This window comes from Sprattus sprattus, assembly GCF_963457725.1.
Source record: "Sprattus sprattus genome assembly, chromosome: 2".
Lineage (NCBI taxonomy): Eukaryota > Metazoa > Chordata > Actinopteri > Clupeiformes > Clupeidae > Sprattus > Sprattus sprattus.
Window position 1 is genome coordinate 12446103 of NC_137921.1, and position 129433 is coordinate 12575535.

The 129433-nt window shown below is 44.7% G+C and overlaps 8 protein-coding genes and 1 long non-coding RNA gene across 10 annotated transcripts in view; 5 read left to right on the forward strand and 4 right to left on the reverse strand.

Annotated features, from left to right (window-relative positions):
* acvrl1 (activin A receptor like type 1) overlaps window positions 1-9017 on the forward strand; it is a 12996-nt gene extending 3979 nt beyond the window's left edge. The window contains exons 2-11 of the mRNA XM_080833493.1: window positions 1293-1358; window positions 1995-2027; window positions 2229-2453; window positions 3378-3580; window positions 3981-4080; window positions 4378-4524; window positions 4943-5218; window positions 5504-5701; window positions 6785-6915; window positions 7402-9017. Of these exons, the coding sequence (XP_080689619.1) occupies window positions 1295-1358; window positions 1995-2027; window positions 2229-2453; window positions 3378-3580; window positions 3981-4080; window positions 4378-4524; window positions 4943-5218; window positions 5504-5701; window positions 6785-6915; window positions 7402-7548 (1524 nt within the window). The 5' untranslated portion in view covers window positions 1293-1294 and the 3' untranslated portion in view covers window positions 7549-9017. The remainder of the gene's footprint in view (window positions 1-1292; window positions 1359-1994; window positions 2028-2228; window positions 2454-3377; window positions 3581-3980; window positions 4081-4377; window positions 4525-4942; window positions 5219-5503; window positions 5702-6784; window positions 6916-7401) is intronic.
* A 2144-nt stretch (window positions 9018-11161) lies between these two features.
* On the forward strand, window positions 11162-30134 carry acvr1ba (activin A receptor type 1Ba). Its single transcript, XM_080832579.1, has 9 exons — window positions 11162-11302; window positions 22054-22293; window positions 24333-24578; window positions 24946-25176; window positions 25708-25875; window positions 26113-26269; window positions 26512-26636; window positions 26804-26934; window positions 27190-30134. Exons 1-9 carry the CDS (start codon window positions 11212-11214, stop codon window positions 27313-27315), a joined length of 1515 nt encoding a protein of 504 aa, XP_080688705.1. The 5' UTR covers window positions 11162-11211; the 3' UTR covers window positions 27316-30134.
* A 1287-nt stretch (window positions 30135-31421) lies between these two features.
* kmt2d (lysine (K)-specific methyltransferase 2D) lies at window positions 31422-69104 on the reverse strand. Of its 2 annotated transcripts, none has more exons than XM_080832891.1 (55): window positions 68970-69104; window positions 61980-62062; window positions 61242-61347; window positions 59744-59949; window positions 59479-59594; window positions 59220-59382; window positions 58804-58975; window positions 58139-58253; window positions 57715-57896; window positions 56861-57009; window positions 56240-56674; window positions 55179-56059; window positions 54953-55063; window positions 54599-54721; window positions 54397-54501; window positions 54081-54262; window positions 53509-53673; window positions 53213-53322; window positions 53059-53100; window positions 52510-52698; window positions 51986-52156; window positions 51771-51893; window positions 51542-51672; window positions 51238-51373; window positions 51054-51137; window positions 50886-50954; window positions 50635-50778; window positions 50406-50490; window positions 50070-50311; window positions 49862-49935; window positions 49708-49758; window positions 47946-49583; window positions 47704-47862; window positions 47408-47538; window positions 44558-46404; window positions 44335-44458; window positions 44159-44246; window positions 43999-44065; window positions 43555-43787; window positions 40323-43454; window positions 40080-40226; window positions 39668-39832; window positions 39411-39492; window positions 39236-39317; window positions 38948-39120; window positions 38704-38828; window positions 38382-38520; window positions 37727-37854; window positions 35887-37279; window positions 35484-35620; window positions 35241-35371; window positions 34797-35082; window positions 34534-34607; window positions 34322-34430; window positions 31422-34184 (listed from the first exon to the last, which is right to left on the reverse strand). In XM_080832891.1, exons 2-55 carry the CDS (start codon window positions 62026-62028, stop codon window positions 34092-34094), a joined length of 15594 nt encoding a protein of 5197 aa, XP_080689017.1. In that variant the 5' UTR covers window positions 62029-62062; window positions 68970-69104; the 3' UTR covers window positions 31422-34091. The 2 variants fall into 2 exon arrangements, with proteins under 2 accessions (XP_080689017.1, XP_080689016.1); XM_080832890.1 differs by having other exon boundaries at window positions 39411-39558.
* On the forward strand, window positions 63743-64901 carry LOC308360931. Its single transcript, XR_013968539.1, has 4 exons — window positions 63743-64017; window positions 64298-64368; window positions 64549-64623; window positions 64746-64901. It is a non-coding gene; the product is annotated as an uncharacterized lncRNA (long non-coding RNA).
* A 4293-nt stretch (window positions 69105-73397) lies between the features above and the next one.
* dhh (desert hedgehog signaling molecule) lies at window positions 73398-77726 on the reverse strand (the record flags this gene model as incomplete). The annotated part of the gene is made up of 3 exons (XM_080833743.1): window positions 73398-74236; window positions 74389-74650; window positions 77415-77726. The coding sequence occupies 3 exons, from the start codon at window positions 77724-77726 to the stop codon at window positions 73398-73400; spliced, it is 1413 nt and encodes a 470-aa protein (XP_080689869.1).
* Window positions 77727-86173: 8447 nt separating this feature from the next.
* On the reverse strand, window positions 86174-100926 carry lmbr1l (limb development membrane protein 1-like; the record flags this gene model as incomplete). Its single annotated transcript, XM_080832699.1, has 17 exons — window positions 86174-86694; window positions 87611-87772; window positions 88472-88538; window positions 88650-88740; window positions 89109-89182; window positions 89406-89483; window positions 89645-89721; window positions 91022-91105; window positions 91370-91442; window positions 91801-91865; window positions 92069-92137; window positions 92452-92575; window positions 92735-92838; window positions 93449-93588; window positions 93909-93942; window positions 95310-95394; window positions 100864-100926. 17 exons carry the CDS (start codon window positions 100924-100926, stop codon window positions 86609-86611), a joined length of 1476 nt encoding a protein of 491 aa, XP_080688825.1. The 3' UTR covers window positions 86174-86608.
* Window positions 100927-102211: 1285 nt separating this feature from the next.
* Window positions 102212-106792, forward strand: dnajc22 (DnaJ (Hsp40) homolog, subfamily C, member 22; the record flags this gene model as incomplete). Its single annotated transcript, XM_080831851.1, has 3 exons — window positions 102212-102746; window positions 105826-106121; window positions 106610-106792. The coding sequence occupies 3 exons, from the start codon at window positions 102212-102214 to the stop codon at window positions 106790-106792; spliced, it is 1014 nt and encodes a 337-aa protein (XP_080687977.1).
* Window positions 106793-109159: 2367 nt separating this feature from the next.
* On the forward strand, window positions 109160-114565 carry ikzf4 (IKAROS family zinc finger 4; the record flags this gene model as incomplete). Its single annotated transcript, XM_080831917.1, has 7 exons — window positions 109160-109199; window positions 109426-109530; window positions 109799-110158; window positions 110376-110573; window positions 111315-111467; window positions 111623-111754; window positions 113586-114565. 7 exons carry the CDS (start codon window positions 109160-109162, stop codon window positions 114563-114565), a joined length of 1968 nt encoding a protein of 655 aa, XP_080688043.1.
* A 3879-nt stretch (window positions 114566-118444) lies between these two features.
* Window positions 118445-120076, reverse strand: rps26 (ribosomal protein S26). Its single transcript, XM_080831970.1, has 4 exons — window positions 120043-120076; window positions 119271-119448; window positions 118906-119036; window positions 118445-118546 (listed from the first exon to the last, which is right to left on the reverse strand). The coding sequence occupies exons 1-4, from the start codon at window positions 120043-120045 to the stop codon at window positions 118511-118513; spliced, it is 348 nt and encodes a 115-aa protein (XP_080688096.1). The 5' UTR covers window positions 120046-120076; the 3' UTR covers window positions 118445-118510.
* Window positions 120077-129433: the final 9357 nt, after the last annotated feature.

The window sequence follows — 129433 nt, forward strand, 5'->3', positions numbered from 1 at the left end:
TAACTACGGGGGCATCTCTCAGACAGATGTCAGGATCGCTTCTAATAATTCAAAACAGTGTTACTGTTTTGTGAAAAGTACGTAACTTAAAATTGGGAATTGGAACAGCTTGCTTATAGCTAGGGTGAAATCCTCTCATGAGAGGCAAAGCTCAAAGGTGTACACTGTTATGAAAGACTGAAAGTCAAATACGTGAAAACTGCTTTGCCAAAAAACATCTAACACATATATCAGAATTTTCCACCACTCTATCAGGAAACCAAGATCAGGAATGAGACTTTCATGTCTGTAAGAGCTTGCCAGGAACACTGACAGTGCACGTCATAAAACAGCACACAAAATGGCTCACAAATGAGCCATGCTCTACCCTGTACACTGTGGTATGATGGAGCTCTGTAGTGACTAAAACACATATAAGCTACATAACAAAATCATATGACTGGAGTCTGTTTTAGCAGTAATGATACTGTGGTCTACAACACGTCCCTAATTTAGTTTTTAATTATACAGATAAATAACTATTTTAAATTGTGCTAAACAAACACAAATACAAGACAAAAAGTCACTCTCCTAACCCCCACCGCCCACCCCAATGAAAAGAAGCAGTGCACACACACACACACCATCAGCCATGTTGCGTGCGTGACCCGGTATATCCCAGACCTAACAAATGAGCTACCCCGAGTTCCTGGCTGGTGAGCTGGGTGCGGCCTCTGAATGGCAGGAAGCATAGCCATCAATATTTACTCTGCGTGTGGAGCAGCCATGGAGGCTCCAGGTCGTCCTGAACAGCCAGTCCTGCTCCCTCCCTCTCTCCCTCCCTCTCTCTCTCTCTCTCTCTCTCTCTCTCTCTCTCCCTCCCACCCACCCAGGCTGGCTGCAATTAAGGGGCAGCCAGACTGACTGGACACAGTCCTTCGGCTGTTGTTCTTTAAGCTCAAGACTTCCTCTGCCATGGAGACAGAGGCTGCACGCTGCAGCAGCCATTCTTTCCACTGGGGAAGAGGTGCTCCATGCAAAGATGTCTAATAAGCAATTTGGCTACTGCGGCCTTCGTTGCAGATGAGGAAGTGTTGGAGGTGAAGTTAGGTGTAAGCTGTTGACAGGGACAGCGAGAGAGGAAGAGAGAGAATGTGTGTGTGTGTGTGTGTGTGTGTGTGTGTGTGTGTGTGTGTGTGGAAATGACAAAGAAAGCTGACGTTTACTGTAAGATGTGTTGGGTGCATATAATGTGATGTTTGATCTGTTACAAGGCCAGAGGTCACGGTCTATTTTTAAACTGTGCTTTGCAGAAATGGGGAGAGCTACCACACTGAAGGCCCTGCTCTCCACAGCTTGGCTTGTATGCGTTCTTGCAGGTAAGACTCAGTGACAAACCACCTTCACCACATTTCTGCTATGCATGTGTGTATTATTCTGTGTGTGTGTGTGTGTGTGTGTGTGTGTGTGTGTGTGTGTGTGTGTGTTTGCGAGTGTGTCTATGTGTGTATGTTTGTGTGGGTGTGTGTGTGTGTGTGTGTGTATGTGTGGGTGTGTATGTGTGTGTGTGTCTGTGTGTGTGTGTGTTTGTTTTTGCATGAACGTGTATGAATCAGATGCAGATGTGAGGATTTGTGCTGTGCAGTAGCAAGACAATGAAAGAGAGGAAGTTTGGGCCTTCCTGCTTTGCCCGCAGCTTCAACCCTACAGGCTGTGACCTAGCCGGCCAGACCAGTATGTGGTGTGAAATCTGTTGGCGTTCTATGTCACAGAAACCCTCCTGCTTGTGTCTGTGGCTCCTGCTAATTCTCTATGTGTGGACACACAGGGAGTCAGTACCCCTTTGAGTACTTCATATATGACTAAAAGAATGAAAGTCATGATTCATTTGGGTATTGTTTAATGTACATAAAGAGTGATTCTCTAAATGGAAAGATTGTTGAAAGAAAGTTTAATGTCACAGTACGAGATGTTTCCATGGATAAGACTCATTAACTTTCCTTTGTGTTGTGCAGATCAGTTAGCAGATGACTCATCTACAAAGGAAGGTAAGAGTGATGAGTGTTTAACTCTGTCTTGTCATACATCTTCTTTCAGCAATAGTGCTAACACGTGCAATACTCGTGCATAGCTATGTGTCGGTCAGAATGGATCCTAATCTGATATTGTTTGCGTTTGAGAAAGGTATTAGCATGCTAACCAAGGCCTCCACCTTTTCCTCCCCTTGCTCTGATTCCCCTGACTCTCAGGCGCCAATGACAGGGTGGAGTGCGTGTGTGCAAACCGTCATGAATGCACAGACACCTGCTTCGGCTACGTGTGCTTCTTCACCGTGGTTCATGGCTACGCGTCCAGAGGCTGCTTTGAGTTGCAGCAGTACGAACAGTGCCGATCGCACAGCATCCCAGACTTTCACATCAACTGCTGCTCCGAGCACCTCTGCAATTTCAACCTCACCGAGCCCAAAGAACCAGGTCAGGCCCGGCGTCTCTCAAGATACTCTTTTAAGTCAGAAGTTACACCAAGAACCTCATGAACGTGAGAAAGCGATCAGTCAAAGTACTGGTATTACGGTTGTTTGATCTGAGTTAACTGCAGTTCCTGACAAGAGTGTGGGTGTCATCACCGGTGCAAGGGAAAGGTAGCAAGAATGATCTCAAGTGGAGAAAAAGCCAAGCCTACTGAACACCAAAATTAACAACAGAGCTTCATGAAGAATACACAGTCTGTATGAAGTTAATTTTGTGCGTCAGTCCTGAAGTTGGCACATTCAGCTCCCACTCTTAATATAAAACGTTGAAGCCCTAACTAGGGCAAACCACCACCACATGTCTGCTGTGATATCTATGTTTAGTTTTAAGAATTGGGTGCAAACTTTGGTAAGTATGCAGAGTGGGTGACACCTTAAACCAAACCTTGCTTTTGACACAGCAGAGGGTAGGACAATGTCAGCTTTGTTTGCAAAATGGCAGCTTTTCTCCAAGTTCCCATGCTCCCTATACTGACCAATAATAATGAATATCTGTTAGCCTCTCACACCACAGCTTGTTTACATGAACAAGAAATAAACTAGGAAGGAAAACCCATGTAGCGCTTATCTGCATCTGTGGCTGTCATTATATGAAGCCTAAGTGAGGAATGCCAGGAGAGTGCTGCCATCTAGTGGCCATTGTTGTTCTACTAAGACACATAAGCATTCCACCTATGAATGACTCATAGTGTAGATCATTATATATTGTTGGCTTAATTTACCATAGCATTTAAAAGTGTGTATTTAAAGATTAATTTAGAAGTGCATATCTCAATGTGTATTGTTATGTCTGTGTGTGTATGTGTGGTTGTGGTTGTGGTTGTGGTTGTGTTTGTGGTTGTGGTTGTGTGTATGTTTACTTGTCCAGAGGTGAACCCAGAGCCTGGCGCAGCGGACAGTGCGATCATGCTTGTGGCTGTGCCTCTGCTGATCCTGCTGATCGTGGCTATGGCTGTGTGTGCCCTGGTGGTGTGGCTGCGCTCCAGAAAGCCCCACTACAGACTTACCCACATGGACGACCACGATGCCACAATGATGAAGGTCCCCGCTGGAGCTGACCCCACCTACGGGGTAAGGTCCGCTCCTGTGGCTGCTGAGCTAACTGCTATCAGGCCAGGCTAGGCAAAAGTCACAGTGTTATTCCCTTGCATTATTTCTCATTCGTATGTAATACCATTATCATCCGTTTTGAATGACCCGCACTCAGTGAATGAGCTGCACTCTGTGCATTCAAAGTAGTTCAATGTTTTCATGCAGCCAGTGTTCTAGAGGAGCACAGCATCTCCATAACTGAAAGCCATCACTGGACAACTCTCGAACTGACTGTGTTAAATCCAGACCTCCAGGCCCCACATTATAAAATCAAGAAAAGTAGCACGCTCATGAAATATCAAAGTGTTTGGCAAGACCTGATGTTGAATATGAGTTCACATGGCCATGCTGAAGAGGGTGTGCCTTGTGTTGCGTGTAGGACATCTTTGATGAGTTCTGCACCTCAGGCAGTGGGACAGGGCTGCCTTATCTGGTGCAGAGAACGATGGCGCGACAGATTTCCCTTGTGGAGTGTGTTGGTAAGTGCAGGCGGTTGTCCCCTTTTGCTCTAAATTTTTACAGACACAACAAATCACTAAATATGTGTGTGTGTGTGTGTGTGTGTGTGTGTGTGGGTGTGTGTGTGTGTGTGTTGTGTGTGTGTGTGTGTGTGTGTGTGTGTGTGTGTGTGTGTGTGTGTGTGTGTGTGTGTGTGTGAGTGTGTGTGTGTGTGTGTGTGTGTGTGTGTGTGTGTGTGTGTGTGTGTGTGTGAGTGTGTGTGTGTGTGTGTGTGTGTGTGTGTGTGTGTGGGTGTGTGTGTGTGTGTGTGTGTACAGGTAAAGGGCGTTATGGAGAGGTGTGGAGAGGCACCTGGATGGGGGAGAGTGTGGCTGTGAAGATCTTCTCGTCTCGTGATGAGCAGTCCTGGTTCCGTGAGACTGAGATCTACAACACTGTTCAGCTCAGACATGACAACATCCTGGGTGAGGCCCCAAACTATCTTTTACTGCTCTTATAATTGTTTATATTCCATACATTTAAAGCTGTATATAAATGTTGTGAGATTACATAAATATTGTTAAATTGTAACTTAATGTACTGAATGATAATGTCAGCATGTGTAGGATCCTTAATTTTGTGCAAAAATGATGTAATGCCCATAGACATGGGTCTAGCCTGCTTAATATAAGGCATGTATCCTTTGTCCCCACAATTTTGTTATGTTATACACAAAAGGCTTTAAATGTGTTCCCCAAGGCGGGTAAACTGACTTTTTTAAACCACCAAATTACTTTGTGGAGGGTCAGGTCTCTTCTCAAAGACTAGTGGGACTTCCCGTTATTTGAGGTGGCTTGCATATCCCACCTGAACCCTCCTCTCTCTCTCTGTCTCTGACATTAGGATTCATTGCATCCGACATGACATCCAAGAACTCCAGCACGCAACTGTGGCTGATCACACACTTCCATGAGCTGGGCTCGCTCTACGACTTCCTGCAGTACAGCAGCCTGGACCCCGAGGGTTGCCTGCGTATGTGTCTGTCCGTGGCCAGCGGCCTGGTGCACCTCCACACGGAGATCCTCAGCACGCAGGGCAAGCCCGCCATCGCCCACCGCGACCTCAAGAGCCGCAACATCCTGGTGAAGAGGAACGGGCAGTGCTGCATCGCCGACCTGGGTCAGTTCGGCAGGATGTTTGGTTTCTGAGAGCTGATGTCTTGTCAGTTTCATCATTCATTGCACTTCAAAATATCACGTTTTGATTGTTCTGCTCTCCATACATGTGTTTTGTGTCATTGAAGACTCTCCTACATGTGCAGACACATATTGATAAAATATAAAATATTCTGTCGTTAAATTAAATCTATAGCACACCTCACTCTCTTCCCTTTCCCCCCAAAAGGATACTCAGACCTCTTGGGTAAATGATTTTAAGTCAGAGTGTTTGTTTGGCTGTTTGCAGGCCTGGGCGTCATACACTCTCAGAGCAATGACTACCTGGACGTGGGCACCAACCCTCGCGTGGGCACCAAGCGTTACATGGCGCCGGAGGTGCTGGACGAGAGCATCCGCGTGGACGTCTTCGAATCCTACAAGCAGACGGACATTTGGGCCCTCGGCCTGGTGCTGTGGGAGATCAGCCGCCGAACTGTCGTAAACGGTAAAGGCCCTGTCAGGAGGGAAATTGAGCTGTCGTGAGTGGTCATAAGTTGAAGTAATTTATGAGCTTGCGGCTAGATTAATCAACCCCAGCAAAGAGCTTCTGGCCTGTAAATTCTTTAACAGTGACAGCTTCGTAATGATTCAGTTAGTCGTACCGGAATGAACTGACTGGGCTTTCCAGATTCCGATGATAAGCACTTTCCCGTATTAATTATCAGCTATGGGAAATACATGTATTAGGAGACTAGGCCACATGAGAATTCACCCCAAACGGACATTACTCACTTGAAAGATAATAACGAAATTGCTTCGGGAACAACAATATCTGTTTTGTGTGCCAAACTGGCAAGGCATGTTTCACAAATCTGTCATCGTTCAGCAAACTCTCCATGTCTCCCTCCCTCCCTCCCTCTCTCGCTCTCTCCCTCATTCTCTCCCTCATTCTCTCCCTCTGTCTGCCTGTCTGTGTCTGCTATCCTCTCACATGATTAGCAGTGCAGTAATTATAAACACTGTTATCTGGTGTCAGCACTCTCTCCCTCATACAGTCCAGATGCATGTGAAAACTCAGACAGGCTCCACAGTGCCCTCGCAATACAATACTCCCGGGATCCAGTATCAGACCTTCGCTCCTTCGTTCGCGCTTTCTTTCTTTCTTTCTTCTTTGTATGTTTCTCTTTTATTTTTCTTTCATACGTATTGCCTGAGGCTCTCGCATTCAGTCTTAATCTTAAAATCCATGTTTATAAAATGTCGTCCTTTATTGGGCTGGCGAAATTTGAGCATCCTACGTATTTAATTCCAGTGTAATCTGAATGTAGATATTGTCCCACTCCCTTCTGCCTTTCCTCTCTGATCCCCCCTGCTCCCCCTAAGGCTTGAGCTGTGTTTGGCTGCTTCCCAGCAACCCTCCCATGGAATCAATCCTCCTGCCATCCTCCCCCACCTCACTGCCCCCATTTGATAGATACAGAGTTTTTAATCAAGACATTCAGTCTTGCTTCCCCTCATATTTGGCAGTGGTGTCGCAATAAGAGTCCCCCCCCTCTCATGATCAGTGGGCTATCTGTGGTTATTCTAGGAATCGTGGAGGACTACCGTCCACCTTTCTTTGACATGGTGCCCTCGGATCCCAGCTTTGAGGACATGAGGAAAGTTGTGTGTGTGGATCAGCACAGGCCTAGTCTGCACAACAGGCTGTATTCCCATCCGGTGAGACACACCACACACACACACACACACACACTCACACACACACATACACACAAACACAAACACACACAGACGCACGCACGGGCGCACGCACGCACACACACACACACACACACACACATACACACACACACACACACACTCACACTCGCACACACACACACACACATGCAGACATGGGCAGATACATACACTATTATTACAACAACACCATGTGCTTGCTGTGTTAAGAAAATGAAGAAAAGTGTAAACACCTCAGCAGGAATCTCAGAGAGACTGTTATTGCAGCTGTTTTTATTTACCCTCCAGCTCACCTCTGGACTCCTCTCTCATCTAGTTTTACTGTCCTGCTCACCTCTGGACAACTCTCTCATCTAGTTTTACTGTCCAGCTCACCTCTGCACAACTCTCTCATCTAGTTTTGAAATAACATCTTAGTTACATCTTGATGTAATGCACTGATTGTCCTTGTATGTTCGCCATCAGATCCTGTCCAGCATAGCTAAGGTCATGAAGGAGTGCTGGTTCCAGAGCCCCCCAGCACGTCTTACTGCTCTCCGTGTGCGCAAGACCCTCTCCAAGCTGGACCAGGACACAGACCAGGGCACCGACAAGCTCAAACAGGACGTCTGAGCCATCAACGCCCGCCACAACCCACGGGGAGATACAGGAGTCGACCCCAGGAGTCGACCCCAGGATGGAAATCATTTTTTTTTGTAATATACGTATCTGCTGTTTCCTGGGCAAGAGCTGCAGTGTTTTGCTCTTCCTTGAGATGGCCTTCCCTAATGTGCCTTTTGAGACGGTTCTCTGTTCCAGCCCATGACATCACTGTCCAGTCCCGTGTTTAATTGCTGAGGCAGTCTCTCAAGATTTCCTGCCATATACAGTGATTGGCCACTGTTTTGGACTGAACGGAGATTGACTCCAGCCCTGCTGGTGCTCTTCCCGACATGTTGTGTTTTCTTTTTTTTTTTCTGTACAGGAATGTAATCCAGGATTTAGTGGCTGTGTCGTAAAAGCCAGTCATGCAAAGCGAGCAGGAACAGACACTGGCCACTAAGAAGGGAAAAGAGAATGCACCTCAGTGCTGAGTTTGAGTCTCTGCTGTTCTTGTTGTCCTCCTCATTTTTCAAAGCTTTTGTTTTGCCAGGATGTGCGTGTCATTCTGGCTTCCCTCAAACGTTTCCGCAAATTCCTTAAGGATTTTCCTGTCATTCCTGATGGAGGTATTTCGTTCCACATAGCTGAGCAGGGTGGGAGCCTGATTCCCATTCAGCGTCAGTGTGTTTATTTGTATGGACGGAGATGTGTTGATCTGACTGTTGCAGGAAGCCTACTGCATCAACCACATGCACGATGCACATTTCCTTTAAGACACCACAGCCGTTGTTACTTCAACACGATTTGTCACTTTTGTCAATTGTGATCAAATCAGTATCTTCAGCTCTTAAGCATGCCTTGATATTTAATATACTTTTGTATGATATACATTTTTATTGGCAAGAATTTTGTAATCATCATTTCAAGGACGAACAAACTATTTTTGAGTATAAAACATCATCTTATCTATAGCTGGACAAATTGAAATATCTCAAATGGTAAAAAATAAACGATCCAATGTTCGTTTAGGTGTGTAGGTGGTCATTGACCTACAGATTGGTTGACTGAGAAAAGTAATCCTGTCCTGAATAATTTTATAGTCAATAGTTTACCAACTGCATTTGATGTCCACAAGGGGGCACTAAACTATACATTGTCTGCTCCGAGGTGGCCAAACCACTCATTACTGTTTGTATGCTTGAAACACTCATGGTGACCTTGCTTCAGACAGATTGTTCTGAAAGAAATATTTCATTCAATTAACCAAAGAAATCTTGTGCTTTTATCATATACAAACGGATACGAATATGGATCTCCTGCTATTTTGACAGCAGTCTGTGAAGAAGATGGTTTAGATGTGGCTTTCTAAAGATGTGGCAGTAATCTTATATCTGATATCTGAAGGGAGCTACCAGCAGATAATTCATTGCAGTGGAACAGGATTTCAAAGACAAGAAACACTGCTTATCTATCATAATCAAGTTTCATTCAGACCTATATTTGTGTCTGTGAAAGAAGATCTCACACATAACTCTTCTGTGCTTATATGCCCATTCCTTTACATTCAATATCATTAAAACAATGACCATTACTAAATAAAAGTGTTGATGAAGACGAAAAGAGTGTTTCAATATTAGAGTGTTACTCAATACATTCCTTGTATGCAATAGATATAGATGGTTATCCTTTTAGAAAACCTAGATGTCTTGAACTGATGAAACCATATAATCAAACAAAACTTTCGTAAGAGTGTGTATAGCTCGCTAAAAGTCATACGTAGATTCATTTGTTCAAGGGCCAGTTGACTTTGTGAATAACTGCCTAGAATAGGTCATTGATTTGTGTCCGTGCACCCATATCTGAGTGAGCATGTGTCTGAGTATATCTGTCTGTGAGGCTGTGTAGACCACGGGGAGATAATGCTCCTTCAAAGCCCCAGCCTGTATGGTCAGAGAAAGTGTAGGGGTTATTTTTAACAGAGTACAGGGGGCAGCCAGTTTCTGTATCAGAGCTCCGCGGTGCCTCAGAGCTTGACCATGCCTGCCCCAACCCACCCCTGTTCCATCACTCCCTCTCTCTGACACTTCACTCCCTTCCTCTCCACTGTATAGGCCGCCCAGTTGGTATGCAGTTAACTGTTATGGATGTGCTTGGTTTTACATTATATGTAGAGACCCCCCACCCCACCCCACCCCCCATTTGTGGACTAAGCAGACAGTATGCATGTGAGGAACCACCAAACGGCTTTCATGTAATCATCAAACCTGACAAAGATTCATGCCAGCTGTGTTACTTAAGGCTATGAATGTTCAAGATCACTTAATTAGACTTACATACTTTGAGTGGTGGAGGGATAACTTCATTAGACTAACATTCTTTGAGTGGTGGGAATTTATACATTTAATTATTTATTCAAAATAGCAATAGTGAGCCGTCAACTGGTGTTTGTCATGCATTCAGGATTTTGTGTGTTCGTTTTTCTTTCGGTATTTAAAGGCATCTGCTTAATTAAATAATACTTAATCTTGCATACCCAAAATAGCAAATGTTTCTGGAGCAGATTTTTCCTGTGTCATGTGGTTATTAAAAGACCATGTGGAGGGGGGTTGGGTGGCATCAAATGCCTCTATTATTCAACAAAGATTAAAATCACGAGTTTCTCGTGATAGCGCTGCCATCGTGAGAGTAAACAATTCTAAGGTAGGACATTGGCAAAAAGCAGTAGTCCTGTGAATTTGATCTTAAAATTGTCAGAACTGTTTAAGGTGTCAGCCAGTCACCATGAAGTCTACTTTTCAAGGCCATGCTCGCTATAGGCCTGGTATAGCCTAGCTATTTGTTCACAACTCGGGTTGACCTTTATCTTTGCTTTATGGTTTATATATAACTTCTACATTTAAATATTACTGAGACCTCGACATAACAACGAGAACTTTTCCTTGGAAAGCTTCGATTTCAGAGCTATACGCTCCAGGAGGGAAACTGACATCATCACCTCAGAGTCAGTGCAAGAAAGCAGGCAGTTCCCGTGGCACCAGGAACCTGCCTCTGTCTACTCTTCCATCCTACTATAGAGAAAATATTTGATTGTAACATTATCGTATATGTTTAGGATAGGATGTGTATGGATATAGTCATCTTTATGAGGGTAACCTGCGTTGTGTGGACAAGAACAGTCCCGCACAGATCTAGAACTCGTGGGAGGCGGGCAAGTAAAGAGGCTTTAAGTCATGAGTACCAGCATCTAAAGTGTACTCAGTGGACATCAATGTCACGTTGGCTGCCTGAACAGCATGGGACTGTTTGGAATCAAATAAGTTCTGAAAAAAAAAAATTGCATACTCTATCTGTCAGACTTACCTATATAACAAAGTAGCTACGCAGAAATTAAATATTTTTCATGAGGGGACGTTGTGGATTATTAAGAGGGGGGGGGAACAATGAAAGAAAGACTGTTTCCTTTGAAATGTACAGTTAAAAGACATCGCCTTGCCAACTAATCCTATTCGGCTCTCCATAGGCTTTGAAAAAAATCGTACCACAACAAAAGAATGTAGGCATGGCGCCCTCCCCTTTAAAATTGAGCACACCCCTTTAAGTACGTCTGTATCAGAGCCTGGCTGGCGGTGTATGGTTTGTGGTTGTGTTAGTTAGGTCTCGCTCTGTTGTCAATATCACACTCCGTATGCATTAATGCGAAGCTATGGGAATCCTGCAGTCATGTCTACCAAAGGAACTGCTTTAACTCTGCTTGTTCTGTCCGGTCTGATAGCGATTGGCAACGGTAAGTGATATGCCCCCTCACAGTGCATGTTGTAATCTTAAGCCTGTCGTAGTGTTTTTTTATTTATTTGATTGCGGTGAGCGAGGGCGGCTGGGCTGGACGGAGCGTTGCCTGTCGCTCATCATGGCGGTGTCTGGAATTTGTTAATGGCAAACCTAAATCAGCAGCCCGTGTGATTTAGTTTGTGGTGCGGTCAAAAGAAGGGGGAAGCGGTTTTATGGGTACATTGTATCTGTGTCTTTCATGTGTTTTTATGAAGTGATAGATGGATAGATCACTATGAACCACACATAATGGTTTGCTAAGCGGCTAGCTTGTTATTGTGGGCAACTACTACGTATGCTGGTTGAAGTCGTAGTTTGGCTACTCCGGAATTTCGAGTAGGCTAGGCTATAAATTAGGAAATATTATTTGTGGGTAAACAGAGCCATTTTGATATTTAAAAATTGTGTTGTATAAAAGTATGTTTTACGACTCTAATCTGATACAACAATGATTACGGGATGCTTTAAATAGTAAGTACAAAGTTGGCTTCACCTATCGCAACCTATTTAGGTGCTTCCCAGAACGTTATAAACAATGTATTTAAATTAAAGATGGGCCATGTTTATATGTGGTGAAACTATCCAGGGAAACACGCGAAAAACCAATGTATTTAGTCGGCTACTTGCGAGTAGTGAGTTGTAATGCTTTGTGAACATGATCATTACTCGCATGCATGCTGTTTAATCCAGGTTTTTTTGTTGTTCACCAACATGCTGAAAGAAACTCTGTTGAAGTTTAGGCCTACCTGATTTTTCCATAACCGCTTTGACTCGTTGGTTTTTAACCTACGGAGATAAAAGAGAAAGTCAGAGGCAGATATTGGTCATTTGGTATCATTATAACAGTTACCAGCGCGCCTCTGTTATGTGGCCTGTTGTTGACAAAACAATAGAGTGGCGTCCCGCGAAGAACTTGGCGAAGCTGTAATGGCAGACTGGTGTGGTAAAGTGGGGCAAGATAACAGGCCGGGTGCTACTGTCCATGCCGAAAATATCGGGACAATGTTTTCACCATTTCCCGTGCGTCTGTTTTATTTTTGTCATGCATGACGTATTAACAGGTTAAATAATAGGACATTTATTTTATTTGTTCCGGTCAATTTTTGTTTTTGGATAATGTTCGTACTTGAAAGACAATCAGTAACCCTTCAGCGTCTGTTAAAATTTAAGGCTTCTTTATGACCATGAGTTTGTGCGTGCTGCTGGAGTTCAGTCGCAAACAGTGTATTCAGGCAGCCCAGACAGAAGTTAAAGTTTAAGTCTGGGTCTTTTGTGATGGAAATTTTGGCAATGAGCCTCTTTCACTGTCCAGTCAAGGGGGCCCACTCCCCCTTTTGTATGGCCAAGGCTAATTTTGCTTTCACTCGGAGTGTAAATTAATACATCTGTGGTCTGGCATATGGTGACCTACAGGATTTCTGTTCTGTCAACGCTGCACAGTCTGTGTGTCTACTGTTAGAAATAGTTTGAATCCTTGTGTGAAACGTCTTTTGTTTTTACTGTGTGGCAACGTTGACTTGTTGGAGCTGCTGTGAGAAACCTAAACATTTGTTACCTCTTGTAGCAGTCCTCTGTAGACTGTTTTGATAGAGTACCCATGAGGAGTCCTTATTATTCTGTTTCTCTCACTCACTCCCTCCATTTACGTTCTTTTTTTAATCTTTTAAATATGAATGTTTCCCCTTGTTGCAACTTGCCGTACTGATGGGACTCACTGTGAGGTGAGGCAAGATGAGAATTAAACCTGATGCACTGCTTTTTTATTTTGTTGTTTTTCCTTTTCAGTGTGAGCACTTAGACATATTGCAGTTTCATGTGTGAATTAGACGTTTGCCCACGCACACACACACACACACATACCCACACTATAAAGGAAGAGTGATTCATCTAATATCCTGGAATTGGAATGCAACCTTCCACTGTCAGATTGCGATAAGGTTAAGTGATGCACAAACTCGCACTGCAAATTGACAGTCTGAAAAGGTGAAGGTGAAATGTTTTTTTTTTTGTGTGTGTGTGTGGGGACAGGACGTTTTAGTGAAGCAGTGCGGCCTGTTCAGATGGATAACACCTGCATTGATTTTCCTGTGAGGGCGTGGTGTTGCAGTGCGGTGAGAAAGTCACCAGTGTGTGTGTGTGTATTGGTAGAGGACGGGAGCCACAGCCGGATCCAGGCAGAGCCATGATGGGTTTGCACAGCTGTGGCTGAGAGCGGGACAAGGCCTTGGCTGAGAAGTGGAGGGTGGTGGTGGTGGTGGTGGCTGAGGAGTGGAGGGTGGTGGTGGTGGTGGCTGAGGAGTGGAGGGTGGTGGTGGAGTTTGGGCCCATGCCATGCCACAGTTCTCATTCTAATAGAGGCGACTCTGCACCCAAATCTCTGTCTCTCTCTCTCTCACACACACACACACACACAGAAGTACACATTTATTCTCTCTCTCTCTCTCTCTCTCTCTCTCGCTCACGCGTACACATTCATTCTCTCTCTCACACACGTACACATTTATTCTCTCTCACTCTCTCACACACACATGCACGCACACCCACACACACCCACACCCACAAATTAATTTTCTCTCTCTCTCACACAAACACACACTTTTTTTTTTTCATGCCAGTGACTGAACAACCTGTGGCATTGGATAGCAGTTCGGTTACTCAGCCGAGAAGCACGGCTCAGGCAGGTGTTATGTTGACGACCTCGGAATTGGCTCATCATCCACCGGCATTGCCCTTCAGAGTCTGTACTGTGTGGTGTGTGTGTCCCTGTGTGGATCGTGAGCACACACACACACAGAAAAACAGCAGCAGCTATGTGATACAGGCACAGAGTGCAAGGCAAGCAGCCTCAAGGCAGGGTGCGTCTCTATCTGCTGTCCCCCATTCTCTCTGTCTCTGTCTCTCTCTTTCTTTCTCTCTCTCTCTCTCTATCTCTCACTCATATCTTACTTTCATATCTTACTTTCATGTGGTGCTGGCCTGACTAGAGTTTCCTGGGTGATAAACTGTTTCGGTGGGGTTTTATCTGGGGTTAAGAGAGAAGACTGGCTGTAGAGCAGTGGCTGTGGACGATGACTCCTGTGCAGTGTCAGCGCACACAGCCAGACTCGAGGGGGGGGGGGGGGGGGATCCATTTCTCCTTCTCCTGCCCATTTTGCTAGAGAAATTGTGGCTTTAAATTACAGTGTCTGTTCCAACCGGTCATCAACATATAAGGAACTCAGAGGGATTAGTGCGAGTGTCTGGGACCAATAAAGTAAATTATGTGGTAAAGATCATTTCTTGCTTTGTTTTTCAGTCGAAAGGCCTTTAATGGTGCTTGGAGCGTGTGACAACTAGGAAACCGAAATGACTTTGAAGCATAAACGGTGTTTCTTTTCTCTTCTTCTTTTTCAAAAACCCACTTAGAGAGACGAGCGCCATTAGTTCAGTGAGTTCACAGCATTAGCCCAGGTGCCGTGCGAGGGGCTGAATGTTAGAATAATGTTATGGAAATCAAAGGAGCGCACATCAAGTCATTATTTGCATGTGTGTTCTTGTCTATGAGATCAGAGCCAGGGGGGGAAAAGCATCCAGTGGAAGTCTGGAAGAAAGGAACAGTAGGGGTTCAAAGACTCACATCCACGCTCGTGTGTGTGTGTGTGTGTGTGTGTGTGTGTGTGTGTGTGTCTGTGTGTGGTGGTCCTGTAGTCCATGGGTTAGGTCAGGGTTGGGGGCTGTGGCAGACAGGCTCTGTTAATGACCTCTGTAATGACCTCAGCCGATGGGCGGCTCTAATTCTGCTGACAGACAGACTAGCCCCTGTCTGACCTGACCTGTGTCAGGGGGATTCTTATTATTTGTGTGTATGAGTGTTTGTGTGTGTGTGTGTGTGTGTGTGTGAGTGTGAGTGTGTATGTGTGTATATTTGAGTGTGTGGAAAGCAGAGCAGTGAGGAATGGTTCAGCGTTTTGAGACCAACCCCTCCCCTCCCACACAATCCATTTTTCTTCCCTGCCTGTTCTCCCGTAGAATAAGAGATCCTCCTGTTTTCTTTTTGTTTGTACTTTTGTTTTCCCCATAAAATTGGGAAATTCTGCATTACCTATAGTATATCACCCATGAAGTGCATTTACTGACTGATGTCATTTGAAGTGTGTAGATGGTATAGTATAGCATAGTAAATTTATAGTAAATGTATTGTTGTGCTGTGTATGTGTGGCATTGAGGAAGGGAGAGGAGTGTTGGAGAGAGAGGGGGTGGGAGGGAGGGAGGGAGGGAGGGAGAGAGAGAGAGAGAGAGAGAGAGAGAGGGAGGGAGAAAGAGAGAAAGAGAGGGAGGGAGGGAGGGAGAGAGAGGTGACCCAGAGTTGAAGCTTGAGTCCCTGCAGTTGGGGAGTAAAATGCCTCCGCCAGGCCATCAAGCGGGTAATCTGAGCAGGAGGCTAGGGGAGCAAGCGGAAAAGGCTGCCCTCCTTCCTTTGCATTGATTTGTGTGTGTGTGTGTGTGTGTGTGTGTTCGCCTGTGTGCAAGTCTGAATGAACTGTGTGTGTGTGTGTGTGTGGCTTGTCTGGTGGCGTCGGCGCGTCTTAATCAGCTCCCTGTCTGGCCACTCTATGGATCTAATTTCAGAGGTGCACCTTGGGTAACAGCGCAGCGTGGCAGCGACCATGCTTAGTGCCTCAGCATCCCCTGCCCCGAGCGAGCGAGAGAGAGAAAGAGAAAGAAAGAAAGAGGGGGAGAGATCAAGCACAGGAGGCGTGAGGCGGATACGCACACACCCAGGCAGGTTAACTGTGTGTGCGCGATCGCAGGCAGCCCCAAGCCTACGAAAATAAAATGCTGAGAGATGACAGGAAGTTGGCCATTAGTGTTAAGCCTGCAGAAGTGAGTGAGCTATGTGCTCACCCTCGCTCTCTCTCATGCGTGGGTGATTTAGCGGCAAGGCGCCCCGGTAGTTCAATTGTAAAGTGCTCTGTCGCGGGGGGCTAATCCTTGCCCATATCTCGTCCTCCCCGCGCCGTCATATTCTCCCTCTGAGGAGAAGCAGCTGGGAGGCCTTGGGCTCGTGTTCCGTACGGTCCTAGCAGACGACCCCCCACCTCCAGAGCATCGCGGGCTTGTTTGTGTTTCCCATTCCAGCATCTTTACTAATCGCGGCGCATTTTTACTCATTTTTCAGCACACCATGTCTGTCATTTCCTGTCTCAACAAGTGTGGAATGAAGGGAACTTGAGCACTGGCAACACCGTTTTTTTTTTTTTTTGTCAGGCACCCCTTCTGTGAATTGTTTTCTTTCTTTCTTTCTCTCTCTCCTTCTCCCCCCCTTCTCTCTCTCTCTTTCTTTCTCTTTCACAGGCTTTTTTTTAGTCCCGAGTCTAGACTGACTGTTTTTTTTTTTTTTTTTTTTTACTGACAGTCGCAGCTGCTCCCTCAGCACAAACTTCACAGCTGGGGGGCTCCATAAGTCCCCCCCGACCCCACCCCCCTCCTTGGTACCCGCTCACAAACTGTCACCTTTCTCTGCTCAACCAGTCATTCAGCTCCTTCACCAGTCTGTTAGTTCTGGCCCAGGCTGCTGCTGCTGGTCTTCCTGCAGCCCTTTTTTAAACTGTGGACCTTCGTGGCTGTCGTTCATAGCACAAGCCTGCTGAACTGCCCCCACTCCAACCGCCGTTTACTCACCACTCCCCTCCTCAAACGCACAAACTCTCCCTCTCCACCCACCCATACGCACAGTCTCCACCCTACACTCCCTCACACACACACTCCTCCACACTACCCCCACTCACTCAAACTCACACACCAACCAACACCCCCACACCAAACATACACACATGCGCGCTCACACACACACACTCACACCCCACTCCCGCTCTTTGTTCAGACACAGCCAGCCCAATCCTTCCTCACGTCCCCCTAATCTTCACACAAAGGCCCAGTGTAAGGCCACCAATTATGTGCATACAAGAGCAGGGTTCACCTCAGCCACATTCACGTTGTTCCCGGAGCCCAACACAGCCTCACACAACTTATGCATGCTTTTGGGTGTCAACTTTAAAAGAGCCCCAGAATAATTACTCTTTTTTTTTTTTGCGTCAGTGTGAGTGTGTGTGTGTGTATGTGGTTTCCTAAGCCTACTAGCAATGGGGGTTGGGGCATGAAGTGTTTGTCATCCACCACGCAGTCATTTTTGGCCTTTATGTGGGTTATTGTGGTGTTTTGGGTTGCATTTTCATATGCTTAATTATGTTGGCTAAATCTCGCTCTAGTCCACAGGGGGAGGATGATGTGGGATTATTGCAAGACATTAGTCACAGCTAGTTAGCGCTGGGAGTGTAATGGCCTCCGCTCAAGTGGAAGTGTGTGGATGTACGATGCCCCTCGGAGAGAAGCTATAACTCTGGAGACCACTGATCAGCTCCGAGCTATGACCAGACAAGAGAGGGCAGAATGCAAACTGTTAGTGTACAGCTGGTGTGTTCATACGTGTGTGTGTGTGTTAGAAACACACGCCATGGCCGACGTGATCATGGTGAGGTTTGACCAAACGTCCAGCAGTGAGCGTGGGACTGTGTTACACACGCTTGCGGGAAGTCCGTAGTCCAGTAGAGGAGAAGAGAGGGGGGAGGGGAAGGAAAATCGGGGGTTGAATGAGAACTTTGGCATGCGTGGATTGATCTTCCGGATGAAATACTTGCCCAGAACATCTGCTGGTTCTGTTTACGTGTTTGTGGCGAGTATGTTTGCCACATTTCTGTCTTTTAACCCCGCTTTCCTCCGCAGACATCCAGTGTTGTTTTCGTCAGGCAAGACGAAAACGAAAATGACGTCGTCAGACCCCTTTTTTCCATGACGAAAATGAGACTAAGACGAACGTCACCAAAGCCATATAAAGACTAAAATGTGACGAAAAATGTAGACATTTTCGTCAGACGAGAACTAGACGAGACTAAATTGTTAGTGAGTGGACGAACAAAGTTTCAAAACATGTGCCGGGTGCGGGTGGACGTAAAAAGAGTGTTCTGACTTGATATTTGTTAATATGTTTGTTAACATAATTTGTTGTCCGAGAAGGACACCTACTGGTGCATTCCGGTATTGCACCTTGAGTGCATTTGTTACGTCTCCCCCGCGAGAATTCAGTTATAGTCAGTTATTTTAACGTGTTCAAAGAGCTGCATGGAAGCTGTCAAATCGTCCGACCTTTGGAGTGGAACGTCCGTAAGTTGAAATGTAATGTTTGTGGGATGGGTTATGTGCGGTGTGCAGTAATTAATAAGAGGGTTAATTTAATTAAATCAATTCATAATTAGCGTAGTTTGCCTTTGGTTGGGAGGGATAGCTATTTTCAACTGTTAAGCTAACTAACGTGTCTGGTGACTAGCTTCTTATTCACGAAACATGTTGAACGGGATAAATTGGACATATGGTAATTTGCTGTGTTTGTGTTTGTTTTATAGTTTTACAATAAATACATTGGGAATGAGAGCATCAGAAAGTAAAGACCTGAACATCATACACCCTCTGGATTGTTGTCTATCTGTCTACGCCTTACATGCACGTAATTGCTAGGGCAGAATAATTACTGTTCCCCAACCCCTCATATTTTAGTAGAATTGCACTAGGAGCCACATTGTGTTCCCCTCCTTTTGAAAGTTAGATCAGTATCAGTGTGCTTCATTATGATAAATGTATTGGCCTATTAAATAAATACACGCATCTTATGTATATTTGATTTTTGACTAAAACCTTTTGAGTTTTCGTCGGACTAAAACTAGACTAAAACTTTCAAAGATAGAAATGACTAAAATGGGACTAAAACTAAGAAGCATTTCGTCAAAAAGACTAAGACTAAAACTAAATCTAAAATGCCTGCCAAAAACAACACTGCAGACATCTCACTGAAGTTTATTATGAGTGTGTGTGTGTGTGTGAGTGAGGTGAGTGAGTGTGTGTGGTCCAGATTTCTAGTAAGCAGGGGAGGATAAGGGTAGTTGGAAGATTTGGAGCCTGACCGGACGGATGTTGAACAGCTCTTCCTGCCCAGTCAGACGCTGTTCAGAGAGGGACTTTCTCCGGTTCTGCATGTCAGCATTGTGCTCCAGTGGCTGGAGTGTGCTGTTAAAGCCAGGGCTGAAACAACTGACTAACGCCATGCTTCTGACCACCGCCACCTGAGTGTGGTCACCCTGCAGTTGATTGAAAGTCCTGTCCAAACACCTTGGCACTTGTGAGGCGACGTGGGATCCTGACCTTTTCTCCAGCTACCTGTTTGGGGGATAGTTGGCAGCTCTGTCGGGGTTTGGAGGCTGTGGAAGCAGCTTGTTTTCAGTTTTTATTGTTTTTCTTTTCTTTTCTATAATTTATCATCAGGGCCTGGTCACCTCTGTGTAATCTGCCGGAAATTCCTTGCGCAAGCGAGCTCTAGTGAACTTGGAGCCGCTCCACTGGCGATTACTGGCACTCTCATCCCTCAGCACAACTGCCGAGAATTGCACAAGGAGTTTACTCCCAACACACACTCACACTCTCACTCACACACTCTCTCACTTACACACTCACACACACACACACACACACACACACACACACACTCACACACACACACATACTCTCTCTTTCTCGCTTTCTCAGTGTACAGTCTTACACACACACACACACACACACACACTCACACACACACACATACTCTCTCTTTCTCGCTTTCTCAGTGTACAGTCTTACACACACACACACACACACACTCTTGCACATACACAAACACACCGTTTCACATTCGCAAACATACATGCATTGCACACATACACTCAAGTCTGCCCTGGCACACATTCACTCAAACGTGTGAACCGTTCCCTTGTTTGATCGGGAGGGGCGAGGTCTCGTTTTATGTCATGCATGTCGCAATCTGTGTGAGAGCGAGCGAGAGAGGAAGTGGTGTGAGTAAGACATTTCAAGGTGAACCATATGCTCTTCTCTGAAGTATGACAGAGCTGGCAGAGATCAGGTCGGAGATATAAAAGGAGAGAGAAAAGAGAGGCAGAGAGAGAGGGAAAGAGAGACGGAGACGGAGAAAGACACGGACAGAGACGGAGTGGCTGAGGAGGACAGATAAAGGCTCCAAGAGCCTCAGCTCCAAGGGAGAGGGTGGCGAAACAGGGATCTGCAAATAAAAGGCTGTACAAACAGCAGGCGATTGAGTGCGCCGGCAGGAAAGATCAGGAAGAAAAGGAGCGCGGATTAGCTGCAGACCTCCCCATAAACCTGTTTTGTGTTCTTTGGAAGGAGCGCCATGGTCTTTGTGTGTGTGTGTGTGTGTGTGTGGTGGGTCACGTGTGTAAAGTCAATGGCACATAGGGGTCCTGGATCCTTTCTGTTCATTATTTTGTTTTCATTTCTGCCTTAAATGTTTTTTTTTCAGTTTTTTTTTTTTGTTTCTTTCTTTCTTTTTTTGGAGTCGTTTCTCTTCTAAGATCGAAGCAATTAGTCTAAAGTGGCCCCGCATTGTTAGTGGCAGGGCTTTGGACTGATAACAGTGGGGTGTAAGTGAAGTGTGGCAGACATCCACCCTCCCCAACTAGCACCACCACCCCCAACAAGTCTGACCTCAGCTTCCTCCTTAAGCAAAACAGAACGTGGCCCATAGAGACCATCTCAAACACTTCAGCACTCAAAATCCACACACACACACACACACACACACACACACAGGTACGCATAAGCATAGGTCTGCACACATAGACAGACATGGCGGGGCTATGACAGGGCTATGCCAGGCCTGTGCCAGCTTACACAGGTAGTTTTCCAGCGGAGCCTCCTTGAGTAGATAATCTTAAACACTCCGGCATGTTGTGTAATCCAGAGGCAGTGTCCATGCAGGTCCTTTGATCAAACGACTGAAATAGCCTTCGGACAACAGTTACGGGCTTGATTGGAATTGAAGTCTTCTTTTACAATAGGCCAGACTGAAACGTGCTGTTACTAGTCCATTAGGCTGGCAGTCTGGCCTTGCCCCCGCCATTCCCGGACCTTAAATAGATCAGGATCAGGGGCAAATGGAGCAGAGAGCTCCTTCCCGTCCATCTGATCTGCGTTCATTATTCTAGACGATTAATGCGCCTGTGGATGTGGATGTAATGATTTTTGGTAAGGGACCCCTGGTCGTCTGCGAGACAGTGGGCTCGGTTATTTACTGCCACTGCCTTTAGTGCTGCAGTGGGGATCCAGCAAGGCCACTGGCGGGGCAGGCTCGTCTGACTGCTCGTCGCAGTCTGTTTCTGTTTGGGTCTCTCCGCAGTGAGGGATTCAATTTCATGTCATGCAGTCTCTAGAGGCGGCGGGGGCGGGGGGAGGGTAAACAGGAGACTGTGTGCATGTCAGTGCGGACGCAGAGACGACAAACACCAGTCGAGCGGCCAGGTTGGTATGGTCACCTCACAAGTTTGCTGCTCTGTGCTCGCCCCCTGCTGGAGGGTTCGTAGTACTACATAAGCAAGAAGTTGAGGATTCTACTTTGAGTCGGGATGTTTTGTTTGAATGTTTTTTTGATTTATTTCGATTTAAAACATTTGTTCGATTTAATAAATCTTATTGTCTTCATTAAAGAGGTGCTGTCGTAAAAAGTTATTCCCCTTGTATCATATGGAGAAGTCCTTATACGTCAGGTACACCGTATGATATTGAATCATCATTCTAAAGTCACTGATGGCTTCTTCTGTGTCTTGTCTGCAGCTCTGAGGTGTAACTGCACCAACTGTGAGATCAGCGGCTATGAGTGTGAGACGGACGGGGCCTGCATGGCCTCCACCTCTAACATCGCCGGCGTGGAGCAACATGTGCGCATCTGCATCGCGCGCGACAAGCTCATGCCCCCGGGGCAGCCTTTCTACTGCCTGAGTGCGGAGGGCTACCTCAACACTCACTGCTGCTACTCCGACTACTGCAACAGTGTCGACCTCCAGGTGCCATCAGGTGAGCCGCTGCGCAATGTCTGTTTGTCCGTCAGTCCGTCTGTCAGTTAGGGGAAAGATTGCAGTCATGAGTGAAATATATACAGTGCCACTTTAAAGTATGTGAACCCCTTGACCACTTAAGAGTTTTCTGTTGTTTTACCATGATTTTTCATTTTTTTCATCACCAATTTTTCATAGAAGGAATGTCAGGTTTATGTTTATCATTTGCTTGACTTTTTTTTAGAGGGAATTGTTTGAGTAGCCAAAAGACTACATGAAACATGGAATTAGTCCATTTCAAAAGTAAGTGAACCCCCAGCTGAATTGGTAAAGTCAAGCAGGTAACGGATTCAGTGAAACTTATTTGGGTGGTTAATTAGTCAATTAAGCAAACCGATCATCTGAGACATCCTTAGGGTAAGGTTTGGGCAACACAGATTAAAAGAGAGAGGAAACCAACCAAACTACTGTAGTGCCAAGGTGTACCCACACAGATCAGCAATGCCGAAAGGAAACGAGATATCCGAGAACATCAGGAAGAAGGTTCTGACAGCCCATCAGTCTTGGGAAAGCTATAAGACCATCTCCAAAAGATTCCAGCTCCATCCATTCATCCAAGACAAATAATTTAGAAATGGAGGGCATTCAACATGACCGCATCTCTGCCTAGAAGTGGACGCCCATCAAGACCATCACCAAGAAGCACCAGAAGAAGAATAAATCAGGTAAAAGTCAACCCACACATAACCTCTAAAGAGTTTCGGACCTCTCTGGCAGCATCTGGGGTAAATGTACATGGGTCTACAATCAGACGAAAATTGAAGAGGCATAACATTCATGATCGGGTTGCTAGAAGGAAGCCTCTGCTCTCAAGAAAGAACAAAACTGCCCGTTTCAACTTTGCCCAAGAGCACTTGGATAAACCAAAGGCCTTCTGGAAGTCCCTTCTTTAAACAGATGAGTCCGAGATAGAATTATTTTGTCACGATCAAAACCAACAATTTTCGTCTGATTGTAGACCCATGTACATTTACCCCAGATGCTGCCAGAGAGGTCCGAAACTCTTTAGAGGTGATGTGTGGGTTGACTTTTACCTGATTTATTCTTCTTCTGGTGCTTCTTGGTGATAGTCTTGATGGGCGTCCACTTCTAGGCAGAGATGCGGTCATGTTGAATGCCCTCCATTTCTAAATTATTTGTCTTGGATGGATGGATGGAGCTGGAATCTTTTGGAGATGGTCTTATAGCTTTCCCAAGACTGATGGGCTGTCAGTACCTTCTTCCTGATGTTCTCGGATATCTCGTTTCCTCTCTGCATTGTTGATCTGTGTGGGTACACCTTGACACTACAGTAGTTTGGTTGGTTTCCTCTCTCTTTTAATCTGTGTTGCCCAAACCTTTCCCTAAGGATGTCTCAGATGATCGGTTTGCTCAATTGACTAATTAATCACCCAAATAAGTTTCACTGAATCTGTTACCTGCTTGACTTTATCAATTCAGCTGGGGGTTCACTTACTTTTGAAATGGACTAATTCCATGTTTCATGTAGTTTTTCGGCTACTCAAACAATTTCCTCTAAGCAAGTACATGCAAATGATAAACATAAACCTGACATTTCATCTATGGAAAATTGGTGATAAAAAAATGAAAAATAATGGTAAAACAACAGAAAACGCTTAAGTGCTCAAGGGGTTCACATACTTTCAAGTGGCACTGTATACTGTATATGCCAGAGAAATGTAAAGGAGGTCAATAGAGTGGCTGGCGGTAAATGGTCACACACATAGTCACACACTATCTGATAATGGTAGTGAGTTGTCTGCTGGTGTCTGATAACAGTGATCCAGTACTACCTAGTGGGTGCATTCCGAAGACACAGCAGAGTGACTGTGAGGCTCCACAGTTTGAATTTCACATGAAACCATTTCATTTCATTTTAAGTACAGAGAATTCGTTCAGCCTACGTGTGTTGTGGTGGATTGGGTTTTGGATTGGTGTTTTATTTTAAAGGGGTTGTGTGGTAACTGTCGGCCTCTTGCCTCTCTTCCTCTCCCGCAGTTCGTACGAGCGAGAGCCCCAGCAGCTGGGGGCCGGTGGAGCTGGTGGCGGTGATCGCCGGGCCGATCATCCTGGTGTGTCTGCTGCTGATCGTGGGCGTCCTGGTGTTCCAGCACCACCAGCGCACCTACAACCACCGACAGCGGCTGGACGTGGAGGACCCGTCCTGCGACCACCTCTACCTGGCCAAGGACAAGACGTTGCAGGACCTCATCTTCGACCTGTCTACGTCCGGCTCCGGCTCCGGTGCGTTCAGCTCCTGTTGCTCTGCTGGGTGAAAGACATATGTTTAGATATTTAAGTGTAAAGTGTAAAAGGTGATTTGTTTATTCTTGGAATGTCTTGGAATTCCAGGACAACGTCTATATAAACTTGTATAACTTGTTTTATGTAAAATGATTGATTGATCAGGGTTCAAAGCCTTGATCTCAAACCCTGAAACTCCTTACCACCAACATAATTGAGGGTTGATTCTGGAAACATTGTGATGTTTGAGTACTATACTTTTTTTTCTTTGCTAGAGAGATCATTTATCGCCATGATGACTGTCTTCATATGTAGTACATGAGTGAAATGAATCAAACCAACCGTCTAATCTCTGTCCCTCCTTCAGGCCTTCCCCTGTTTGTGCAGAGGACGGTAGCCAGGACAATCGTCCTGCAGGAGATCATTGGGAAGGGGCGTTTCGGCGAGGTGTGGCGGGGCAAGTGGAGAGGTGGAGATGTGGCTGTCAAGATCTTCTCCTCGCGGGAAGAGCGCTCCTGGTTCCGTGAAGCTGAGATCTACCAGACCATCATGCTCCGACACGAGAACATCCTGGGCTTTATTGCTGCAGACAACAAGGGTAAGGAGCGGTTTACCAACACTAGTTATTATTTAGAAGATCTTTAAGACTGCGTGAATATCTGGAATTAATTAGTTGAAGGCTTCGGCCCCTCCACAGACGGAGGTCGGTGCTCTCAGAATAGGACAATGAACTACTAACAGTTCAAAGGGCCACTTCTCGTCAACTGAGGGTACTGGAGCATCCAATTGGTTTAAGCAATTTATTGATAAGGTGATGAAAACATGGTGTACGTCAAAACGTCAGTCGTTTGCACCTCATTAATCCATTGCTGAAGCGAATCAAGTGCTCTAGAATCCTCTTGGGGTTCAGTTGTTGAGAAGTGGAAAGTATCCGGAATGAAAACTGGTCAGCTGCAGTCTGCAAATAAGTTTATCTCATCATTTCAATAATCGTTATCTATATCCGTTACTGCGTTGTTTTTACATAAACACAGGTATGCAAATATGGGAGCCTATCTCTTTGTACCAGTAGCTTTCTTTGTCCTTATCTCCACTCTCTTCCTCTTTCCTCTCCATCTCCCCCTCTCAGACAATGGCACATGGACGCAGCTGTGGCTGGTGTCCGACTACCATGAGCACGGCTCACTATTTGACTACTTGAATTGCTACTCCGTCACCATCGAGGGCATGATCAAGCTGGCGCTGTCGGCTGCCAGCGGGCTGGCCCACCTGCACATGGAGATCCTGGGCACACAGGGTAAGAGCTGGACCCAGGGGGCTGCTCCCATAACTTTACCAGGCGTACTATTTTTTTTTGGGGGGGGGGGAGGGGAGGGGGGTTTGGGGGTATGTGTGGCTGGGGTTGTTACATCAGTGTGCCTCCCATAACGTCACCAGGTATACTTTTGAAGGGGTGGGGTGTTTGGTGTTTCTGAATGTCCAATACATGCTATAATAACACTGCTAATAAGTGTCTGTATGGGTTTCTCCACAGGAAAGCCTGGCATAGCACACCGTGACCTCAAGTCAAAGAATATCCTGGTGAAGAAGAATGGCACTTGTGCTATTGCTGACCTGGGACTGGCAGTGAGACATGAGTCTTCCACTGACACCATTGATATCGCCCCCAATCAGCGTGTGGGCACCAAGAGGTACTTAGAGATCACTTAAACAGCTCTCTGTGTGGCATGGCACTCCTTGAAGCCTTTTTATCCGGCATACAGTATGAAAAGACCAGTGTATATAATGGTGGTGTAATAGCATGGATAACACACAGCACGTTATTGTTTTTGTCTTTAAGTATACTTAAACTTGCTGTCAGAAAATTACATTACATGCTCCTATGTGTGATGTGGAATGCTACGAATCTCACGCCACTCCCACCCCTCCTCAGATATATGGCTCCAGAGGTTTTGGATGAGACCATCAATATGAAGCACTTTGACTCCTTCAAGTGTGCTGACATCTATGCCCTTGGCCTGGTGTACTGGGAGATCGCACGGCGCGGCAGTGCTGGAGGTAAGACCCAGTGCATGTGCTCTGCATATGGAACTCCGTTACCCCCCTTGAAGGGGTTGCCTGTCGTCTGTGGAAGCCAGTTTTGCGGTAGCTGCCTATGTTGGCTCAGGGTGTTTTTTTTTTTGTTTGCTAGTGCCAGTTCTTTAAAGCAGGCTGTCACCCCACAGGTGTCCATGAAGACTACCAGCTGCCCTACTATGACCTGGTGCCCTCTGACCCCTCCATCGAGGAGATGAGGAAGGTGGTGTGTGACCAGAGACTGCGGCCCACCGTGCCCAACTGGTGGCAGAGCTATGAGGTAACCATAACTACCATTCCATCTGGAAGGACTGCCCTGTATTTACTTTTAAAAGTATATTAGTATATTTATTTACTGTTTATATGCAAGTAATTTTTTTCGTTGTATTCATTGTTTATGCTATATACATGTGTACAACACTTGCTACAAACTTTCATTTGAAGAAAGCATAACACTGGGTATATATAAATATAACAATTGTTTTGAAACCAGATCCTTACAGGTGTTGATGCATTTTGTGTGTGTGTGTTTCAGGCACTGCGGGTAATGGGTAAGATCATGCGGGAGTGCTGGTACTCTAACGGAGCGGCTCGGCTGACGGCCCTGCGCATCAAGAAGACCCTGTCCCAGCTCAGCGTCCTGGAGGACGTGAAGATGTGAGCCACGCTCAAGAGGCGGGGAAGCCTCGACAGCGGGACGTTTCCGTGGAGACGCACCGGCTGAGCTGAGAGCGCAGAGACTTCAGACTTGGAGAGAGGAAATGAAAAAGAAATGAGACGGAGAGAGAGAGAGAGAGAGAGAGAGGGACAGAGATTTATTTGAAGAAAGAGACCCTGCCAGTTTTTTCAAAGCCACACTTCTGTGTTGTGAAGAGGTCTACCTCACCTTTTTTTCTTTTTTTTTTTGCCAAAACTACTGAATCTTGAAATTTCTCCTCCACCCGACTCCAACCTAGCACAACCAATCCTCTGCATGCACTCCATCCCCACCCTTCAGGATCCGTCCAGGCCCTGTAGCTTCTCCACCGATCGGCCCCTCTGCTGACTCCCTTCCTCCACCCGCCTGGCCTGACCCTCCCCGAGGCACAGTGCCACGTGCTCCTCCACCTCTCCACTCCTCCGCCTCCTCCGCCCAGTGTCTGTGGATTCATTACTCGCATTAATTACGCGTTTGGTTGGTTTTCTTTTCCGTAGGTTTCATGGCAGGAACTACTAATGTACAGCAATTTCAGTTTGTTTTGGAATTTCTCTCGCAGTTCTGAATCTCACCACTCCTTTTGTTATTTCTCTGCCGTTTTCAAGTAATGGGACTACGCGAGAGACATTTCAGACAAACCGTTGTAGCACCGCACGACGACTCAGACCTAAAAGTACGTCTGCTAATAAGTCATTTTCATGCATCTTTTCCCCCTTCTTTTTTGTTGTACCATTATCTGATACTGCTGTTGTGAGAAAAGAGGCAAACACTTTTTCTTTGAGGTCAGATGCATTACAATAGCATAGGCGAGGATGTAGCAAGCCTTGATGTCTACTGTTCAAATGTGTGTGTGTGTATATAGAGTTCGTACTGTAGCTCTGATGTCATATTTAAAAATCGCAGAAAGGGGAGAAGACCTTCCGTGTGGGAAGACCTTCCTTGTTAACCAGACCCTCCATATGGCAATGCATTAATCAAGCTACAGCTTAGCTCTGGGGTAAAGTTGTTTGTGCTGTTGGGTTCAAGTCGAAGCATTACAATAATGCATACACTGTGGCTGTGCATGTGTGTGTGTGTGTGTCTGGAATTATTTTATTTTGATTTTAATTATTAAGGATCAATCTCTAGATGTGGTCCCATGATTTCTTTTATTTAGTTTTATTTTGTTCATTGTTTTGGGGTGATTGACTTTTTATTTATTTGTTAATATTTTATATATAATGTTTTAGTTTTTTTGTTCACTGTGATATGTCAATCAGGGGATTCGTGGCAGTGGAGCCCAGGTCACTGTCAGACAATGGCTGATGGAAGTGACAGAACTCAGATAATCATACCTGCTGGAAATGATGGAGATCCATACACTGAGCAAGTAATACGTTTAAGGATAGGTAATCACTTTAAAGTCTGCACTGTTTTGTGGGGAGAAAGATAAACTGTTTTGCTTCTTTGATTTCTGATTAGGAATAATTTTGAAATTTAATGACAAGAAAAATCCTTCAATTTTTTCATTTTCCTGTAACATTACCTGTAAACCTAATGACAATCCTTGATGGAACTGGCTTCTGTGGTTTCGCATACTGATTCTACTGCCTGGGCACTGTGAGATGTCTATGGGAATGAGATTTAGTGAATAAGAACAGAAGGCTGGTTCACCACCTAGTTCATGTATTATGTATATTTGTATTGTAAAGTTGCATCTTTTAGCTAATCAATATCACGTGTTTATAACCAACTACTCCAAATATATTTCTTTTCCGTTCTTTTCTACTGTTTGTATTTTTAGCTTTCCAAACGAACTTGAAGGTACTACTGATCTACTATGAACTGTTACTCTGCCTCCTTACGCTGTCCATCTGTTATCTTTTGTAGCCATGACCTCTAGTAAAGACATTTTTACTTGCATAGGTAGTAAAATTCTTCTCTCATTTCAAATTGCTTTGGCTACTGTCACGTGTGGGAGTATAAGTCCATGAAAGTTGGTCGTCGACACCCAATAAACCGCTTGTTCCTGTTGTGAAACGCTACCAACGTCCTGCTCCTATAGAGGTGAGGGCCCAGGCCACTGGGGGAAATTGAGCATTAGTGTCAAGTGTTGTCCAACTGAGCTACTCCGGCCTCTTCCAATTCCCCGCCATTCAACTGCCTACCATCCTATTTATGAATGTGAAACATCAGTGTGTTGCAATTGGTTACCTTACATGACCTTTTAAAGAACCCTTGTTTTCATTAGAAGGTTCAAAAATGTATGAAGATGGAGGATTGCCATCCACACTATGTGGAGCCAGGAGACATTTGGGGTGGGGGACAGGATCTTGGTGCAGTAAACATTCCTTTCACTTGAACTGGGGGAACTGTTAAAGACAGTCAATGTGACTGAGCTCATTGGAAACATGGTGCTCTGTACAAACAAACACTGGGATATCCATCTTTGTTTTAAAGAACGATCTGAGAGGCAGGCAAGGGTAGAGTAGACTTGTCATGTTATTTATAAGGGGGCTGTTTCTAGTTTCCTCAATGTGGTTTGAGGTGCGGCTATGTGTACATAACACACCTGGAGGTTTTGCAGGAGATGTGGAGAGGTGTGTGTGTGGGAAAACTGTCATCGTTAGGATGGCCTGCCGTTATTGGGCAAGAGTCAACTGTCATGTCAAACATGATTGTACATGTTTGGTGTGTCAAGATGTGACTAATGCCGCTCAGATTCTTTGGATGACATTCTGCGCCTTTGTTGACAAGTTGAGTTACTAGTCACAACCTTAAACTATGTCAAAAAAATGCAAGTCTTTTCAGGATTAGTTTGAAAATGTGTATATGAATGATACATTAATAAACATTTTCTTTGTAATGTTGTTTTAATGTCTTGGTCATTTTAAAATTTCTAAAAATGTCTTTCCCTTCTTAAGTCCTACAGTGTGTAAAAAGGAAATCTGTGATAAATCTGTCTTTCTTTACTGTTCGGTAACATTCCAGCCCATCTTTTATTTCACCTCATAACGTTAATCTGTATATTATCTATAAAATAACAATCTATTCTTAAGGCACTTTTGAGGTTTGCCAGATATGGTAGAAATATCCATAACATGAGCCTAAGTCTTGATTTATAGTAACAGAAAACTTGATTCAAGTAGGTTCATGTTTTAGAGTTCCTGCAAAGGCCATTCTTAAACTATTCCTGCACTTCTATTTTTCTATTTCTTATGTAAAATATTATTTATTGTTACACTCGGTCTCTATTGCTTGTAGCTTGACTTTTTTTCTCCCTTGTATGTCGCTTTGAACAAAAGCATCTGCTAAATGACTAAATGTAAAACTGTAAATGTAAACTAGACCCGGTCACCTGGAGATGAAAATGCACATCCACTGAGTGTTTATATTTAAAATGCATTTATTTCGTTTACAAGAGAGCAGACAGAAATAAATGGAAGGAGAAGTGGGTAAGGGAGGGAGTGGGGTAGCTGTATATAAAGAGATGCAACCTCTGGCGTCGTCAAAAAATATGTACAATTCAAAATTATATCCATACAAAACATGCCACATAGAATAAAAATGATCATTTATTTATCTGCCCTAAAAGGAGCTCTGCTGTACAGATGCGACATCTTAAAAAGTAGGTTAAGTTTAAAAAAACCAACTTCAGCTGTTTCATTTTATTAAATTATAAAGATATGCAGAGAGAGAAAAAACTTAAATTAGGATATTTAAACAAACAAGGTAAGAACAAATCGCAGGCTGAAATCCAGTGAGAGCCAATGTGTTTTCCTTTATATTATGGTCTTCCCTTGAAAACATAAAAATATATATATATATATATATAGCTATATCGCTACATCTGATACTCGTTTTAACATCTAACCTTTAAAGAGAAGTACTCCATAAAATGCTGAGTGCAATTCTTTCTTGGGTAAATATGGGGGATACTGTAGAATATCAATTCATAACATACATTAGGCTATGTAGCCAATTCACAAGCTCTATATATATATATATATATATAACTATATATATATATATATATATATATATATATGTATGTATATATATATATGAACACATTCACTTCTAGAGGGAAGAAATCATTACCGAAAACAAACAAAAACAAACACCAATCATATGAAAACCATCTTCAAAAGTTTTAAGATTTGCCATTTACTGAGTCTAATAATTCCAATTTATTATCTTCTGAAGTTTACAAGCAGTAGCATAAATAAATCAAAGTAGAAACATAGGGAGAACAATATTACATAAATACACAATCGCTATGCACCATTTCACTGCTTTTCCCCTTGAAGTATAATTAAATCAGCACAACTTTCAAACAGTTTCCCCTCGTATACATGTTTCAAATTCACCTCAACCACTCATCTATGTCACTGGTGAAGACAAGAAATCCAGCACACGTTATTTCTTTCATTTTTTGTGTTTTTTTTTGTTGTGTTTTTTTGTCAAACTGTTTGTGGTGGTATAGCAAAAAACGCTAATAGAAAAACACAAATGCAAAAAACACTCTGGTTCATATACATATCAGGATAGTACTTTGTTTCGCGATTTTACATATATTTATATATATACACACATTTAATCTTTCTGATAAAACGATATCCAGTGGTTGATTTGTTTTGATTTTATTTCTCTACAATTTGATTTTTATTGATTAAAAAGGGGCTGGAGTTCTTTGCCCCCCGTTCATATTTACAGTTTGTACATTTTGCATTTTTCCATTATTATTTAATATGAGGTCCTAAGTCAGAGGGAGAAGGAACATAAAAGTAAGCATGGGGCTCAGGAGGCTTCTTTCAAGAAACTCCTTACCGTGAAGACTTTAAAATTCTGTTTTTTGTTTTTAAATTACTTTCCTTAAAAAAATTTAAACAGGAAAAGGAAAGGAAATGCCCTTTTATAGTCTCTCTCTGCCATCGCTTAGAGCCATTCAGAAGGAAGGTGTGTCTGTATTTATGTGTGTGTGCAAGGACCGTGCTACCACTATCAAAACCACAAAACAAGGAGGGAAAAACACACTGGCTTGGCTATGGCAGAGAAAGACTCACTACAGTAAGTTTACAACAGTCAACTAGAACAGAGGAAGAGGCATACTGTAGGAGTATGTTGGGGGATGGTGACATGACACAGCATGGCTGGCAGGGTGATGGTTCTACAGAATGCGAGATCATGCTCTCAAACTCAATAGTAGTCTTGCATCATCAGTTACCTTTCATCAAACTCGGACTTGCCGTTACAAAGGGCCTGAGGTGGTCAGGCGTACAGTCTCAGTTGAGGTTAGCTGAACCATGATCAGAAAGCAAGAGAGGAGGAGGAATTTCAAAGTGCACTCATGATTCAATAGGCTGTGGAACCTGTCATTCACATCATTAGCTTCGCCCTCTGCGACAAGACAAGTCCATTTCTATTGTGCGTTCACACTAAATAATAATCATTTAAAAAAGCATGATTGCTAGATTTAGATTTTTTTGCCAAAGCGTGGAAGAGAACACGAAAAGATCAGCTACATGAGATGCTCAAGATGGTGGGGGTGTGGGGGCAGCTTGTGACACCCGTCACTCGGTGATGCGATCCCATCACCATTAATGCTTCATGATTTATATCCAAAAGTCCTGCTCGTGTAGAGGCTGTATCATAGATAGCAAATGTGGCTCACTACTGTAATTTACTAAAAAGCGAAAACCAACACAAACAAAAATGCATTTATATAGACTGATACGATGAGGAGCAAACCTGCTGCTTAAGTTTCCCTGCTTATCCGAGAAGGCATTCACCATGAGAACATTCCTACCTTCCCCTTTCCACAGTAGCACTTAACAGTTTTTGTACAAAGCAGTCACTTCCCACAAACTCAATGAGGTAGACTGGGGTCAAGCTAACCCACCTTGAACTCCATACAAATAAAACATCTGGTGCCTTTTTTTTTATGAAGCCACAGGTCAATATTATCTCAAATCTTATATTATCTTACATCTCTTCCATCGAAAGATACACAGTTCTGTGCGGAGCCCCTCCAGGATTGTCTTGCTGATATCCTAGTTGATCTTCATCTTCATTGATGACTTGGTGGGAGAGTGTTGTACTGGGGTGAGGGATGGAGGGGGGCAGGCTGGGATGGTGGAAGAAAGACAGACCAACGAGGAGGGAAAAAAAAAGGGGTACAATAGGTCCAAGTGAAGAGTCTTATTAGTTCATCTGAGTAATTGAAATGGCTTTAAAAATCAACGTTCTTCGCTTACTACCCTACAAATGCACTGATATGATGTCTAAAATCAGGGGGCTTTCGGTAGGTGTAAAAAGGATTGATTCCAGCCAGTCAGTCAGTCAGCTAGCTTATTATGGGAGAGCAATAAAGGAAGTAGAGGTGCTTTTGGCAGGCAAGGTTTTTCTGTTATTGGTGGTGGTGCTATAGTTTATTCCATAAGTCATAAAACAGAAAAACAAAATTAAAACAAAACAAAAATTAAAATCTGCTCAAGCATGGCCACCACTGCTGCTGCTTGCACAGACAGGTGGCATCTTCCAAGGGTTTCCTCCCTTCAGGCCTTTGGCTCCTGGGGTGAGAAATGCAAAGTCTTGTCTTTCAGTGAAGGGAGGCGAACCCTTTAAGCCTCCGGCCTTGAGTCTGAGGACAACTTATGAACTGAGTGATGAGCAGGGTCCGACAGGCTTTGGCGCAGGGGTGTGGTGGAGGTTGTGGCAACAGGGGGGGGGCACGCCTCCCTTCCTGACGCTACACCCTGTTAGTTCATCCATTTTCTGCAGTTCCAAGCTCCGCAGTGGCAGGGGATCTTGTGCTGATCGTCCTCAAAGTCAAACTGATAGTCATAGGTCAGCTAGAGTGGGAGGCAGAGGGAAAAGATATTAAGATAATTAAGGCCAATGTTTGCTCGATGCACTGAAGTTAAAATATTGGTCCAAGCCACCTAATTAAAACAGAGGCTCTAAAATGATTGATCGCTCAGTCACTCACCTCCTCGCCCTTGGGAATGCGACGACTGGAGATGATTATGATCTTGTCCTCTTTGTCGAAGGTCACCACCTCAGCAACACAGTTGGGTGCACAAGAGTGGTTCACATAGCTTGAGAAAGACAAGACAAGAGATTATTTACAAGGAGTCATGTAATGTTGCCCTTTGAGACGAGTGAACAGTCTGTCAGACAGGTGGAGGCGCGGACACTCACCGAGCAGGCCCACCAGTAATGGTTGCGTCGATCACATTTTCGTTGTTGATGCGGAACATGTAGATCCCACGGTTCTAGAGAGGAATACCCAACAAAATCAGGGGGAAAGGGGTTATCCACACTCCTCTGCAAATTGAAACATTTTAAAAGACGTCATGGGAAACAAGATCGAACCGGTCTCGTTCATCTAAGTAAACCATCTGAAATCCAATTTGGCAGATCTGAAATCCAATTTTGCTTTTCTATTGCTTGTTTTGTCTTACCGCCTCCTCGTAGACTTTCTCCCGACGGTTGGCCACTTCATTGCGGATGATTGTGCCGATGTATTCAATGACCATGGTGTGTTTCTCCAGGTCTTTGGCGGCGTACAGACCCAGTCCCTGGATGCGTGAGCGAGCCAGATAGACATTTGTTTTCCACTCGGTCTTCAGACGCCGGTACTGCGACGACTTGGAGTGGACAAACTGCTTGCTGTAGGGGGTGTTGGTCTCCCCAGTGAAGGTGCTCTGATAGGCTTTTGACATGCTTGTGCTGTTCAGGGTGTGGGGCCTGCAAATGACAAAAAACGCTCCAGTTAACTCACTTGGTAATACTTAAGCATGGAATAAGAACCTTGATGTAAAAACACACTGGACATTCTGGATTGTTGCTTGTGTAGACTATGCTCCATGTGCCACCAGGGTTCTGATGACTCTTTGCACACTCACCTCTTGCAATGGGACAGGATCTTGGGCTCAGAACGAGCGCAGCCGGTGGGGTTGATCATGAGTGGCAGTTCCATCAGAGGGTGACGGCCATAACGGAACACGTAGTCCTGGCAGTTCTCCACTCCAGGTAGCTGGTTGGCATACACACATACGAAGACTCGTGTTAGATCTTAAGGGCACGCCAGCACCCCGAGACTGCAGCTTTAAGTAAGGAATAAGCATGAACTGTAGTCTTTTACTTACGGATTCAGTGATGCGCATGACTGCGTGTACCCGGAGCCCATACATTTCCTCTCCCTTCAGGTGGTCAGTGAAGAGCTTCAGCATGCCAGCCTCCTCACGCAGCTTGGCCACCCGCTGTACCACTGTACCCCAAAGGTCTGTGGGACAAGATGATCAGATTTCCCCATCAGCCAACTGGCCTTACTGCATTTCCACTCAACTATGCACACAATCATCATTTAAGCTGAGCATATCTTGGCTGCCCCATGTATTCTAGGTTAGGCAAGTTCCCCCAAAAAATATACGAAATCTGCCTACAATATGCAATGCCGACATTCCAACACAATATTCACAACAGCCCAGTGATTTAAAGTCAAAAGGCAACTATACTAGTACAATACGTTTAACAGAAGACAGTACATACCATCAGGGCTGCTGTTGTTAAAGTGCAGATCCTCCTGACCTCGCTCCAACACCCGCACCTCAAACACCGGCCTGCCGTCGGTTTCACTGATGCGGCAGCGGTACCGGCAGCGCTTGTTAGGAACCCGTGTGCTCCAGTAGATGCGCGTGACGTCATAGCCCACCGGGAAGATGGCGGTGGCCGAGTGGAAGATGGCCATCTGCGAGGGCAGCAGCTGGCCCACGGCGTGGAAGATGAGGCCGCCCACGCGGAACATGTAGATGCGGTCGCCACGCTGCAGGATGCTGGCGATCTGCTTCACCTCGTCCCGTTCGATGTAGACGCGGCGGTAGACGGCGAAGGTGCTCAGCTCCTCCTCGCTGGGGCCCTTCAGCTTGTGCTGCGTACACAGCATGGTCTTGTCCTTGAAGAACATGCAGCGGGCGCGGATGGCGCAGGCAAAGTGGTAGACGTTGGGGCAGCGCAGGCGGTTGCAGCTGTTGGTGGCGCCAGTCTTCTGGCAGTAGGCACAGCGGGTGCGCAGGCCCCGGCGCAGGGCCACTTCCACGTTCATGAGTGCGCCGCCCTGCGTCTCGTACACCTCAGTGGACCACAGCGCACAGTTCAGGTGCACCCACAGATCCACGTCGATGTTGAGCAACCGGGCAGGGCCGTCGGTGGAACCGTCGCCCTCCTCGTGGCAGAAGCAGCACTTGCGCTTATCACGCGGCAGCTTGTTGGGCCGCAGCGTGATCTGCAGGCGCTCCATCAGCTCCGAGACCTCCCGGCTGTTCTCCTTCTTGGAACCGCCCTTGCGGATGGTGATGACCACCTGCAGCCGCTTCCAGCGCAGGCCCTTCCACTTCTTAATCTTTGGCTTGATCTCCAGATCGTCGCCAGACAGCGGCCGGCTGCGCTGCTTGATCAGTTTGGGAGACAGAGTCAGGCTGAAGGAGATATGGGACTGTATGGGAGTGGCCAATGGTTCCTGCTTGGGGACAGGAGAGGTTAAAGCAGCAGGGGCCTCGTCCCCACTCGGAGCAGCGGGAGGCTGGTCAGGGGGGAGGATTGGCTCCTGCTCAGGCTCGATTTTAATTTTAATGAGGGTTCCAGCCGGGCTCATAGGAGCTGGTGACGGGGATCTGGGTTGGGCAGGAGGCCCCGTTTCAGCAGGAGCATCCACAGGCGGGGCAGAAGCTGCCTCTGGATCCGCGTCAGAGGTCGTCTCTGGGGCAGGGGTAGGGGCAACAGCAGGGGCAGGAACAGGAAGAGGTGGCGTTGGCGGCGGTGGTGGAGAGGGAGATGGGGGAGGAGATTCCTCAATAGGGAAGACGGGGAGGTGACGCACATCCAGGTCAGACACGTTGGTGGTGTAACAGTGCTGGGCTGGTCTCTCCTCCTCCTCAGAGCACTCCTAAAGGAGACGGACGGAACACGTGAAAGTAAATACCTTAATTGTAGTTGGTGGAACGAACTGCCTAGCATTACCAGAGCAGGGGCATCCCTCTCTACCTTCAAGAAGCTTTTGAAGAACCAACTCTTCAGAGGGCGCCTCCCTTCCTAAACTGCCAATATGAGTTGTGCTTAACTTGCACTTACAGCAGTTACATTCCTGCACTTTTTCTTTTCAATTTAGTTTTTTAAATTTCTTATGTAAAGTAGTATTTATTTTAACATCATGGTTCTAATGCTCGTAGCTTGACTGATCTCTCCCTTGTACGTCGCTTTGGACAAAAGCATCTGCTAAATAACTAAATGCAAATGTAAATTCTGTTACAGATTCTACTACTGGTACATCTGCAGGAGCTCCAAACTACCACTGCTACTTCTACCGCTCCTTGACATTTTCAATGAAACTCACCTGTTTGATGAGAGCCAGGATGTCTATTTGCTTCTTCAGAGTGCACCCAGGCAGAGTTACGTCATACTGCCTCACCCACTCTGCATCCGAGTCTCCATCCACAGCGCCAGGCTTCAAACACAGGGCTCCTGAAATGTGTAATTCAGTTTGAAATTCTTCATTTGATGTTGGTAGGACAAGCCAGAACCCCCACACAAATCACCACGTCACAATTTTGAATAGCCGCCCCAGGAGTTCACATACCCTTGGAGCAGGGTTTTACATTAGGCAATGTTAGGCAATGTTGGCCAATGTTGGTGCAGACAAACCAGACAAGCAAAAAAAGGGTACGGTTTACTCGCATAATCAAAGTAATTTGTAAGATGAGCACTAATTTAAAAACAATTATTCATGAATGTTCTCAGTTTAAATTAGTTTATCAATATGAACCTCTTTAAATCTGGATATACGAGCACACAAATGGACCATCAAACAGGTATGACAATAGATACAAGCCCCGAGAAGGACAAAAATAATGGAAACAGTCTACATAGGTATTCTTTTAATAACACCAAACAGGAACGTTATGATGCTTGCTTAAGAAAACACAGTATCTACTAAAACACTCCTATACAAGACAGTGATGTGGGAGGAACAAGGACGTGGATTCAATTACCTGGATTAGAGGGATCTGGACCTTTTCCGGGTCCAGCTCCTCCAGCTCTACCTGGGCTTTGGGGGAAAGTCACCTCATAGGAGCTTGGAATCCGCATATGTAGAAGCTGGGCCACAGCCACCATGACCGTATTCAGATTCTGTGCAGAGAAAGGTTACAGTGAGAACAGGTGATTTAGCTGCTGCCAAACTGAGAATATAGTAGCCAAACTGAGAATATAGTAGCCAAACTGAGAATATAGTAGCCAAACTGAGAATATAATAGCGAAACTGATAATACAGTAGCCAAACTGAGAATATAATAACCCTGAGAAGTTCTGTACCTTGGCTGCAGCAGCAGACAGTGTGAATGTGACAGACACCTCGTTGTTCTTAGCTTTGTCCCATGGACCAGTTGCAGAGACCACCTTCCCATCCACCACCTCAAATGGCTTTGATTCTGGAAAAACTATGCAGAAACCCAACAGATTTAATTACATGCAGATCAGCCAGCTAATGCAAAGAAACTATATATTAGAGCAATACATTTGTTTTAAGCACAGACTGATCTGATGTTTCCAGACGTACTAGGGATGGCAGCACGAGGTATGATTGGGATGGTTGGGGAAATCGCCCTCTCATTCTCCTCCTCTTTGGGCTCCAGCAGGGGAAACCTCGGGATGTCTTCGCCTATCTGACTCTCAGGGGAAGATGCCGGAACTATGCCATCAAAGGCATCACTGTCGTCATCACTCTCCATTCTGGGGAAAGAAAAACAAGCATGCCCTTTTAGATTCAGAGGCAGAACGTATTGCACACAAAAGAGAATACTTCTCCGTGGAATTCAAACAACATGAATTTCGGTCTGTGCTGTACCGGATGTCCTCATTCTGGTTGTGAGGTGGAGTGGGCAGGGCTGCGAGGATGTCAACACTCTTCACTTCTTCAGCCACGGAATCTAAAGAGCAAAATAAAATCACTAAATCACACCATGGTCACCATTAGATAATCTTCACTGAAATACAAAAATCGTGCGTAGCCTTATCTTTACCTATAGTGTTTTCAGATGCTTCTGCCTCCTTCTTATCCTCAGACAGCTCCTCTACGGCAGTCACACCGTTCAGCAGCTTGTGCTGCACAGAGGGTGGTGGAGTAGGGGGCAAGGATGATGGTGGTGTTGGTGGGTTACTGAGGTTATTCTACAGAGATCAGACAATTGGCATAAAAAAAATTTGCATCAATAAAAAAAGCCCAGAGAGTCCTTACCAACAAGACGAAAATCACTGAGTACTTGCAGCTAGGTCATACCTTGGTAAGAAGCTGAGAATAATAATCAGGGATGTTGTCAAGCACAGCATTCCCAAAGCCACCCTTCAATTGGGCCTTGCCATTGGCTGGGCTGCTGCCAAAAGGGGCAAACAAATCCAGGCTGGCCGTTATGGCGGGCTCCATCAGGGGGAGGAGAGAGAGGCCCTGGATTTAGAGAGGAAAGCACCACAGGATACAAAGTCATCATAAACGTAATTTCTTTGCTGTTTAGCACTTTGAGTTCCATTGTTTTGTATGAAAGGTGCAATACAAATACAGTTATTATTATTATTATTATTATTATTATTAATAATAATATAAATACAGAAAGGCAAATATAAATTTCAATATTTTCAAACAATGAAATGCATTTCCATGTCTTTTACACTGATGGGTTGAAAGTCCAACTCACCTGCTTCAGTTGTTTCATCAGAGCCTCTGTGCTTTTTCCAACTTCTTCCTTTTTCGTCTTCTTCCTCGCGTTTGGACCACGTTCCCCAGCTTTATTAGTACGCTTGGCCTTGACGACAGGAGGCCTCTTTGTTATAGACTGAAGGTCCTGTAAAGAAACAGTAGTGGTCAAAATCTGCATCCTGGATGGTGATAAAGAAGTTATAAACAAAACAAAAAATCGGAGTGTGTAGCTTTCCCATACCTCCATGTTGCGTGGTGTCCCCTGAAGCTTCTGCTCCAGCAAGGCCAGTTTGCTGTTGATATGTCCATTGATCTCATTGTGGATGCCTTCAGAGGGTCTCTGGGCGGCAAGCTGCAGGTTCTTGGTTCTCAGGAGCTTCTGCAGTAGTTGTTGACCCGTTTCGGATCTGGGCATGTGGGATCCAGGGTCTCCTGAAGCATTAAGGTACCCACTGACGGGCTCACCAGATGCCTCTCGCTTGACGATCCCAGTGTGGGCTACACCACCCCCATCTGCGTCACACTGCACCTCCTTTGGCTCTTGTTTGATGTTCTGAAGAGTCATCTTGCAGAGAACTCCTTCACTCGACCCGGGGTTCTGCTGTGCGACACCGTCCATAGGATGGGCTCCTGTTCGGAGCAGCTGAGGGTTCTGCCCAAAATGAGGGGAAGGCCCGTTCAGCGGGGTGGTTAGTCTTACCTCACCACCAGAACCATGGAGCTCTGACTTGAGACCTGACGCTGTTCTTAAAGGGGAGGCTGATGCTATGTTTGGATTGAATGGACTGTTTTTCCCAGCCCCACCATCCACTCTGGCCGGTGAGGAGAGGTTAGACAGAGAGGGAGTGCCCGGGTTTGATCTTATTCTTGCGGGGCTTGCATCAGATTCTTGTTTCTGTCCAGTGGAACCTGCCGGTGAGCCTGCGTGAGAAGGTGATGCGTGGAACGGACTCATGGCTGTGGCCATCTGTTGTTGCTGGGGATGCTGCTGATATTGCTGGCCCTGGGCAGGAGAAGTTTGGCGCATGAGAAGGGCCTGGCGTTGCTGGGCTGAGGGGTCTCCAGGAGAGCCCACGCCAAGGGCCTGATGGGGAGACATGGGTCTGACCATACGGCCCTGAAGAGAGGCTCGAACCTGTCCCATCATAGCCCGAGGCAAAGGGACCTGGCCTCTCATCATCTGTTGCTGTTGGGCCTGCTGCTGTTGTTGGATCATCTGTTGTTGCTGAACAGTGAGTCCATACTGAGGAGTGGCCCCTTGCTGTGTAGGTTGCTGTTGTTGCATGAGACCCTGCTGGAACTGCTGGCCTACACCTGCAGGCTGGCCCATCACCCCTGGTTGCTGAGGTGATCCTACCAACCCTGGTTTCCCTGGTATACCATAGTGAAGCTGTTGCTGACCTTCAAGGCCAGGCATTCGAGGCCCAACTTGCTGCACCTGGCCTTGCATGGCTTGAGGGTGCATCTGTCCTTGGACCTGTCCCTGGGCTGCAGACATCCTCATCATCTGGCCCTGCCGCTGAGCAATCATCTGGTGAATGTGCTGGATTTGCTGTTGGGGTGTCAGGTGACGCAGCTGAGGGTTTTGGGCAATGATGGCCTGGATGTTAATAGGCGTTCTTATTTGTCCAGTGGGAGCTACAGGCCTCTGGCCCATCATTTGCTGTTGGCCCCGCATCATCTGCTGCTGGACTAGCAGGGCTTGCTGCTGCACATTAGGATGAGCGGCCATTCCTGGCTGAGTTTGACCTTGGTGGATCTGTACCATGGGATTCTGTAACTGCACCGTTCCATCAGGCTGCTGGGTGACGGCATCCTGTGGCTGCTGCATGATATTCTGGCCAACCTGCTGCTGCTGCTGCTGCTGCTGCTGCTGTTGCTGTTGCTGTTGCTGTTGCTGCGCTTGTTGTTGGGCAATGAAACACATTTGTTGGCCTTCCTGCTTGATGGGGACCAACTCAGGCCTCTCAGTGTTAACGGAGGGTTGCCTCTGAAGAGAGAGCTGTACCTGTTGGGTAACACCTTGCTGGTTGCTTACAAAACCTTGCTGCTGCTGAAGCCCAGATGTTGCAGGGCTTTGAGACATCTGCTGCTGTGGTACCTGCTGTTGCTGCTGGCCCACATAATTAGGAGTTTGCTGCTGTTGTGCTCCAGCTCCTCCAGGATGTCCTTGCTGCATCTGGCCAGGTAATGAAGGTCCCATCTGTTGAGATGAGGTTTTAGGACTCAGAATGCCTCCCTCTTTGGCTGTTGAAGACTGAGGGTCTTGGGTATGCACAGGCATTCCTTGCGGTAAACCCTCTGTGGCCCCTGGTATTTGGGAGGGCTGGGCATTTGCAGATGGAGGCGTTCCTGCCACTCTCTGGGGTTCTGACGGGCTCAGTGGTGTTTGTAGTCTCTGCTGTGACGCTTGCTGCTGCTGCTGTTGTTGTTGTTGTTGCTGCTGTTGTTGTTGTTGTTGTTGCTGCTGTAGCTGCATAAGGTTCTTTTGCTGCTGCTGCTGAGAGAGGAGCATACGCTGTGCCAAGATATTCTGTTGCTGCTGAGGTGTCAGCTGACCCTGCGGGCCTGCGAGAGCCATCTGGGGTCCGACTGGTCCCTGCTGGCCCATCATCCCCTGTGGCCTCTGCTGCACCATCTGATTTCCCACCATTCCTTGTTGACCGGCCATCATGTTCTGAACCTGTGGCATCGGCTGGCCCACAAGGCTCTGCTGTGGCTGAGAGACCACCTGGTTGGTTGCCATCATGCCCTGAGGAGTCTGCATTAGACCTGGCTGATTCTGTTGGTTAGCCATCAGTCCTTGCTGCATGTTGGGAGGGGTTTGAGCCATTAGTGGATTGGCCATCATTCCTTGTGCTTGTGGAACCAAACCACCCTGTTGCTGGGCGATCATCCCAGGCTGGTGACTCTGAGGTGGCATTTGCTGCTGTCCCATCATCATCTGCTGCTGTTGCTGCTGCTGCTGCTGCTGCTGCAGCTTCTGGACCATCTGCATCCTTTGCTGAAGCTGACGCTCATGTAAAAGCCTTGGGTCAGCCCCCTGAAAACCTGGAGCCTGAGGGAAGAACCCGCCGGGGGCACCAGGCTGAGCAGCTCCCAGGGCTCCAGGGTGAGGTGGCTGGGCGCCCATGAAAGGCTGTCCCTGCGGCATTCTCACAGGCATACCTCCTTGGGGAACATATCCAGGTGGTTGGCCCATCATTGGTGTTCCTTGCTGGCCCATCATGACTTGCCCTGGCATCTTGGAGAGGGGCTGTGGAGTTTGGGTAGATGGCCCCGCAGGCAGCAATCCAGAACCTTGCTGGTGCTGCTGCTGCTTGCTTCGATACTCCGCAATCAGGTTAGTGTGTTCCTTCTGCTGTTTTCTCACCTGCGACGGAAGAAATTGAAATGAACATGTTAAAGCCATCTGTTTTTCTACCACACCCATGATCATTACAGTTCAAATACATGAACTCGCATTTCCAAACCTGGTCAAGCTGTTTCTGGATCTTGCTTTGTTCTTCAGTGACAAGCTTGAGCTTCTCTGCGTCGGCCTCTGCAAATTCACGGCCAGCCTTCTTCGCTGTGCGCTGCTTGGCACACAAGGCTTTACGGGATTTCCTGTGTGCCCCGATCTGTTCCTCAAGGAACTTCAGCTGCATCTGCAGAAGTTGCTGAGTGTGCAAGAGCCACTCTTCATACTGGTGCTGCTCTGTATCATCTAAGCACCAAAGTCCAGATAGGATGGTCAGAGCAAAAGAAAGAAAAAAAGAAATCAGATAGTTTAACACCAAGTCTAAGACAGCACTTTCTAATTGTATCTCTTAGTCAAATATCTATGTCTATAACTCATTCATATTTCCAGCTCCTCTGCATTTAAATGACACACAATCAAATAATTTAGATAACAATTATTAACAAGATTAACATACTTATGATGCCCTGCACAAACTGTGGAGGATTGGGTCTGGATTGAGCCTGGTCAGTTCCATCACCCTCCTGAGAAAACAATGAGTCAAAGAAGAATTTACTCAGGCTGTTCCCCCCCACTTTCCCCAAAATAATATATTTAATGAACGGGTAAAACAATACCTTGGATGATCCAGCTGGAAAGTGCCCTTGTGGGTCTCCACCGCCTGTAGCTGATGCCAACCTTTGGGCCAGGAGAGATACTTGTTGCCTGGGTGAACAGATGGCACAATTAATATCACAGTCAGTGTTAACCACTTCTGAAGTAAGCCTGAGTAAGAAAGAAAGGACTCATGTACCTATTGATCCCAGGAGCACCACCCATGGGGTCTTGAGCCAACACCCTCTTGATGCCTTTCAGCGCCACCATCTTTGCTTTAGCAATGGGGTCCATGATGTCATCGGTCACCAATCTGTCAAGATCTACTCAAAGACATTCAACATAAAAAAAAAAGTGTCATGTCATATTTTACCAGACAAAACTAATATCAATCAAAATATCGAATAAGGAAAGGCAACTACCTTTGTCTGGGAAGAAGTTATTGGCCACAGTGGGTTTGACCATTTGTTGAGGTTGTGGAGCCTGTTGTGGATTAAGTCCTGGCCCTACCCTTATCATGCCCTGTTGTGGTGTCATGCCCATATGGGATTGTTGAGGTGGCATCGGTGTTCCCATTAATCTGTGCTGGTGCTGCTGCTGCTGTTGGGGTGACATAATATGTGGTCTTGGCACCATGCCTGGCTGACCAATTAGTCCCTGGGGACGTTGATGAGGGGGGAGCATTATCTGACTAGCCCCGTGAGGAGGTTGTTGTTGTTGTTGTTGTTGTTGTGGGTGGAGAGCAGCCCCCATTCCTCCTTGCTGGAGGGCATTAAGTTGCTGCTGTTGCTGTTGTTTCTGGAGCTCTTTCTTTTCATGCTCAAGCAGATCCTGTATTAGTAGGGGCAGTTCACTGGCTTCAAGGGAGCTCTCCACTTTGTCAAGATCCACCGCTGGCGAGTGCTGTCCCCCTCCATCAGGTAGCCCTAGATGGTCCTCACCGAGGTCTGGGTGTGGTGTTGCTGGCGGATATGACAATGAATCAGCCTGACTGGAAAGCGGAAAGGGCATCCCTCCCAAACGCACTGTGCTGAGTGAAGCAGTTTGGTTCTCTCCACCCGCTTGTTTAGTTGTTGAACCTGATCCTCCCAGCAGCATTGAGACAGCTTCACCCATCTCATCTTTGACAACAGCAGGATTTTGCTGCTCCTTAAACTCAGACAAACTTTCAGCAGTGAAGCCTTTGTCTTCTAGCTTTATGTTTGCAATTCTTGAAGCATCAGGGCCCTCATTTGATGAACGGGGTTGTGAACTATTCGAGGAGGTAGAGCTCTCAGCTTTGGGAGTCCGGACATTTTCAGAGGTTGGCATAGCTGTATCTGGCCCAGCCAAACCAGCCTTTGGTTTTTCTTCCACCTTGATGTCAGCGTTAGCAGATGTTGGTCCTTCCCCTTCTGCTTCCACCAAGCGCAACTGATCAGAAAAGACATCCTTTGGGTCACCCTGATCGAGCTCCGGGTCGGTGTAGGCAAGCAAGTCAAACTCATCACTGTTAAGCAAATCGTCCAAATGTGGATCCGCCGTCTCAAGGTTATCCAGATTACCCAAGTCATCGTCCCCCTTGTCAGGATCCAAGTCCAGAGTACCCAGGTCATCTTCATCCTCCACTCCTGCGGCATCCCCTAGTCCTTTCGGAGCAAAGGGATCTTCCAGGACTGGAAGATCGACGTTTTCCACTGGGGCAGTTGGCTGTGCTCCTACACCACCTGATGGTGCAACTTGCTGAGGATTCTGTTGAGTGTTGGGGTTGGCAGTGGGCATCTGGGATTTAACCTGCGACTGCTGTTGAAGGTCAGTCGCCTGCTGTTGAGACAGTAGTAATCCCAAACCACCTTGCTGCTGTAGCCCTTTTCTCATGCCATCTGCTTGTGTTTGAGCCATGGACTGCTGTACCATTTGAGGAGTCATAGCCTGATGGGGTAAAAAGTGCCTTGGGCGTTGCTGACCTCCCCTTGGCAAGAACTGGGGTCCAAGTGGCATTCTTTGGGCATTATGCCTCAGCTCTATGAATTGAGGTGGCGGGCCGGAAACACAAGTCTGCATAGGCTCGCCCCCAGCTCCAGGGAGCATTCCCATAGGGTTGGGCATACTCTGCATCCCTTGCATGGCCAGTGGATTATTGACCGGGCCACCCAGCTGATGTCTGGCTCCTAACGCTTCCATCCCAGATGGATGAGGGAACCTCCGAGCACCTGCAGCTTGACCTTGCCAATGAGGTGGGAATGGTGGCCGAGGGAACCCTCCCTGTGGATTTCCAGGTCCCTGTTGTCTATAGTAGAAGATAATTCAAACATTGTACACATTAGAGACGATTTAAAAAAAAATCTTAATTGCAGATACACAATTAAGTGAGTCCATATCGATTCTTGTAATTGTACGATCGATCGTTGACTCTGTACCATTGGTCAGTGAATTCATTTATATTTGATGTAGTCAAGGAACACAGATTGCAAGGGGTGGGATAATGCCCCTTTCTGCAGACCAAATTAAGGCAATGCTCCATTCATGACTATGGGAATGTCAGGATTACACAAAATAATGACAAGGTAAACCAGAGCAGTTCAGACAGACCGCATGTCAGTAAGTGTCAAAGAAATGTAAATCCAGAACACTTCAGAGGAATGGAAAGCGGGGTGGAATGAGACACAAGCTAAATATACTATGGGAATGTGTGGTTGCTATTCTGAAAGATTGCAAAAGTGTGTGGGGGAATAAAAAACAAGGAACATGGATAGCCTACAGGGTCAATGCTCTAGGCTATAAAAACACAGAGCAACTGGCATACCTCTGATGACAGTCTGTGTTATGCATAGTCTGCACCAGTCAGTCAAGTAATTTCATTGGTAAGTAGGACACAACACAGTGTATAAAGACTTATTTCCTGATACAGGCCTTAGCATTACATTTGTCACACTGATAGCTTCCTGTCGGTGTGTCACTGTGGTGTCAACTTGACTACGCCATCATTCTGATCAAGCCAAAAAATTATGCGCAAAATGCTAAAATGACCCAGTTTTCAATTCCTCAGAAATGGCCTAGTTGCACTGTGGTTATATTCATGAGAAGGTTAAATAACTGACTTCAACACAGGAAATCCATCTCAGCATGCCTCTATCAACTTATTTTATGCTTACACAGCTAAAGTTTCCATGTTTCCCTGGACTGGACTTCGACAACCACCCATGCCAACGTGGCAGTGGGGCGTCATATACAGGGGTCAGTGCGGGGTCATATGCAGTATGTTAAGATGGATATTAAATGAATGTACATACCTGAGAGCATTAGGGTCCATCATTACAGGTGTCCCAGGTGGCCCTGGTCGACCATCCATGGGTCCCACAGGGAGGGGGAGCTTCCCAGCAGCTGCTGCTTGAGCAGCTGCCGCAGCTACTGCTGCTCGGTCCTAAAGCCAGCAAGACACACAAACACATGAGAAACACATGTGGGCCAGGGCCACATGACCGGACAACTGGAAAAATATTTCTGAAGAGAACCATTTTTAAGCACATAGATAGACGTGCATAAACAGTTATTAAGATGTGACAATCAGCTCTGGAGTGGCATGTACCTGAGGGTATGGTGGTGGGGGCCGTTGACTTTTGTCTTGTTGGTATGCTGCCATGTCTCCACCAGGCCAACCTTGGACAGCAGCACTTGCTGCTGCCGCCTCCTTCTCTTGACGAGAGTTTCTTTGCATCTTCTGTCTGATCAAGAACTCCCGCAGCTTCTGTTTCTCGGGAAAAGACTTATTAGAGATCATAGAGAAAGGCAATTAAAAGAATATTCAAATCAGTTACAATGAAGGTGTACCTGTTTGTTCTTGTCCATCTCTGAGGGATTCAAGCCAATGAAGGCCGGGTCCTGACCAACTGCCATATCCGGTATGTCCTGTTGGATTTGCATGGCCTGGACCTGGGACGCATCAGGCGGTCGCACAGATGTGGGATCCTGGGCCCCAGGTGGCAGTGACATCCTGGGGTGGAAGTCTGAACCCATCGGATGAGGCTGCTGGAGCTGCTGGAGCTGCTGAAGCTGTGCCTGGGGAGGCTGAGATTCCCCAAATGGAATGCGCACCTGCTGCTGGCTCATCGGATGGCCCCCGACACCAGGGTTTCGACTGAAAGCTGGCAGCCCAGGGGGCTTCCCAGAGAGGGGATCCCCCATCGAGGGAGAGCAGGGGGGCATGGGTGACTGCTGGTTTGGATGAGGAGACCCGAGGGAGGGGCGAGGAGGTTTGTGCAGAGTGGCAAATGGGTCTCTGGATTGGGGGCGTGAGGGTGGCCTTGAGTAAGGATCGGGGGACTGGAAACGAGGTGTAGCAGGCGACTGAACTGAAAAAGCGTCATTGGACAGGGCACCGGGAGTGAGGGGCGACTGGGAGCTGCCCTGAGACTGTGGGCTGGAGGGCACTCTTGAGTGCGACTCCTGCTGGGGCATGGGTAACCTCTGGGGCAGTGGGGAGCAGCTGTCCCCAGACTGAGGCCGCGGAGTGAGGGGTGGCTGAGCGTTAGGGTCTGAGAACGAGGCAGAAGGAGACTGCCGGTAGCCTTCTGACGGGTGATTGGGAGAGGCGCCGGGGGGGAGAAGCCCACCAGACGCACTCCCACCGTCTCCCTGGTGCATCCGAGGGGTCAATGGAGCCTTGAACAGTCCGTCTCCTGAGTCCAACATTCCAGCAGGGGAGCCCGTGCCCATATCTTGGCGCCCAGTGGAGGAGGAGCGTGGAGAAGGGACGCTCATATCAGCCCTATACTGACCGACCCCGGCTGGTGAGGAGGGCACTGATGAAGACGAGGGGGATGAGCCGTATTCCTGACGAGCCACTGCCTGCTGATTGCGGAACGGGTCGACATAGTGGGTGTTGTGAGGAGGGGAGAAGAGGGGGGAGTCCCCCAGGCCAGTCGGCCGGGCTCGGGGACTTTCAGGTGGGCATAAGGGTTCCTGAGAGGCTGGTTGGGGCTGAGGCATGTGGCCTTGCTGCTGGGGTCTGAAGAATGGGTCAACCTGCTGAGCCTTCCGCAGGTTGCCAGGGTTTCCTGGCTGCATGTCGAGAGGGCCAAGGCTGGTTGGCCGTCCCTGAGGAGGAGGGCCCTGGGAGCCAGGGTGAGGGTAACCTGAGGAAGAAGCCTGCAGAGGGCTGGCGGAAGCCTGTGAGAAGGGGGTGGAGGGGTGAGAGTGTGGATGAGGGGATTGAGGAGGCAGCTTGGCAAAGGGGTCCATCCGGGCATCTGCAGCAGAACCTGGGGTCTTCAAGGGACCGTCAGGAAAAAAGGTGGAGGATGAGGCAGAGTCCGGGCCAAAGGGAAACGGGCTCTCAGCAGAACTGGGCTGAGACGTGGAGGCTGAACCAGATGGCGGAGGGATCTGAAGGTGTAGGTTTGGTCGTTCCCCTTTAACCCGAACACCTCCTTCTGTCTTAATGGTCCTGCACACCTGACTCTCTGCCTGCTTTAAAGGGGGGAAAAGAAAGCAGTGTTGCATATTGAATGAACACAGAAGCACTGGATATACTTCTAGAATACTTTTTCTGGCAGAAACAACGCAGCGCTTTCAGTTCTAGTTCAGCACTTACCTTCTGTGCTTTATTAATGCGCTGAGCAGCTCTGTTGTCTTTGGCCATTTTCTATTGGAAAAGACAAAGGGGCTTAGATTTTGTGAGCATTTGACAATTATTTAACATCATTACAATATTATTATTAATTGTCAGAATGACAGCGTTAACACACCAAAAAAGGACCCTTGTCCGCAGCCGTTACTTTCCTCCAGATCTTCATTATTTGTTTGCAGCGACTGGACCAATCTGTGGAGAAATGCAAAAGACGGCATGTTGATTCTGAAACTTTAACTCTTCAACTGTAGTGTTTCAACCTGGCTTCAACCTCTTTCTCTATACATCTAAAGGCACAGAGGATTCAGTGGCACAGTCTGACCGACCTGGATAGTCCTGCCTGAGGGTGGGGAAGTTGATGTTGGCGTAGAGTACTGGGGAGATGGTCGACAGCTCGTTTAACTCCTCGTCCTTCTCCCACCGCTGCAGGCTGCGTTGGTTGTATGACAGGCCGTCCCCCTCTGGTTCAGTGGGAGTCGTGGGAGTTGATGGAGTGGCGGGGGTGGATGTTGGCGTGGCCCAGGGACTTTCCTCGCCCTGGTCGGGGCTGAACAGCCCCCCTCGATCCCTACAAAATCCAGCACTGACATTCAGATCTGCTGTTGTTGTGACGGATATTTTTTAAAGTATTTTAAGTGTTACTGTTTCAAAATGTAACCCACCGCATGTCCAAGAAGGGGGACTGGGAGAGACCAGGAAAGGAGTCCATTACAGCAGCTGAGGGCAGAGATCCAGACAAGGATGTGCCTGCATGAACAATCATTGTAAACCACAAAATTACAGGAAATAAATGCTGAAACCACTTCTTGTGCTATATCAGACTTCTATTGACTGTTGGAATGACTACGAACGAAGGCGTCACTTTAGGGGAAGTCTGGCATTCAGCTGTACCTGGCAGAAGGCCTCTCTGAGGGAGGCCGCCACGCTCTCCCTCCAGGATAGGCTTCACTCCACCAAGAGGGCCCCCCTCCGAATCTCCCAAGACCTTCCGGAAAAATTGCTCCGAGTCCTGACTCTCCATTCCCTGCGGAAGACCTAAAACCAAACAAAGACAAAGTGGTGCAGTCAGTACAGGTTTAGTTCAAGAGATACAATCCAAGTGATTACTATATGTTCCAAAGTAGGAAGTAGGAAAGCGCTACCTTCACTCCTCCCCTTGTCCTGTGCTTCAGCTGTCTGATCTCTGAGAGAGGAAGCCTGCCCTGTCATCTCTGAAATATGATAAAATGAGTTAGTACAAATGCACCTTCTGTCACAGATGGCTCATGAATGTTTAAACAGCAGGCAGGTGGTCTCTGAGTTTGACCTACCCATCCCAGCTCCCTGACATGTTGGACCTGTTCCTCTTTCTTGCTTTAGCTGGAGAGCGGCACCCATCATCCTGTCCTTTGCGTCTGATATAGAAATAAACACAGATAGGAATAATGACTCTCATAACTTTTTTAGACTGGGGTATTTTGTCTCAGTGCTGTTTATGAATGTGAATGTGTTTACCTGGTTCTAGGGGCATAGGTCGAGAACCTTTCCCAGACAAAGGATGACGCAGTAGGCCCTGAGGATTTCTCTGGCCTGGTGGAACCAGGAGAGCTTTCTTACTCTGATCCATCAATGTCTTGCCAAAGAAAGCCTCCTGCATGGGCAAAAACACAATATTGGGGTTCATTCTGTGAGCACAGGCATCTCAGTCCTGATAACAACTGATCAGGGGCTTTTGAGTGTATGTTGCATCATGGTGGAAGTTCTGCTAGTGAAACTGGGAACGTGATGCAAGCGGGCATCAGAAAGAAGTCATAAGTACCTGCAGGTAAGCGGGAAACATATCTTCCAGCTTGCTTTTCTTCCGCCCCCGTCGCTTTTTGGCTTGCTCACCTTCGCCCTCGCCTGTCTTCACCTCTGGGGGTCCATCCATGGGAGTGTCTGGATGTGCTCCTGATGGGTAGCAGGGAAGCAAAATAATCATAAGACACTCCGTGTGTCGATTCCGAGTTTGAACATTTTCATAAAATAACTGGAGCCTTCCCACTTACCGTCCTCCAGTTTGGTCTCTTGCCGTTCTGCCGCTGCCTCAAGAGAGGACGAGAGAGCTGCAATCTGGCCCTTCCTCATCCGCGTGTGACACTTCCTCTGTCGCACCATGAACCCACCAATCCCTAGCAGACACACCAGTTAAATCAGCAACTGCACATAAGATTTGCACCGATTCATAGAGCAGTTGAACAAAAGAAGTTTGAAATGGTCCTACCTGGCCTGTATGGTTTTCTCTTTCTCTTTTTCCCATCGTCCATCTCCTCTACTCCTCCCTTGAGCCCGTCGGGGTCAGCCATACCGTCAGCACCTCCTTCCGCTCCTCCCTCCCGGTCAGGACTCCCAGGAGGCTCCAGCTTTGGAAAGCACTCCATTGGCTCAGAGCAGCCTTTAAAAGAGAGATTAGGTATCAAATGAACCAGCGTGGGCACATCTTTGGGTGCACAGCACCATTCATGCATAGACTGCACACCTCCTCCTTTTCATGTTTCGTATTCTGTGAATACTTTTAAACTTTCATGTATTTTTTGTTATAATTTATATATATTTTATATATTGTTTTTCTTATGTCCTGTAGTACTAATTATGTTTTATGTTTATTGATTGCACCAATATGCTTAAGCAAATTCTTGAGGTGTAAAGGGGTAAACAAATCTGATTCTGATTGTGAAATGCATCTCAAATTACATCAACATTAGAGTCCAAGGTTCTGTAGGTGCGTGTAGAAAGATGAACTCTGACCTTTTCCCTCGTCTCCGTCTCCGTCCACCTCCTTCAGCTCAAGGCCGTCCTGGCCTACCTCTCCACACAGGGTCCCCAGGCGGGAGCGCCGCTGGCGCCGCTTGTGCAGGGGGGACATGGAGAGGCTGCGGAGAAGGGACATGCCCGACTCGGTCAGCCAAACACCTTCGAGACGGTAGAACTGCGGCTCTGCGGGAGGACACAGTAGGTCAGCGCTACATTAAGAAAAGGCAGGTTTCACAAACCATGTATCTTAACTGTGTTAATTATCGGACGGCGTGTGTTATCGGCAAATGTTTGCTTTGTCATGTTAAACCATTATTAAACTGAGCATATTGATGTTTTAATCCATTATTAAACTAAACATTTTGAAAGTTTTAACAGAATGGCCGTTGTTTGACACGGTCCGATAACTGACATAGCTACACTACCTGCATTCCTGAACCAAAGACAGAACATGCAAACATGAGCACCTTTTCAATACAAACCCTCATGAAACGACATTAACTACTAGGCATGGAACAACAATCAGGTGTGGGAAATACTCACCCGGCTCTTTGATCTTAAAAGCCGACATCATGGGGGAAACCACTGGCAGAGGAAAAGAGGATACATTAGCAAGGCAAAAAAACAACAGATAGCTTGTTCTTTTATTTTTTATAACCTGCGCGAACATGTGTGTAACCGAGAGGCGGTAACTCACCCACAGGCTTGGGCACATAGGGAATGCAGGCAGTGCAGGCAAACCCTTCATCAGAAGCCTGCTCTACCTCATCCTCAGTGTAGAGACTTTCACACACAGCATGCACCCATCTGTGGAGACCAACAGTCAGGAGATGAACCACTCAACTCATAACAACCAAAGAAGCAAACAAATTATAATGCATTCCTAAATTGTACAGAAAGTTACAAGAAAAAAAAACATGCGCATGACTAAGTGACATTTCCTTTTTTAAATATAACCCATGTGTGTGTGTGTGTGTGTGTGTGTCTCTTCACCTGTCACAGTGCTGGCACTGAAGCAGTAGCTCCTCCTCCTTGAAGCTCTCTCGGCACACGGGGCAGGTGACCAGGCTGGCACAGGGGCCACAGTGGGTGTAGTTGTTCTGCCACTCGCAGTGGAACCCCGGGGAGCTGGCACCGCACTGCATGCAGCACACACACCTGCACAGGCACAAGAGTGGAGCAGTTAGAGAGGAAAGGACTGCAGTAGATAAACACAAAGCCCTATTGACAGCTACAGCTCACAGGTCCTCAGATAGTATAATGCGCTCACGCGGTATAATGAGAGACCTGGATCATTATTGACACGTCTGTTTTTGGTAACTGCAAAGCACAGGCTGAATTTAGAGCTCAAACTGCAAACAGCTGCAGAAGTGAGAAGTCGAGAATTTTATTCATGCATGAATTATAAATAAGCTGCTATAACACCCAGTCGCAAGCAAGTAAGAGGAAGCGCCTTTTTTGCCCATACTACCACCCTTATATTTTCAGTTTGGCATCACCTTTTGATTTAGAAGCCCTTTTCAGAGATAAATATGAATTTCTAGTTCAGTGAAAGGGTCCTGTACCATTTGCACTTCCAGCCCCCTTTCGGGACAGTCGTAAGGGGCGGGTCCAAGCAGTAGGTGTGGTAGCTGACATCACAGTCATCGCACAGCAGCAGGCGTGAGGGGTCCGAGGCCTTGCCACACACCTCGCACACAATGCACTCCAGGCAGCGCCAGCCCTTCCGCAACATCATTTTAGTGATCTGCACACAGGCAGAAAACAAACATGATTTATAATTGCTCATACATAGGTCAAACATAATGAGTAATATCTATAAATGTATGCATTTTATTTCCCTGAGGTAGAGGGCATAAGTTGCAGTGACGGGAGGCTTACCTTGCTGTTGACGCAGTATGGATGGTAACACTGGGCACACTGAGCACAGGCCAGCAGTTGGCCCTCCGTGCCTTTGCCAAAGCTGCCGCACACCACACACATGTCCTACAGAGAGAGAGAAAGAGAGGCATTCATCTATTAACGTTCCTGATCCAATTGAATAGGGTCCAATGACATGAGACAATGAGGCAGAGTTACTTACCTGCAGCAGGACAAATTTATCAGTGTTTGAAAAGAGCACCACTGTGTTTTGCATTGCGTCATCTTCCTCCTCCTCCTCTTCCTTGCTCAGTCCCGGCTCTGTGGTCATATTCAGCTGAGAGACCTGGTTCAGAACGCAGACAGAGATGGTCACAAGAGTGTAATGAAATCAGGACCAAAACCAACCCCCTAAATAGTAGCAGCTGAGCAGAAATCCCCACTAACTGCATTTAGTAACCAGATCTCTCCATGAACAGGTGTGTACGTCTGGAGAAAGTCCCACAAACGGATTAACTGAAACTGCCATCAACAGTAACAGAGAGAAATGACAGGTGTGTGTGCTAGACCAACGTACCAGAAAGGCATCGATGCAGGAAGCCATGGCTTTGAGGCGAGAGCGGCCGCGGCCTCTTCCACTGCCACCCCCACGAGGACGCCTCTTCCCTGGGAAAGCATTGCCCCGCCCCTGTGAAAGCAACACCGACCACTGTCACCACAGAGTCAAAGCTACAACCACGTAGGCACTATGCAAACTGCCACCCCACCCGAGAAGCCCCCAGAGGGCTGGGCTGTTTCCTTACCTGTCTGATGCGGGACCGTCCTGGGGAGCCGCGGCGCCTCACCTTCTCCCCATCCGGATTAAGCGGGTCAAAAGGCAGGGAGTCGTCCGTCTCCGTGAGCAGAGAGTCCGAGCGCGAGCGGCCAACCGGCACCAGGCTGAGGTCGGCGGAGGTCGCGTGCGGGTCGTGCTCAGACGGAGAGCCCAGGAAGCCGCTGCTGCTCTCGTCCCCGTGGCTCATGTTGGAGGCCTCGTCCAGGAGCAGCTCCGGCTTACAGCCCCCCTCAAGGGGGTCCACCCGCCGCTTCCTCTTCACCCGCACCACCTCCTCATCATCGTCTTCATCGTCATCGTCTGGCACCGCATGGCAGTCCTCCTCCTTCGCAGACGACTCTGCCAAAGCCTCCTCTTCCTCGTCCAGAGCCTCTTCGTCCTCCGACTGGGCAGGCCTGTCCTCCATGTACAGGGAAGGAGTCAGCTCAGTCTGTTCTGCAGCAGATGCTGTCGCACCTTCTCGCAAGTCCTCCGTGGGCCCTGCCTCTTCTGTGTCCATGGCAACAGGCTCAGCCTCTTGGCTGTCTGAAGGAGGGGTTGGTGGTCGGGGAGGAGACTTCCTGGAAGCTTCAGCAACAGTCTCTTCTTCAGATGTTTCCTCCTTTGCCAGCTCGCCGTCGCCGTCTTGCACAGGAGACGTCGCCGCTACCGCCTCCTCCTCTGGCTCCTCTGAGTGCACCTCCGGTTCTCCCTCCGGTTCGGCTGCACCGCTCTGGGCCCCAGCAGTGTTGTCTGCCACATGGCTCTCTGGGCTGGCCCGGATGAGCTGGCTCTCAGCCTCCTGACTGCTCTCCTCACTGCTGGCAGCAGTTAGGCAACTGGCTTCCTGTTCAACGCTTCCACTTCCTTCTGTTGACAAAAGCATGACAGTTTAGCAACGCACTTCACCTTCTGCAAGAACACAGTCAGTCTTTTAAAACAAATAATGGCATTACAAAACTATGGTCAAAACTATTATCTTTTAATAATGTAACACAAAATCTCATTTTAGCAGCAGTTTTTCTCAGAGATTGTGATGGTCTACTTTACCTGGAGCTTCCGATGTAACCGGCAGCTCTTCGGCCGGGGCCATTTCAGCCGGAGCCCCACTTTCTAGGGGGAGGTCAGCAGTGGCTTCTTTCTCAGCAGGGGACTGTGGGGGGGCTTCACCTTCCACAGCCTCCACCTGGGGCACCTCACTCTCCAAGGCTGTTTTGGCTGGGACCTCACTCTCCACGAGAGGCTCGGTGGGTGTCTCTCCCTCCTCACAGGGCTCTATGGGGACCTCTCCCTTCTCACAGGGCTCGGTGGGAACCTCTCCCTCCTCACAGGGCTCTGTGGGAACTTCTGTTTCCATCTCTGGATGTTCTGGGACCTCAGTGTCCACGGCACACTCACCGGGGACCTCTGTGGCTTCAGTCTGAGGTCGCTCTTCCACGACCATTTCCTTCACTTCTGTAGTTCCCACCACCTCAGCATCCGTGCCTGCAGAGAAAGACAAGAGATCCACAGCAGCTCAGAAGATGACGAAGATGAAACACAAATTAATTTATACAAACTGCAACACCTTGCAGAAACAGTGTTCTGTCTGCAAATTCTGACGTGTGCTTTTAGAACCTCTACAAGCGTGCATAAAAACACAGACACATTAGACCCAAAAGCAGCACTCACCCAGCTCCATGGGCACCTCTTCCCCTTCCGTCTTCGACTCCTGTGCCCCTGGAGCTTCTGTCGGGGCCTCAGGTGTGGCCTCTCGACACAGCACACACATCGTTTTCTCCTCCAAAGAGCCAACCACAGCACACTCTGTGTGAACCCATCTGCAGCATTCACCCAAGACAGAATTGTGTCAAAGACAGGCATTCAGAAATCACAAACTCAGGAGAAAATACATAGCATACAAGCTCCCTAAATTCACCTTAAGGGGCAATAACCTGTATGGTCATTATTCACCTTGTAAAACCATTTTTTCCCACCACTGACAAGCTAATAATGTCATTATAAGTGTCTGACTCCATGGACAGGACCCCTATAGAGATAGACCGGTGTCTGTTTAACTCAATACCTATTAAGCAACAGTTCCTACAGGTCATGTAGTTTAAGTTTATTTTTCTGTAGAAATAGTTATTTTCTACAGTTTCTTTACAGTTCTGTAAAGTTTACAGTATAATGGGATTACATTATAGCTGTTTGATTTAAATCGTTAATTATCTTCAGTAAAAGTTTGGACCCAAAAAGAAGTTCTGAAAAATCCCAAAGTTTCCCTTTGAGGTCAAGCCTACAAGCCAGGACCTTTTGAGTTAGCATGCTACTGCTACGTAAAGAAACATAATAATAATAAACTTATATTAAATATTTGTAAAGCACCTTTCAAAAACAACAATGCAGCTCAAAGTGCTTAAAAGCAAAGAAAATACATGCACAAATAAATTACATGCACAGTGATTCACATAAAAAATAAATAAAATAACGTGACTTATTTTTTTCAACTGCCCTGCATGGTGAAGGGGCTGGGGGGTACAGACCTGTGGCAGGTGCTGCATCTGTGTGGCAGGTTGGAGGGGGGTTCGCTGCTCTTACTGCACACGCCACAGACCGTGAGGCGCCGTTGCTGGCACGCCTCACACACCGCATAGTTCTCAAACCACTGGGACTCGCCTGGAAGACTGGGCCCACTCGCCCCACAGTCACTGCACATACGACACCGCTACATATATGAGAGAGAGAGGAGAGAGAGCGAGAGAGAGAGAGAGAGAGAGAGAGAGAGATCAATCATCTGGCCAATAGGAGATTAGCAGATTGTGTACTTAGCCTTTTACATAACCAATATAAAACCAATGAAAATGGTAACACATTAGCCTTATAATACTGCTTTAAAAACAAAAGCAGTGCTGATCCTATACAATATCAAACACTTGAAATATTAATACCAGCATGCTGCACACTTACCCGGCATTTCCAGGAGTCAGGAGGCACAGAGTCCATGGCTGGCTGCAGACAGAACGTGTGGTAGCCCTTGTCACATGCATCACACACTAGCATCTTGGAGTCCTCCCCTGGTTGTCTGATGAATAGATGCACAATATAGTTATGTATGAGGCGCAAATGCGTTGATTTGCAAGGGATTTAAATCCCGGCATCCTATGGCAAAGGAAAATGTATCGATACCATATAATTTTTCTTTCCAACTAAATTTGGATTTATCTTTACACACTAGGTATATCAGGTTGTAATTGTTTTCTATATAAAATTATGAAAATTATAAAAATACAAATCTGTGCACCACTTATTGTCCTAAAGGCATTTAGTGAGGTGCCAGTAATTGCCAATCAACAAGAAATAATGGATTTATTGTCAGATTTACAGTGGTAAATCTGTGAACTTATCATGATATGCATAATGTAGAAGTGCATATAGTGCAAAGCAATCTAAAATAAATATCCCACTATATGCACGGCTTTTTTTTACTGACATTGCAATAAAATACTTTATTTCATGCCATCTCAAATGCATTCAATTGATTGAAAAACATTTGTGCTAATGGAGACTGACTGAAGCAAGTGATTGAGAATAAAAGGCAGTTGTGGAGTAGAAATGACTGTGCTGGTACTTACCTGCAGGTCTGGCACACCTTGCACTCAGGACACTGCCAACCTGAGCGCTGCAGCGGTGTGGCACTGATCTCCAGACACGCGGCATGGTAGTGCTGCCCACACCCCGTACAGTATAACAGCCCTAACAGATCCCCAGCAGAGTCACACACAGCGCAGCGTGCTTCTTCGCCCGCTGTCGTATAAAACACACACACACACACACACACACACACACACACACACACACACACACACACACACACACACACACACACACACACACACACACACACACACACACACACACACACACACACACACACACACACACACACACACACACAGGTTTAATACAATATATTCAAAAAAATGTATCTGTCGCACACCACATAACAATATATTAATACATAAAACTCTAAGTGTTTTGAATCACTCACCGATCTCCTCTGCCTTATCAATGTGCTCCGGACAGAGGAGGGCTAAAAGCTTCATGGACTGGAAAGATCCACTGGCTGCCGAGCAAGGGAAGTGGTAAAACCGTGAGCACCCCTCTGCCTGGCACCGGATGGTAGCTCCCAGCCTTTTACAATAGTCACACAGCTGTACCAAGATGGGACAGGAGAAAGAAAGTATGATCAGAGTCATTTCTATGGTACAGACAGCTACACTGGTGACGTGGTTTAAACTGTGCCATACCCGTTGTATCCCTGAGATGACCGCCTTATCCATGTTCTCCAATTCTTGCTGCTCACCCTCCACCTGCTTCACGCCATCAGACCACACCGCACACCAGTGGTGCACCCAGCAGCTCCCTGCGGTCAAGAGAAACCATTACCCCACTTGTGAAGGCCCACACAATATGCCTGTCATTCTATATGTGCAGGCCAAGGACAGAGCCTGTATAATGGAGAGTTTATGGAGATCTGGATGCATTGTAATAGCAGGTCTGTCAAGATCATACCTGTGTCATCAAACAGCGAGGCCAGACAGCTGGAGTCGGAGAATCCGATGGAAGACAGGTCGTCGTTTCCAGCCTCGGGCAAGGCGGAAGCAGGGACCTCCAAGGCGGGCCGGTCGGAGGAGGAGGGCCCACATCGCCGGAGCTCCCGTTGTCCATGAAGGCTACGCTCCACACAGTTGCAGAGAGCACAGGCTTTTGAGCTTTCCCTGCAGAGGGAAAAGGAGCAAAACACAACAAACATGAATTATACTGCCGTGTCTATTTGTCCAGCAGAGAAATTACTAAATGAACTGCCACAAAGGTGTATGAGGTGGTTGTACAAGTAAATTGTTTTCAAAAACGCGCCTACAGTGGAAAGAGACCAGTACACTAAGCCCATGGGATACGTGTTAAAGTCAACGCCACTGTACACACAAAAACTATCCTGGTATAACCAAATCTGAATGCACTTCATGAAGTGGATCGCTCCTCGCTTGAGGATTGTTTCCAGACGTTGCATCCTTATGGTTGCAATTTAGGGGGTTAATACTGAATCCACTGAACCAGCCTTTAACCATACAGCACTGACCACTACGGGATTTCTATAATTTCTACTTCGCCACTAGCAGTGCAAGATGATATATAAGGCTCTCCCCAAACCCTGTTGGCAGTAAGGCAGCGATGTCTTTGCCCTTAACAAATTATTTTGCACATTCTTAAATTCTTTAATGTTCGTTTGCATTGCAACTACTGTTTGTATTGCTTCATCTAGCTCTAGCACCGCCGTCATTGTTGAAACTACATTTCAAATAAACACCTAATTTCAACATTAGAGCATTAAGTCAGCCCTGCTAGTTGCTGATTGGTGGGCCCCTCTGAATGGCCAATCGTTGCATCTTACAAACATCAGTTTTCCCTGGGAATTTAGTCTGAGACTAATCTGGGACCAACAGGCGGACAGCGCTAGGCTACACAAAAACAGCCTTTCTTGATGAAATGGCTACATATTATGGTTGTTATGGTAACATCTCCAGTACCAGTGATAATCAAAGAAATATGAACCGTCTCTAGACTAAGTTTACTGTATCTCATACCTCACATAACAAACAAATACATGAATAAAGAAATCCAGCTCTGAACAAGTGACTGTACACCTAGGACAGATGCTCTCACCAAGGGCAACAATGTTCCTAATACGAATATGACCTAATATAACAAGACAGATAGCATCTTTGACAAACAATGCAACATAACTGCTGTTTTGAACCCTCTGAAAAACCTATGGGGTCCTACTTTCAAACAAATTAGCAAATAAATATCAATTCAGTGCAGTAACAAATTAAAAAAGTAAATAGTAAATAAATGCTCCTGACTGATATATTCCAAGTAGCACACCACAATGACATAAAGTGAGCTGATGCAAAGCACTCACTCCACTCACAGTAGACGTTCCATTCCTAAGGTTAACACTGTTCAAAATGTGACAAGAACTCTTCAGATTATTTTTAGACATCCTTACACAGGTGCACTGGAAGTCTCCACAGTAGTGTCTGAAGTGTCCTCTGTAGCAAGAGGGGTATCGACCTCCCCCTCTGGCAGGGCGTTTGAGGGGGCACCATCATCAGCTGCCAAGGAGAGAGTTGACAACAGGTTACATTTTGACAGAGGGAGATATGCCTTGAGGGTCATCACTTCAGGATCAATTACATCTCAACTCCTTGTACAAAGTATTCCCTACTTCACTACTGCCTCTCACTGTAAACAAGTGCAAATATATTAAAAAAAAGGAAAAAGGACATTGAGTGAAATACTGTGCTGTAAATTACGTCTAAATGGTAACTTTATCCCTGAATGTCTATCCTGGGTTATGCCCCTGAAATATAAGGTGACCTTACATGACACAGGCAAGTAGTGGATATTGTACATATCATGTACAATCTTGAATAAATCAGACATCAAATGCTATGCATCCATTAGGATTTACACAGGCAAAAGTTTTAAATAATACTAGATGAAGTACCTAGATAAGTCCCTTATGTGGAGCAAAACATGTACAAGAGGTAAACAAACCTCAATAGGCAGCTTGTAACAGAATTCACTAATTATGTTTATACAGGCATTTTAAATACACCCAAAACGCATTCCAGAAAAACGTGGAGTTTAAATTTTAGGCTTGTTAGGGTTAGGATAAAATGATCTTTCAATACTTCAACAAATCGTCACTCTCTTTGATTTACTTGTTGCACTGTTCACGTACCTGCCGTTTCAGAATCATTCTCTTCGCAGTTTGATTTCTGCTCGTCCATACCTTCTCCAGAAGTTGATCTCCTTCGCAGAGATCTGTAAGATACATGAACCGACTGAGTTCAAAATGTAGGATATTCACCCGCGCTTACTCTACTGCTATAGGGCGTCAGCGACTTGTGTGACTTGTAGGCAGGTGAAGGCAACATTAAAAGCATTCCAACTGCCAAACATGCACCAATAATGACATTAAGTTTGATGTGTGAAGGAAATGAAGACAAAGGGCTTTAAAGCCCTAATGGGATTTACTTGGTCAGAGTCGCCCATTGTATTGAATGGCACCAAAGGCATGGGGTAGGCTATGCCCCACGACTTAGTAAGTGTACGTAACCATTTTCGATTAAGGTTCACGGTTAAACATAAAACAGGTTATACATGCAGCCTGGTATTAAGTTATAACACGGCAAATACACATTGCTGAAATAAATAGAAAAGTTAACTTATTTGCATGAACCACCGTGTAAATTCCGACAGTGCAAAAACACAGAAAAGTAACATTATAAGACTATGGATACAGACCATCACAACGCGCATTCCTCCATTTACTGCACCATGTCAGCCAACCGTGTGTATCTCTACTGAATCAGATAGGGCTTAAATGTAAAATAGGCTTGATTCGCTTCGTGCGTCTTCAATCAGTTGGCCGCGCAACCTTGCTATCACTGGCTAATGTGGAGCCTGCTAACCGGGGTTAGCCAACAAACTCTGCATAAATAGCTAGTCGGTTGCTAGCCTGACGAATTAAAAGTATTCTGACGAATTTGTTTTAGTTGCATGCTTGCAATGTCTTATTTCAACCGAAGCAAGCCATTTCAAAATGACCACAAATGCTAACGGAACCGAAATTGTGTTTACTTTAAATAAAACAACCCTAAAGCGAGATACACAAAGAAAATGTAACTTCCGTGTGCAACACAGCAATGACATTGCCGTGTAGAAACACCAGAGACCTCTATAGTTCCGCATATGGTTAAAGAGCAGTAGTGAATTCCAGTTTAAATAATCATACTTGAAGGATGTTGTTTTTGTTCCTCGTAAAGTGATGAAATGTGCACATGTTACCTAAATATGGGCACGCCATAAAATATTTTCAAATGCGTTTGTTTTGATAGCCACACAAATTGAACCATTCTTGAACAGTAACGTTTGTTGGTCATGAAGTCACAAAAAGCCTATTCCTGCAAGAACACTACACCTACTGCACTCTCAAAGACAACGTTCCTGATGCAAATTGACCACAAGCCATATCGTTAAGGCAGGCGAAAAACCAAGGAAACCCAGCAGCCTACCATCTCATCTAAACTGACACTCAGGTTTTACTGCAAATTATTTACAACTGGTAACACTTCCCAATATTAAGATCTCGTATTCAAAATGGATCTATTATTTTAGGCTGTTTAAAAACTGAATAAAAGACAGATATTTTATTATTAAAATGTTTAGTTCTGAAATAGGCGCTGCATGACGTTATGTTTACAGAAAAAGACATCGTGATGATGAACCTGCAAGTTCCTCATAAGGTGTAGTGTGATTATCAGTTGAGATAGGGACAGCTTATGCTTTGGGCAATGCTTATTAAGGATAAACATTCTAAACTGACAATAGAAGGAAAATATGTATGTTGTGGCTACTATTAAACTACAATAGACCCTTTTATGACCTACGTCATAAACGTTAAGAGCAAACATTCTGGAGGCAAAAAAGCGGCAATTTTAGCCATAGTTAGTGACAGTGCAAGAGGATTTTGGAGAGATAAAGCTAAGGATTTCTTCATCCCGGTTTCTTCGTTAAAAAAATGCCATCTTGTTGTGTTGTGGGATGCCAGAACAGGTCAACAAAAAAAAAGGTCTCAATTTCTACCGCATTCCTTCGGGGAAAAGACGGTTTAATGCAAACAGGCGTAGATTGTGGCTTCAAGCTATAGGCTAAAACGAGTGGACTGGACTGAAGACAACATTAAAAATGCACGCATGGGTCACATTTTATATACGGTAAGTGAATTTTGTTTATGTTAACTGACTTGAAATTGTGTTAGTTAAATCTGAGATAACTTAGTTGGCCAAAACAGCTCCCTAGATAGCTAATGTTATCCATATCTAATTTATATTAGCCTTGCAATTTTAGGTTAGCTTAACGTTAACGATATCTAACCATTAACGTTAGCTAACCGTTAATGTTAGCTAGTTCATAGTACATTAATCTATTCATTTCATACAATGATACAATGCATACAATGATCGTGGGTTGAGTCTGTGCTTATTTTACTCTTAGGAGAAGCCTCAATTAAATACGAAAGCCCCGACATTGTCCGTTCGCCAGAGACCTGAAGCTAAATTGGAGAGGTAAGGCGTGTTTGCTCTTGATAAGTTAGCAGCCAACAGTGCCTGCAACCTAGAGCAGGTGATGTTAACTTATGGCATCAAAGCTAGCTATCCAAGGTAACATCGCCTGCTCTGTATTGCAAGCTTTGAGAGAAATGGCAGTCAGTAGTTACCTCTATTATGTGCAATCTAATCTTACAGATTTTCAAAGGAATAAACTGCTATCTGAGAGATCTGTTAAATCACCTTTCCTATTGACTACAGATCTTTGCCCTGGTGAGAACACCTTTTTCAATTCAATCAAACATGTAAAATGTTCTTGTCCTACTCATTATTTGTGTTTTACATGTGTTGTCAGTAAAACTTATAATTCCTGTCTTCACATTAATGTCTTACAGTTGAAGATGAGCCCCATTGGAAGAGGATGCCATGTGCCCAAAGAAAGATTATGACAATCTGAGGCACATGTATGAACAGATTCAGGTTGAATATGTGAGCCTGCACCAAGAGTTTGGTGAAATCCAAAATGAAAACAAGAAGCTAATAGAAGAGCTTCAGAACAACAAGTATTCTTACCACTCAGTCAGAAATAACAGTGTACAGTTTCTTTTTCTCACAGGAATAACTACTATAATCTTTGACTGGTTATTGAAAAAACTAAGAGGCAATGTAGAAAAGTTTACTGAAATACGTACCCTGGGAGATCACCTACTGATTGTGCTTATGAAACTTAGATTGGGTCTCACTAACACTGACATAGCATTTAGGTTTAAAGTATCGAACAGCACAATATCATGCATTTTGAGAACCTGGTTACCTTCTATGGCTAAAGTGTTGAAACCACTTATAAAGTGGCCAAGTCAGACTGCTGTTTTAAAGAACATGCCCAAAAGTGCACAGAGATTTTTATTGACAGACCTAGTAACTTGACTGCCCAGGCCCAGACATGGTCTACATATAAACACCACAATACAGTTAAGTATTTAGTTTGCATTACACCCGCCGGGGCCATATCCTTTCTATCCCCAGGTTCGGGTGGCCGGGTGTCAGACAAGCAGATTACCAATCAATGGGATTTTTAGATCTTTTGGAGCCTACAGATGACATTTTAGCTGATAGGGGCTTTTAATTAGAGAAGGGCTTGCCGCGTATGGTGCCACCCTGCATATTCCAAATTTCACCGAAGGAAAAAGACAACTACCAGCTAATGAGGTTGACACATCAAGACAACTTTCACTTGTAAGAATTCACATAGAAAGAGTTATTGGCCGGTGGAAGAATTTTAAAATCTTACAATCGGTCATTTCAGTGTCACAAGTTGACCTCCTATTTACTATAGGTAATGTGTGAATGTGTGTGGTGCCCTCACAAATCTCTGCAAGTGTGTTGTTTCCAAATGATATAAAATGTACTGTGTTTGCTGATAAATGTAATCCACAAATGATATTCAGACAAATAAATGACTATGTACTATACTGTCTTTATTAAATTAAAACTATTTGAACCTTGTCATAAGCTCATGCTTTTTTTTGCACACAGCCGTAGTGGAAGTGGCTGTCACATTGGACACAGTGAATCATTTTACCATAGTCTGGCTTTTCACACTGTATGCAGGCTTGTGTTGTTTTACATGCTCCTGATGTACAAGATGCCCTCTCTGTCCTCCCCATCCTAACATAGAGCTCAATCTTTAACAGCACTGCTGCTGCATGGCTGCAACAAGACCCTACAGCCTGCAATGTCAGATAAAAAAAAATGGTATATGACAAACGAGTATACTAAATGTGGCTATCATAACAAATATAAGTTGTATTGTAGCATAAATAAGAGTTACAAGGCGTTTATTGTTAGATGCCAAATAGCCTGGAAAATGTTTGAAAGCTCAAGAATAGGTTTGGGCTTGGACGTACAGGAGACTTAAAAGAGTGTAAATATTAGCGGGGGGGGGGGGGGCTTCTCACCCCTCATTCGCTAACATTACAGTTGTGTCTCCTGGTTACAATGCTTATGTAGTTCCTACACGTAAACCTTGACGATGAAACGTTTATGATAAGGTCGACTTACTCTGCCATGCATGTGCAATTTAACGTGAAGCGGTAGAGTTGGTGGGTTTGTTGATAAAAACACATGGTTTATACATTATTGTCTTTGTTCCTTGTCATTGGCTTGGTAGCACCTCAGATTTTAGGACGCAGAAATCATCATTGAGGAGGTCGCAGTACTTAATATCCTGGAGTGGACATGCCCGCAGACAACGTAGTTATAGGCATCGAGTGACTTGAATGATCGTAATGTATCTTTTGTGTAAACACTGGGTTTTTCTATTAAGTATGTATAAATATCTGTCCATTTTGAGGGGTCAACTATCCAATCCGTGATCGAATATGGATCGGGAAGTTGGATTCCATAACTTAATGTCAATTTATTAACGTTACTTCCAGGATCATTAGGATAAAGCGAACGCAGGTATGAACTTAAGCCATTTCTTTTGCCCCCAGAATGCGTGCGCAACCTAGAACGCTGAGCATTGTTTACCAACGGCGAAAGGGTCTATATGACGAGCCAGAAACTTGAGTCTTCAACAATAATAAACGTGTTACGTTAATTGTATTAGGACATACATTGAACGAACAAAGACAATGAGAATCATGCGTAATTGCTTACAAACTTGTTTTAGTATTTATCAATTTCTTTTTTTTAAAGAAACAAATTCGTCTGTACCAAGGTGTGCATCTGTGGATGGCCGACTATGGGCGTTCAAAACAATGTTGGGGAATGATATTACAGAGTGAAAAGGGGTAGCCATTACAACCTAATTAACGAGCCATCTTGTTCATCATTATACAGTAACAAGTCATTGCACTAATAATAAAACAACGGCCGATCAATCGTTGCGAGAACATGAAACTAGAATTTCGAATACTATTTAACCCAACTTGAACAGTAATCGAGTTGGACCACAAAACACCAGCAAATTCTCGAGAGCACTACAGCACTGCCCCAAGTCCGCCAATACATCTCGAATCTCAACCCAGATTTATCTTCGTCGCGACGAGCTAACACAACAGGAAATTTCGCGGACAACCCAGTTTGATAAGGCCTCGCAACGCGGACATATTGGCCTAAGTAATAGATGTGTTGTGCCTCTTACATTTAATTCTGTTTGACACAATAGTTAACAACATACAAAGTATAACAACAGCGTCTTCTTTGTCGACCACGTTAGAGTAGCCTTCCTTCACTAGGGAAGTACAGTTGTCGGCAAACATCACTCGCAAGTAAACGACGCAATCATGTACAATTTTAGACTAGCTGTCCTAGCTCGCTAACTACAGCTAGCGTTACATTTAGCGAGCTGGTTGTACGTAAATTGACAGAATTATTAGTGACCATTCGCTCTGCTCCCTCATTGAAGCCATCGAACGTAAACGAATAAAATATTATCGTTAAATGCGCCATAGACTTATAATTCTTGAAAAATAAACTGCATAATATACACAATCGTAGATATTTTATGTTATCTAGGTCACTTCTATCTAATGTTGTATCTAAAGTACGAACTAACACCGATGCCAAACCAAAATATAGCTAGCTAACCAACCTTAATGTTAGCAGTGAGCTATCTATCGACATTTTCTCAACTTTCAGCGACAGTACCACCTCAAACAGGCCTAGGTATCGACTTGTAGCAATTCTCAAAACAATGCTGTTAAGAAACAAAACTATATAGAAAACATTGGTAGTTCAACATAGCTAAAGATCTTCTGTTTACACATTGCCAACCAATATGTATACTTCAGCTCGCGGTAAAGTTAGCCAGCTCGACTCTTGGAGTTGTTCCTATCTAGCCATTGATGGCTACCAAACTCCAGTTGACATAACTACCCATTGCTATAGTATGTTACGTTTAAATTGTGATAATAAGTGTAAATGAGCCATAAGTGTGTATTTGCCCTTTGTACAAATTCGGTTATCCCACATAGATTTAACTTGTAGTGAACTGAAACAGTGACAACACTACCAATAAATCCGACCAGCTAGAGGACCTTGCAAGCAACCAAAACTCAAATGTCTCTAATGGCTGTTTCCACTCTTGGAGCGAATTCAACTCGGCTTGTTCGCTTATGATTTTGAGCAATGTAAACAATAAGAGCAAGTGGTCATACATTGTGTCTTTACAGTTGCAGATAGTTTTCTAAACTAAACTAGTTCCAATTGCTAACCTTCGTCCCGTACACTATAATGTAACTGAATTTACATGTAGCATGGCTAGCTATGAAAACCAGCTCCCTCAGCTAGCAAGGGAGCATATCAACAGACTGCATTTGTATTTTAAGTTCTAACGTTACATTACAACAAATAAATACGAAGGTAGGTCAAGCCTCCCCCGTTACTAAGAATACACGAATGGCAAAAGTTTTCGCCTAAAACACATTCTTAACAGGTTAACAATTTTGCAAGATAGGATGGCGACTTGCAATAACCAAATTAACCCGTTGTATTCGTTCGATGGGCTAGCTAGCTGGGTAGAGTATCTGATGTTTACTGTGAAAAACCTTGTTGCGAGCTATGAACGGATTCCTCCTGAAAGAAGCATATTATAACAAATGGTGCACACTTACCTTACAGTGCGACGTTTCTGTCTTCATACATCAGAACAATCCAGATATTGATCGGTTGTAATAGTTTCATTTCACGTAGCTAGCTTGGCTAGCTAACCGGTTGCAGATGGGGGAAGTAGCTGGCTAACGTTAGAGCGTTGGTTCGACGGGTGAGTAGCTAACGTTAGCTACCTATTAAAATAGGACAGCAGTTTCCGCTAGAGTTGATCCTGGTCATGATACGGTGAAATCCAGATTTCAGGTTTACGGTCGGTGACAAAAATCAGCAACCCAGCATGTCTTGCTGATTAGGCATCTTAAACATATAGCTTACAGTCTGGACAAACTGGCCGAATCAACCACTTCGCTTTACTAGCTAGCTCGCGATATAAATTGTTCGCGATCTTTTTCACTAACGTAAACGTTACGTTTGTGTCAGCTGAATCCTTGAGGCTGCAGCAAGTTTTGCAAGACTGGTGCACCAGCAACCCTTTCGTCCAAGGATCTAAAACAAGTGTAATTCTGTAGCCACCTGAGGTTATTTGAATGCGTATAGGTGGTTGCCGTCTGAACTTCAGCCACTGTCCTACTCCAGTCACCGCCACTTTGACTTCATTCAACAACACATCCACGCGAGTGACAGAGTGCGTGTAGTGTTGCACAGCCAACTCGCTGTTAGCATCAGCTAGCTAATTCCATTAGAACTCGGGCTGTTTTGTAGTTACGTTTATTTGTAGATTGTGTGGCTGGAGTAAAGGACATTGCCATTGAGGCATAAGAAATGTACTGCCCCAAGTGCTTCGAGTTCGACACAGTTTTAGTTTACTATTTCTAAATTCGAATTTGACAAGTTTATGTTGATTGATGACCACTCCACCGATTTTTGGCAACAAGCTATCAGTTAAAATCCACCCGTCAAATTGCATGTTTCTCCGTTCGCTGTCTGCGAAAACATGTCGTTTGCTAATGATCAGCTTAATGTGCATCTAGCACATTCGTGAGGAGCTTGTGGAAACTATTTTTAAAACAGTTGTCAACCATCCGGCCTATCGATACAACATACGAAGATAGGCTATCAAATGTAGTTATTTGATGTGTATTTATAACCGAAGGATTCACATAGCTCCTCTGTTTTTAAGAGAGTAGTCTTCTAATCTAGATCATAGTTTCATAAAATAGCTTGACCGTGAATGTCGTGAAATGGTGCCAATTCAAACAGAACTACACAATACGGTGTTTAGCTTGGTCTTATACTTAATCTATTAAACTGAATGTTTCTATTTGCTTTGAAATTATCCGTGTAACCAAACGTCTCCGGAGAAAGAGGGGCGTGGAGTATGTTCGGTTTAGTGGATCACAGTTTGGTAGCCATGTTCAACCTTACGGTAATCGAGCAAACGCTGCTTTTACATTCCTGTATGCTTCAAATAAGTCAATTGTAGGCCTATAGTTACATTTGATTTGAGAGTTGTGAAAACGAGGTGGCTAAATTGGCTCGGACCAATATTTTAAGGTTCTTAGATTGTCAATATAAGACTGTGACCCTATGACATTTCATCGTAATTACACGATGAAGAGCTGTTCCAAGCCCAATGGTCTCCTTTCGATCTCAGCTATTGTGTGTGTAAATTATCCTGTATTAAGGAAAGAATATGAAAAGGAAGTTCATGTCACCACATGTCTTTATTTTGATGTGTTTATATTCTTTTCTGTCTATATATTTTACAAGTACCACCTTTAGCCTCTCAATCTATTTACCTGACATCTATTTCTCCACTTTATTTATTAAGTGCGTTTGGATTGCCCTCTGTAAAAGAAAGCTTGAGTGCAGCTGACTGGAACTTATGAAGATAGTTCTATTGGGCCACATTGGCTATAGAATGCCTGGCTTGAGTGGTTAGTTTGGCATATTATTTATTCTTAAGGCCTATAGGCTATTTTTTAGTAGTTTTTTTGTTGTGTTCTAAACTTGCTAAAGAAGTTTTATGCATTATACCAATTCACTATAGCTAAAATAAGAATTGAAGAGGGGATTGCTAGGCCATAGGTGACATACTATATAGCCCAGTCCCATTGACAGGATTAGTTGCAGCTTTCTCCAGGATTAGCTAACAGTAAGGTTTGGGACTCATGTGTACCATAGCTGGTACGTTTTAGTAGGATATGATTGGTCCATTTGTGATAATAGATGGGTGGTTCTGTAGCAGCTTCCCTCTTCCATTGGACTGATCTCGTTGGATCACACTGACTATACTCCTCCTCTCCTCAGAGAACGCTTGCCCATCTGCCTCCTCTATCTCCAGGATAATCCTCTTGAATACCTTCACAGCTGCCTACAGCATGTACTCTCTGAACAATAAAAGCAGGTCCATTTGATCTAGCAATATTATTTGCCCAATGGCTTAAAAGACGAAACATCCCCACATGACCAAAAACAAGTAATTTAAAGTTATTTTCTATTTGAAGGATTTTTTATTTTATTTTCAAATCAAGGAATGATTGTGAATAGTAGCCTATGCAATTTACTAACACAACAGTGAGCATCAACAACATAAAAGCTATTAGAGGCGACCACGGTGCTTGTTTATACCCTCCATTACATTTGCTTTATTAAAAGAATGAATGGCTGGTGGAACAATATAAACATTTTGTGGAATGCTTTCTGCAGCATTCAGTTAGTTTTTTAATTGGTATTTCTCCATGTAGAAGTGTCACCTTCTGGGCTGTATTTCTAAATACAAACGTTTTATATTTAATTTCGATTTTAGGTCTATACCTCAATTTCATGCCAAATGTAGCCTCCATATGGAATACAGAAACGTCATCATCGAGCTATCTAACATTGGAAAAGCAGTGTTGTTATTGTCCACGAGGGGGCGTTAAAGTCCCAATTCAGTTTATTCTGAGAAAATCATGGATTACTTTGAAAAGGGCAATCAGAGCGCAGACCTAAAATCCAAATGGACCCAAATCCAAATGCCCTATCTGGCACTGTTAACAAAAGTGAGGAATCATTCGTGGATCCGCCACGTAATTCAGATCCACACCAACATTGGTTCTTGGCCCATACTACACTCCTCCAACACGTTTCATGAAAATGTGTCTGTTAGTTTCTGTGTATTCCCGTTGACTGACAAACACAGAGGCAGACAAACCGTACCAAAAACATAACCTCCTTAGCAGAGGTCATTTAAAAAAATCCTTGGAGTTTCGAACAATCACCAGTCTGAGTCAAGTAAATAAGCTCTGCCAGCTTTGAGTCCCTTATGGAGAGGAGAGAGAGAGCAAATCGCAAAGACGAAGGTGCATGTGAGCGGGTAAAGGAAAAGATGAAGAGCTTTTTAAGTGGACCAATATCTAAACCATTAGTACTCTTTGCCTGTGATATCATATATATTCTATATATCTTATGAATCAAAATCAGGTTGCCACAAATTCTATGTGAGAAGCTAATGACTTCATGTTCAGTCATAAACAGTTCATTAAAACCAGGGATGGATTACCGAAGGGCCTACCGGGCCCAGGCCCATGGGCCAAGAGCTCAGGGGGCTCCTAAGCCATAGCCTCTGCATGAAGTCGCAGCAGTTATGTATCTCTTATTTGTGGTATGTATCTCTTATTAATGTATTTTGTTTTTTTAATTGATACATGTCATTACATTTAGGTAATTTTTTGCGAGCACACAATTTTTGCCGGCCTGTTCAAAGGGGTGAGGGGGCCTTTTGCATGTCCAGGCCCATGGTTTCATAATCCGTCCATGATTAAAACACTATTGAATTTGTATAAATATGAATACATTGTTAAAACTCTAATGCCTGTTGGCAATTAGGCTTGGACAACACATCAAAACACAGAAAGAAACTCACAAGAGAACACCACGATCTTGAAAGAAGCTTTAAGAACATCTGCAAAGTGAAAAAGGAGTTAAGCACATCATATTATGTTTTTATTTATTTATTTATTTTCCTCCTTTTTTTTTATTTTTTTTTTTTTACAATTTTTCATATTATGATTTTTTACAAAATTAAATAATAGTTTTCACTGTAAATTTTAGAGAGCAAATATATCTTGACAAATAACATGGCCTTGGTGTGAATATTTCAAATAAACAGATACATTTATAGGTATAAATTACAAATCATAAGTACAAAAATAAAGATTTTGATGTTTGTATAAAACATTTTCTCATATTATGAACGATGAAAAACATAATTTTTATTAGCTAATTATTTTGGAACATAACTGCATAAAGGCATCCATTCTGTTAAAATATGATGCCTCTCATTTGAAGACCTGACACCGGATATTACTCGACACATGTAAGGAATCTATTATGAAACAATAACTCTACATATACAAAATGTGAATGTCTTTTGGGTTTAGCAATGTTAGATTGTTGATAAAGATATATTTCATGTACTGTTGGAGTGCTAAGACATAACTGTTTTATTAATAAAACATCTGAGGGTCCAGTAATATTTGCCCTAGGGTGTGCAGAAGTCTAGCATACCAATGAACGTTACACTGCTTGTGTCCCTCTTTCTCACAGGTTTCCCCATAACTGTCTTTCAGTAAAGCTGTGCTTTGTTGGAAATGGTTATTCTGGTCCCAACCTACACCTCTGACTTTCAGCGTCTCATTCCCCCATATTTGGCACATTTTCTGTGTATGACTGTAAGTGTGTCCCTCAGAATAGGCGGCCTCGGCCACTCTGACTTGCTCACTGTCTTGGTCCACACCCTGGGTCCACCATGACAGAGAAAACAGGAGACGAAGAAGCCCGAAGGCCCAGTGTGCCAGTCTGTGATCCTCCACAGAGGCATAGCAAGAGGCTAGAACCCCGTCAACAAAAAGAGTGCCTTCTTCTGTCAGGGGAGCATAGACTCCCACCTTCTCTTCCAGTGACACTGAGGTTACCTTGGATGGCCTCACTCTACCCCCTGATCCGCGGACAAGGACATAGTCTCCCTTCTGCACTCTGCTAGCGAAGTAACCTTGGTACTTGCTGTGATCTACTTCATAATAAGAAGAATAAAATAGCAGGTGATTAGGTGTTAGTGCAAGTCTTTGTCCATCCTCTGTGCCCAGCACTAGGAAAATAGACCTGCTCCCACAGTCCTTGTGTAGAAAGACAAGGACCCGGCTGAAAACTGTTTGACCCGACGCTGTCTGGGAAAGGACTTTGTCTCCAGGCTTCAGTAAAGACATAGGTATCTGCCTTCCTCCTTCCATAGTTACCTGTCCGGACCCTGGGAAACAGCCACCTCTCTCAAGAGCCACAGAGTGATCTGAGGAGGAGAACAGCCATCAAGATCATGTGTCAGTGATAGTAGTTCTTGAATGTGTCAGCAATAAATTAATGTCATTCGAAGACCAGAAATCTGTGTGAATTCTCAAAAAACTAAATCTGAGCAAACCATATAACCTCAATTGCACTTACCAGCTTTGACAGAGCAGTGAACATGATGCTTGGATTCATAGTGGACCCAATCAAAGCCAGCCTCCACGGCCAGCTGGGCCAGAAGGCCGTACTTGGAGGTGTTGCGGTCCGAAGTGGTGATGTCTACGGCACGGCCCTCATAGTGCAGAGAATCAGGAGGATGATTTCCATCCTCGTCCCAGGCCTCTGTTACTCGCAGTCTGGTCTTTGGCCACTGCATCATCACAGCTAGCGCCAGCCTGTCCAGGCAGTCCTTGCAGCGCTGCAATATAAGGGGTAAGGTGTTAAAAAAGTAAAATGTGTTCAATGTAGTTCTGCTATTACAACATGCTTTCACTTATTAAGGGCATATAAGGTTATGTTTTATGAACAGGTTCTACACTGAAGTTAGTTTTCCACCTGAAGGGAAGTAACATCTTGAGCTTTTAGTTAAACCCCATTAGTTTCCTATTGTTGTACACCCTGCCCAATCAACAGGTTGTCACCATCTCAACCGCCTGAAGTGGAGACATCCTCAGTTATTCATTCACAGTATATATAGAGAGAGCCCTTTCAGTTCTCTTCCTCTTCCACTTTGGAGTTTATTCAGTCGGTGACAAATGCCATCCAAATGCCACTGAGACTATACAACAGGATACTAATCAGTTTCTGATGGGTTGCACGTCTTTGGTTGACATCATCAAAATTCCCTCCTGTATGCTCAGCCTTCGTTAAAGGCCATCTCCAACCCCCTCCCTCCCCTTTTCTCAAACAATCAGAGAAAAAAGCTACTGTAACCAGATTCCAGCATTCCTTGGCCATCCCTGCAGGGTGAGAGAATAATCAAGGTCAATTCTCTTTATTGCCATTGGGCGAGTTACATTTTTTTCTAAATCCACTGACGCCCCTTGGGTCACTTTGTGCACATTAGTTATATCATCGTGCACAGATCTGAAAGTGTGAAACAATCTGTATCCATTTTCAATACAAGATTCATTATTGATATTACATCTTAAAATATTTCAGGTTGTTACATTCATTTAATCAATATTCAACTTAAGAACGCAATTTATTAACTTGCCTGCATTTTCATGGAAATAGGTCACCTAGTTAAGAATCCAAGCACAAACTATGGGTGCCATGTTCATATAGCACACTCCATACACTATGCTAATTAAAATAACTTTTGTGGACGTTAAAAAAATGTAATGATGAAGAAGTGAAAAGAAATTTAAAACAAGCATGAAAAATGTATTGTGCAATGCAGTAAAGGAACACAGAAAAGTGAAATGCATTGCATGTTTCAAGATATAATTTCACATACAGACATTTTTATCTTAGAATTGTAAGTGGCTAAAGTGGGAGCACAACTGGTACCAGTTGGAAGTTGGTTTCAGCTGTGGTGGGCATAAAAGCCACTGCGTTAAGTTAATATTCAAGGTACCAGTAATCTAAGGTGAGTCATTCTACAGTATGTGTGAGCGTGTATTTGAGAAATCGAGAGAGGGAGGATGAGGTTCTTGAGAAACCAAGTGAGCAGGGAGAAGCTGAGCGTCTGGCCTGTGCGAGAGGGCAGCGGGGTGGAATGTATGGGCGTGCTCTTGGGAATGTGACAGCAAGGGTGAGAAAGAGAGAGGAACAGAAAACAAACTGGGGACATTTTCCTCCTGCGCCGCTGTTTGACAGAGGCGTTTCATTGTCGGAACCACAATAGAGGCCTTTCCAACGGTGGCCATTACTTCAGCAGGCGAGAATTTTTGCACAGGCAACCCCGCAAAGCCTCCCCAAGGATGCACAAAGGCCGGCTTTCAAGCCAGATCAAGGAGAGGGCACATGCATACATACACACATGCTAATCCCAGGCATCAGGAGGGCACTCACACTTAATCATAAAAACACATCACGTACAATCATTCAGAAAGGCAGCATAGATTAGACTTCCCGTGGGAACACAGCGTGTAGAGTGGCCTGTGATAAGACCTCTTTATTTACTATTTCTGAGAACCCAGAAGCTGGACGACAGTTTAGTGTTAGGACTGGTTATTATGACTGGCAGTCTCGGCAAAACAGCATCAGAGCGAAGGTCTGTAATGGAAGCACGATGTAGCTATGCAGTGTCTCACTTGGCACATTTGAGAAAGCCTTCAAATCAGACCTTCTCAGACACAATACTATTACTAGTCTGTGTCTTTATTCATATTATCTTTTGTTAGATACTTTCAAATACATCACCCTATCAATGTAATGTGTTTGCCATGTCCATAGAGTTTAATATACACACATAGAGGACAATTGGCTCAGTGTTCTATGGGACAGGCCTTTCTGAGATCTTTCAGAGGCGTAACAATGTGTGCATTGTTCGCTCCACTCAGACAATTCACTGTGGGTTTCCTGATTTCCTCAAGCAATCAAGCGCACATTAACAGTTATTACGTATGATTGAAGCTCCGTTTGATTGGGTTATTAGTTGTAGAGATGCACCTAGGGACTGAACCTGCCATGTGATGGTGCTACCGTAGCAACACACGCCATCCCACATAACAACCTACACAACCTCATCCTACCAGAAAACCTCCCCGGTCAAACCTGCAAAAAGCCTCGCTTCCCAAACTGTATACTGCATAATGTAATCAAGCCATGACCACTACTTTGGTGGTTTATTACCCTAACTTACAACTCTGACTCATTGGTTTGATGCTCTTTTTATCAGATGTAGGCTTATGCAGTGGCCACTGCACTTTTGACTAGCATGCAAACCCTGCCTTGGAGGCATACAGAGTCAATGGGAGCAAAAATAGTGACAGTTGCTCTGCCCAACAAGAGTTGGTTAAAGATTACAAAGGTGACTAAATGTATGATTGCACATTTGAACACGGAAACGGGAACACGAAAACGAGCCTACTGGTGAACATTCTGTGGCTAATTGAAATAATGAAATGATGAAATGAAGAATACTCTGGTGACACACAAGATCTTGATCATGACAGTAGTGGTGAACCTCACAAAGTTGGTCACTTGAAAGATCTATTCCCTCCTGAGTTCCTCACCTTTGTCATGAAGCGGTCGGCTTGAGTGTGCTCTTCGTCTTTGAAGTCGACGTGAATGTTGTAGTTGCACACCAGCTCGTTGAACCGTTCGGAGTCGCGCGTAATCTTGCCCTCTGGCCGCCCGCTTGCGCCGAGGTTATTCTCTGAGATTTGGGGTACATACTGCTTGTACCTCATAGGAATTAGTTTGCGTGGTCTGGGACGGGCACCATACCCCGGTCCAGGACCGCATCCGTGGACCAACGGCGATGTGTATGTGCACACCGACAGCAAGACGAGCAGTGCCCGCCTATGCCACGGAGACAACGTCATTGGCGTGACTTTACAGCGCTGGACACCTGCTGGTATTTTGAGATGATTCTTAGAGTAGCCAGGTCCATATCCTCCTCTCGATGCCTGATGGTCTTGTAGCCTATCAAAGATCAACTGTAACTAAAGAAAATCCTTTCATGTATGGAGCTCAGAAGCAAGTTATGTCATTTATTGGTAAATAGTGTAAGTATCCTATGTATAATTCAAGACATGTTTGCAATTGTCGAACTGTACATGTTTTTTTCAATACACTGACAGACTTTCTTGTTAATATTTTTCATTTGTGTTGCTTATGTAAACTAAGTCGGTCGAGCTTGCCCTTCTGTGTTACATACTTTAAGTCCGCGAAAGGTAACAGGTGTATCACAGGTATCCAATCACCTAATGTTCTTTGATCCAGACATAACAAGCAATTGGCACGCAACCCTTAAAGTCCATATCCCTCGTATGTCCGTTAGTTAATTAAAACACAATATTTGCCTTCACTCCAGTGGTCCATAGAAGACACCTCCATGCCAAGCTTTTCGTTATTCTCCGTTGGCAGTCTCCAATAGAGACTGAGGGCTCCTGTCCGTTTTGCACAAGCCGCCAGGTCTTATTTGTGACCGGACAAGATTGCCCTCCCTTCCTGCGCGCTCTGAGGGCGACAGTGGCGCACACGCCTCCAATTCAACCTCGTGCGCCATACAGGATAACTGTCGTTTATATCCTCTCATGAGTCCCCCCACCCCATTTATTATTTTTGAAAAGTTAAAAGTTCTTGGTTATACCTTCTATCACATCTACAAAACCTTCTTGAACTTATATTTCTCTGCACTGAACACTAAGAAACTGCATGCAAACTTAGACTTGGAATGGTGGGGTAGATTGCGGTGAAACAGTAGTTTCCCAGGGGATGAATTGAACAGAAATGCCTTTTGACGGTAGTGTATAAATAGACCGGTTTAAAGGTGAGGGTCTATGACACACAGCCAGCTCTGCACAAGAGCTTCCTGCTGAAGAGACAGTGCAGCCCTGACACACGCGCTCTCTCAACTCGGTTAATCTCCCTCCTTTTGTTTTCTCCTGAACCACAAGACATGGCCTCAGCGCTCTGAAGACCTCTTGACTGGAAACACCCAGTGATTCTGTCAACATAATATTTTTATCCACTTCAGAACAATGGCTTGGATTTCAGAAAGTAATAAAATACCAAATGATAATGTCTTTCTGCTTTCCACAAGTGATAGAAGAAAATTAAGCCAGGAGACTGCAGATGACTTCCTCCAAGTAATGTTGCACATCTAAGCATTTCACAACTCATCTAATTTACTAAGATGCTAATTCACTGCCCACAATAAGGTCATGGCATGTTTCAACTTCAGGTTCCTGTAAACACAAATGTTTTTTGTTAGACTGTTTAAAGTGGTTCTTCTGGAGTCGTGACTCAAAGACGGGTTTGGTAAACAATGAAAATGCCTTACCTATGACAGACAAAAAGGGGAATTAAATAACTTCATTTGGTTTCTGTACTGCAGGTTCAATGTGTTTGCCGCCTTTTCATTCTGTAAATCAGTGATAAATAAGAATTTCACATGATTCAGTGAAGTGTTTAATGAAATAAATAAAACTTGTTTAGTTGACATCACTGGCATTTGCCACAATACAAGACTGACTAATGGTTAACTAAACATAACTGAGATCCTATCAAACATTGGTTATTGTACATAGAAACTGTGTGACTCACAAATGATTAATTTGAGCATTTGCTCAGAGTTAATACTATTTTTGGAGGTTTTTTTCTCCAAAGTAATTGTCATGAATACCTTGATCTCAACCACACAGTGGTTTGTTTGTCATCCTTTTTATATGTTTTTTTGTATTGTATATACTTTATCAGCACTAAAAGTAGATGATACTTAGACATGAACAGCCATTACAACAGACACTGTTGACATGGTATGTCAAGTTGGTTTATCATATCCTTACAAATGATTTTATCCATGTATGGTCACTGAAAACTGTCCATCACCTAGTATATATATCCAATGCTTTATACTATTCTGAACTTGACAAAGTATTTAAGGCAGTAATGGTCCCAGGCAAGTATAAATGACATTTGGAGAGAAATGTCCAGAGCGGTTTCATGATGCTTGATGGAATGGTGATAACTCGTGTCAGTCGCACTGATGAATACTGGGTAGGACTTTTAAAGTGACACAGAGAAAATGACGAGCAGCTTAATTCATTTGTCAGTTTGTCAATTAATCAGCCTCTAAACACTGTCGCTTCTGCCCCTTGTATTGGATGCTTATGAAAAATAATTTACTTGTTAATCACTGAATACCACCCAGTCTTTTTTCAAAAGGATGCCATCTGCCTTTTACAACTCAGACACAGAGGGGGAAATCCAGAGAGGATTTTTCAGAGGATCCTGACCTGCTGGAGGGAGGGGTGCTGGGCTTCATCTTCCTGTCTTTAGCATAAACATCCAAGAGTTTGGGTTTGGTGCAAGAGTGCACATGATAATTATCACAAATAACTGACAAAAACAAGGAATAGCTCAATCAGAAAGGGAAAAAATACACTTTCATGGTGGACAATCAGTGATAAGTCACATCCTTTTCAGCTGGAACAGAGAAGAGACAAAAAGCCACTGCTATCAGACATGAAAGCGAGAGGCAAAACGAAAACAAACATCTGTGCGTTTAAAATGGAAATGGTGTAATTATTATTAGTTTTTATTTCTGCAGCCTTGCCCCCCCCCCCTCTCCCGCCCCCACCCTCTTGTGGCTCTTAACGGCCCGCACTCCCCCACTTCAGGATGGGAGTATATTGCTCTGTGAATGGCTCTGTTTCCTGCTCAGCCACAGCGCAGAAAACGAGATCTTTCCTGCTCGGGCTATTCTACCCCTTTGTTCTATTGCATTACTGCATTTCCACCTGGGGTCTTGGTCACATACAGTTGACTTCTAATTTCTCCCGGGTCATTTTTTTATCTCAGGGCACCATTCACAGCGCTGTCACACAACTGTCAATTCCCCATTTCCCCCCCCCAGGGAACCAACGTGTAGAAGTGACCCGTCCATAAGAAATGTGCACAGAGGTGTGTGAACATTTTCCGTGTTATGTAGACACAATTCTGCGACGGTTGTCCTCTCCGATGTCTGCTGTTATATCGCTGGAGAGCTGAATAGACACTCTGAGAGCTTCCTGACAGAGGCCATCGGGGAGGGTGGGTGGAAGGTGGAAAAGAAAGTCAAGGCACTGGCAGCCCACCCCCCACCAGCTCCCCCCATCTCTACCAACCAGCAGCAGCTCTGGGCCAGCCCCATTCCACTGTCTCTCACCCCGTTATCACTGCAGGAAGGGGCTGGGTGGTGCAACTGAGGGTTCAGCGGTGAGAGTGGATGATTTCTGGCTCGAGAGCGTCACAGAGTCAACATGAAGCTTCAGATGGTACCCTTCACCTCACATAACACCCTGCGCAGCTCGCCACCAACGTGATGGGAGATCACAGGCGTGCACGTACCCAAAACACTGCAATCTGTCCCATGTATATACATACAAGTGTGTAGCATTACAGCCCCGGAGTCATGTCAGGGTTGCACACAGAAGTTTATACGATGCTTTTCTAAAATAGCAACAAGCTCACTGCCTATATTGTGATTGTGGCGATGCAGCAACAGACTGGACAATAGCTAACCAGGGTGGAACTTCCTGACCTGAGACAAGCAGATCAGAGGTTGAAAGTAGAATGCATATATACTGTGTATGTCTGATAAGGCCCTGATACAAATACAGGCTCTGATAAAAACAGGTCATGGCTTGTGTTATTCATGTGTGACCACCCTAAGTGCCACCTCAACTTCTGACTCATTTCTTTCGAACTGCTCTGTAATTTTGGGGGTATGTATAATAACTGTGCCCATTTCTGAAGTGTATCATTCAAGGTAAGAGGTGCTACAAGAGTGGCTAGTGTGGGCATTTTGTCTGGGTTTTGGGAGTGCTGGCTGAGTGTGTGAAGTGAGTGTGTCATGAGTGTGCACACAGGATGGTGGGTGGGTGTGTGTGTGTGTGTGTTGGGGGGGGGGGGGGGGGTCACTGACAGTGCCACCAATTATCAGTTGATTAGCAAGAAAGTCTCGCCTTTTCCTGTGCGCAGCTTTTCTGCTCGCCAGAAGCTAACAGTTGAAATAATAGCCCATAATGCACTTTGGCACACACTTCAAACAGCCAACTGTCAGGAAAGCTAATCTGTGTCTTTTTCCCCCCTTCATTCTTGTGTTTTGACAATAAAGATAGCCTATCTCATCTTGTGAAAGGCTGGCCGTCTCCCTCTTTGTGTCCGACATGCTGAAGTAATTCTGAGCAGTGACAAGCAGCCACACCTTTCTAACAAACCTGATATTAGTCCCCAACCGTTTACAATTAAACACTGACGTGGTGTATTGATCCGTCATAACCATTTTATTTTCAGGCAAAATCTATTCTGTAACCCAGTTTATTTAGAGAAAAGTATTTCTACCATTCCGACCCAATGTAAAAGACGTAATTCAGCAAAGGCAAATTATGTAACATTTGCTGCCATCAATAGATTTATTAAAATTTAAATTCTACATCAAGTGGCACAATCTCTCTCTAAAAAAGAAAGAAAGAAGTAATATGACTCTTTAAACACCTTACCAATCAGGAGTAATTTTGTTGCCTTTGAAATCAAGAACCTTTGGCAAGGCAAAACAAGTGCAAGGAAGAGGGACGGTGAGAACACTGTTATGAGGGGGTTTATTTGTTACCGGCTCTGTGTGCCTCGTGGCACATGAGGCCTCAACAGATTTTCTCCATCTCTTCCTAACGGCTGCAATCCCACTTGGCTCGTCCCATGAATTCCAACACGCTTCTATCCTCTCCTTCTCCACTGCACGCTTCCATGTGTTGTTTTGGGTGTATTTGTTTTAAACAGAAAATAAATCAAATGGTTAATGTAGTTATAAACACCGCTGCTGTTAGTCATGCTTCTAGAGAATAGTGTGCTGGCTTCTAAAAACTGACTCTTCGCTGCTCTGTCCACCATGCTGAAATAGAAAATGAGCGAGTGAAGCTTAAACATTCTTCTCCTCATTGACAAGCATCTCTTCCTACCATTTTGACTGCTTAAAAGGGGCTGAGATGGAAATAAAAGCTTACCTGTACCTTTTTACTGTATATGGACCCAGTGATAAGTTGGTCTGTAATAGAATTCTACACTGTTAGTTACATGATAAGGCGGGGGGATCAATGGATCCTCTTTTCAGTAAAGATGGGTGTGCATGTTGTATTCTACTTACAAAAACTGTAATCTGTCCCAATTATGTCAAGATAAAAATAAAATCCAGTGTGTTAATGGAAGAAAAAACATGACGTTTAATACAATCTCTGTACATTTTTACAAACATATTGTGGGCCAAATTCCTCTATACTTGACATCTGTCATGGTATTTTTACCGTCCCTAGAGACATATTAAGCATGAGACTTTCTATAGCTAGTTAATATGATCAAGAATGTTCATGAATTTGTAAAGTGGGGAAAAGCAGCTGCTAAAGATCTGCATTTGGGGGTATTTACCAAAACCTGACCTTATACGGTCACAGGAAACCCCGCTTCAAAACAACAGGCCAAAATATCTAATTTGTCCAATTAGGTCATCCTAAGAAGGAAAACAAGAAGTGAAAATGCAAACAAAAAAGAAATCAAGTGGGAGAAATTCATTAACTCAGGATTTCTTGTTTCAGACTTGAGAGAAAGGGGGGAAAAAAGAAAAGGAAATGGATACTCAACAAGGAAAACGGATGGAGGGTGGCGTGGTGGCAGTGTGCGGGAGAAGAACAGAACGACGAGTGGCCACAGCTCAACACTGTGTGGCAGACAGCGGCGACTGTGCTGTGTGCTGTTGAAAGACAGCAGGAAAAATAACGCCGCTGATTAAAGCAGCGGCAGACGGGCAAGCAGGGGCGGCTGGCACAGATGGACAGATGGACACGCACGCCACCCACCGCCTTCTTGAACCCGCACGGCGCTCACCCACTTCTTGAACCCGCACGGCACCCACCCACTTCTTGAACCCGCACGCCGCCTTCTTGAACCCACACGCCGCCCACGGCCTTCTAGAACTTGCACGGCGCCCACTCCCTTATTGAACCCGCATGAAGGTACATCAGCTCCTTCCCCGAGTAGCTCTGCATGAGCGAGTTCAGTCCCTCTTGCTATCTGGTCATTCCAACATACACAAAAGAAAGAAGCCTCAAAATTGGAGTAAGGGTAAAAATACATTTATTCATACATTTTACCCTTGTATAATTTGACTGGGTAAATAAAATGACCTTCCAAAAAAAAAAAAGAAAGAAAAAATTCCTACAGTCTGCAATCCAAACCTTATTCAAGAAAAGAACTGAGCTGAACACAGCTGAAATATTTTTAAAAGTTTGCAAGCTCACTTTCTCCATTGGTCCCCTGAAGATTTCTTGTGGCATAAATCTTCATGTTGACCATTTACTGTCCATGCTGTCTAGGTCATCCTTTTACAATTGGCTAACCTGTGAGCTGCAGTCATGGCCTAAGAACCGCTTGGCATGAGGAACAGGTCTTCCCCCCCCCCCCCATTACACTCACTGTTGCAAACTCATTAACAGTATGCGAGGATTTCAAACAAGTTAGTGGATAACCTGCTAATTATAAGTGTCAAGTTGCATTTAAACAACCATAGAAGGAGAGAATACCTTGTACACCCACTCAACACTCTTTAAAAGGATCATACGGTACTGCGAACATTTGGAATAAGTACCGATTTTGACTGTGGGGTGACTGCTGAGGCCAAGGGACAGCGGGAAGGGCCATCTACAGATAAGACAGCTGGAAGACACTGCCCTCTACTGATCAGAATTTAAAGGGCCGACAGGACAGGGAAACAGTGTCATAAATGCAAAGCACTCCCTGCACCCACTACCATCCTGCCAGCCCTCATAACTCAACTCAAGGGCCCCCAATTTGGATAAGGAGGGGGCAAGTAAACTACGTGCAATTAAGGGGGCTGTCGCAACTTAAAGTTGTTCCATTTATACAACACATAATTGTGATAAAGTATCCATGACCTAAAGGTATAGGTAAAGGTCACCTGTTCAATCCCCTAAACTGGCAACTGTGCGTGGGGGAGTGTATAAACTGTGCTTTTCCCTCCCTCAACATCCACAGCTAAAATGCCCCTAAGCAAAGCTCCTAACACAGTACTGCTCCCTGGGCACTATAGAAAGGCTGCCCAATGCTCTGGGTGTGTGTGTGTGTGTGTGTGTATGTGTGTTCTCACACCTCATAGTCTCTGTGTGGTAACTCCTCACTGTTCCTAGTGTGTGTTCATGTGTGTGTGTGTTCACTGACAACGGATGGGTTAAATGCAGATACCTAATTACGCTAAGGGGATTAATAAAGAATCTAAAATCTTTGTTGTTTTATTTGTTTGTTTGTTTTAAGTTTCATCACAAGACACAGACTTCACAGGGAGAGGGTTGCACTAGTCAATTCTGACTTTTGGAGAATGCCAGTCCCCTAACAAAATCCCCCACCTCTCCATGAAGTCTAAACACATGAATGGGACATCTAGACTGGAGCAGAGTGAAGGTGTGCATGCATGGCTTTCTGTATCCTTAAGGTGCATGAGGTGCTTTGCATTTATAGTGGTAACATAACCACAATAAAGTCAAACAAATCAACTTCCTGATCCAAGTGTTTTAAGCATGATATACACATTATAATATACATTAAAATTACTGTCCAAATACACATTGTTTGCTAAGAGTATAAAAACAAACAGACCAACCTTCCATTTTGTTTAAGCATTTTTCCAAAATATTTTGTAATGCCACACATCCATGTATTGCACATTTCCACTCAACTGGTCTAAAAAGATTTAGGATATTATGGATGGCCTGTGACTTTCATCGCCCACCTTAGCAAAACATTTCACCCATCCAATATTATATTGCACTTAATTCACACAAGACAATGAGTAAAAAACACATTTAACAGTATTGATATTAAACTTCACAGTTTACGTGGTCTAAGGCAGATGGACATTCCGTCAAATGCTCGTAATATCAGTGCATTTTGACTTAAGCGCCCTCCATGCTGTGTGAGAGCATTACCAAAAAAAAAAGACGACTTCATCGGTGTTCACCCAACCAATGCCTTAAAAATCAACCCTCACAATGTCCGTTCTCCATTGACCTGAAGGGGATCTCTTCCGACTCTTCGCCGAACATCTCCCTTTAGCAGTGGCTAACCCTGTGAAAGGTGGTTTAAGATGAATTCTAAAAATAGTGATGCGTCACAGGGAAATGTGGGGGTGGGGGGGGGGGGGGCGGTGCATTAAGGGGAGAGCCTGCTCCATCCATCAAGCAGGAAGAGGAAATGACTTCATCATGAGGTCACCCTCTTAAATAGCTCGTCCCATCAACTTTGAGTGTTGCTATCCCAGTTTCGGGAGGCGTCGTTCCTCTGCATGTCATAAGGCACTGATTCCGGGATCACATTAAAAGAAATCTGGCACTGCTGCTTCAGGTCCCTCCAAATACACTGTGTCCGCCGGGGACGTCACAGCACTTGGACTGATTACAATACAACTCCATTAACAAAAACCCCAAAAAAGCAGAGCCGAGCAGTTTGAACAGTCATGTCAAACCTGACGCTGGGTCACCATAACCCTGGCCGCTCTGTCAGCACATCCAGCTGCTCCATCCATCCATCCATCCATCCCAGAGACATCCTGCTCCATCCATCCATCCCAGAGGCATATTGAGGCTCTTTGGGACTGAGGAAAGGCCACGGTAGGCAGAGCTCCTTCAGAGGGGTGAGACTGAGAGGCCACTCCGCCTCACTGGATCTTCGAGAGCCCGCTGGCCACAAGGAGCCTGAAGGGGATGGCAGAGCGGGAGACGGTCCGGGGTAGTTTGTGGAGACCTGGGCAACCAAAGACAAACAAAACAGCCTAAGTATCAGCTTAACCTTAACTCTTGGTGGAGTGTAAAACAAAACAAAGCACTGCTCGGAAGCAAAAAGTTTTTTTTTCCAAGAGGTAAAGAGAAAGCAAGCACATGAATTTGAGAACAAAAGCTGAAACAGTGGAGGGAGAGGCAGGGGCAGGCTCCTGCTGAGCAGTGAGGCGAAGGAGATGCTATCTGGGTGCAGAGGAGGGCGGGGCTGTGGAAGCGTGCAAGTGAGAGTGCGTGCTGCACAATCGTGCTGGCCTGCCGTGTTTGTGTTGGGCGGAGGGGGTTGAGGATGTGTGTGTGTGTGTGTGGGTGTGTGTGTGTGTGTGTGTGTGTTCGCTCCACCGAGGGGCCGGACGGCCTAACCCACAGGCCCCTGGGAGCTTGTGCTGCCCTCCTGGCCCCGTGCACTTTCCTGAGAGAATTGTGCTCTTTCTATCTGAGGAAGAGAGACCAGCCCATGGGGAAACACAGGCCTGAGCAGGGAACACCTAGCACACAGGCCTGTCTAAAGAAACTGCTGACAAATGGTTGTACGCACCACCAAAATCTCACATACAAACACACCTGTTAGATGACTAGCTAATACCAGAGAGTCATCATTTCTTGGTGCTAGTTTAATGATTACTTTCGAAGGGACATGGACATATTTTACTGAAGTACTGGCACATTTATGCAACAATTTGTATATGTAGAATAATCTCATTTCCATTGAACAAAACGCAAGAGCTCCTGCATCAACCCTGTCCACTGGCCTCTGTACGTCCCGTGTCTTTACTGTGCTGCTTTTAGCGATGCAGCCCCTCACACTGATTGAGCCAGACACACACAGACGAACACAGAGAGTGACAGAAAGACAGACGGACAGACAAAGACAAGAGACTGACCGAAGGCACGGATGAGCTCTCGCTGAACGGTCCAGGTGAGCGTGTTCATCAGGCAGGCTGAGGTGAGGCCTGCGAACAGCACGTTGTAGAGGAATACGATGTGGAAGTTGCCGAGCCAGTTGTAGCGTCCAAAGTCTCCCAGCAGATCAAATCTGGTGATGCCTGAGGTGGAGAGAGGTGGAGTGGGTAATCCTTTAGACCAGTGTTTCTAAGATGGCGGGTCGCAGAATGTGTGGTCAACAAGTAATTTATTTAAAAAGCTTAGCTATCCGGTGTTGGTCTTACTGCACTCTAAATATGAGTGTATGTTTATGTTGTATATGTTAAGTGTATTGTAGCATTGTGTTGGCCTATGTGTATTTTTACACATATATTTGAGAAATAAATCTAAATTCTTTCAAATCTGGGACTCAATGACCAAGGGACACTGTGGATCCCAGGGTCAGACCAATTGAGAACCAATGCTTTAGACCCCACACATCCTCTGACAAATCAGAGGTTTCGGGTTAGTAATGGTCTGCCCCCTTGTGGACGTGTTTGTCTGATGCTTCATTAGTCACATTAAATGATTAACCTAATGTAGGCCACCTACAGTAATTTAAATCCGTTTAGATAAATCACAGATACAATTCAGAACCTTAAGAGTTCTTAGTCAGTTTTTAAAACATCCAGGTCCACTCTATTGTGTCACTGTTTTTGAATGTTGAATACAAGGCGACAATGTGCTCAGACTTATATAGTATTTTACAGTTTAATGCATGGATTATTAAATTCTTAAGTTCTGAGAATTTTTTTTAATTCACCAACTTAAGTTTTTCACTGGGAACATACAAAATGAGAAACTTCCCAGTTTCAGCTTACCAAGTGTTCGGGAAAAGACAGGCAGGGCTGAGCTCAGCACCACCAGCGACACGCAGTTCCCAATGATCTGTGGAGAACCACACAGACACAGTCAGACCCACTGAGCCTAAATGCAGTTCCCTGGTTAAGAGTTCATGACTGTAAGAGGGGTCTGTGGGGGAGGGAGACTGGGACGTACCTGTGTGAGGGTGGTGTCCTGGGCACGAGGCAGCAGACTTGAGAACAGAGGGGAGCTGTAGAACCCAACCACTGAGGACACCATTAGATAACTGACACACAGCAGGTCAAGGATAAAAGCTAACCAACCACACCCTAAAAAGCTCCAGCGCACACAGCCTTTAAATGCTGCACTATTGACTTTGTTAGAACTGCATAAAGCAAATAACAAATAGTTCACACAGATTATAGTGGAAAAAGGGGGATAGACTTTAGTTTTAATTCCACTTTAAACAGAGGGGGGCCCCCCACCATGTGCTTTGTAAACACTGTGATGACAACACAATGCTGTGCTTAGCTGGACGGAACAACACCGTCAACAAACAGAAGATCACAGGTAACTGCAGGAGTGGAGAGTTTCCAGTAGCAACAGTGCCTGCGTGTTGAAGGAGCCTAGAGTAAACTGAGGTAGGAAGGATACAGGATGAGCACCACCTCCACTGCTGCTCCCAGGGAGCCAAACATGGAGAAGGAGGCCATGCCCAGTCGGGGGTCCTAACAAACAAAGAGAACAGAAACTTTTAGTGGCATGTCAATAATGCAGTGGATCTTCCATAAAACACATTAGTCTGGATTTCATTACACTGTTTCTCTCTGCCTAGCTTTGAACGGTCAGCAGTTGAAGTGATGTGAATCAGTTTGCATGGGTGTGCTGTGTGGGTAGACCCTTTGAGTGTGAACACGTCATAACTGCAGTTACACAACCCTGGCAGCTCACCTCCATTCCCCTGGGCATGGCTGTCTCGTCGAAGAGCAGCTCCAGGATGTGGAAGCACACCATCAGCACACACACAACCTGAGAGGAGACACAGATGAATGAGCTCTCTGCACTGCTGAAGCGCACACACACACACACACACACACACACACACACACACACACATACACACACACACACACACACACACACATACACACACACACACACACACACACACACACCATCCCTCATCTTACCGTAAGAGCCAGAAGCAGGAGCATGGCCAGTGGGTAGCCCAAGTTGCGTTGCCATGGGGATGCCCTCCTCCGCATTTCTGTGGTGGAATGTAAGTAACAAGAGATGCATTTTCACCGTAATTGCATCGCCGCATAAGAGGACTGATTTTTCTTACTCTCTACAAGCTACAAAGACATGAACACTTTAGCCTACGGAAGAATGGAACTACCTCCTTTTGGACAAGGTGCAGGGGGAGGGGGGGGGGGGGGGGGGGGGGGGGGGGGGGGGGCTTGCCTTGTGATTGCATTTGTATCAAGATACACAGCAACTATCCATTCAGCAAAGGTACAAGTTCACCATGAACTCAACATAGATAATAATAATAATTTCAAATTACGTATTTGCATCGCGCAGCAGAGCGCTATGCCAGAGCCGTACTGAATGATAGTTGCACCACTCCTGGTAGCCAGGGCATGGAGTAGCTCAAAAGTTCCAAACACTGGTGTCAGTACATGCAACTTTATCTGTTTTAACAAGCATGCAGAGCTATTAACCACAGTTTATACGCATTTTATCGTGTACTGTATTTCCCTATTCATTACCATGGGCTGTTTCTAAGCCAATTTAGGCCTAAACTATTAAGGTTTGAATTGTATTCACTTTATGTATATAATCTTATTTGTCTTCTTGTTTTGTATTACTTAGATTTATAATCTTATTTTTCATTAAAGGAAAAATGTAATTCTTTGAAATAATCATCATCTCGGTTAACTTTAAGGACGTTGCTTTGTTACAATCTCTGACATTGTAATAATAATAATTAATGTTTTTATTTATATAGCACCTTTCATGCAAAAGAATGCAGTTGAAAGTGCTTTTGTACATTACGTGCACAAAGAAATTACATGCACATAAAAATAGACATCAAATAAACATAAAAACTCAGATAAAGTGCAAAAAATAAATACATAAATAAAAAAGAAAATAATGATCATAATAATAATTATTACAATTATAAAAATGTAATACATAAAATGCAAAGCATAAGATAGAAATTAAAACTCTGCAGTCATATTTAATCTAACCCCTTAATATCATATAAGTAATGAAAGTGAAGTAATGAAACTATTTTATATGATGACATTATATTACATTTGTCATCTGCATACCTGTAAAGTTAACATGATTGAAACTCATGAGGTCCGTGATTGAGATCTGTGTGCCTTTAACTGCTACTCAGATGTAGTGAGGCAAGCTGTCTCACTTGTAGTGAGTAGCAGTTTGTGTTTGAACTTGTAATACTATGGAGTGTGAAAATCCATGAGATTTAGTGTTAAGTATGTGAGTATGGGGGGGAAAAGGGTGATGCATGTATGGGGGTGGAGGGTGACGCTTACCTAAAGCAATGCGTTTGGCCTGCACACTGAGAAACTGCTTCTTCACTGCCTCCATATTCACATGAACCCAGCAGGACGCACTGTCTGGAAATGGAATTACAGAAAAGGAAGGCAGAGTGAGCGAAGACGACACAGAAGGGGTGAAAGGTCACCTCAAAAAAGCACAGGAGAGAGAGGGAGAGTGATCATGAAACTGAAAATATTAGAATATTGATGAAACTAAGAACTAAAACAGAGCCCTGTGCGGTCCCTCTCCATTACTCATCGAACACTCATCCAACCTGAAGTTACCCCTACACCCACCCACCTACCCTCCCTCCCTCCCTCCCTCTGCACAGCCACACTCACTCTTCAGCTTCCTGTGGAGAGAGGCCTCCTCCATCACCGCACAGTTCATCGTCTCCTCTACATTCTCCAGCAGCTGCAAGAGCACACACACACACACACACACACACACACACACACACACACACACACACACACACACACACACACACACACACACACACACACACACACACACACACACACACACACACACACACACACACACACACACACACACACACACACACACACACACACACAGAGAGAGATCAGTCATCCTATAAGAGGGGTTGCCCACTCAAAGTCCCCCCCACCACCAATGAGACATGCATCAGGGAGGGGGAGGGTTTCGCTGCCAGCCTCTCTAGAGAGGACGCTCTCTTGCAGACATGGAGAAGAAGGCCAAAGGGTCAGTAAGTCTGTGTGAAGAGGACGAGGAGTGGAGGACTCACCCGGGGTTTGACCAGCAGGCTGCCGGTGATGCTGAACATCCGAGACAGGCCGAAGGGAGTGCACACTACACAGAGAACACACAATGCAGTCAACAAGCTTGTTGTTCCTGCTGTTGTTGTATTTAAAATGTATCAACATGCACTGAATTATCAAGTCAGCCGAAGGAACACAAGTCTGGAATCCACTTCTCTAATGTGCGGAGGGAGAAAACTACCACACTTCAAATGCAGTCATCATTTAAAGAGGGAACACTCTGTGTGTACTTACATAAGAGCAGCAGCACTCCAAACAGAGAGATGCCTGAGTACAGGTAGGGCAGGTAGCATTCCCACAGGTCTGAGGACAGATACATGCCACTTAGATTAAGAATACATTTATAATAATAATAATAATTAGTTCAATTAATAGCGCACTCTAAATTCACCTGAATCTCAGAGTGCCACAGTACATAGTAAGAACATAGTTAAAAACAACCTATAATAAAATACATTTAAAAAGTAAGGGCACTAGGGCACAGTTAATTAGATGAACTCCACGCTAGACATAAACAAAAAGAGTCTCCCTCTCTTCCTACCAGTTTCTACACAGACAAGGAAGGACTGACTGACTGACGCCATATTGGACTGATGGAGCCCAGTGGGTCTACTAACCGTAGAGGCTCTCTCTGGCTGTGTGATGGTTCAGTAGGGCTGAGGCCACCCACACCATGCCCAGCACTAGCAGGCTCAGGAACAGAAGCATGACAGCGGTCTCATACACACGTGACATCACACCCTATGAGAGAGAGAGAGAGACAGAGAGAGAGAGAGAGAGACAGAGACACACACGCACAATGATGAGACATTTCATACAGATATGCTTTGATGACTAATATATCAAAGCCTACACTCATTCAGTATATTCAGTAGCCATTTTTATGAAAAGGGAAGGTACCTTTTTAGATCCTGCAAAGCCCTCAGACTCGGTGAAGAAGTAGGCGAAGGGCATGAGGAAAACGAGGGAGAGGTTGGAGAAGAGGAAGACCAAGTTCCATAAACCTGATAAGGGAAAAATGCCATTGTCATGATTTTCATTCTATTTTAAGCTTAAACTCTCCAGTCAACAGTGCTAAAATTCTGGATTTACTTGAAGGCACTGCTTTTAACCACTAGGAGGTGCATGTGTCTACAAGCACACCCTAACAAATGATAAACATCATAAGGTGGTCAGTGTGGACAAGGAAGGAAGGTAGGAGGCGCTCTTGGAGGAACCCTATTCTGGGGAAATGTTTTTAGAAAAACGAAAAAGGGTTGCTTTCCTGCAGCTGAGCTTAAACTCTGTTTCCCTTCTATGATTTACACCAGCTGGTTTGGAGCTGGAGAAGACACTATGAGCCTTGCTGTGAGTCAGCAGCCCAGACCCCTTACACGCAAGATCTGAATTCTACAATGAACAGCCAGGTGCCCAAAAACAGAAGTTCCACAAAGCAGGAGTTCCACTGACCATTCTGGTCATCAGAAATGGCTCTATAGAAATAATAATACAAAAAAAAAGTGTGTGTGTGTATACACGTGTGTGTGTGTGTGTGTGTGTGTGTGTGTGTGTGTGTGTGTGTGTGTGTGTATACATTTGTGCGAGTGTGCTACTGGTGTTTAATCAGATGGTTACCGTGTATGAGGGAGCCGTTGAGCCACTGCATGTAGTAGCTGTGGGGGAAGGTGAGCAGAACCTCATTGGACAGGATGGAGATGGGGAGCAGGAGCACGGCGCACACCGCCACAGACAGGGTGAATGTGCACAGCCACAACCTGCACAACAAGGCAAGGTCATTTTATTTATATAGCGCATTTCATGCACATGTGCAACACAATGTGCCTTACATATACAGAGAGGGGAGAGATTATAGAGGGAACAGGTAGGATAGGCAGATAATGCTATGGGTAGGGAGAGGGAAGGGAGGAGCCGTGAGTAACATTGACATTGGCACTAAGTGTGGATAGCAGAGTGCCACGGTGGAGGGGGCAAAGGCCGCAGAGAGCCAGCCGTCAACACCACGGATCCATAAAACAACTGATGGTTATTCAAGATTCACAATGACAAAACAAATTATAATAATCAATACACTTACGAAATCTTGTTGACTGTGGCATCTTCAATGTCATCTAAGAGAAAAGTTGGAGGAGAGGGCAATGAAAAGCTTAAAGATGACTGGAACACATTACCATCATAGTATTTCAAATGTCTGCCTTTGGCCAACACACAACCAAATAATTTAGAACATTCATGCTGCCTGAAAGCATTCCAGAATTACATCATGAAGAGATTCCTTTTTTTTACATGATATGTTATCTGGCTAAGAAACACACCATGGGAGTGAGAGAGAAAAGACAGCCAAGTAATAAGACTAATCTCAAGATAACCCAGATAGTGTATGATGGCACAAAGAAGGAGCTGTTGGCCTAAATAGCACAGATATGAACAGAACAACAGTCAAATGCTGAGAACACTCTGTTCTAACTTGGTTATGTAGGGGGTGCATGTCCAGAGACCGAGTACATGAAAACCTCTCGGACTTCTTTTCTCAAATGTAACACAAGTACCAAGGCTGGCCCAGTTTAAACAAACTGGCTGAGCTAAAATGGCACTGCTGGAGTCATTTAGCATGCATAGGAACACCAATGTGCGAGTTGAGTTTGGGGAGTGTTATCTTGCACATTTTCCTCCTAAAAATCCAATAAGCATGTTGGCTAAATTCCTGGTGAACCCCATCTCTACGGCCAGCCCTGCACTTGGGGAAGCGCACACATCTGTCTCCAATATGCTCAATCATTCCACAATGACGATCGACTTCACCAATGCGATCATCCACTGTCATGCCATGGTTATGCTTGTTTTTAAGTCCTCGCAACAACACTGCTAGCAACGTTGACTGGATTTGGGAATAACACCCTGAAGCATAATGCTGTAGAACTTTCCGTTTTGTACGAAGATTTGTTTACACAACTGCAGACCCGTTGAGAAGCCAGAGGGCTAGGGGCTGAGACCAGATGAGGTCTTTGAGGTTATGAGTGTTTGTGGTGGGGCCCAGGGCCTGGGGCTTCGCTGGAACTGGAAAGGTATGTTTACCAGACATTCCTCAAAGGCCCTCCACCAGGCGAGCAGACAGGAGGGCAGGAGAGGTTGCATAACTCTTCATCTTGAGTCATTTGGGGCCCTGACAAGGTGACTGAATGAAGCCATCTACAGAGCACCCCCTTACTCTACACTGAGCTAATGTAACTCAACTGGACACAGTGTGCTGCCCTGAGCAAAAAGAGGGGGAGCAAGTCAAATGTACGCAAAGGGAAAGAGATGTTAAAGGAGTTGTGCTTGAAGGTTGCGCAATGCAATCTAAGCACAGGGAGCAGGAGAATTCCATACAGAGCACTCCTTGTTTTGGCAAAGCTTTTTAAGATGGGAGTGTTTGGACAGAGAAAACATGAGCAGAACTCTCATTGAAGATGCCTGCCTCAATGTTGTTGGCACTCACCGGTGACAAACTCTGCATTTTTCTTGAAGTGAGTGAGAATGAGGTAGGACACAATGTACAGGCAGCTGAAGAGAAGGACACAGATCTGTGGGGGAGAGAGGGGGGGGAAACAAGAGACATCAGAATTATTTTTATTGGACAAGTATATTTTCACATACAGGACATTGACTTGGTGTGGTTGGGTCATAGGACAGAAATCATATAAACATATTAACAAAACAGCAAAAATAAGAATACAAGATAAATGTGAACATGAACACCTCTCTAACGAAGAACTCTGCACTTAAAACAAGAGGAATTTGGGCACGATCACTAACAAATAGAACATCTGGACTGGGTCTGCATTGTTATGGACAACCAGTGACTGGGGGAGGGGCTATCAGTCTGTGTGTACTCAGAGTCCCTTTTGTTATCGGAGAACATGAGTGGTAGTCCTCCACCTGAAGCTAGCGTACAGCTGCTTATCTGCATTTACAGCGCTGTGACATAAGAGACGCTTATCATGCCCCACTGGTGTATGTATCTGGGTGCATGGTAATGTACAGACTGCAGAGGCCAAGGGAGTGGTGTGTGAGCGTGCGTGCACACACACACACACACACACACGCACAAACACACACACACACACACACACACACACACACACACACGTAAGCAGGACTGAATAGGACTACTGACACACTGAGCCAAAGTACTCCGATAAGAATGGGGGGTAAAAAGGGTCTAAAAGAAAATTAGGTCAGAATGAAATATTGTAAAACTCTTGTCAACCTAGTTTGGGGGACTATACCACCATCTACAAAAGTGAGCTAATGGTCTTTAGATCTACGAATAGTGTTCACAGCCCACCACAGAGACACACCAGAGACAGATGGAGTCCGAAGATTATCAGTTTATCCCAAATGAGAGGGGGAAAGGGGGTGAAAGTTACAGACAGGGATTAAAGCTATGTAGAACACAGTAGCATACAATCATGCCACCCAAAAAAAAATGATACCTTAAATAGATGTCCGAAGACGTGTCCAAACGTGTATTGCAGACACATTCATTGTGATTTTTTAAAAATCAAACAGGTGATTTTGCAACCATATTTTAAATATCACCTATTCTAAACTTTTAGAAATGTCTTTTTAGTTTAACCAAATCTTTTGCAACCAAATCTTAAAAGATGAGTTTTGGCTTTCTTTCCGAAGTAGAAACAGAGAGCCATTTTGCTGACAATGCATTCCCTTTCTGCCTGTTCAGGAAGTGAAGAAACCAACTGAATTATGTGTAGTGAAAAATCATACATCAGCGCCATTCTCTTTTAGGAACTCCACCTAGCAGGATGATGTGGAAATGACCCTTAACCACGCAGCCCCATGACCTCTACTCTACATCCCCAGTGTCTCTTTTGGGGAAGCCAAAGAGTTAAATGTGAAGGCTTTAAACTAACCCCCATGTCAGTCTGTGTGGAGGAACTGTTGAAGGAAATATATCTTTGTTTCCCAGTGGTGGGTGCATTTGCCGTTAGCAGGCAATTGTAGGCTACAGGCAACTTAAAATAAATGAGCTTTACATCTAAGAGAGGCAATATCCCCTGCATCCTCTTCAAACTTCAGAAGAAGATAGGAAAGATGGGGGATGTAGGCAGGATACAGACATTCAATTCCAATAACTCAACAGATGTGGAAAAACACCCATGAGGGTTGAACAGCCCTGACACAAACAAGACCGCCCAGAGCCCAGCCTCTCTCTCTCTCTCCCCCCACTGTGCTCTTCAGGCGGAGCAGCGATGTTCCACAACAGCTAAACCGGCTGAAACCCAATCCCACTGTAAGGACATCTGTGCTCTGGGCACTGGGTATCACAACAGCCATTGTTTGATAGTGTTGATGCCAAAGCACGCTGCCTCAGTTCTACTTTACTGCTCCACACCTCTAAGCACAAACATGAAACTGAAGCCCATCCTTAACCAAGTCCCTCATCACCCTAAATCCTGTTCCCAATGTCAAAAGGTGTACCATTCTTTTAATACTAGTATAGCAGTTTAAAAAAATTGGGGAGGGAGGACACAAGGTTGAGTGGGGGCTCTGGGTCAAACATAAGGCCCCTTTACATTAAACAGAAGCACAGAAGTCTGACCTAGTTAAAGCCACCCCACAATTGAGTTTTGGGGGACAAACAAAGGGGCTGCCACATGCAAATATGTAGTACTGACAGCCAGACAGGCTTGTGTTATTAAGCTGGTTAAAATACTGTATTGAGGATGGCCATTGTGTTGGAATACAGACCTTACAGAGATATGAGGGGTATTGGACAAAGGTTGATAATAAAAGCCTGAACTGATCCAGCAGTGGGTTTCCCAAAAAACATGACGCCTGAGATTCAGACCATTTGATTTACACTTTTTGAGGGTATTTCTCAGCCTGGACATTAGGGAGAAAGAACGTGTTAAGCTCCATGACTTCCTCTGGCAAAAAAAAAGCCTATACTTAGAACAATGCATGACCAAAACACAGATTACTTGAATAAGTATTAGGCAATCAACCCAAGGGACCAAGTTTTTCTTAATTAACTGAAGAATAGAGTTCAGCAGCCAGGTCACATGGACCCTCAGGCTGCATTTGATTGGCACAGTAAGGGGGGGATCAACTGTGACACACACACGTCATGGGTGAGATTATCTAGGAGGTGGTGCAGTGCAGGGCAGGCAAACATATGGGCACCACCAACAAGATGACCAGGTTGAGAGACGTTCACAAGTCTCGCAAGAACTTTAAACCCTTGCGGCTGTTCAAGCTTTCAGTTTTTCATTCCTGGGACACGGTAAACACAACCATCTGGTAGAGGAGGTTTGGTAGCAAAACTAATTTCCTTAGTTAGAAACCATGCCAAGACATGTTTCCTTTGAGCTATAGAGGCTGGTGTGAATTTAAATTATTCAGTATTCTCTATTGTTTGAACAGGCAAATCAAAAACACAGAATCCAGCCATGATGCAGAACTATGCTTTGCACAGGTCAGAATGCCACTATGTGCAACTATGCACCCTTACAGTTTCGTACAAAAGGTTGAGTTATGCCATTAGCCGCAGGGAAAATAGCAAAATGCAATGCAGCCTCTGTGTTCCACCAGAAGTATGCTCACAGGTTACATACTCCTGTACATTCTCCCAAAAGTTCACACAAGTTACTTGGTTTACCGCTGAAATTTAAGAGGGGTTGGCATGTGTTGATCAGAAACCCTAGGAGTTTGACACGGGAGGTTTGCAGTCTGAAGACACTGAACAGGATATCACATGTAAGCCTTGTAAGACTTCAGTTCCGTTCCTTCAAGCGTACATTTATATTTAGTAATTTAGCAGAAGCTTTTATCCAAAGTGATGTGCAAAGGAGGGAACAATCAAGTTACGAGCAAGAGACCTAGTGTAACAATAAATACTGTTTTACATAAGAAATAAAAAAGTGCAGGAGTGTAACTACTGTTAGTGTGAGTTAAGTAGTGGTTAGAGGAGATAGCATTAGAGAAAGGATAAGGGGAGGGAGAAAAAGTAAGAGGAAGGGAGAGGAGGTGCAAGGATATTAGTGTTAGCAGAGGATGACTGACGACTACTGTGTGCCATCTGTGGTTCCTCAGGATAACAAAGGATCATCTTCAAGACTGAATAATTAAAGAGACAGGCTGGTATTGGGGTCAGTGATGGGCTAAGTACACTCCTCTAATTTAGACAAGGGCAAAGTCCTGACCTCTGAATATGAGTGTGTTACACTGACTGAAAGGGATTGATTACATATGAAACCTTTAAGGTGACTCAGTTGGTCACAATTACCTCGTCATGGCGGTTAATGGGAAAGTCAATTACATTATTGGCATTTACATACAACAGAAAAGAACACTATTCGATAAGATAATAATGAGGTCTAAACGGGATACAGAATAACCCTTTAAAACCAGCTGAGCAGAGCCGTTATTTAGAGTGAGCTTTTGACATGGACAAAATAAACCTGTCAAAACAGTTGCAGATCAATACGTTTGATTGGAAAGGGATGAGGCAGTACTTTTTGGTCTGCTGGGCCCATCCCCCCCACGGGCAACACCCTGAGGCTGGGGTCTTTAAAACAATGAGCTGCCTTTTCATCTTCTTGATGCCACATTCTCCATTTGATATCAAGCTCGGAGCGCTTGAGGCATAAGTCTCTATCCATTTTTGTCTTTATACTTGACAGACTTCTTAAAAGGCAAATATTGTTGTGTAAAATCCATCAGGTGATGATAACCTTTCAAACTGTTTTCAAGGCACTCAAAATGGCTCTCTAGTCCAATGCTAAAGGGGTAGTTTGAGAATTTTAGCTTTTCACTGTCAAGCCCCTCAATCTAAAAGGAGTTCTACAACATAAGTGGGGGAACTGCCAAGAACTGTAACAATCAATTTGATCACATTTCATTTCAGCGGTTCTGGCTTTGAATCAGTCATATGTAAGGTAGATAATGTAGTTCTGAAAACTAAAAAAAAAAGTAAACTATATAGGCCTACTTTCCTCTCTAAAAATGTCAATACCCACACAAAAATGCTGTGTTCGAAATCCTACGATAAATAATGGATATGTATCATTACACAAGAACTGTTATACTTCACTATGCTTTACCTTTGGTGATCTTTAACCCAGGAAAGTATAAACTGAACGTAAACTCAGTTAAAGGGAGCCTCTGACAAGCAGTATGATATCAAGGACATGTCCATTTCCCTAATGGCATTAACACAGACTCATTAGACGTGATAACAAGACATATAAAACAGCACCGAGGACACCGAGGGCTAAGGGTCAGAACTAGTGCCTTGTTGTTACGCTGCTCAGGTCTGAAGTTCAGAGGAACTGTGCCAGGTTGGTTAAGCAAAGCCTGATTACAATAGAGGCTGGTGCCATTTCCCTTGATTTCACATCTGATCCAAGTTGGCATATAATTAGGCTACAAACACACAAACGGGCTTATTTATTGGTCTCCCACAACAATATCAAAGAGTTCTGTTGCAGAGCGGTGTGTGCGGGGTTCCTGGTCTCTATGAGAACTCAGCCATCATAAACTCAAGCATTTATATTACAGGCCAATTGACTCACCAATGTTCCTCATGAGTGACTGCAGGGGCTATCCCCAGGTGTGAGGCAGATACCCCTCCCCCTCTTTATCAGTATTTCCAAAAGGAATAGCCTTTCCCCCAATGATCAGCTTCCTATCGATTCATTAGTCTACAAAAATGATTTTTAGCAGGCATTTCCATACAGCAACCATTACATTGCTTTTCCTTTCTGCTGAGCAATTTACTGTTTAATAATATAAAAATCATAGTGTTAATGTTACTGGTTCCAAACGCCACATCTAAAATAGTTCAATCTGTTCTAATGCTGGCTTAAACCAAACAATAAAAGAAACAGTGGTTATCACAGGTGTGAGAAAACCTAGACACGGTCTTAATCAGTCCGTTAGTCGTTAGCCTTCCGATGATAATGCTGTGTGCATAGCCTACCTTATGAACAACTTATTTAGCTGTTAATGGTCTAGTTTTGTGTACTTACTAAAGTCTCTCGCACTCGCTCGTGGAATTGCTGCTCCCTGACCGACACGTCGTTTATTTCCATTCTTTGAAAACATGTCTTAAACCATTAGACTGGTTTGGAAAAAACGGAAAAGCGCAAAAAATAAAGTCATAGAAGCTTCGCTTCAAAAAACCATCAGCAGAGGCACTTCGCCCCAAGAAAGATCCTAGAGCCACGACAAATCAGGTTTCCACATCTAGCAATATTCACTTTCATCCACGCAAGCAGAACACCAGAAAATATTACCTCTCGGTCAGATTACTTTGTATAAATTTACTTAAAACCGGTTAAAATCATTGCGGAACTGCCACAAGGCTTCTGCTTCTCGCGTAACTGCTAACACGACTCCCCTTTATAGACTGTGTTCCTTTTACATCCATAGAGGTTGGCTTGGGGGTGGAGGCAAGGGCGGCTCTAGACTTGAACTGACTGACTGGCATGACTACAGCCCAAAAGTTGAACTTTTTGACTTTTCCCCAAAACTGATCTTACTGCACCTCATTTATCATAGGCTTAGGCTACTATTACAAATGAAACAAGACATCAAATTCTTTGGTTGGGTTATATTACAAAACGTTCAGAGCAGGTCAAGCGGCTCAAGGTATTGTTGGCTGTCTAGTAAATATGTAAATGTATTTTTTTTTTTTGCTACCATACAATTTTGTTTCGTTCATCATACACCATGTAAATGTTGGGAAAACTATGCTGGGTTGCCTACTGCACATTTACAAGTGACAGCGATTTTTTTAAAAGCTTGAAATGGGTTTCATGACAACTCCAAATCAGTTGATCAAAGGTCAATCAATAACCAGCTCTAATGGAGACACTGTCATCATCCCAAAGTCCATTTTCATTCACTGGCAAACGCGGAAGTTGCGTTGAGGACACATTTTTTGGGCCTTCAAGAAGAAACGCTTGCATTCCTGCTCTTAAGTCACCATATCGTGTCACCGATTTAGGCGAGTATAAGTTATTCTTTATTTCGTGAAATACTAGTAAAATATGGACTCCCTCCTTATGCTTATTCAGTCTGAATGTTATCGTTTGCGTTCGAGAAGTTTTCACATGGTCATCCAAAAAGGCCAGTGCATTCTTTGGGGAATATTTTCCACATTTACATAAACATAACATCGCTTGTTTAGTAAATTGTATTTGTAGTAAATTGTAGTCTATCTGAAAATTGTAAACTGGCTGACCATGTTCACTTTCAAAACTGATGTGCTGTAGTGTGATATTCCTGTTCTCCACAGGCTTTGGAATGGGACTGTTCTGAAGACATTAACCTCCTTCTCAGATCCTATCCAACATCCAGTTGTTGGATGTTACCATGGCGAAGGGTCTCATGATGACATATACTCTATGGGCAGTGGGTGGAGTTCTGGGCCTGCATCACTTGTACTTAGGAAGAGACAGCCACGCTCTATTGTGGATGCTTACTCTTGGTGGTTTTGGAGTTGGCTGGGCAAGAGAGTTTTTCCGTATCCCAGCATATGTAAGTGAAGCCAACTCAGTGGCAAACAGAAAGAGACCTCGTGATGATGTTCAACCCCCGGCCGGCCCTACACGTTTCGCGGGGCAGGTTTGTGTGGGTATCTATTTTGGAACAGCGGCTTTGATTGGCCTCAACTCTCTCAGCTTCTTCTATGTGATTGTGCTTCCTCTGTCTGTGGTTGCTGGTGTGCACCTGGTGTCCAGCGTTGGTTCACAGACCTCCGACCTGTGGAAGACACTCCCTGCCTGCCTCCTTACGTCTCTCATCTTCTACGGCAGCCGCCTCTCCCCTTTGCCCATCAGTGTTGTAGCTACGGTCACAGCCACACAGAACCGCAAGTTCAAACGGCCACAGCCACCTGGACCACTGTGTAAGACTTCTGTTTTCTAGTTTCTGTTTCTATGATCACTGCTTAGTGTTCTCTTTTCTCTGTAACCCTATGGTGTAGTGTAGTTTGATAAGAGGAACAGGACATCAGCGTTAACAGTTCTGTAGGTTCAGTACTCTGGAGGTATAAAAATGTGAAACAGTACACTGTATTTTCCATCTGCACTGAAACATCTATTTCATGCATTATGCATCACATATTCGGTGTATATTCAGCTATGCATTCATTTAAGCCTGTTTAAAATTAAACTAATTATTGCCTTCATATCAATATTCATTTTACTTTATCCTATGGAAGTTTTTTGGAATGTTATTGGAAAATGCTGTGGCAATGCAGTTCTTAATTCGGTTTGAATTATTCTGATTAGAAATTTGAATGAAAATGGAAATGCAGAAACAGCAAAACAGCGCCCCCCAGTCATTCCATTTCAGGTCACCACGCTCTTTTGGTGTCAAAATTCAATTGAGAACACAATCTTTTTCAGTCCACTTCCACGGTCAGTGGCTTGGTTCACTTGAATCCATTCAAGCCAGAGTTTGTGATTCTGGTGAAAGTATGTATCTTATACTTGACCATAGACATAGGAAGACCAGACCGGCAATGCCTGTGATGGTACCATTCACTTATATTAATTTTTCAAAAACCAGGTCATTGTCCCACTGGGCAGTACCAAGGTGGGAAAAGGAATTATTTTTGCCCCATCTAAGTGAATGGGAGTAAGTTACATTGCGTAAGCTTTTACAGAATGGTTGAGTGCCATATGGCCATATAGTTAGTTTAGGTCTGCTGTAGTTCATAAATTATCATAATCTAGGATGATTGGTGTGGTTTCTGATTTGACAAAGTCACTGTCAGTCAACAACCCCAGCCAATAAGATCTAATTGTGGAGTCATATAACATGGTTAAGCCTGTCGCTGCCCAATGTGAGTCAGGCATGTGCTTTTTGATTTTCCTCCACCCCTTTATAGAACAGCTCATTGACATCAAGCCTACAATTAAACATTGCTTGAGAGGACAAACAATTCAGAAATATCAGGTCTTGCATAAAATGTAAGCCGGCTGATCATCCCGTAAATAGCCTAGGTCACACCATCAAAAATGGTGGGGTCTCTCTGGCCTCGTTTAAATGTTAATGTTTCAACCTGATTGAAACTTTTAGCAAAATATTTTGATATACGTCTGTGATATAAAAGGATTTACATACTAGCAAATAACGATTGACGTCTTGTTTATTTTTTAAGCAGAAGTAGCTGTCCAAGATGGTAGACCTGTATCTAATGTAAAACACAGTTCACACTCACGCTTGTATGATTCACATCTATGTTGATTCATATCAGGCAGCGACAAAGCCCTTCAGCAGCTTACTGATTTTGATGTTAGCCTGCTCTCAGTGACCTAGCTTCAGCTTGCCTGCTGAGAGGATTAAAAGATGTTCACTGAACACTTTTATACAAAGCAAGCAAACTTGTTTACAAAGCTCAATGTTTACAAAAGTCTTTATCATGTTTTATTAATCAATAGGTTGCATTTACCTCTGACACCTTGGCTAGCTTGTGTTAACTACTAGTTAAGCAGCCAAGGCCTTTTTTTCAATTGGTCAGGTTGAGTGGAGCACATTTGATTTACTGCGCAGGTAGGCGTGGCCCAGAGGTGCAACAACTAGGGAGGCCTTGTTGAATAGGCCTTATATATTTGACTTCAATAGAGTATGCTAGTAAACCGGAACTTTGTAGTTTTTAGTGTTAGTACTTTAAAACTTCCTGGTTCCAAAGACAAAATCCCCTACCTAGGCAAACCGTTTTGGTCTTTTGTTATTAACTGTTGTCGTGTCCTGGAATAATAAAGATGTTGCTACTGTAACAGTATCCACCAGGTACAGTGCTGTGCAGTGTGCAAACTTCACTCCCCGACACCTTAAGGGACATGCTAGGTGACAGACACTAGCACCCATGGGTTTGTGAAACAGGGCTGTGGTCGAATAGTTCAAGGGTCATAAGGGATGATTCTCGTTTCCTTCATTTATTAACCCTTCCTTTCGTATATATTCATTCATAAACCACTACATTTTAAATTGTAGGTTGACTGTTATAAAGAAAGCCTAGAAAATCTTTGCCTATTGACTCCAAAAGGACACCCCACGCCTCGTAACCATAGACATAAGAATAACTCGAAAAAAGACTTCCACATAGGAGGATCTTGTGTGTTTCCTCGCTCATAGATCCTCTGTCCTCCCTCCTCCTCTCCTCCTCCATGGCGTCCATGTGCTTCGAACGATTTCCAGGGCACGAGCTAGAGGACCGAGAAACAAGGACAGAGGAAGCGTGCAAATAACGGCATGGGATGTACCTAAGGTAAAGAAAACAGTCATCCAACTACACTTACACTAGGCGAGGTTATTATGCGATGGCAGATGTTATTGACGTTGGTCGTGTTGATAATTCGTTTTTGCTGATACAAGGATTTGTAGCATGGTATTATTAACTACTTTCCTTCCTGTATGGATGGTCAGTTTCCCTTTATGCTAAAGGAGATAAGACAGGAAGAATATAAGCACCTTTCCTTCAGCATTCAGAGAATTTGCCCAGCTTTTATCACGGCTGCCACTTAGATACTTCCGGATCCCTTCAATCAGTCAGGAACCTTCCTAAGCAAAAAAGACTATTCGGCTGCAGGCCAAGTCACTCAACGAGAAAGTGATGTCCTAAGTAAAGGCCTGCCTTGATGAAAGGACTGACAGATTGCATTGTCTGTTGGATTTTGACAACTAAGGAGCATGGTGACATGCTGGGGGCGCTGTTTTGTATTGCAATTTCAATAAAGAGGCAAAAAAAAGATAGCAGTGTGATATGCAATTCATAACATTTTCATTTGAATGTTTCATCAGAATAATTCAAACTGAATTGAGCATTGCATTGCCACTTTTCATATTGCATTGCCATCTGCAAAATTCATTTTCAAATTGCATGACTGAATCGCACATTATATTGCCAACAGCAAAATGTATTTCCATTTCAATAAAAGGCCAAAAAACGTCCTAACTCTCTCACCCCTTCACCTCAGGTCCACGTCTCTTTCGTCTGAGCCTGGTCTTGCTGGCTTTCTCAGCTCCCCTGGGTTACAGCATTTTCCACAACACCACTGCTACTCTCTACTACATCTCAGACTGTGTGGCATCCATATTGGACATGTTCTGGTTTCTTCCGTGGCTAAGAGGTGTTTTGGAGTACTTCCTGCTGTTACCGTACAGAATCCTGTGTCTCCTGACAGGGGGAATAGGGTATACCGAGGAAGCCTGGAGGAAAATACTGGACATCCTGCTTCAGGAACGCAGTGAGCGTGAGAGACTGGCACTCAAGGTGAGTGTTAATGAGGCAGGAATATTATGGACATAATGCAGCAACTGCAAGGGGTGGCAGTGGTACAGGAGGTGAAGAAGTCGTTTAGTAATCAGAAGGTTGCTAGTTTGTTTCCCTGTCGAAGCGTCCTTGAGCAAGACACTGAACCCCTAATTGTTCCTGATGTGCAGTGTGCCATCAGTGTATAAAGGTTAAAATGTAAGTCGCTTTGGATAAAAGCGTCTGCTAAATGAATAAATGTAAATGGGTAATGTTAGAGAGATGTCAATGTTGAGTTGTTTAATATGTAAGGGATAATGTATTGTCCAGAGGTCATTATCCAAAAATAAATCCGGACGGGGCAAACAGCACCCCAACGCGCAGCGGAATATTAAATGTAATAATAAGTGTTTAATGCAAAAATGTTGACGTAAACTGAGTGGAAAATTTTCACCTTGCCTATATTTGTGTTTAGTGTTACCCACAACTGTGACTGTGTTGTGTTTCAGGTTTTGTCTTTGAATGAGGAGGCCACTCAAGAAGAGATCACTCTTCGTTATAGAGAGCTGGTAAAGATTTGGCACCCAGACCACAACCTTCACCAGCCTTTAGAGGCACAGAAGATGTTTATTAAGATCCAGGAGGCCTATGAGACCCTTTCTCACAGACGTAAGCCACGACGAAATGGATGATTTTCCTTTTTTTTTATTTAAATAAAGACACAGAACCTTACAATGACATAACACATGTTGGCTTTTAATTTCTCAAGACTGGATCAGTCCGTTGATCCTTATCAAGGAGAGTCCAGGCAATACAATTTAAAAGAACTGTGAGTGGCCAGGAAGGAATATAATCACATAATAACCACGATAACATGACTTTCAAGTGATGGTACATTATTATTGTATTATTATCATATTGTAGGAAACAACGACAAGCATAAGAACCCTTGTTCCTCCTTAGAGCTGAATACTGACTGAAGACAGCACAGTGCCAGTTATCCTTTGGTGCCATCTTGTGGTGTATAGCAGTATAACAACGAAGCCTTTGGGGGACACACTTTGAGCTACTTTAATTGTTACTAATTATTTCACCCCCCAAAAATATTGTATTTTATTGTTGAGACCAAAAAAATACAATGGAGTTACTGGAAAAACAGATTCTCCACATTCAATACCGGTTGACCGTCTACATTGGACACAACAGGCCTAATCATTTTCATGGCATTTGCTTACCTGCATTGTAAGGTGAATGTGCTGAATTTGGAGTAATACAAAGATGGCCTACACAACAAGGCCCACAGTAAAAAATATAGTTGTACATCGTTATGTCCTGTCACATTGCTCCTTTGCTATTCTTTTACTGATAGGACGGCGTATTGAACATACTGACGCAATAAATAGATTAATTTTAGTCTACAAAGTCAGCGATATCATGATAAACATTTTTGCGCAGTACTTTAGCAACAACTTTGACAAAAAAAATCGATGTATTCGGCAATCGCCGTGGATCCAGGATTCCGTAGTAGGGTTATTCGGGCCTGTATCCCGGCATGGGCCCGGAAGTTGTTTGGGATTTCAGGTAAAAGATCCCGGAGATGCTGCCTTCGCTAGAGAAAACAAACAGAGAACCAGCGAAATAAATACATTGACACTAGTCGACCGCCAGGTAAGAAACTATACAAAGCAGCCGTACGTGATCATTTTTGTAAAATCAATATGTCACCGATGTAAATCACAGTGATCTCTTTGAACGACTTTAGCGAGCTAACGTTAGACGGCATCTGTCGAGTACTGGGTACCATAGCAACGCCAACGGCTCATACGAAACATTATTCCTCTTTAGTTTGACATGGCTGTGCAATGACACGGAGGACGATCAATCATCGACAGTTCGGTCATTTTGAATGTAAGATAACACTGCTACTCATATTGGATTTATTTTGCTATTACATCGGTGCCTTACAGCAACCTGTCACGTTTTCTTAGCGAGTTAGCTATCATAGCTAGCTCGCCCTCATAGCCAGACAGACAGAGATGCATCTGCGTGTTATGACAATCCTACCAGTTTAATCTTATAAAGTTATTTGAACAACCCGAACTACCATCGTCGAGTAGTCGATATATTGGTGTCAGTTAAACGACAGGTTGTCTACCACTACTGGTCGTGTAGGGTTTTAGACCGGTTTTGTCCAGATTAGTGTGCCCAATTAAGATGATAACCTCTGACAGCCATGTAGATAGATGGCGCGAGCCTGTTGCTTCCACGAGCATGCCATTGCCATTTTCTCCAGACTGCCCACCCACGTATTCACCTTCAATCAGTATTTCCACACCGGAACAAAGCGCACAATCATACTGTAACGTCAGGAGAGTCACACAATCTGACAGTTACCCCAACCTGTCATCACTTATAAATATCTTCTTTTAGAACCTTAAATTTATTTTTATCGGTGAAACATAGTTGTCTCCTGTTTGCTGAACAAGGTATGTTTTGTCTTTGTTTTTGTTTGTTTGTCTTAATGACAAGTCTCTCTTTCTTGGAAATGCTTGTTTCCACTTAGCCTGTCACTATTTTATAACCTGCTGTTTGGAACTGGACAAGAAATTATTTAAAGACAACTATATCCACAGTAGAGTCCTATTGAAGATTTGTTCATATTTATGAACAATACATATGTACTTTTTAGTCAACATCTGACTTTTGAATAGAATTGTTTTATATGTTCGACTGTGAATTGCTTGTCATCCTCTGATCTTTCGGAAAAGTTGTAATGAAGTCAGAAGGGACTGCTAGTTTCTCTCAAATATGTTTCTTTCTGTGATTGGTGGCAAGCGATGCTATTTATTTTTTGTGAATCGATACCTTTAAGACGACAAATTTACAATACAGAAGTGTGAAGCAGTAGTCTTAAGCTTAAGGTTCACTATGTGAGTATAGTACTATAAATGTCATGTTTGGAAGTGAATTAATTATGAACTTTAATTCATGATTTTTAATTTATTTGGGGAAAAAACCCGTCCCATCTCTTGTGTTAACAGTTAGCTGGTGCAGTGATAATGAATGCTGACGACTGTAATGGACGATCTTATATGTCAGGTAAGGCATATGGAGAGCAGTGGGAGCGGAGATTGAGAGGACAAAATCCCATATGTAGGCCGTGTAGTGTGAAGTAAAGTGTTAAATTGCCCTCTGTTTGTGTTTGTTTGTTTGTTTGTGTGTGTGTGTGTGTGTGTGTGTGTGTGTGTGTGTGTGTGTGTGTGTGTGTGTGTGTGTGTGTGTGTGTGTGTGTGTGTGTGTGTGTGTGTGTGTTGTTGGTCTGCAGGCAATGGAGACTCGTCAACAGAACGTGAGTTTTTCGCAGGGCTGAGGGGACCCACTGTGAGCACCCCCAACAGCCAGCACTCCTCGCCCAGTCGCTCGCTCAGTGGTTAGTCCCCTGTCTCTCAGTGCCTCTACAGCAGCCATTTAGCACTGTCTGGGATTTAATGTGTCCTAGTAATAGTGGTTATTATGTGATTTGATGTCTTCTTTAGAGTAGACATACAGTAGCTTACATTCAGAATCGTTCGTTGCAAATTACTGCCAGGCATACGGCACAGCAAAGACAACTTTTTTTGGTATTGTCCGTGCTGACTGTTCTGCTCTGAAGTGTAATTCGTTATTGTAATCAGTGATAATCCCATTTCCCTCCCCAGCTAACTCTATCAAGGTGGAGCTCTACAGCGATGAAGAGGCAGGGGGAGCCCCTCCATCAGAGAGGAGAGGGAGAGAGAGAGAAGAGGGATGGAAGGAGGAGAAGGGAGACGCGCCGGAGGAGGGCACCGCAGAGGCGGGGGTCGGTGCGAGGCCGGGGAGCGGCTACGGGGAGATGGCCAGCCCTGAGTCGGGGGTCGGCGCGAGGGAGCAGGCGGGGAGCGGCTACGAGGAGATGGGCAGCCCTGAGTCGGTCTCGCTGGGACCAATCCGGCTGCCCAACGGCAAGTTAAAGTGTGATGTGTGCGGCATGATCTGCATCGGGCCCAATGTCCTCATGGTGCACAAGCGCAGCCACACAGGTAAGAATGGGGTATAGTTTTATACGTTTTATACTGCTGAATGATGTAAACTGAAAGTAAAAGGAGAGATTAAAACACTAAAGAGTCCATAAAAATGAAAGAATTTGAAGTGTAATAACTGTTGATTTATTTTAAACTTTTATGAAATTATAGCCTGTAGTGAGCAGTAGATTATCAAGGGAAACACTGTAGGTAAATCTATTGCCTCGCCATACAGGGTCTCAGTTGAGGAACTGTTTCTCGGCAGGTGAGCGGCCTTTCCAGTGCAACCAGTGTGGGGCCTCCTTCACTCAAAAGGGCAACCTGTTGCGCCACATCAAGCTGCACTCGGGTGAGAAGCCCTTCAAATGCCCCTTCTGTAACTATGCCTGTCGTCGCCGTGACGCCCTGACGGGCCACCTCCGCACCCACTCCGGTGAGTCTGACAGTTTGCAGAAAATGGCAGCAAAGTAAAAGAATATCTCAGAGCTGAACGAGTGAGGATCTAGCTGGGACATTTTTTGCAGCACAAGTGAGATTCCTTGACTGTATTAGTATTGATTCTTAGTAATGTGGGGAGGGCAGTGTCACTGCAGTCAGGGTTAATGAGGCGAGACAGGCTTTACGATCACTGTAGCCTCTGCATAGTGCTGATCTTAGTGTTTGGTGCAGAGGAAATAATAAAAAGAAAAAAACCTCTACACAGCAAACCTCTACCACATCAGATTGACATTTACAAAATTATGAAAACAGGATATCCTGTTAGTGTTTTGCCTTCACATTAATTTACGTTTTACCTGGGCTTGGTGTCTGAACCGAAGAGGGCAGGGTGGGTTAGGTAGAGCTTGCGTTCTGGAAAGTGACGAACCAATTCGGGGAAGTCACAGCGAGCAGGAATGGTGGATTTCGGCGAAATGACGCAAGCGTCTCGGGCCGTCACACCGGTGGAACATTTCGGAAAATATTGCAGTACTGCCGGAAAAAAATGCATCCCATGTATTAGGGTGACGACGTGACGTGGCTGTCTGCATTTCATGAAGAGCTGTGTTGGTGTTTATGAAAAGCGTACTTTTGGAGAGCAAATGCACTGCTTGTGTAAGGTGCCTTGCCCTGATTACTGACAGCTTGCATATTTTCAGTCATCTGTCTCTCTCTGTGTTTGTTTCCGTAACTGCAGTATCATCCCCCACAGTGGGAAAGCCCTACAAGTGCAGTTACTGTGGCCGCAGCTACAAGCAGCAGAGCACACTGGAAGAACATCGGGAGCGTTGCCACAGCTACCTGCAGAGTCTGGACCACCAACCTGCGCACAGCACCCAGACAGCCCAGGGTAATAAAAACACTTCACCCACCCCACCACTCATCCAGGAGCTGGTTCTGTCAGCCCCCCCCCCCCCCCCACACACACACACACACACACACACACACACACACAAACACAAACATACTTGTGTACTCATTGATGTTTTACACGTCACCGTGCAGGAGAGGAGAACCGCAACATGGATATGGTTACTGACCCCTTGCTTCAGCCCTCCACTGACAAGATGACCTTCATTGACCGTCTGGCCAACAGCATAACCAAGAGAAAGAGGTCCACGCCCCAGAAGTTCTTAGGTAGGAAAGCCATCGCGGATCCTTGCACCATAGAAGCATATTGGTTATTTTCATTTTACAACTGCTATTACTACTGTTACTATCAATTCTTAATCATGTGATTGCGCACGCGTATTGAAATGGATGGGGAAATACTTTAGAGGCGGCCATGATTCAAGAACATCCAATATGACTGACGCCTCTGTACACTAAGTTAGCCAGTCAATCATATTTAGACTTACAGCACAAGCCAAGTTATGAATTTTCATTTGTGTATCACTTGTTTTGGTTTGTAATAGGCAAAGTCATAACCAACAAGCTCATAAACACTTGATGTGGAGCTAGCATGGAGCAGACGACCGATGGCATAGACCACTTGTATCAAGTTATGAACACAGTCAGACATCACTGAGTGACAAAAATATAATGTAATCTTCAATATTTTATCATCTAAACTGAAATTTAGTTTTATTTAAGTATTTATCTGCAAAAATAATTTGCATGAACACAGAAGTTTTGACAACTAATGAAATGAGCAGTATTTGTTTTTGACATATTTAGGTTACCAGAACATTGCTGAATACTCTAGATTAGTATGTTACATTATTCTGTTCCCTCAGTTGATTGATATAGGTTTAACTTGGTGAAAGATGTCGTCTCATATAATAATAATAATAATAATAATAATAATGGATTTTGTTTATACACTTTAAAATGCAATGAAATCTCAAGGTGCTTTACAGGGTAAAACAATCAATCCCAATAATCAAATATAATAATAATAATAATAAAAATGCTATAACAAAAATAGGATCATATTCAATATTTAAAAAGTTATTAATATAATCATAATGAAAGAATATATATTAAGAATATTTATTAAACCTGAACAGTTACCCAAGAAAAATGCAATCTAAAGAACACAAATCCAAGACCTTAGGGGAAGGCAGAGAGGAACAGGTGAGTTTTCGATTCAATTTAAAAGCAACGATATGTTATCATAATTATTATAACCCACAAACAGCGTTTTTGTGTGTGGTGGGAGTGGAGTCAGGCATAAAAGAAGGTCCAGGGCTGGCCTGCACACACGCAACACTAATATCAGCTTCCTTTAAAAGGATGAACATTCCCTCCAGATCTAAATAGGGTGCATTGCACGCAATGAATACAGACCTTCAACTCACTGTACATGGAACTTTTATTTGCCAACTGTGTGCCGCCTAAATGTTTCAGAATATCAGTGGCTCATTGATGTGAACGTTCAGTAATTTTTCTCTATCTAAACTTAGTCTGAGGCACACTTACATGATAGCTTCTCTCTCTGCAAAAACACAATTCACCATGAGTGTATCAACATAATTAAAGTCATGGACATTATTCATTTGATTTCAAAGGTAGTAGAGTGAAGCCTATATTATACTATGTAATGATATGAAATGTAAAGACCATTTCATTCTCTACGCAAGCTACACACAAAATCTACAAAACTACACCAACAGATAGCCCTCATAAAATGCATGTATTATTTAAGTAATATCAGCTGATCTCTGGACTCGAAGGATAAAAAGGGTTATGGTATTTTGCGGACACTTTTATCGGATGTGACCTACAAATCACATTTGCATTCTCCTGTGGAAATGCAGCTATAGTCTTTTTTTTTTTTTTTTTTATGTATTTATAGTGCTACTTATGGTTGTACTAATAACTGCACTAATAGTTGTTGTGATACTTTGTTGTCTTTAGTTAAAGATTGTTGGCTATAGTGAGTGAAATGTCCCTTAGACATCCATAGTTTTCACCAATTTCAGTCCTGTGGTGTTCACATGTCATTTTTGTCTGTCTGTTGGCTTAGGAGAGAAGCACATGCGACTGAACCTGCCTGATGCACCTTATGAACTCACCAGCAGCCCTAAGAAGGAGAGGGGGGACATGCTGGGGGCAGAGCACGGCACCCTTGGCCGCCTCGGGGGGCGCTACCTGCAGGGGCAACGGGTCGGTGTGGGCGAGGGGGGTGAAGAGGCAGAACCCAGCCGCCCGCTGCGCTTGCCTGCAGCCCACGCCACGTGCCTGTCTGAGTTCCCCCCCATCATCGGCTCGGTCTACTCCTCCCACATGGCGCCCTCACTGGGTCCGAGGCTGAACTGCGTGTCGGCCTCGGGAGGTGGAGTCAGCGTGGGGTTGGCAGGCCTGCCAGGGAGGGAGGCCGGTGAAGGCCACGAAGATGCCCCCGCCAGCCGAAGCCACGCCACTGTTGCCGCAGTGGAGTCCCCCAGCAACGGTTGCCTCGACTCCACAGACACGGAGAGCATGGCGGAAGAACAGTGTGGGGTTGTCGGCGGGGGGCAGGGGGGCAGCCATCACAACACCCCGCTCCGAGGTCCCCGAGACCGCTACAGCAGCCCCAGCTACGCCAAAGACATCGACGTGGAGTTGGCGCGGGATAGGGAGCGGGAGCAGCGTGACCGAGTTTGGGAAAGGGAGAGGGAGAGGGAACGGGAGAAGGATAGGGAGCTGGGCCTGGCCATACCTCAGGCCTCCTCACTGGCCATGACCCCAGTGGGGGCAAAGGAGGGCAGCCCGCGTTCGCCGCCCTCCTCTTCCTCGCTGCCCTGTCGGGAGGCCCTGCAGGTGGTGGACGGGGAGGGCCGCTCGGTGCGCTCCTTCCGCTGCGAGCACTGCCGCATCCTCTTTCTGGATCACGTCATGTTCACCATTCACATGGGCTGCCATGGCTTCCGCCAGCCCTTCGAGTGCAACATCTGTGGCCACCGCAGCCAGGACCGCTATGAGTTCTCCTCGCACATTGTCCGCGGGGAGCACCAGGTGGGCTGAGCAAAGGAGGTGATGGTTTTTTTGGGGGGGGGTTGGGGGGCGACGATGGGGAGGTTCGTCGAGGGGAAGCCTGCTGCTTTGACATGACATGGCGTGATGGTTTGGTCTGCACCAGCTCGTGGGGTGAGGGTGGGGGTTAGGGAACATATAGCACTTGCTTTCTTTTAATTGTTAGTGGACATCAGGTTTTACTGTTGAAGGCTAACTGACCGAGCGAGGTACTGTGTCTGCACAGCGCAACATCTGCTGTCTGCTGCAGCAAGTTGCTGCGTTTGTGAAGGATCAGTGGCGGAAAGTTGGTTCAGAACGGGTGGGGAGGGAAGAGGGACAGGGAAACCAATCACCCCTTCCGACTGCACTCCCAAAACAACTCATTAGGCAAGACACTGCTGTTTTGCTTTGAAAGTGCCTTCCTACAACGGAGTTTACCTTTTAATCGGCGAGGGCTTAGGGGGACGGTAGGAAAATGTGGTGCTTGTTTCGCTGCTACAGGAGTCTGTGAAGCGCTGGTAGTGTGTGCGGGTGCGTGTGTGTGAGTGAGTCAGAATGAAAAGGAGGGAGTTTGACAGAAACACTGAAAACGAGTGGAAAAAGCTCAAAGCATGTTGGTTTTGAGTCAGACTGCGCGTAATGTTTTTGTTATTATGTTTAAATCTCAGACTGTGCTAAATGAGATTAATGGAGGCAGACTAAGGAGGTTGTGTCTCAGCAAGGAGTGTAGGATGAGTGTCTAGAAATCAGGATGGGATGGGAAAATGGTGAAAAAACGCCAGTAGCCATAGAAGTGGGAGCGCAGATGTGTGATGCCTTAATCCTTCGCTTCATATACACTCTGTTATGGTTCCCAGATGTATAAATGCACAGTGTTGGAAATGTGACGATTATTTCTTTGTAGCCTCATGCTGGAGATTAAAGGTGGTTGACTATCAACTCATCACCACTGTCCGAGGAACTGTCCCCGTCACAGTGGGGCTGTTCCAGTGGTCTTTTAATGTTTTGCTTAACTACTGTGTTTGTTTATGTCAGTGTTGTGATGCATGGTATGATCTATATTTGCCTTAGCAGCAGTGAAGCATGGTGGCAGAAGGAACCTTTTTCTCCTGAAGGGCTGTCAGTTAGATAGGGCCTGCTTATTCCTTGTGCCTCGATTTCATGATTGTTAACTTTTGTGTCGTTGTCGTTGATGTAGAGCTTCAAAGGTGTTTTCATGTGGCTGTTGGAGAGCCTGTCCTTAACCTTGGCTTGGCTTCCCCTCGGTGGAATGGAAAGCCCCTGACGTTTCCAGCCACTGTTGTGGGCCAGCCAGTCTAAGTACCAGGGGGCTTCACTCTCGTGCCCACGGCAGTATGCTAATTAGCTTGCTTCTTGTCTCTTTATTCTTTTTCTCCTGAAGAAAAGTTTTTTTCTACTTTTTTTTTTTTTTTACCTTTTCCTTAAACCCAATCTGGGCTTTTATAAGTGGCTCGGGGTCTAGCTCTGCAGATGTTGAAAAATGAAGAGAGAAAAGGGAGGACAGAAACGTGTGAGTGAGTGAGTGAGTGAGTGAGTGAGTGTGTGTGTGTGTGTGTGTGTGTGTGTGGGTATGTGTGTGGGCATGAGGAGCCTTAATCCACTGGTGCAGATCAAACACAATGCCGTGTCTGGGTGAGATGGGTTCTGAGGAACGGGGGGGGGGGAGGGGCCATTACCTCTGAGGAGGATTGCACTTTCTAACTCTCTACTCAAATGTGAGTGTTTCTTTATTTTTTCGTTTGTTTCGTTGGTTTGTTTGGCTCTTGAGGATGTTGAGGTACTTATTTTTTTGTAAGGCTTTGGCGTTTGAGACTGTAATGACTTGATGACTGAGCTTTGGAACATATTCTCTTTTTTTCCTGAAATTGCTCTATTGCACTGATTTCTGATATAAAAAAAATGCTATTTAGAAACCGAGTAACAATTTGATACATGATCATGTAGGTTATGAAGACCAGATTAAAGTGTGTGTTTTTAAAATTCTATAAATGCTATTTTCCTATTTAAGGGGTACAAGGTCTTTCAAAGCAGACCCAACTGAAGTTTCTCCCCTCGTAGAAAAAAAAAAAAACGGTGCTTGGCTGATTTTGTGACTTCTGCCATTAAGATTGAAACCTAACGTCTGTGTGCTTATCTTATGTTATTACACCACAGATAACTCAATGCATTAAGGTACTTTTAACCCCAATTGCATTCAGCTGCTGCTTAATTGGAAGAAGAGAAGTCACACGTAAAGTGAAATATAGTTGCAGAGCATTTCTTGTACCGTCCTACCCAAAGTCAGTGTGTTGTGGCTTCTTTTATCAAGATATCCTATTGCACAAACAGATATGAAATGATGACGCTTCAGCTTCAAGGAATGCATTTAGTCTATATCAAAGATTTTATTTTTTAAAGTTTGTTCGTTATCTGCTTTTGTACAGTAGACCATGGTTTGAGGGTTCTTGGTTCTAGCCCTTGTTTGTCCCATTGCCTTTGTGGAGGTGGTCAGCTATATCCCAAACCCTGTGTGATCCACTGGTCCAGTGAGTTGCACCTTTTTTTGCTAGTTCTTAAGCACCAGAAAACCTCCAAATATGTAAGGGTCTGTGCAGTTGTATAGCCTACTGATGATTATGGAAATGGAACGGACCCTACATGAGACCAAAATACAGTATTTCACTTAAGGTAGGTTGATGGCTTTGCGTCCTTCTTTGAAGAGGATCCAGTCTCTTCTAGTTGCAAACTCTTAGAGATGTACTTGAAGTTATTTAACGAGAGAAATCAGATCTATGATTACGAATGCACTTAAAGGTTGAGAAAGAAATTATGTAAATAATTCTACCATATGTATGGGTGAGAAGGTAGCATGTGTGCTTTTCTGTCAGCGGGGTGGGGTAGGGCTGGAATTTGTTGAACTTGTGGAATTTTTAGTGGCAACATTTCCCACTTCTTTTACCCCAACCTGCCAGCCTGGCTGATTTTTCTCCCCAGTTGGAGTCTCTTCCAATCCCAATACATGTGTGATAAACTTCTATGAATTTTGTACGAACTGTGAAGCAACCTTTACTCGCAGGAACTGAGAAAAGAGGATAGTGGAAGGCTGAAGGTTGCAAGTCCCTGCACTTAGATACTTGGGCGTTCTTGGGGGTTCAATGTTTTTAAATATTTTGTGAGAAAAAGAAAAAAAACTATATATATATATATGACAAAGAAAAAAACTCTTTACCTCAAATTTGTTCAAATATAAAACTGCCTCATGGTCTTTAAGAGTTGTGTTGGTTTCAAGAGGTATTGTTGCTTTGATTCTTTTAAAAAGGAGTGTATCCCAACATTCAGTTGAAGTAATTTTTCATGTCCAATAAAGTACTATTTGTTGTAAACCATTCTGTTCACATGGAAGAAAAAAAAAAAAAGTACTAAACAAACTTTTCTCTGCATTTTGAATCATGTCTTTTTGCTCATCACACCATTGACTCATATTACCCATTGGACAAAATCAGTTACAGTACCCCACCCAATTAAACTATCAAGTCTATTAGACAATTTTGAATTTTCCTTTAAGGAAGACTGCTGGTGTCTGTCAACTACAGAGATGGCTACACATCTGTTCTCCCTTCAAACTGGATTTATCATAATTATTAGACTTCCAAAAGAATAGGAGGGAGCATTACATGGGTTTACAGAGAGGGTAACTATAGCTATGTAAATCTATTACCATGGAAATAAATGGTATTTTATTAGGCGTCTATTTCTACATGTCCCACAGACATGACAGTACGATACCACGCCTTGACAGCCATTCTATTTCGCACCTGTAAAATGCCTTTTTGACAGGGTAAAATAAATCAAACACGTCACCTTGATAATAACTGAAACACACAGGTATTTTCTTTCCAAAGAGGAGCACATTTTATTTCAGTTCTTCCATAAAACTCTTTTGAGTAATGTAGATCACATAGGTTTGGGAGGAGCTCTTGGGGCAGCACCCTGCAGAGGAAAGAAAAGAAAAAAAGCATGTCAGTATGAGCACCTTTGACATTCAGCAAACAGACATTCACAAGCAGCTAAGCAAGAAAATTAAGTAAAGATGGAATTTACAGAAAGCAAGAGGAAAGCAAATTTTAGTTTTGTTTAAAAGGTGTTCGTTCTGCCCTACCTCCATGCTGACAGATTGAGAGAAACGGTCCTAATTAAAACCTTATAAATATTTACATTTAGTAGGCGCTTTTGTCCAAAGCGACGTACAAACATAGCGTCTGCATGTATTGGACTAGAATGGTGATGAGCAGCATTGAAGATAGGTGAATAAAGCACAAGTACTCCTCTGCACAGACAGAATAACTTACGCTGGGCCTGAAGCGGGGTGGAGGAGTGCGGTCCTTCCTGGCTTCGCAAGAGCGGTTCCTCACCACCTTGCTGTGGATGGCACAGCTCACACAGTAGTGCAGCTTCACATACAGCTTGGGCAGGACATATGCTACTCAGAGAGAGATGGAGACAGGCGCAAGTCTGGTGTAAGTTACATGACAGTGCAGGTAATAAGGTTGATGTTATTCATAGCTTATTGTAGCATGTGATGGCAGAGATTTTATCAAAACATCATACAGCCCACCAGCCATAATCACTTACCACAGGCCATGGGAAGCATAACTTTTCCAGTTAAAATTGTAAACTACACTTAGAAGAGCATTATATTGTGGGTCAAGCTCACCGTCAAATACGCTGGCCTCTGTGATATCTCTCACAGCTGCCGCCTCCACAATATTTCTGATGACAAACTTCTTGATGGCCTTGTCTTTGGGTACGCAGCGGGCACAGTTTGTGCAACGGATGGGCTGAACATGCCCACGTCCCTTCTTGGCACGGCCGTTGTTCCTTCTCTTCTTAGTCTGAGGATTATCGAACAGAACAGACTGAATAGGTTATTCCTGAACAATTTAATTCATTTCAGTTTCATTAGCTATACGTCCTTACTAGACGCAACGACCTATCTACATAATATCCTTAAGTAGCAATAGGCCTACTCTTTTCACCGATGTCCGGTACATAATAATGGTTGGTATGCAAACTCACACGCACAATGTCATGGCAACTGGTGCATACACGTACTGGCGTCAGAAGAAGGTTACTACATGACCAGCTAGCTGATTACATTTTTTACGTTTTACTTAGTACTATGTGGCTTAGACCATTTCTTAAGTTAATGTTACAGTCGTATGGCAACAGCATGCTAACCTACTAGCACGCTAACTTGCTAGCATGCTAGTTTGCATCACCGCATGTTATCCCACGAGTCAGTCGGTCTAGCTCTGAACAAGTCGAAGGATATATGTATCCATATGCTCCAGATCAGACCGTTTTTACATGTTCAAAACAAATACATCTATTCCGCAAACCGAATCTTGCCAGAACTTGCAATAGAAAACACTAAAGGCAAGGTTTATTGTCAAAAGAGTTCGAAGCAAAATCCGAAACGCACGTACCATTTTGCTTTCTGGAGGGTAAAAAGGACCAGTTAGTATGACTACGTCATTTATATATGGCTCCTCCGCCGACACTAATTTGCTTATTTAAGCTTAACTGTGTACAAACAATGCAGAGGAAAATATAATACGAGCTATTGTAGTGATATAAAATATACACTTTAAGAGTAAAACATGTAAATGGCAAAACAAGCTTAGTTACTTTTAGGGAACTACTTTTTGTGACGCAATATAAATCCCACAGTGCTTTTCACTCCGCTCTACAGCTAAATGAAATTAGTGGAAGCTTTTTTTTTTAATAGATCGGTTCGTGTAGTCTACGAATTTGTATCTGGCGACGTGACACCAGCTATCAAGCACCTACTCTTTGGGAGCAAATCCAACACCGTGAAATCGACTAACTTCTTTAGGAATTACAATGGGCATTTGAACTGATCACGCCCTTCCAAATGTCATTTACCTGTATGTTCCACTAGATGTCAGCATATCCTTTCAGGGGAAAATGTATCATGAGTGTAGTAACATGCCTTGTGATGCCTATAGGCTAGGTGCACGAAATACTCAGGGCCTGATTTACTAATATGCGAGCGCTTCTTAATCTGCGTTCGCAAATTAACGCACGGTGTTTTTGCGCATTTTACTTGGTATTTATCAAGCCAGATCTGCGCTGGGCAAACTGTGCTTACTCCGCCCTTTAAAGAGCCTGATTTACTAAGATTGATTTGCGAACGCATCTTTGCCAGGCGCACATTAACGCACGGTGATTCCCCGCATTTTCCGTGATATTTATCAAGCCAGATACGCGCTGGGCAATCATTATTTAGCGCGCCGTTAAAAGACTGGAGAACTTGCCAGCAAGTTACTGCCACCATGGAGATTCGAGGAAGAAAAAACTAAGGTTCAGCGAATAGATAGCGAATAGATAGCGAGATAGATGTATTGGTTCACGTTCGCTCAATCACTGAACCTGATTCAATGGGTTATATTGTTGTTTTGCCCGCCATCATCTACAGCGAGATGTTTAAAAGAACACGATTATAAATAATATGCTATTGGTGGCATTAATGCATACACTGTCTATTATAACAATATATATGTGTACATGGCGAGATTAATACGTTCTACAAGGGACATGGGTTCACTACAATATATCCCCACTGAAACAAATACATTTACCAAGTAGACAGGCCTCTCCAAAATCACCGTTGCTCAATCATGGATAAATGACACTATTCCGAAAGATAAAACTGTCATGGACAGACCACTACCACGTAAGTAATGGTCATGTTGGCATCACATATGACCTGGACATTCATTGAATATGTGTGCTTTCTGTTTCGGTAAACGTGTTCGCGGATTGAAGGTGGGACTGTTTGCATGTGGGTGCGATCAATTTCTCCAATTACGTTCGGAAAGTTTAATTTCATATATATGAATATATGAATTATACGAGTTGAAACAAATATTTCTGTTCGCTGTCTCTGTCTATGTCTTTGCCTTGCTGCTGCCATATCAACGTTTTCAGACTCAGTGGAAATGCGCATGGTTAAGACGTGCTTTTATGAGGCGGAGAATTAGCGTGCAAATCAGATATGTGCGCTCGCCGGGCAGTTTAGTAAATACCACGCAGTTCATCATTAGGCGCACTCCTCCCATTAAATAGCGCTACACGCCTACGTTACCACCCACGTTTCCGAACCATCCCACCTGTTTGCAGGTAGGCTACACACCCTCAAAGCGTTAATATGCGCTGCGCCAGCTTAGTAAATACCGTTTTTCGTTACGACCGCTATTTTACGCCAGAAAATGGGCGCAATCCTGTTAGTAAATCAGGCCCTCAGTGTGGGCAGTTTGTTTCCTGTTTAGCCAGGTGTATTTGAACCTGCCGCTATTCTGAATGTAATTAGCGTCTACACGGACCTGGTTAGGTGTTGCACCTAGTGAATCAGCGTTACGATAAAGAAGGACGTGTAGACACTAATTACATTCAGAATAGTGGCAGGTTCAAACACACCTGGCTAAACAGGAAACAAGCAGCCCACACTGAGTATTTCGTGCACCTAGCCTATAGTAGAGTGGTGACGTGACGACTGGCTGAATTGAGATCTATTGTAACTGTGGAGACAATTTTCGATATAATTACGTACTACAACAATCTTTCTTTTCACATAAAGTTGTATTTTCAGCTCATTATGAAAAACTTTAAACAAGCTCAGTATGTGACTGGCCGCAGAGGAGGGATGGGAGGCCACTCTTGGCATGAGTCTTCAAACCTTAAACAACCACTGCAGGGCTCTAGTAGGCTAATTGTCATGACAAATAAACAAAATTAGTTTCCTCAGTTTGCAGTGTTGGTGGTAAGGAAGAGTATAATGAAAAAAGGGGATGATATATGGATGATATATGGCTGATGACACTTCTTTGAAATTGGGACAGTTGAACCTCTGGAAGCGATTAGGGTTGGGTGTGCTAAGTGGGGAGTGGAGGGGATGGGGGGTCCAAACTCCCAGCAGGTCTGCCAACTGGATGAGACAGTGTGCGATTCCTTCATCATAACATCATAACATCATAACAGCTAAGACGTTGCCCAATGAAATGTCCTCCTTACAGGGCCATTGAGGTGGACAGGCACATATGATGGATGGAAAAGGAGAAAGGCCCCATGCCTGACAATGTGTCTGGAATCAAATAAAACATTGACACCTACACACACATGTGCACATGTCCGGAGTTGTGATTTAGATTCACACCCTCACCAAACAAGACACCTGCTGTATAATGTGTTGGGGTTGCCCCCGTGGACACAATGATTCACTTGCCATTTTTTATTGAGTCACCACACTGCTTTACTTCAGGCACGTCTTCAGGCAGCATGGTCATCTATCCTAAAGCATGATATTACACATCCCTCTGGGATCATCCCCAGGTGAGCCAGATGCAGCAGAGCAAGCAAAAGTTGTGTGGAGGATTTTGCAGGTGCTTTGTGACAAAACTAAAAGTGGAGTAAATGCATGCTAAGGAATGTTTGAGGATAGAGAGCAAGTGAGAGAGAAGGAGAGCAAGGGAGCGAGAGAGAGAGAGAGAGAGGGAACCCGAGTGACAGAGGAATGTGTCAGTGTTCCTGCAAGCCACCATGCTCCTAAACTGCAGCAAATAAACATTCCTCCACCCGTATGTCAGAGTTGAGCCCTCGCCCACTGTTGCTGTAAAAACACAGGCAGTAATTAAAACCAAAAAACCCGGCACTTTTCCCCCCTTTGTCTTCAGCTGCCTTTTTCAGTGGATTGCATTCAAACAATGTCCCATTGATTGGTGTTTTCCCCCCAGTTTGGGGTTGGAGGGAGGTGCCCCATGAATAACGGATGAAGTCAAAAAACTAAAATGTGATTGGCACATTGATACAAGACGATACAGTGCCACCAGCACTTGCGTGGAGAGAGGCACATGATAGAGTGCAACCAGCACACGCGTGGAGAAAGGCACATGTATACACGCGCAAAGTTCTTGGGAACCACCGTGTTCAGCAAATATGATGAGCATCCATTTATAAGACTGTGTCAACCAGACGCAAGAGGCACTTCTAAGTCAGCCAGCAGATAACAAAAGCGTCAGAAGAGGGGCAAGGGGGCTTAGAGGAAACTCATCCAACACCAGAGAGGAACTTTTTCAAGGCGCAAACTATTCACCTTCACAAGCTGACCTAAGTGTAATGGACTGCCTGCAAATACTGGAGCAGGAGGGTACATACTGCAGCCATGTGCGTTTTGGGATGAGTGAGCAGAGCCCACATTTTCCCATCGTTATGTTCTGAAAAGGACTTTCAGATGTTGTCGTAGGCTGCTGCACACTTAGTAACGTTCGACAGACTCAGACGGCCCTGGCGCGGAGCTCACCTGTCACTTCAGCCCTGAGCTCATGCGCTCCAGAGGACGCGAGGTTCACGGCGCAGTGGTGCGCCGAGCGTGCTGTCATTGAGAACTTTATCTCCGCAGTCGAGTGGTTCCAGAAGATGATTTAGTTTGACTGAGAAATGGGCCAACTGGGAGCCGCCTGTCACGTCAAAAGAAAGCATCAAGAGGTCACGGTCTGTTTGTGTGTGGGAATAATGGTGCGATCATGGAGCGTAAATTATAACCCTCTCAGCCCCATGCTGCACCCATCCCACCCACGTACATACACATACGTTTTATACAAGCACTTATAGACACACATACATATAAACACACAACCACATACATACACACTCAGACAGAGACATGGAATAGGCAAGCACACAGACACAGATAGAACTTCAGACAGACACACACACACACACACACACACACACGCACGCACACAGCCACTTACACACACACACAAATATTCATAACCCTCCCACCTACAGCCTGCTCCAAACTCAACATATCCCTCTTCGGGGGCGCAGAGCCGAAGCCACAGACATCATCCTGATTGCTCACAGTGGTCCCGTGGTCTGTCCGCATTCCCAGCCCTTATTCACACTGTGCTGCTCATGCTTCCCCGGGAAAGCAGTGGCTTCTCTCTATGTCTGGACTCGGCCTGTGTCTCACTGGGCCGAATGTCTTTGCTCCAGACCTCCCCCCCCCCATCCCACTCACCACCATCCCACTCACTACCCCCACCCACCCCTGCCGCCTCGGTCCTTTCGCCATGGCCGTATTTCACATTCCCCCCCCTCAACAAGCACCTCACTGAGTTACACATAATGACGTATGAGCGGTGCTGTGATGCAGACCAGTCGGAGACAAATCTTCTTGCCACATGTATTTTCAATAAGAGGGAAAATGGCCTGATGCTGTTTATTAACCACTCCGCAAATGGTATTGATTTGGAGCGGCTGATGATTCATCACGATTCCAGTTTTGGCTGCCTTCGAAGGGTTCCATTCCGTCTGCCGTGGCTGTCACCCCCTGTGCTGTGTGGGGGCAGTCATGGAGCCGGGGCCGAGGGAGTGATGGAGATGTTACAGGAGTGGGGCCATTGTGATTCACCATGGCAGCTTCTCTGGAGCTACCATCTGCTGAGAGGGTCAGTGTGCAGGGACTCAATTCTTCTGGACACGGCCTGCCTCCCAGCTGTTCTCCTTCCCCGGACACTCCGAGAGTGCTTGCTCCCATTCACGCTTGCACTTACACACTCGCTAATTACCTATCTCACACTCGCACACACATCCACAAACTGCATAGATACCGACACACAAACACACACACACACACACACACACACACACACACACACACACACACACACACACACACACACACACACACATCGACACAAAACTCTCTCTGTACAAACCTTTTTTTTTAATTATTTGTATTTATTTATTTTTGCATTTATTTCTTGGCATCTCTCTTTCTCTCTCATCCATGTAGCATCCTCTGCTACTTTTGTAACCCAAGTACTCCTCTTTCCCGGTTCACCCTCTATGGCTACTTCATGGAGCGTGTTATTCATTGTGGTCACTAAAACTACGTCCACATTCCACACACCCGCCGTTGCCTTCTGCAGCCCCTAGCATCAGCACCCCTGTCCCTGAGGCCCCTGCTCCGGGCCCCAAGGTCTGCGCAGAGAAAGCAATCTTCCGACAATTTTGCTGGAATTTTAATAAGAAGCTCTGACCCTTGCTGTTGTGCGTTTTTTATTTTTTTTTATTTTCTTTCTGTACAGTATATCATCTTCTCGGTGCAAAAAAGTCCAGCCGTAATTGACCTGTTTACTGTACGGCTCTCTCGGGCTCAATCTTCAGGAGTCGAGATCATGTCTCTCAGCTTCTTGCGCCGAGCTGCGGTAGCCGTGGGAGCACTCTGGGGCCTGAGAGAGAGAGAGTGCGTTCACTTCTCACTTCGTTGTTCGTCTGAGGGAGCCACGCTCAGCCAGGCCACTGTGGTTTTGTTCTGGCCAATTATCAAGTGACTTAATCTGCACAATTATTCAATTAGCTTCTAAACTGCTCCTGGCCTCTCGTTTTGTTGCTCCAGTTCTTTCTCAAGTTTAAGGCTCTTAAAGGCATTTTTTTGGTGGACAGTTAATTCAATTAAATAAAAGAAAGAATTTAAAGAACAAATGGGCAAAATTAAGAGTGTCCAGAATAAGTCTTGTACATAGTGTATCCTTCTTCTAAAGTATGCAGGTTTGCATCCTACTTCTGAAGAACGCAGGATTGTATTGATAACTGATCGGAGGGATACGTATTTAAATTTTGCTATGAATTTTAATAAGCCTCATTAATTTCTGGTCTGTTTCTTTATTGCTTCTTCTAACTTCCATCATCTCTCTCTCTCTCTTTCTCTCTTTCTCCCTCTCTCTCTCTCTCTCTCTCTCTGTATTAGTGTCTTGGAGTGAAAGAGAGAGATGATGAATTTATACTTTCTGAGGTCTTGTTTTTGTTTTCCCTCAAACCGCATCCCCCCTTTCCCACCCTCCCTCCTCGCACGCCGCCTGGCAGACCTGTGTGTCAAAGGTGGCTGCAGAGGAACAGACTGTGGGAACAGCCGGTTGGCCTCTCTCGCTCCCTGGCTCCCTAACCAGAGGGGCAGCCATCAATCCCAGGCAGGGTGAACCCCCACCCCCCACCCCCAATACCCCACTCCCCCCCCTCCTGCCACTACAGCCCCCCCCTCCCAACCATATCCATCCCCACACAGGCACACACTGGCCCCACAACCCATGCACACACACACACACACACACACCCGCACCACCAATAATCCGCGGAAGCAATTTCATCTCGACTCGGGTGGCAGCCCATTGTCGCCAAACCCCTTCAATCTTTCCTAATTAACTCTCGCTTTGTCCTGCATCCGAGCTTCTGGACTCATCTCTCCCTGCATTCCGATCGAGGCTGGTCCCAGTACTCCCAGGCAACCCCCACGATCCCTAATCCCACAGCCCCTCCCCTCGCCACCACCCCCTCTTTACCCTCATGAAACTCTTACCATTTTTTTCCAACCTGCCGATCACCTTCTTACAGAGTTAGGTAGGGGCATTATCTCCCCCTCTCCCTCTCTCCCTCTCTCCCTCTCTCTCTCTCTCTCTTTTTTTTGAAAGGCGAGGGATGAGGGAGGGGAGGGTGGCGAGCTGAGCAGGGAGAGCCAGTGAGTGACTCCAGCCCAGACAATTAGAACAATGGCCCAGGCCAGTAGGGGGCTAACTCGCAGCGTCACGCCTGGACGGTGGGGTATTTTGTCGGTTTAATGAATTGTCCGTCAGACCTGGACCGCATCACAGGCCGCGCGGGGAGAGGCCAGCGGGGACCCAGACACTAAGTCGGTATTTATTACACTGCCTTTGTCACTAATTGAGCTAATTATCACTGACTCCTCAGCACTCCCACAATGACAGACCCCCTCCACCTCCTTCAGTCCTCTAGCGCCTGGGAATTGAACCTTGCTTTGCCTCTTTCTCGAACCCTGTCTATCATCTTCTCCTTCTCTCACTTTGTCCTCCTCTCTTTTCCTTTACCCCTCTCTCTTCTCTCTCTCTCTCTCTCTCTCATCCTCTCTTTCTCTTCATAACCCTATTACAAACTCTCTATGCCTCTGTCCTCTCTCTCTCTCTGTGCTTTCTCATGTTATTCCCTTTTTCCCTCCAATCGTAATCTCAAAAATCAACCAGTAGGCTACTTGTTTTCGATCTCCATTTTCCAACTGACCTTTTTCCTTTTCCTTTTGACCTAGACAATTAAGGGACTTAATAATACAGTATATCTTGAAATAAATGTTCGCTGTTTGCTGTTCTGGCAGTCGTGCAGAAGCTTTAATGTAATTGCAGAGGGCAGTGGATGTCTATTATTAGTCTGATGTCTCCCGCTCTTCATCTCTCTTGGCCCGGGTCTCTTTACCACTCCATCAGTTTGATGGTTTGCTCAGAGCATGTGTCCACCATGTTCTCTGTGCCCCTGGTGCTCCCCTTGTTACTCAACAGTATGCCCCCGTTCTCGTGTCCTCTCCTTCATGTCTGCCAGTATCAATCATTCATTCAAACAAATGAAGATCTCGTCTCGTTTCTCTGACAAACCTGCAGTTTGATGCAGCTGCTTTTATCACATTCGTGGTTAGGGAAGATAAATGGGTCTTCCGCTTGTCAGTCCTTAGCTGCCATCATTGTTTCTCTAGCTCTCTCATCATCTCTCTTTTCCATTTTCCTTTCCTCCTACAAATCTTCTGGCACCTTTCCTGCTCTACACTAACCTCTTTACCTATCTTTTCCTTGTCTCGCCCCATTCTTCTTTCCAGGAATCCCCTGCAGTCTTTCCATCCCTCTGCTCGCCTGTCCTGTCTTCTCCACGTCTCTACTGTCCTCTCCCCCTCTCCTCTCCCCTCCTCTCCTCTCCTGTCCTCTCCTCTCCTGCTGTGTGTTCTTGCTGGGGAGTGGGGTGTTCTGGCTGGCTCGGTGCGGCCGCGCGGCGCTCAGTCTGGCTGACCCTTGCTGGCCCTGCGTTGGGCTGCGGCTGGCTGGGGAGAGTTGCCTCAGCACTTCCAAACTTCTGTGGTCGCACTCGCCTGCCAGGGGCGGAGGGGTGCGAGTCAGGAGAGGCAGGGGGAGGCAGGGGGAGGCAGGGGGAGTAGGGGGGATGGGGTGGGGGGGTGGAACTGCAGGCTTTCATTACTCCTTTTACTATTTCTTTATTTCTTTCCGACATTAAGTAAATGAAGCAAAACATTTGGTGTTGTAAAAATATATATAATAGGGGCTATGTAGCCGAGTACCCAGAGATTCCTCTGTGGTTCTTATGGAGCTGGGGGCTGTAGGGTGAAGAGTTGGAGACGTGGGGGCTGCTTTTGGGCTTTTGCTAGTGTGATTGATTCTGCATGTATTAGTTATTACGCTCTTCACTTTATTGATTCTGGAACACCCAGTTAAAGACGTCTGAGTTTGCGTTGTTGTGCAAATTCATCAAGAGGGGTCTGAGTGTAATGTAAAAAGAATTTTTGCGACCAACAGAAGAAAGACAAAGTAGTCAGGGTGTATGGGAAAATAATAATACCAATGGGGTGATGTTTCCAAGGATAAGATTTGTATTAATTTTCAAATCCCCTGTGGACAGAAGGGTTATGAATGATAGTAATTTCAAATATTTCCACTAAACTGGAACTTAAAATGAGACTCACACTACATAAACAAGAATATCACTCGAAAAAACGATTTCAACAACCAGAAGTAATTGAAAATAGAAATTTTATTGTTCTATTAAACTATAAGAAAACAACAATAGTCTTTGTCTAATTAATCAACAGGTTCAACTTAAAGCTCTAAAATACTTTGTTTTTAACGCTGTGCTCTCTAACAGTATAAAATCCATCATACAGTAATAAATATTTCTTATTTACAAAAAAAAAAGATAATATTCAGTGCATGTAAAATACAGGTG

What these genes read in the sequence shown, in the direction of transcription:
- rps26 (XM_080831970.1), bottom strand. An exon ending in AGAGGCCAGCGTATTTGACG is followed by an intron (nt 119,037 to 119,270) that starts GTGAGCTTGACC and finishes CTCTCTGAGTAG; the next exon opens with CATATGTCCTGCCCAAGCTG. An exon ending in CACCCCGCTTCAGGCCCAGC is followed by an intron (nt 118,547 to 118,905) that starts GTAAGTTATTCT and finishes TTTCCTCTGCAG; the next exon opens with GGTGCTGCCCCAAGAGCTCC.
- acvr1ba (XM_080832579.1), top strand. Translation starts at nt 11,212, where the DNA reads ATGCGAAGCTATGGGAATCCTGCAGTCATGTCTACCAAAGGAACTGCT. An exon ending in TCTGATAGCGATTGGCAACG is followed by an intron (nt 11,303 to 22,053) that starts GTAAGTGATATG and finishes TCTTGTCTGCAG; the next exon opens with CTCTGAGGTGTAACTGCACC. An exon ending in CGACCTCCAGGTGCCATCAG is followed by an intron (nt 22,294 to 24,332) that starts GTGAGCCGCTGC and finishes CCTCTCCCGCAG; the next exon opens with TTCGTACGAGCGAGAGCCCC.
- kmt2d (XM_080832890.1), bottom strand. Translation starts at nt 62,028, where the DNA reads ATGGACGAGCAGAAATCAAACTGCGAAGAGAATGATTCTGAAACGGCA. An exon ending in TAACTTCTTCCCAGACAAAG is followed by an intron (nt 44,459 to 44,557) that starts GTAGTTGCCTTT and finishes GTCTTTGAGTAG; the next exon opens with ATCTTGACAGATTGGTGACC. An exon ending in GGACACCACGCAACATGGAG is followed by an intron (nt 40,227 to 40,322) that starts GTATGGGAAAGC and finishes GTTTCTTTACAG; the next exon opens with GACCTTCAGTCTATAACAAA.